Here is a 144,179-nt window from a genome sequence, read left to right on the forward strand (position 1 = left end):
AGAGGTCCGACACAGCGTAAAGAACAGCTTCTACGTAGACAACTGTCTACAAAGCCTTTCAACCCAGGAAGAAGCCGAGGCTCTCCTGATTAAACTCCGTGCCTCATTGATCAAAGGCGGCTTTGATCTCAGGCAGTGGGCCAGCAGCGATCCGCAAGTACTGCGCAGCCTCTCCTCCGAGGACAAGGCAGCCAGCAGCGAGACCTGGATGGCTACAATCCCGGGAGAAGCCCAGGAGATGACCCTGGGATTGGTGTGGCGATTCAAAACAGATTCGCTTCACTACAGACACAAGCCCCTGACTACGGAGCAGGGAAGGCCGGCGGCGGCGCCGACCACCAGACGGAGTGTGTACACAACACTCGCCCGACAATATGACCCGCTAGGATGTATTCTACCGTACACCACCAGGGCAAAAATGATTGTACGAGCATTGTGGGACAAGGACCAGGGCTGGGACGACCCCATTCCCGCACACCTTGCATCCACCTGGAGAGAGTGGGAGATGGAGCTCCACTCACTCCCAGGCGTTAATATGCGCCGAAGCTACTTCCCACCCACGGTGAGGCCAGAGACATGTAAAATGGACTTACACGTCTTCAGTGACGCCTCAGAGGTCGCATACGGATCAGTAGCCTACTTGCGGGCCCAAGAAAAGGGGGGAGAGATCTACACAGCATTTGTCCTCGCCCGCTCGAGAATAGCCCCACGCAAGCAACAATCTATCCCACGTCTAGAGCTCTGCGCAGCCCTAGCCGGAGCGCACCTAGCCACGCTCATCCAACGTGAGCTCACCATACCGGTGTCTAGAACAATCCTGTGGTCAGATTCCACGACAGTACTCGCCTGGATCAAATCGGACTCATGCAAGTACAAAGTCTTCGTGGGAGTCAGAGTCACCGAGATTCAAGACTTAACCGAAGAGTTAACCGGAGAAACAGAGTGGCGCTACGTTGATACAAAACAGAACCCAGCTGACGGCATCACCCGGGGGATGCCCCTGGATGACCTCACCCGTCACAATGCTTACAGTGACGGCCCCGCATTCCTAAGACTCCCGGAAGGACAGTGGCCCATGCCTATCCCGAGGGAAGCAAGTCCAGAGGAGGTGGAAAATAAGAAGTCTGTGTTCTGTGGATTGAGCACTGTTATCTACCCAGTTACCCCCAACACACTCCTGATGGGGCGGCTAGATCCTGCATTACCCCAGACAATGTACCGGCCTGAAGAAGCGAACGGCCGACGAATGTGGAGGTACAGCCAAGTATTAGCCGACAAGTTTTGGAGCAGTTTCCTACTGCACTACCTACCGTCTCTACAGACCCGCCAGAAGTGGGTAAAGGAGAGAGACAATTTGACAGAAGGAACAGTCGTCATGATTATTGATCAATCACTGCCCAGAGCTATGTGGCCGGCCGGCCGCGTAAGCAAAGTGATCACCGGTGCCGACGGCAAGGTCCGAGCAGCTGAAGTGCTTGTCCAGGGTCGCACTTACACCTGTCCCGTGGCGAGGCTCATAGAACTGCCCCGACTCCCAGACACAATCGATGATGACCATGACCCTATAACCCTATGACTTTGTGAAGTTGACTGACCCCTACAGCAAACCCTTATGTGTAAATAGACAACGCGATTAATCTGTCTCTGCTTAACTGATTAGGTCTGGGACCAATCAGGGGGTGGCTGTTGTGAAGGGCCAGATTAAACCGAATATATATATTTATTATATATATATATTTAATTGTATTTGTATATTCTCTAATATTCCCTGATATCCCTTGTATATTCCTTGTACAATATGCATTGAATATCCATTCTAGCCTACTGAACATCCCATAATAGTCTCCATTCTACTATTGGTCGAGACCTTGGTGCCAGGCTGCCATACCCCCCAGACCCAGTTCAAACGTACCGCTCAACATGTACGAACAAGTCCTAGTTCCGCGTAGGAATCTGGCTACCGCACCACTAATGGGACTATTTGTTCATAGTGCGTATATATACTGCGCTACTAAAGTAGGACTTCCTTTTTCAGTCCAGTTTCTTACCCTCCAATAGAGTGACAGACGTAAAGCCTCCCCGCGACGCCACGTGTGGGAGTAAGGCCAAGTTCGGCCTACCATCGGTATTGAGACATCGTGTATATTAATATTTGAATAGTCATATTTGGCACTATATCGTCGAGTTGGACGTAGTCTATTAAGCTAATAATAGTCTGTTAATATATAGTGCTTCGTGCGGTGAGAATACTACCGTAGTCAGCACCCCATCGTTTCGGGCAGAAAACTGGCTGCTTATCCCGGATGATCGACCCCATGTGAGATTGCACCCGAGGAGCCCCAGAGCCGACGAGCGAGTGGACCTGTATACCGGATTATTCTACCGACGACAGCCCGCCTTCCCAGGCACGGATTATGCTTTGTATACGTTGATTATTCCATGGATAAAGACCCCCGACACTGCCGTGTGTTGGAACCCCCCCCCCTGGAGAGGACGCAAGGTGAGGAGACGCTCTGCAAGACGAGGTCGCTTCACGTCTCTCCTCCGTGGACCGGAGGACGCCGGCCCACAAAGAGTCTATCTGCTTTCATCTGCGGTCCAAGGATCGCCGGCGCATTGAACGGCACTACAGTGGGTTCACCTGGGATACCCTTGGCCGGATGAGGCAGCCGGACTCTACCCCCCCCCTTCCTACTCCTGTCGGCTTACAAGCGACCGGATTAACCCCCCCTAGTGTATCCAGTCTATAGTCATTGAAGTATGATTGCTGTTATTCCTTAACTATTCCAGGTCGTATATGTACCACCTGCGCCTTCAGAGATTGGACATTCTCTATTGATATACCGACGAATACTCTTGCCATAAAAGTGCATACTAATTCCCATTCATAAATGTGATTGATTTGATTAAGTGCTTGCTCTACACACCATCGCTGTGTAGAAATAAAGACCTATTTCTAATTCGTACATTTGTGTTGGATCCGTTTCATCTACGTGACAGTGTTCATCATAATATATTTATGCCGAGTACTGGGTGGCCGAATATTAAGTACAAAGGTAGTGGTAGTAAGTATCATATCTAGTAATACAGTCAGGGAATTGTACCCCTCAGTTACAGTTAACCTTCTGTAGTGTGGCAGTGAAAGGGTTAACCTGGTGTTGTGTGCCAGTGAGGCCTTCTGTGTATAGTCGCAGTGAAAGGGTTAACCGTTTGGTAGTGCGGCAGTGAAAGGGTTAAAGCGTATACCCAATGAACAGTGTTATCACTGTATTGCATGCAACGGGTAGGCTACCTGTCGACGAGGACTGGACATGATCGCTGTCAAGGTAATCACAATAGATTGATTTATAATAATGTGCAAACACAGAGCATGCTTTTCTGTCCTGACTCCCCTCACGTAGGAGGAGGCCCCACTGTCCTGACTCCCCTCACGTAGGAGGCCTCACTGTCCTGACTCCCCTCATGTAGGAGGAGGCCCCACTGTCCTGACTCCCCTCACGTAGGAGGAGGCCCCACTGTCCTGACTCCCCTCACGTAGGAGGCCCCACTGTCCTGACTCCCCTCATGTAGGAGGAGGCCCCACTGTCCTGACTCGCCTCACGTAGGAGGCCTCACTGTCCTGACAGCCCTCATGTAGGAGGAGGCCCCACTGTCCTGACTCCTCTCACGTAGGAGGCCCCACTGTCCTGACTCCCCTCACGTAGGAGGCCCCACTGTCCTGACTCCCCTCACGTAGGAGGCCCCACTGTCCTGACACCCCTCATGTAGGAGGAGGCCCCACTGTCCTGACTCCTCTCACGTAGGAGGAGGCCCCACTGTCCTGACTCCTCTCACGTAGGAGGAGGCCCCACTGTCCTGACTCCCCTCACGTAGGAGGAGGCCCCACTGTCCTGACTCCCCTCATGTAGGAGGAGGCCCCACTGTCCTGACTCCCCTCACGTAGGAGGCCCCACTGTCCTGACTCCCCTCACGTAGGAGGCCCCACTGTCCTGACTCCCCTCACGTAGGAGGCCCCACTGTCCTGACTCCCCTCACGTAGGAGGCCCCACTGTCCTGACTCGCCTCACGTAGGAGGAGGCCCCACTGTCCTGACTCCCCTCACGTAGGAGGCCCCACTGTCCTGACACCCCTCATGTAGGAGGAGGCCCCACTGTCCTGACTCCTCTCACGTAGGAGGAGGCCCCACTGTCCTGACTCCTCTCACGTAGGAGGAGGCCCCACTGTCCTGACTCCCCTCACGTAGGAGGCCCCACTGTCCTGACTCCCCTCACGTAGGAGGCCCCACTGTCCTGACTCGCCTCACGTAGGAGGCCTCACTGTCCTGACTCCCCTCACGTAGGAGGCCCCACTGTCCTGACTCCCCTCACGTAGGAGGCCCCACTGTCCTGACTCCCCTCATGTAGGAGGAGGCCCCACTGTCCTGACTCCCCTCACGTAGGAGGCCTCACTGTCCTGACTCCCCTCACGTAGGAGGCCCCACTGTCCTGACTCCCCTCACGTAGGAGGCCCCACTGTCCTGACTCCCCTCACGTAGGAGGCCCCACTGTCCTGACTCCCCTCATGTAGGAGGCCTCACTGTCCTGACTCCCCTCATGTAGGAGGCCCCACTGTCCTGACTCCCCTCACGTAGGAGGAGGCCCCACTGTCCTGACTCCCCTCACGTAGGAGGCCTCACTGTCCTGACTCCCCTCACGTAGGAGGAGGCCCCACTGTCCTGACTCCCCTCACGTAGGAGGAGGCCCCACTGTCCTGACTCCCCTCATGTAGGAGGAGGCCCCACTGTCCTGACTCCCCTCACGTAGGAGGCCTCACTGTCCTGACTCCCCTCACGTAGGAGGAGGCCCCACTGTCCTGACTCCCCTCACGTAGGAGGAGGCCCCACTGTCCTGACTCCCCTCATGTAGGAGGAGGCCCCACTGTCCTGACTCACCTCACGTAGGAGGCCCCACTGTCCTGACTCCCCTCACGTAGGAGGCCCCACTGTCCTGACTCCCCTCACGTAGGAGGCCCCACTGTCCTGACTCCCCTCACGTAGGAGGAGGCCCCACTGTCCTGACTCCCCTCACGTAGGAGGCCCCACTGTCCTGACTCCCCTCACGTAGGAGGCCCCACTGTCCTGACTCCCCTCACGTAGGAGGCCCCACTGTCCTGACTCCCCTCACGTAGGAGGCCCCACTGTCCTGACTCCCCTCACGTAGGAGGCCCCACTGTCCTGACTCCCCTCACGTAGGAGGAGGCCCCACTGTCCTGACTCCCCTCACGTAGGAGGAGGCCCCACTGTCCTGACTCCCCTCACGTAGGAGGCCCCACTGTCCTGACTCCCCTCACGTAGGAGGCCCCACTGTCCTGACTCCTCTCACGTAGGAGGAGGCCCCACTGTCCTGACTCCCCTCACGTAGGAGGAGGCCTCACTGTCCTGACTCCCCTCACGTAGGAGGAGGCCCCACTGTCCTGACTCCTCTCACGTAGGAGGAGGCCCCACTGTCCTGACTCGCCTCACGTAGGAGGCCCCACTGTCCTGACTCCCCTCACGTAGGAGGCCCCACTGTCCTGACTCCCCTCACGTAGGAGGCCCCACTGTCCTGACTCCCCTCACGTAGGAGGCCCCACTGTCCTGACTCCCCTCACGTAGGAGGAGGCCCCACTGTCCTGACTCCCCTCATGTAGGAGGAGGCCCCACTGTCCTGACTCGCCTCACGTAGGAGGAGGCCCCACTGTCCTGACTCCCCTCACGTAGGAGGAGGCCCCACTGTCCTGACTCCCCTCACGTAGGAGGAGGCCCCACTGTCCTGACTCCCCTCATGTAGGAGGAGGCCCCACTGTCCTGACTCGCCTCACGTAGGAGGAGGCCCCACTGTCCTGACTCGCCTCACGTAGGAGGAGGCCCCACTGTCCTGACTCCCCTCACGTAGGAGGCCCCACTGTCCTGACTCCCCTCATGTAGGAGGAGGCCCCACTGTCCTGACTCCTCTCACGTAGGAGGAGGCCCCACTGTCCTGACTCGCCTCACGTAGGAGGAGGCCCCACTGTCCTGACTCCCCTCACGTAGGAGGCCCCACTGTCCTGACTCCCCTCATGTAGGAGGAGGCCCCACTGTCCTGACTCCCCTCATGTAGGAGGAGGCCCCACTGTCCTGACTCCCCTCACGTAGGAGGAGGCCCCACTGTCCTGACTCCCCTCACGTAGGAGGCCTCTTCCACTCACTGGAGCGCTGCCACCGAGTCTTCAAGCTGTGGCGCGTCCTGGTTGTGGAGGCAGTCTCTGTAAATAGTCAATAGTGTAGGATCTCTGTAAATGTCCGAACACCCTCCCACCCACCCACCCCCTCCTAATGTACAGTTCCCTCCCCCTCGTATGTATATATCTACTGTTAGGATCTATTTAACAGTACTGTATATTTGCATATCTTGTGTCACAAATGTAACAGTACTGTATATCTGTATGTCATGTATGTCTTAAATGTCATGATTAGATTAGATTAGATTCTTATATCTGTATATCTGTATGTTGTGTATGTCATACTGTAAATGTCATGATGAATTGAAAATGGGGGACCCTGATGTAAACAAGATGAAAGTCTTTCTCTGGTCTGCATCCCCTTAACAATCGCAGGCTCCACTTGTCCATGTGTCTGCAAGCTTAGGCGTTTGGTAGTGTGGTAGTGAAAGGTTAACCTTCTGTAGTGTGGCAGTGAAAGGGTTAACCTGCTGTAGAGTGGCAGTGAAATGGTTAACCTGCCGTTGTGTGGCAGTGAAAGGGTTAACCTTCTGTGTATTGTCGCAGGGAAAGGGTTAACCGTTTGGTTGTGCAGCAGTGAAAGGGTTAAGCGGAGGGCACTCGACAGTATCCCTCCCTTCCCTCTTAGAGGGGAGGCCGAGTCAGTCTAAAGTGAACTTGATTGATCCATGTTGGCAGACTACACAATTCTTTGTGTGTAATATCTAGTTATTATGTTGAGTCAAAATACGTTTGTTGGCCAGCCGTCTGTTGGTCATCGGTGTTCGTAATCTTACATTTAGATTCAATGTTTGCTCATGCATATCTTGGGACACCTCTAGCTGATAAACCAATCAGGATACAGAAACGGGAAGTACGGACCCCAAAATTGTCAACAAGAACGGAGAATCTGACTGGAACGCTAGCTCGCAACATGACAGTAAATACTATTGTAATAAAACGTTCAAAACTATGTTCAATTTGTGTATTGTTTTGTTACTATATAAGATTGTATTTCGCACTGTATTAACCATAACGACGTCACAGATGAGCTTTAGATGGTAGATGGTTAACGTGATACGTTAGATCCGACGGTCCGACCTAAATACTATTGTAATAAAACGTTCAAAACTATGTTCAACTTGTGTTTTGTTTCTTACTATAAGATTGTATTTCGCACTGTATTAAGCCATATCGACGTCAGGTGAGCTTTCTAGCCATTAGATTGTTAACGTGATATTAACGTTAGATCTACGACCACAATTTGATTCCAAGTTTTTACATACCTCACTTTGTTGGTCTCTCACGAAAGTCTTTCTCTGGACTGCAAATATACTGTCTCATAAATATACTCTTCCAATATATAAATATATTGTTTTAGATGCTGTTGTCACTATGAATTACAAATGAGGGACCCTGATGTAAACAAGACAAACGTCTTTCTCTGGTCTGCATCCCATCTGCAATTGTTCTGGACTCTTTGTATCATAAACAGTACTGTATTTGCAAATCTGGTATGTCATAATTAAATGTATAGATGTAGCAGTAGGCCTACTGTATCTGTATGTCATGTATGTCATATATGTTATGATGAATTGAAAATGGGGGACCCTGATGTAAACAAGATGAAAGTCTTTCTCTGGTCTGCATCCCCTTAACAATTGTGTGTATTGAGCTGTACTGTATTGTACCCATTCTGCAATCTGTCAATACAGTTTTCAATTAATGTCAGACGTCCTCTCCATAAAAAAAAACATTGAATTGCTCAGAATTTTAAATTATGTCCCCAATAGGACATAATAATATTAATATTATTCCCCAGTATGACACAATAAACACAGAATGAATGCTACCAAAGAGAATGCTATATGCAATTTGTGTATAAAGTGTGTATTAATCCTGTAACATGAGTCAAGGTCAGATCTAGCCTGGCATAGAGAACAGAATGTTGATTTTTTGATGTTCAAGTTTCTTTATTAGTTGTCATACAGAAGTACAGAATACTTTTATATAAAATGCTTCTTTCTGTTTTGCTCCAGCGATTGTGCTAGATAAAAATAGAAGTCAAGTACGTAGACAAGTGTTCAATATATACATACAATGTACAATGCAGAGTAGAAAAGTAACTGAGTTACAATACAATATACTATACAGTACAATGCAGAAATGGGATGAGGTACAATTTACAGTAAGGTGTAATGAGGTATGGGTTGTAGTGAATGAATGAATGAATGAATGAAAACTTTATTTAACAGATTGCAGAATGGGTACAATACAGTACGGCTCAATACATACAATTGTTAAGGGGATGCAGACCTGAGAAAGACGTTTGTCTTGTTTCCATCAGGGTCCCCCATTTTCAATTCATATAGATATGAATTGCATATTCTTTGCCAATAAATATAAAGTGTGTTTAGGTGTTCTAAAGTGGGTGCTGCAGTGAGTTGTTTGTTTAAAGTGAGTGTGTGCGTGTGGATGTGTGTGCTGCGAGTGCATTTGATGGTTGTTACATAGTGTTATTGTCATTTGTATGTGTGTAATGTGTAACTAGTACAGTGAGAAGGCATTTGGCGATTTCTTTAAACAACATCTCCCAACAGATGAGGTGGACTTCCATGCTCCTGTAAAAAAGATGAAACTCAAAACCTTCAAGGACACAACAACATCAAGTGTTACCAAGGTGAGAGGCAAGGAGATGGCCCTGAAAGCAGACCGAGACCTCTTCGCCAGGCTTATAGTGGTGGGAACAGTCAGGAAGATTGACATCGGGGAAATGTTAGTCTACAGTCTGGGACCCTTCCCTGCAGCCATAGCGAACATGGATGGCTCTATGGTGAAAACTGATAAAGCCAAGTTAATGCACTTTCTCGAGGGATCAGTAAATCCACCCGCCACAGTTGAAGTCCCTGATGGCACAGGGGTGGAGGTGTTACCACTACAAACACTGTTCTCAATACAGGAGGAAGCAGACACCCGACTATTGCTTCACTGTGCTCATGCCTCTCAATACAGTTCCCATGTGGTGATCAGCAGTCCAGAGATTTCTTCGAGCCCCAGTCGCAATCCTGGAACTTGTATACTGCTCCTGCAAAAAAAACACAATGCATGAAGGGGCGATGCACATGCAAATCAAACAACCTACCATGTACAGATGTAGCAGAGTGAAGTTGTTATGCTAGAATCATGGACAGAAACTGTTATACTTTATCTTAAATAAGTAGGTCAAAACGGAAACACTCTTACTTTGAAGGAACAAAGTGGACCGAGCCCACTTTAGTGTTATGGAGGGGTGTCTTGGATACTACTGTATATTAATTTCCTCACATTGAGTTACCAATTCTCCAAACGAAATCCCTTTTGGGTCTTGTATAATGGGTTTAGAGAAGATAGGATATCTTTCCATTGAATAATTGTTGTATTGTAAATACGTTCAACTAAAGTACACAATGGTTTGGCCGGTTTGTCGACGAGAGACACGCCGGTGGGAGGTGCTCGCTCTCTTTGGGTTTGTTGAAGACGAGAGCAAGAGGTATGCGCTTCCGTTTATCTAATATTGGATTTAACTGCTTTGTATAACTTGTAAAACTGATTTAGGTTTTGGTTTTGGTACTGAAATACCCTGTTGTGTAATGACATTAATTCGCCCTGTGTAAAACAGCCATAGTACGTTCGTGTACTAACTCGGTATTCTGTTTGGTAATGCCAGGTGGACTGCACTTTGAGGACGGTCGATAACGCCGCCATGTCTTGTGTACGTGCTGTTTTGATTAACAGGTATGAACCGTTGGTTTTGTATTTTGGTTTAATTAATGCTTACACACTGTCTTTTATTTCATATTGTTTCATATGTTTTTGCTGAAGCTAACTTGCACTGAGCTAAATGTATCTAATGGTCGTGACTGTAGACGGCGCGCTGTTTTAAATGTGCGCGCACGCTCTCTTTGGGTTTGTTGAAGACGAGAGCATGAGGTGGACTGCACTTTGAGGACGGTCGATAACGCCGCCATGTCTTGTGTACGTGCTGTTTTGATTAACAGGATTGCCAAATAAACAACCACCAAATGGGTACCATTGTCTGAGTGTCTACGTCCACCTCACACCAGACACAACGCAGAATTCATCACGCTACAACTGGTGCCGAGACAACCGGATCAACTGGTCAGCAGAGGCCGACCACCGGTGTAGCTGGAGAGACGTGGAGGCTTCATGGGCGGCCTAGACGCGTGGAGGCTGCTGGCGCGACCTAGTCACGGGGACGCTGCATTCGCCGCCGATTCCTGAGGTCTGTTCCTGAGGAGGCTGGAGAGCACTGAATCCTTTGAAAAAGATAGTCTCTAATCAAGTTTATTGATTTCGAGTGTGTTACCCAAAACACACTGAAGAGTAAAACGGTAAAAGTACCATTTGATATTGAAAATGACTTTGAATGAAGGAAACACTCCTACAAGGGACTTGAATGTGGGGAGAGGGAGAGGGGTTCTCGATTACACACCGGTTATGCAGTCTACTCCGGGGAGTCAAGGTGGCTCAGGTTCATCTAGTCCTGAAAGGAGGAGTGTAGAGGGTCACTTAGAGGGAAATGCCCAATCGTTACTTTTCACTCCGGTTGTTCCCTCACCTGGTGAAATCAACAACACTAGTGTTGAAACATCCCCCAGTCAAATGGCCAATTTGATAAGATCCATTGGGTCAGAAATAGGGGAAGCTATTAGGATGACGTTAACGCAGAACACAAGCACGGGGATTTCACCTGTATTAGCTTCTCAAAATCCCCAACAGACGTTCCAACCTGACCAATGTGGGAATACTGTGATTGATGCATCCAAAATGAATCTCGTGTTACGTTCAGATGCAAATGCCCCACCCTATTTTAGAGGGGACAGCACGGATAAGTGTTCTGTTTTTGAGTGGGAGGAACTCATGAGGACGTATCTCAGAAAGAAAAATAACTGTACTGGAACTGAACAAGTTGAGGAGGTTATGAACAAGCTAATGGGGAGGGCCCGGGACGTTACCAAAGTATGGCTGCGTAGCAACTCCACTGTCAGTGAAGTGGGTGTTATTTTTAGCATTTTGAGACAACATTTTGGTGATATTATTCACTCAGATCTTCCATTAGCTGACTTTTATGCAGTCAAAGCATATGCAAGCGAGAATCCTCTTGATTATTGGATTAGGCTTAACAAAGCAGCAGAAGCCACAGAGCAGTGTCTTCTTAGTAAGGGGGAATCTCAGACTAGCCTGAGCAAGCATCTAGTTCTCATGTTCATCCGTAACTGCCCCGATAAGGAGTTGTCTTTAGTGTTCAAAAGTAAGCCATCTCGTGAGTGGACAGCAGGTGAGGTGCAGGGACATTTGGATGAATATTTGAGAGAACATAGAGCGAGTCGAGGTCGGTTGACACAACAAGTGGTCGCCATTGAGTCACCACAGGAGAGGGTGGTTGTTAATCACGAACAGAGCGCGTCACCTGTGGCTGTCAGTAGTACAGAGCTAGAGCAGCTGACGCCTGTATCTGAGAATAACACAATGGATATGGTTCTGAGAGTGTTAGAAATGGCGTTAGGCAACAACACTCAGTCTGTACAAAATGGCCCTTACGTACAAAATGGTCCTTATGTACAAAATGGCCCCCAGAGACAGTTTCCCAGACCTTCTCAAGAATGTAAGGTTTGCGGCAGTTCGGAGCACGATACTAGGACACATTGCAGGACACACAGGCTGTGTTTCAAGTGTCTGAGTCCAGGGCATATTGGTATCTATTGTGGGCAGACCACTCCTAGACAGCCCCCTGGTCAGAGACAGGCTGGTCCTCCCCAGGGAAACTAGCCGGCCCTCGTTTAAAGGAGGACAATGTGGGCCCCTATGGTTTTTCCTCCAATTGCAATGATGATATCCAGTCTGTATATACGTCTGTTTGTGAAGCAGCACCCAAAGACAAGACAGTAATTATGCAGAATGTGACCAGAACATCCCAGAGTGACAGTTTATTTTTCACCACCGTATTGACAGGAGACAAGGTTGAGTTACAGGGGATGTTAGATAGTGGATCCATGGCTACTTCTCTGCGCGCTGATGTGGTTCCTCGGCTGAGGGAGGCAGGAGTAGTGACGGGTGATCTAATATCGACCACCAATGTTGTTCTTGTGGGGTGTGGTGGGAAACAAACTAGCCCGGTGGGAACGTGTGAGCTGAAACTTAAGCTTTACGGTTTTGAATACATAGTACCAGTCTTAATAGTGGAGGGTCAGGTAGATGAGCTCATTATAGGCACCAATGTGATGAAGCCCTTAATTAGGCAGTTCAAATCCACGGAGGCCTACTGGCGCATACTGGGAAAAGCTGAGTCACCATGTCAGGACGAAAACAGTCAGTTTATCAGGTTCATGGCCAATCTTGAGAGATGGAGGGGGGAGGAAATTCCTGACAAAGTGGGAACAGTCAAGTTGAAACAGGCCGTAACACTTGAACCAATGAGTGAGCATGTGGTGTGGGGTCGTCTCCCACCCAAGACAAAACTGTCTATGGGAAGTACTGTTATCGTTGAGCCCAGCGCCTCTCGTTGTGTGCACCGTAACATACTAGTTGGCAGGGTAGTTACACCTCTCTGGGGGGATGGGTGGCTTCCTGTAAAGATTATAAATCCGACTAACAAGGCTATCACCTTGAGAAGAAATGCAAAAGTGGCTGACGTATATCCATGCATTGCATTAGAAGATTTTGACAATGATACGGACACTTCAGTCCACCAGAATGCCGGTAGAGTGAGTAGTGGCAGCTCTCACGGCAGTCTGACAGCTAGGAGTTGTGATAGCAACAATGTAGCTAGGGGGAACAATAGACTGGCTAGTCTAGGGCTCCAGAACCTGTCAGTTGATGACTGTCAGGTCTCATCAGTCTGGAAAGAGAGACTGACTGATTTAATTGAGAACTATGAGGATGTGTTTTCTAGACACCGGTTGGATTGTGGTGAGGCTGGTGGCTTCTGTCACCGTATCCGACTGACTGACGATCGGCCCTTCCGGTTACCTTACCGGAGGCTCTCCCCCGCCCATTACCAGAAGTTGAGAGAGACTCTGAACGAGATGGAGGACAGGGAGATAATTAGGAAGTCGAGTAGTGAGTATGCCTCCCCCCTTGTTCTTTGCTGGAAAAAGAATGGGGAATTGAGATTGTGCACAGATTTCAGGTGGTTAAACGCTCGTACCGTGAAAGATGCACATCCATTACCTCATCAAGCAGATGTACTTGCAGCGTTGGGAGGCAATGCCTTTTTCAGTTCCATGGATTTGACATCCGGGTATTACAATGTCCCACTGCATGAGGATGATAAGAAATACACTGCGTTTTCCTCTCCTCTCGGTTTACATGAATATAACCGTATGCCCCAGGGGCTGTGTAACAGTCCAGCTACGTTCATGAGAATGATGCTCACAATCTTTGGTGATCAGAACTCACTGAGTCTTCTTTGTTACTTAGATGACCTTCTGGTCTTTGGCAAGTCGGAAGAAGAGAGCTTGCAGAGGCTGGAGATGGTATTTCAGCGTTTACGAGAACACAACCTGAAGTTGTCTCCATCTAAGTGTCAGTTTCTGAGAAAGTCACTGAAGTTTTTGGGACACATTGTTTCTCGGGAGGGGATAGCCACAGATCCCGATAAGGTGCAGGCGATAGTGGGTGTGACGGAGAGCGATATTATGGAGTCGGATGGGGTCACCCCGTCTGCCAATAAGATCCGGTCATTTTTAGGAATGATGGTGTATTATCAGCATTACATTGAGAACTGCTCTGTAGTTGCAAGACCACTGTTTCAGTTGACCACGGGTGTGAAGAAGCCACGGAGAGGCAAAGTAAAAAGCAAGAGAGCTGCCCCCCTTCGTAGGCTTAGTGCAGCAGACTGGACTGCGGAGTGTAGGGAGGCCTTTGAGGCGTTAAAAGCCGCATTGGTGGGACAAACTCTGTTGGCTCACCCTGACTTTTCTCAGCCATTTTTATTGTCTGTAGATGCATCCACTAGTGGACTGGGAGCTGTGCTTTCACAAGTGCAGGAAGGGTGTAGCACAGCCAGGCCCATAGCTTTTGCTAGTAAATCTCTGAATCATGCTCAGTCTAAATATCCCGCTCATAGGCTTGAGTTTCTCACCATGAAATGGGCTATACACGACAAGTTTAGCCATTGGCTGCGAGGACATAAATTTACAGTGTGGACAGACAATAATCCCCTTAAGTACATCCTCACAAAGCCAAAACTCGATGCATGCGAGCAGAGATGGGTGGCGAAGCTGGCACCTTTTGATTTTGACATTCAGTACATTCCTGGGCCTAAAAATACAGTAGCTGATGCACTGAGCAGGGAGCCGTTTGCTAAACCTAGGGTGATGCACAGGCTGACAAGGACCTCGTATGATGTCTTGTTGAGGGAGGCTAGAGGTTTAGAGGTGGATGACGTGCAGAACATGTTCCGTCTTACCTGTGAGGAACCAGAGGTGAGGAGGAAGGGCCTAGGATTGTCCATTCAGAGTTCCATTAAGGCCGGTGGTGAGGTGGGTAGTGACAGTGGGAGCATATCTCGTGAAGAGGTATCTGCTGTACTCCACACACATCGCTGTTGGGAGGATGGCGCAGCTATGAGAGCAGTCTCTCACGTGCAGCAGCTAGAAAGGTTGGTGTCCATGGGACAGAGCCCATTGCCTGTCCTCACTCATGAGGAATTGTACGACAAACAGTGCCAGGACCCTGTCACTGGTAGAGTCAAATTCTTTGTAGATAGAGGCCGCCGCCCATCTCGAAGAGAGAGAGTTCATGAGTCGAAAGAAACAAACCGCACACTGAGACAGTGGGGAAAACTCACAACAAAATTGGGAGTGTTGTACCGTGTTTCAAAACACGTTGTGAGTGGGAAGAAGGTCTTTCAATACGTTGTACCGAGCGCTCTGAGAGGACAGGCGCTGCAAGGGGTACATGATGAGGCCGGGCATCAGGGCCAGCAGCGCACATTGTGGCTCACTAGACAACGTTTCTATTGGGACTCCATGGAAAAGGATGTCAAAGAATATGTGAGTCATTGTAAGAGGTGTAGTGATGCACCGATGTGAAAATTGTGGCCGATACCGATAACCGATATTAATATTGCTGTTCTGGCCGATACCGATATTTACCGATGTCGATATCTCTGTATAGAAAACACTTTTTTATGATAATCAAATAAAGAGCTATTTTCCAAAACGCATAATTTTTTTAACTTTTGTAACTTATTTTCAGAAATGACTGATATTTTGAAACTATTTAAGGCCAAAACATGTAAAAAGAAGAAAAAAAAGATTAAATTTTTTTTTTTTTTTTTTTTTTTTTTATATAAATATCGGCCCTATCTTGATATCGGACCGATACCGATGTGTAAAAAAACGGCCATATCGGCCGATATTATATCGGCGGCCGATATATCGTGCATCACTAAAGAGGTGTGTACTGAGCAAAGCACCTGAGCCCGAGGCTAGGGCTCCGCTGGTATCTATAGTCACCACTGCACCACTGGAGTTGGTGTGTATTGACTTTTGGTCGGCTGAGGATGCCAATAATAAGTCCATTGATGTGCTTGTTATAACTGACCATTTTACCAAACTAGCGTGTGCTTATCCGTGTCCCAATCAAACTGCAAAGACGGTGGCCAGAGTGCTCTGGAATAACTTTTTTTCTGTTTATGGTTTTGCAGCCTGCATTCATAGCGACAGAGGAGCTAATTTTGAGAGTGCACTCATAGCAGAAATGCTTCAGATGGCAGGGGTTGAAAAATCCCATACCACGCCATACCATCCAATGGAAATGGACAAGTAGAACGTCTAAACCGCACTTTAGGTAGTATGATCCGTGCTTTGCCACCTCGTTCCAAGGTGAAATGGCCTCAGATGTTGAACACTTTGACGTTTGCTTATAATTGCACAGTGCATGAGACCACGGGGGTCCCACCCTTCTTTTTGATGTTTGGCCGCACTCCAAGATTACCTGTCGATGTCATGTTTCAGAGTGTCCTTTTAGATGGAGATACGGTGGATGTGGATAAGTATGTCCAGTCACTGGGAAAGGATCTAAGGGAAGCGATGGCACTTGCTCAAAAGCATGCTGAGAAGCAACAGACCAGGCAAGCTGAGGTGTATAACAGACAGTTAAAGGGACATGCGGTAGAGAAGGGGGATCGGGTCTTATTGGCAAATAAGGGGGAGCGAGGCAAGAAAAAGCTAGCTGACCGCTGGGAGAGTGCCGTCTATACTGTAGTGTGTAAAAACAGTGGGCTGAATGTATACAGTATCCGTCATCCTGTCACAGGGAGGATTAAGACTGTTCATAGGAACTTGATTATGCCCGTCAATTTCCTGCCTCTGCCGTCATGGGATGAGCCAGAGATTGAGGTGTCTATTCCTGGCACTGTTCCGAGTGAGGAAATGACAGATGATTCTGATCAGGGTGAGCTGAGAACTGCCCGGTGGGTTGCTCATCTCCCTGAGTCCAGTGTGGAGGGGGTAGTAGATACCACGACAGGGATGGGTGTATCAGAGCCAGCAGAGGAGCAGGTGGGGAGCATGAGTAGTGATCAACATCATAGAATTACACTTGAGTCACATAATGGTGAGGAGCAGGAGTGTAAACTGAAGAAACCACGCCACTTTTGGATGGAGGGACCAGATGCAGATGTTGAATCAGAGGAGTCATACTCTGTAATTGTTTATCAGGACAGTGATCAGTCGTCAGACACGACGACTGTGGAATCAGGCACTGAGGACATGATGGCTCCGGGGAAGGCCCCCTGTAGTTCATCCTTACTTGTTCCAGTGTGTGAACCTGAGTCGGTTATGTCGGGCACTGAGGACATGATGGCTCCGGGGAAGGCCCCCTGTAGTTCATCCTTACTTGTTCCAGTGTGTGAACCTGAGTCGGTTATGTCGGGCACTGAGGACATGATGGCTCCGGGGAAGGCCCCCTGTAGCTCATCCTTACTTGTCCCAGTGTGTGAACCGGGGTCGGCCATTGTCACTGTCAAACCGAGTGTAGTTGGGGTACCTCAAGGGGTTTACACTAGGCTGGGGAGGTTCATCAGGCCAGTTAACAGGCTCATTCAGACGATGGCTGTACAGAGAGTCAGGACTCTGCTGTCATCTTAAAAGGTGATTCAAATTTTCTTTTGGTGATTCTTTTTATTACTGGAATTTTTTTTTCTTTTCTTTCATTGATTTTGCTGTTTGATTTTCTTTGAGTCATACGGTTACGGTTGTCTATTGCATTAGACATGGTTTGGTCATTTTGGTGTATTCCATGGTATGAATATGTACATGGCATGTTTTTTTGCCTGTGGTTAGATGAGGGGCTCGCTACCCTTTATTTTTCCTGATCCTTTATCGGATAGCTTTTGAGCTGGTCAACCTATTTTCTAGGTTTAGAATTAAGGGAATACACTGAGTTACATGTGACGCGTTGATTCATTGTGATTCTTTTTATAATTTTCTGTTTCTTTGGTTTATACTTACGCTGTTGAGTTGATTGAAGGGAACACTGTCCATGATCTGGCATAAGTCAGTGGGGGAGTATGTAGCAGAGTGAAGTTGTTATGCTAGAATCATGGACAGAAACTGTTATACTTTATCTTAAATAAGTAGGTCAAAACGGAAACACTCTTACTTTGAAGGAACAAAGTGGACCGAGCCCACTTTAGTGTTATGGAGGGGTGTCTTGGATACTACTGTATATTAATTTCCTCACATTGAGTTACCAATTCTCCAAACGAAATCCCTTTTGGGTCTTGTATAATGGGTTTAGAGAAGATAGGATATCTTTCCATTGAATAATTGTTGTATTGTAAATACGTTCAACTAAAGTACACAATGGTTTGGCCGGTTTGTCGACGAGAGACACGCCGGTGGGAGGTGCTCGCTCTCTTTGGGTTTGTTGAAGACGAGAGCAAGAGGTATGCGCTTCCGTTTATCTAATATTGGATTTAACTGCTTTGTATAACTTGTAAAACTGATTTAGGTTTTGGTTTTGGTACTGAAATACCCTGTTGTGTAATGACATTAATTCGCCCTGTGTAAAACAGCCATAGTACGTTCGTGTACTAACTCAGTATTCTGTTTGGTAATGCCAGGTGGACTGCACTTTGAGGACGGTCGATAACGCCGCCATGTCTTGTGTACGTGCTGTTTTGATTAACAGGTATGAACCGTTGGTTTTGTATTTTGGTTTAATTAATGCTTACACACTGTCTTTTATTTCATATTGTTTCATATGTTTTTGCTGAAGCTAACTTGCACTGAGCTAAATGTATCTAATGGTCGTGACTGTAGACGGCGCGCTGTTTTAAATGTGCGCGCGCGCTCTCTTTGGGTTTGTTGAAGACGAGAGCAAGAGGTGGACTGCACTTTGAGGACGGTCGATAACGCCGCCATGTCTTGTGTACGTGCTGTTTTGATTAACAGGATTGCCAAATAAACAACCACCAAATGGGTACCATTGTCTGAGTGTCTACGTCCACCTCACACCAGACACAACGCAGAATTCATCACGCTACACAGACATGTGTCTGTGTTTGGACTGTCAGAACACTGTATCTTCTTTTTTTCATATATTTTATTTCTTTTTTGGAAGGCACAGGTACAGGCATACAATGCACATTGTTGGTTCCAGCTATCTATTGTTTGATAGTTTGCACCATTTAATCTAGCTGTAGAAAGCTCCATTGTTACAACATCAGCTAATAACTGTTTCCAGTGATTGAAGGGCAGAGAATGTGGAGCTTGCCATCAAAGTGCCAATTTTTTTTCTCAGCAGTACTTCCTGCCAAGCTAAAGAATCATCATCATTAAGGAGCAGTAATTTGGGACAACAGGGAATATGTTTTTGTAATACATGTTACTGTTAAAATAAATAACATGTTATTTTCACACTTGTTATTGTGTTATAAATGTTGATTGATTGATTGGTTGAAAACGTTATTAACAGATTGCAGAATGGGTACAGTACAGTACAGCTCAATACACACAATTGTTAAGGGGAGGCAGACCAGAGAAAGACGTTTGTCTTGTTTACATCAGGGCCCCCCATTTGTAATTCATAGTGACTGACAACAGCATCTAAAACAATATATTTATATGTATATTTATATATTGGAAGAGTATATGAGACAGTATATTTTGTACATGTAACGGTTGTGACAACGTCAAATTTTTAACGTCACAGGCAACAACAACAAAGACCGCTATTACCATAGTGTAACACACAGCAAGAATGTGAAACAAGTTACTATTATTAGTATTGGGTTAGAGTTGTTTGATTTACACTATCGTAATGTTAGATTGCTATCTGAGAAAGTTAAAATGCTAACGTTAGTAACGTTAGTCTTTGTGAGCTGGCTACAATATTTTCCAATGTGTAATCAGACGTCAAAACGGACAACATATAAACTGCTGATGACTCATAACTTCCTATCACGTTTGAATAATGCTGTAAAGTTAAGTAAAAATGCATTTCAATAGTAATAGTAATGAATTGAGAGCTTACCGAATGCAGAGCTATCCAGTACTGTTCAAGACGAGTAGCAATATTTACTTCCTGGTTCCAGGGCTTGAAGAATGTCATTGGGAGAAATCAAGTCACCTGACGTTGTAACGCGTTTTGATTGGTTCCGCAGCAACGCCCCTTTTCACAAACGTAGGTAGTTTTTATCTTATCAACACATTAATTTCATAAAGATATGACCCAACAACCGTTGCCAACAAACGGAAATGTGTTATTATAGTATATTATGTAGTTCATATTACAATAACATATAGTCTGTTTAACCAGATCAATCATTTCATTAACGGAAGCCTCTAGAGACCTTCGGCCTCCCATCTATCTGGCCTGGCGCTGTCCAACACGGCAGTGCTGAGCGCAGTACACTGAGCGTGACCCAGAGGCTCTTAACCCTTTCACTGCCACACGACAGAAGGTTAACCCTTTACTATCACACAACCGACGGCGATGCTTCATCATTAGCATCCGCGGAACTAATGATGCTAATGATGGAGCATCACCGTCGGTTGTGTTGTGTGATAGTAAAGGGCTAACCTTCTGTATTGTCACAGTGAAAGGGTTAACCGTCTGTCATGTGGCAGTGAAAGGGTTAAGGACCCCGGCCTCCACATGTGTTGTTTGTCCGAATATGTTCAATAAACGAGTGAGAAAGGCTCAGCAGCATCCCTACAGCTCTGCCCTCATCGAGTTTCAAGTTTCAAGTTTGTTTATTATATGTCACAACAAAATACAGAATACTTTATGATGAAATGCTTATTTCTGAAAGAGCCCCTGAGAGTGTGCTACATACAGTAAAAAAGAAACTAAGTAAAAAAAGTAATTAATTAAGAAGTAAGTAAAAGCAAAGTCAATTTACATATATACAACAGAGTAAAAAGAGTAACAGTGAGGTAGAATGCAGAAATGAGATGGGGTACACACTTAGGGTAGGGTGCAAATGAGGTATGGATGTAGTGCAAATCTTTTTAATAATAGATAAATATAAAGTGTGTTAAAGTGTCTAAACTAAGTGAGTGGTGGGTGATCGTTTGTTTAAAGTGACTGTGTACATGTGGATGTGTGTGCAGTGAGTGTAGATGGTGCCATCTTGTGTAGATATATATATACAAGGAGAATACAAGGATCTATGAACCCCCCCCCCCCCCCCCCCCCCCCCCCCCTCTCATTTCTGTCGCGTATCCCTGGGCAAAGGCCGGGCATGTCCAGACATGTCTTGACGGTGACTTTGAACCTGACTCCGGAGGCCGGTCCCTGGCGCCGGTGGACCGCTGTCCAATAGGAGAATGAAATATTATGGTCTGGGCTAAAGGGATATTCCGTGTATATGTACAAGGAATATACAAGGGATATCAAACGATATACAAATACTATGCAATATATATCAATAAATAAATATATATATTCGGTTTAATCTGATCCTTTGTAACAGCCGCCCCCTAATTAGTCCCACCTAATTAGCTAAGCAGAGACAGATTAACCGCACTGTCCACTACTCAATGTCTGTTGTGAGGGGTCGGTCAGTTCACAAAGTCATGGGGTCATGGTCGTCATCGATAGTATCGGGGAGCCTTGGCAGTTCTATTAGCCTCGCCACGGGTCGGGTGTAGATCCGCCCTTGGACGAGCACTTCGGCTCCCCCCCCCCCCCCCGCCCTCATCTCTTCCCCACGTCTTTTTCCCAAGCTTGTTAACTTTCTCTTTTTCCACCTAAACTGTTCGCCAAAAATGTGTTTCACCCAAACACAACCCTTCCTACCTCACACAATCTTGTAATAATTAAGACATGGGTGGCACGGTGGCACAGTGGTCAGCACTGCTGCCTCACAGCAAGAAGGTCCTGGGTTCGAACCCCAGCAGGGGGCCTTTCTGTGTGGAGTTTGCATGTTCTCTCCCTGTGTGTTCGTGTGGGTTTCCTCTGGGTACTCTGGTTTCCTCCCACACCATAAAGACATGCAGGCAGGGACTACAGGTGGAAACTAGCTAATTACTGTAGCTAATTCTGGCACATTTACATTGATGTGGAAACTGAAGATGTTGATTAATTGCACTGTCCCTGGGTAAAAAAAATATAAATAACATTAGCTGAAAAAGATGATTGTTTTCATGCATAGATCACTAGATGTATCAACTTAAAATACAAGTTTCACGTTAGCAGTTAGCATGTCCTGGACGGCACGTGTGGTCATGATAGGTTCCAGTGGAGGTTTCTCTATGACAACACGTGAAACACAAATTCACTCATAATTCATAATTATTATTAATTTACATATATATAAAAAAAAAAAAAAACGATATATATATATATTTTTTTTTAAATTATTATTGTTATTATTTTTTTATTATAAATGTTTTCCTCTGTAAAAAAAATGCCAGTGAATTTTTTTTTCTTCAAAAATGGCCAAAATTGACAGTTCTGAGCAGGCCTGCACTGCAGTATTGCCTGCAGTAATTATTCGTGAAGAAAACTTCACAGGTGTGACCCTTTGTTAAATAAATAATATATAACAGCGAATCAAAATAGGCTATTAACTTCATCTAAGCACGGTCTGTGCAGTTAAACTCTTGCCATTGAATGGAGGAATGATTGATTGACAGCCCTTGACATCCAATATTACACGGAGGTTGAATGATTGACAACCTTCAAAATCCAATCAGAGACTGTCTGCAAGTGGTGCCAGGCAGTCTGCAGCTGGACTGGCGTCAGTATTCTACTAGTCAACGTTGTGTTGCATCATCTGTTTGCCTGAAGAAGAACATTAATTTGCCTAATATAATCATTCATATTTTAAGATCTTTATTCACACTTGTTCACTTATTGTTGTGCACTGCATTGTTTACTTGGATGATATATATATATATATTTTTTTAAATCTCAGTTGAAGACTAGTGTAGTTCTAACTAACTTCCTTGTTGTTGTAGCTGGCTAATATAGGAAATTATTTTTGCAAAGAATTATGGATGCCCCTCCAAACATCGTAGATCGGATCATACAGGAATCTTTTCACACATTCTCCTATGAAGAAAAGCTAAGAGTAAAAGCAGACGGGAGACCAAAACCTAAGATCAACTTGAGTCAACAACTTGCGTCGGGCAAACAACGCCGTTTTCAACCAGCTAAGTATGATAAAGTGCTGTGGTTAACTGGGAGCATGCAAACAAACCGCACATATTGTTGGCCGTGCATTATGTTTAAGTCTCCTGCTGGAAGTATGGGGTGTTCAAAGTTTGCAAGAGAAGGATTTGCGGATATACTGAATTTCGACAGGTCTGTAAGGATTCATGAGAAATCTAATGATCACGTCAGCGCTGAAGTACAATTAAGTCTGTTGGGAACAGTCAGAATTGATACTCTGCTTGATGAAGGAAAGCGCCTCCAGTTGACAAAGCAAAACGACACGGTCCGTAAAAACCGCGACATTATGAAAAGATTGATTGATTCTGTGTCATTATTGGGTCTGATGGCATTGATGAAGATGATATCAATAACAACAATGCCGCCGCCCTATCTGGAATGAATGAATGGAAAAGATGACGTTGTGGGATGTATGCAGCAGGCGCGGCTCATCTAAGGTAAGGGATGAATGAATGAATGAATGAAAACTTTATTTAACAGATTGCAGAATGGGTACAATACAGTACGGCTCAATACATACAATTGTTAAGGGGATGCAGACCTGAGAAAGACGTTTGTCTTGTTTCCATCAGGGTCCCCCATTTTCAATTCATATAGACATTTATGACATACACAACATACATGACATTTATGGCATAGGGACATATAGGTATTTAGTACTGATACATTTGTGACATAACGGTATTCAAATATACAGTACTGTTACCCCTAGATCCTGACAGAGTATATACATATGATGGGGAGGGGACTGTACATTAGGAGGGGGTGGGTGGGTGGGAGGGAAATATACATACGGCAGGGAGGGAATATATACATGCGGTGGTGAGGAGACTGTCTATTAGGAGGTGGTGGGGGTTTTGGGCATTTACGGTGGCCAGTTTCGAATTGCAGCCTCCCGTAGGTGCTCTTTAAGAGCGGTTTTGAATGTGGGCAGGGATTCACATTCCTTTACAGCTTTGGGTAGGGCGTTCCACATTGTTGTGGCATAATTGCGAAACGTGTTTAGTCCCTTGTTTGAGCCAAATCTGGGTTTAACATGATTTGTTGAGCTTCCTCTGGTGTAGTGGTTGTGGTATTCACTGACCTTTGGGAAGTATTTTGACATGTACATGGGCACCCCGGTCGTATAGTGTATCTTGTAGACCAGGCCCATTGCAAGTTGCTGTACTCTGTCGTCTACTCTAAGCCATCCTAGGTTGGCAAAGTGGGCAGGGGTGAGGTGGGTTCTGGGGTTCAGGTCAAGTAGTAGTCTGACCAGTTTGTTTTGTGATGTTTGTAATTTTGTTTTAAGCGCCTTTGAGGTGCTTTGGTACCATGAGGTGCACGCATAGTCATAGTACCCTTGAATGAGTGCTCCTGCCAGAGTCTTCAGGGTATTCTTGTTTACCAGAGAGGAGATCCGGTACAAGAATCTAGTTCGTTGGTTGACTTTTTTTATTACATTGGATGCCATTTTGGGACAATACATAATGTTGTTGAAACTGCCGCCGTGCAGTTGTAATGTTATGCAAGTCTTGTGAATGTCTAAACAAACGGCATTGTTTGATTGATTGATTGAAAACTTTATTAATGACGCAATGAAGCATATAGCACTAGTTAGAGGGGACATTCGGATTCCTCTCGGATACATTCATTGAGCAGAACTGCAATTCGCTTGATTGAATTGATTGATTGATTGAAAACTTTATTAACAGATTGCAGAATGGGTACAGTACATTACAGCTCAATACATACAATACATACAATACAAAAGCTCAGCTGCAGAAACGTTGAGGAGACAATACCCACAGGACTTGGAGGAGAACTTTGTTTTCACTGTCTGTCTATTGTCTACACATTCTGCCGTGAATTGAATTGAATTGTAAAACGTTATTAACAGATTGCAGAATGGGTACAGTACAGTACAGCTCAATACATACAATTGTTAAGGGGATGCAGACCAGAGAAAGACTTTCGTCTTGTTTACATCAGGGTCCCCCATTTTCAATTCATCATAACATATATGACATACATGACATACAGATAGACAGTACTGCTACATCTATACATTTATGACATGTACCAGACTTGCACATACAGTACAAAAATAGTCCAGAAAAGGGAGTATATACATTTGACGTAGAAACTGTACATTGGAGGAGGTTGGGTAGGGGGGGGGGGCGGGACTGTACATTGGAGGTGGGGGTGGGGGACATACACTGTACAACTGTACTAACAAAACTGTACATTGGAATATTGACAACCACACTTGGTCATTTACTGTACATTGATGGGGTTGTGTTAGGACATTTACAGGGGCCAGTCATAGCATACTGTGTTATTTTTTGATGGGCCCGAGCCATACTGTACATGGTCTGCTTGGTTTGATCGGGCCGCCGAGCCACTGTATACTGTACATGGTCTGCTTGGTTTGATCAGGGGCCGCCAAGCCACTGTATACTGTACATGGTCTGCTTGGTTTGATCGGGCCGCCGAGCCACTGTATACTGTACATGGTCTGCTTGGTTTGATCGGGCCGCCGAGCCACTGTATACTGTACATGGTCTGCTTGGTTTGATCGGGCCGCCGAGCCACTGTATACTGTACATGGTCTGCTTGGTTTGATCAGGGGCCGCCGAGCCACTGTATACTGTACGTCCCCAAAATGAATGGAAGCGAATGAGGAGCCTGACACCTGGGAGGAATGGGGGTGTTGCAGCGTTGTATGTTAAACATGTAGGGTATGTTTAAAAAATATAATTTAATATAATATAATAATTTGTGCTTCACCTAAAAATTTGGTCAGCAGCCTCCACTGATAGGTTCATGTTAGCAGTTAGCATGTCCTGGACGGCACGTGTGGTCATGATAGGTTCATGTTAGCAGTTAGCATGTCCTGGACGGCACGTGTGGTCATGATAGGTTCATGTTAGCAGTTAGCATGTCCTGGACGGCACGTGTGGTCATGATAGGTTCACAGGAGTAGTTGCATCACACATGCGGCTAAGATTTTGAGGAAGTACAGATTGTGTCCGGCAGTGTGGCTACATGAATAGAGCTCTGGACTCATGATCGGAAGATCACCGGTTCGAGCCCCGGTCAAGGCCGTTGTCGGAAAGTGATGTTGTTGTCCAGCAGGGGGCACTCTGTCCTCTGGACTTGTCAGTAACAATGCCCCTGTTACGGTGATAGGGACACCGTACAGCTGCAAGTGCCGTCCTTCGGATGAGACACTAAACCGAGGTCCTGGCTGAATCTCGTCGTTAAAGAACCCAGGACGCCTATCGCAAAGAGTAGGGGGCTCCCCGATGTTCCTGGCCAAATTCCCAATGAGGTCTCTGACATCAAGGCCACTTAATCATCCCTTTGTTATGGTTTGACACCGACCCCAAACGCACGACACAAGAGAGTAGGAATTCAGAGTTGCCAAAAACAAGGGCTTGTTTATTGAGACTAATTAATGAGCACAGAATAGGCAAGTCTAACAAGACAGGTACACAAGCAAGGGGGGAAATGTTCTGCTGCTCTGCAGCTTCTCCCGTGGTGGTAGTAGGGGGTAGCAGATGCTGACGTCTGAACCGCTCTGCAGACTTCTCTCGGCAGAATCTCCGAGGTGTTGCGGAACCGAGAGAGAGAGAGAGGGAGCGAGTCAACAAGGGTGCAGGTAGAACGAGCAGGAGAACAGGAGAGGTGACTTGTACCCAAATACAAAAGTTATCCAAGTGAACTAATCTTCGTGTAAATACACACAGTGAGCAAAGTTCCAAAACACAATCCCAAGTGAATATCTTTGTGTAAATACACACAGTGAGCACTGTTCCAAAACACAATCCCAAGTGAATATCTTCGGTGCAAAAATAGACACTGAGAGTGAAGTCCAAAAAACAATCCAATGTGAATAATATCTTCGGTGTGAAACAACACACAGTGGGAGATGTAAAGTCCCAAAATATTATCCCAGTGAGAACAACAAAAAGGCGATCGCTGGGTGAGTGACTGTCTGATCAAAAAGGTGGTAATCTTCAGTGTTATAGAAACACACGAAAACGGAATTTGATCAAGACAGTCAGTAAAAAACTCACCCAGACGTAGTGCGTAATGGTGCTGGAACAGCAGCGGAGCGAGCGCGTCGCCACGGGGAAAAGGTGTCCAAGAGGAAGGTTTCTTGGAATATCCTGGAGGTAAAGCACAGAGAGCAAACAGCAGCAGCAGCAGGAACGGAGAATGCAAACAGAGAAATATCAAAACGATCCAACAAAACTAGAGTGGGGAACGGGGTATAAATAATACGGGATTGATTGATTGACAAGCAGTGACAGCTGGGGAATGTGATTGAAAAGCGTGTCGACGGGAGAGAACCAATCAACGACGTCTCTGGGAAGAAGCGTGTGAATAGGGGAAGAAATGATTAACAGAAAACTTAAAGGGACAGAGCGAGTGGGAGAGCAGCGGACCAATCATCACAGTACTTCAAGAAGCCCGTGGTGGGGAAAGAGCCAAACCTTACAGTACCCCCCCCTCCACGGGAGCCACCCGGCGACCCACACGGCCCCGGCCTGCTCGGACGGGACCCAAGGAAGCCGGCGATCAGGGGCACTGGAGAGGGGGACCGGAGACGTGGACAGAGGACCGGCGAGGGAGGCCGGAGACGGGGACTGGGACCCGACAGTGGAGGCCGGGCACAGGGACAGAGAACCGGCGAGGAGGGCCGGAGACGGGGACTGGGGCCCGACAGCGGAGGCCGGGCACGGGGACAGAGGACCGGCGAGGGAGGCCGGAGACGGGGACCCGGTGAGGGGGCTGGACGGCACCTGAAGACACCGGGCACGACAGGAGGAGCTCCACCCCTTGATGGCACCGGAGGATCAGGCGATGTGGGGCTCGTGCAGCGCGAGCCAGGGCCTGCCCAGGACCACAGGGACAAGAGGAGAGCTGGTGACGAAAAACTGGAGCCTCTCAACGTGGTCACCAGCAACGGTGAGAAGGACTGGACAGGTGCGTTGAGTGACGTCAGCCAGGCGGCGATGATCCATTGCGAAGACCTCCAAGGGCCTCTCGAGGTCCTCAAGTGGAATGTTGGCCCGGGTGGCAAACCCAACGTCCATGAAACTCCCCTCAGCACCAGAGTCCATGAGTGCACCCACCGTCGCCCGCTGGTCCGCCCAGGCTAGGGTGACGTCCGCCAGACGGTTGGGTGGTGCACGGGTGGGGGAACAGGAAAGACGGCTCACCAGGATCTCCCGGGGTCTTGACGAGCCTGGTCCTCTTGGCCGGGCACGGCAATTGGAGACACGGTGTCCACCCCGGCCACAGTAGAGGCAACGGCCGGAGAAGAGCCTGGACTCCCGTTCGGCCGGGCTAAGGCGGTTGCGTCCCAGCTGCATGGGTTCCTCCTCGGTCACGGCTCGGGAGGGAACAAACCCACCAGTCACGGAGGGGGCAGGGCGGTCAGCACTGTAGAGGCGGCCGCCGGGAAAGGGAGCCCCTGAGCGGCGGTCGATGGCACAGTCGTAAGGCCGGCGAGGCGGAAAAACCTGAGCCCTGGAATCACTGAAAACCTCCTCGAGGTTGTGGTACTCGGGGGGTACGTCTGGGGTACAGAAAACCTCCTCGAGGTCGTGGTCCTCGGGGGGTACGTCTGGGGTACAGAAAACCTCCTCGAGGTTGTGGTCCTCGGGGGGTACGTCTGGGGTACTGAAATCCTCCTTGAGGTCGTGGTCCTCGGGGGGTGCGTCTGGGGGTCCCCGTCGGGATCTCTCACGCCTTCTCTCCTGGAGGCGTCCGTCGATGCGGATGGCGAGGCTGAACAGGTCCTCGAGGGAATCAGGTTCCTCCCGGGTCGCGAGCTGGTCCCTGACTGCATCACTGAGCCCACTCATGAAGGTTAGGCGAAGTGCTGGGTCGTTCCATCCACTCTCCACCGCCGCCAGTCGAAACTCCAGGACGTAGTCAGTTACCCTGCCGCTCCCCTGTCGGAAGGTCCCCAACCGGGCTCCAGGGTCCAGACCTCGGGCTAGATGGTGGAACACTCTGCGGAGCTCCGCCACGAAGTCTGGATAGGAAAAAACAAAATCTGCCTCCATTGCCCAGGAGGAAGTGACCCACTGGGCAGCATGGCCTGAAAGCAAGTTCGTCATATAGGCCACTTGGGACCCTCTAGCAGTAAAACGGCTTGGTTGATGACGGAAAACCAACTCACATTGCATGATGAATGTGGCACACTCCTCGGGATTGCCGTCGAACAGCCGTGGGACGGAGAGACGGGGTTCCCGAGGTGAGGGATCTGCTGGGGCTGCGGGGAATGCTCCTGAAGGATGTGAGGGAAGTAAGGCATTAACGGTGTCGCTCAGCGAGTGAAGCTGAGCGAGAATACCTGACTGTTGTCCCGCCAGAGCAGCCAGGGACCCTTGAATAAGCAGGACCTGCTCTCGGAGTCCCTGTACAGCAGCTGCAGCCGCATCCAGCTGTAGGCTGTGTTCCTTGGCTGACTCAAACTGGACTGCCGCTGCTGTGCTGACTCTCTTGCGGGCGCAGACCGCGCAGGCCAGTACGAACCCCTTGACGTCGTTCCTCATGGTGGGCCACCAGAATCGACGAGCCAGGAAGGAGAACGTGCGATGAACGCCCGGGTGGCAGGCGAACCGGCTGGTATGGCCCCACTGGAGGACCCGGGACCGGACTGAGTTGGGGACAAAGAGATGATGAACCGGTACATTGCCTGGAGCGCGATGGAAGCGTAGGGCACGCCTTACCACCCCCTCGATGCCCAAGGTGACTACTCTCTCTGTGTCGGCTGGGGTCGTCATATTTGTTGGATCGTAATGTTATGGTTTGACACCGACCCCAAACGCACGACACAAGAGAGTAGGAATTCAGAGTTGCCAAAAACAAGGGCTTGTTTATTGAGACTAATTAATGAGCACAGAATAGGCAAGTCTAACAAGACAGGTACACAAGCAAGGGGGGAAATGTTCTGCTGCTCTGCAGCTTCTCCCGTGGTGGTAGTAGGGGGTAGCAGATGCTGACGTCTGAACCGCTCTGCAGACTTCTCTCGGCAGAATCTCCGAGGTGTTGCGGAACCGAGAGAGAGAGAGAGGGAGCGAGTCAACAAGGGTGCAGGTAGAACGAGCAGGAGAACAGGAGAGGTGACTTGTACCCAAATACAAAAGTTATCCAAGTGAACTAATCTTCGTGTAAATACACACAGTGAGCAAAGTTCCAAAACACAATCCCAAGTGAATATCTTCGTGTAAATACACACAGTGAGCACTGTTCCAAAACACAATCCCAAGTGAATATCTTCGGTGCAAAAATAGACACTGAGAGTGAAGTCCAAAAAACAATCCAATGTGAATAATATCTTCGGTGTGAAACAACACACAGTGGGAGATGTAAAGTCCCAAAATATTATCCCAGTGAGAACAACAAAAAGGCGATCGCTGGGTGAGTGACTGTCTGATAAAAAAGGTGGTAATCTTCAGTGTTATAGAAACACACGAAAACGGAATTTGATCAAGACAGTCAGTAAAAAACTCACCCAGACGTAGTGCGTAATGGTGCTGGAACAGCAGCGGAGCGAGCGCGTCGCCACGGGGAAAAGGTGTCCAAGAGGAAGGTTTCTTGGAATATCCTGGAGGTAAAGCACAGAGAGCAAACAGCAACAGCAGCAGCAGCAGGAACGGAGAATGCAAACAGAGAAATATCAAAACGATCCAACAAAACTAGAGTGGGGAACGGGGTATAAATAATACGGGATTGATTGATTGACAAGCAGTGACAGCTGGGGAATGTGATTGAAAAGCGTGTGGACGGGAGAGAACCAATCAACGACGTCTCTGGGAAGAAGCGTGTGAATAGGGGAAGAAATGATTAACAGAAAACTTAAAGGGACAGAGCGAGTGGGAGAGCAGCGGACCAATCATCACAGTACTTCAAGAAGCCCGTGGTGGGGAAAGAGCCAAACCTTACACCCTTCCCCTTATTTGGCTGATATCAAGCCCTGTCTCCTGAGCCGTTCAGCCATTGTGTAGTGTGATGTGTGTCTGGTGCCAGTGTATGGTAGTCATTGAGCCTGCGTAGCCCAAGGTTGGGTGCTACCAGTGGTGGTGAAGGAGGCAATTTCCACCCTACATTGTGGGGAGCGCTTTGAGTGTCTAGAAAAGAGCTATATAAATGTAATGTTCATTCATTCATTCATACAGAGAAGCTCATCCCCTCCAGTGGGAAATCTGGAGACAAGTTATCACAAATAACAACCTGTATAGTCAAAGCCTCCAAGGGGAGTTAACTGTAGAAAAAACACATTCACACACAATGCTGTCACCATCAGCAATGTATTCTAGCCACTGCACTGCCAGAGCAAAACTGTATCCCACATGGTAAAGCTACAGAAGTGGCCTTAACCCTTTCACAGCCGCACTACCAAACGGTTAACCCTTTCACTGCGGCAATACACAGAAGGTTAACCCTTTTCACTGCCACACTACAGAAGGTTAACCCTTTACTATCGGTTACTGTCGGTAGTGTGATAGTAAAGGGTTAACCTTCTGTAGTGTGGCAGTGAAAGGGCTATGTAAACCACGACTTATCAATAAGCTACAAATCACCACAATACTACTCATCACACCAGAGAGAACCAGAGCTATTTATCTAATCAAATGTGGGTGAAAATAACAATAATTATATGTTCTAATCAAGATGTCAGCCCCCAGTAAATAGAAAGTCTTTTGAGAAGTTGGACCACTTGAACAACGTCAGGTTAAAACCCTTTCACTACCACACTACCAAATGGTTAACCCTTTCACTGCGACAATACAGAAGGTTAACCCTCTCACTGCCACACGACAAAGTGTTAACCCTTTCACGACCACACTACCAAATGGTTAACCATTTCACTGCGACAATACAGAAGGTTAACCCTCTCACTGCCATACGACAAAGTGTTAACCCTTTCACTACCACACTACCAAATGGTTAACCATTTCACTGCGACAATACAGAAGGTTAACCCTCTCACTGCCACACGACAAAGTGTTAACCCTTTCACTACCACACTACCAAATGGTTAACCCTTTCACTGTGACAATACAGAAGGTTAACCCTCTCACTGCCACACAACAAAGTGTTAACCATTTCACTACCACACTACCAAATGGTTAACCCTTTCACTGCGACAATACAGAAGGTTAACCCTCTCACTGACACACAACAAAGTGTTAACCATTTCACTACCACACTACCAAATGGTTAACCCTCTCACTGCCACACGACAAAGTGTTAACCCTTTTCACTACCACACTACAGATGGTTAATCCAAAGTGTTGTTAAGTGACCCTGATTCCATTGTTTAGGTAATATAAAATGCTTCCGAGTAAGGCAAATAAAATTACACAATGTACCGTTGCCCCGGGAGATCAAAAGTACATTTCAGTCTGTTTAATTGTCCTGCTTGTGATATGAAGCGAGTGAAGCGTAGCGGTACATAATACAGCCGCAAACCAGCAAGAAGTCGCCAGAAAAACTAAAACTTTTTGTAAGCCTGATTGAATAACCAAATAAAACATTTACATTTAGTTTCATGAGGATTTAATATATTCCAGGTGTATAATAATAATAATAATAATAATAATAATAATAATAATAATAATAATAATAATAATAATAATAATACATTTTATTTGGTGGCGCCTTTCAGGACACCCAAGGTCACCTTACAGATCATAGAGAAAATAAGAATAAAAAACACAAGGCAGTTAACAGTCAAGGTTAATAATAAAACAAGGAACAGGAAGTATAAAAACAGTGAAGTTAAAATAACAAAACAAACAAACAGCACATTCATGGCATTACATTTATGAGAAAACAAATAAAAGCGCAGAAAGGGGAAGCTGACGACAGCGTCCGACACGGCTGGACTGGGACCAAAAATCGGCCCTGGCATTTTTGGCCCAGACCGGCCCACCATAATCGGTCGGACATTGCGGTCTCCTTAAATATGCGTATCTACAGTACTATTCCCCCAAACCACTACAAAGCTGGGTAGTAAGTGCCATGGACAAGTGCAAGTGGACCAGTGTACTCACTCACTCTTGGCTGAATCTTGTTTTGGGTGGTGATGTAAAAACATCTGCATCATAGCAGGCTGAGGATGGGCAAAGTAGTCTATCCCTGTATCTCTCCTCCACAACCTGGCTTGACCAGACATAAGGAGAGAGAGATGATTACAATTAACTGGTACATTCAGGTCCAGAATGTTTGGAATTCCCTGACAAGAATTTGCAAAAAGCTGTACAATTTAAACAATACCATACTGGTAATGAGCAAATAGTTGTTTATTCAATGAATGTGTAGCAGTCTGGAAAATATGGTATATTATTCAGAACTGCTGACTGTGTTTATATCCCTTTTTGTACACAAAGACATTCTAACTAGTGTCATTGATTCACACGAACAATGACACAAACGTCCCCGTCCAAAGAGCATGTGAATACGGATCATAAATGACAGTATTGATTCATATTTTACAGTGCGTCTCCCCGTGTGACTGGCAGGCGGGACCAGCAGGGGGCAGTAGCAGGCAGAGAGTGGCGGAGAGAGCTGAGAGATGATAAAGGGAGGAGTGCAGCGGAAGTCGTTCTCTTCTGCAGTGAACTTGACAACGAGAAGTCACGTCTAACGGGGGGGCTCTGGATAGCCCCGTTGCTGACTTTATGCCGGAGTGCCCCGTGGAACAGTGACGGGTGATAGGAAGTACTGGCTAGTGGATACGATATCCTAGCAGTACCAGTGTTATGATATGAACAATAAGTGCAGAGTCAGGCACTAACAGTCGAGTTATACCTAGTTACAGTGAGCGGTATAGGTAGCGTGCGGCTAAGGATCACAGTAGCATTGCTCGTGTTATACCTAGTTACAGTGACGGTATAGTCTGCGTGCCAGAGACGTGCGGGACCTCCAAGCAGTCTGCCCGGGCGTCAACAGCTGTTTGGAGAGCAGCAGCACACCTGCTCCAGGCTACCTGCAGGACACGGGGAGTTCTTTACCACCAGCAGAGGTCGTCATCGCCGGCACCAGCTCAGCCAGCGCTGTCTCTCTGCTAGCTCCGCCTGCTGACATCCTAGCGAGAGCGTTCGACGCCATCTTGCCTCCCGGACAACAGTGGAGTGGCGAGGCGGCCATTTCGGATGAGTACAAACGAGCATTGATGCTCCCGACTCCATATACAGTATACAGTGTGGTGCTGCCCGCGGGCGAAGTTAACGTTGTTAACCACAGTTCAATAGGGGTACCCCAGACAATATATACCGGTATTAGCATAGGACTTTTGCAAGGTATTTTGTGGGCTCACTCTTTTATTTTATTCCTTTTCTTTGAGCGTGATAAGGCGTGTATTTCCTAAATAATTCCCGTTCTGTGAATCCCTTTATTCTCTTCCCTATGCTTCCCCCTTCCTTCCCCATATTCTCAACCGGGGACAGTAGGAGTGTAATTCCTTAAAGAAGGTGAATACTGTGGTCCGCCCAGACGTGGGCAGCGTATAGTCTGGGTACCTGAGAGCACTTGGTGCCTGTGTGTGATACTGTAATTGACTTATGCTAATAATTCATGCCAGTAATTATTGTATGGATACCCATGGTGCAGTAATCACCAGCCGTAGCTTTGTTGTAACTAGGCTGAGTTACAATACAGTCATCCAGAACGGGAGCACTGTGTGTGTCTTTCATTATTTCTAACCCTAACCCTTTGCTACGGGTAATATATGCAATCGTAACCCCTTGCTATTCTACCTTTTCCATTTCCATTGTAAGGGTTCTGGTGTCACTAAGGGAGGGTACTGCTTGCGGGGGGAACCAAGTTATTTCTCTACCATCCGGTCATTAGGTGTGGGAGGGAAAAAGGGGCAACTGTGGAGGGTGAGGGTGTGTTGGGGAGTACTGCTGACTGCTCCAGAGAGAGGGAGGAAGACCAGAGTACCGGACCAGGTTTGTAAACCCTGGGCCTCATCCACCCCCACTGCCAGCCTCCAGTTGACGCTCCGGACCCCAAAGACGGAGGTGCAGCTGGCCAGAGTGCTACTGTGTCTCGCTACCTATTGACCGCACCCCACAGTTCCCACAAAGCAGGGATAATCCACCCTGCTACATTTGGCGTCACGAACAGGATCAACATCCTACTCCACTCCCTTGTAAGTGACGACCCAGAGACCTGAGATGTCGGACAACGACACCCCGAAGCCCGAGGCCAAAGCCGGGCCGTCCCGGGTGACGCAAGGAGGTGACTCGCCGGCCCCGCTCAAAGAGGAAGGGAGGGAAGCCGAGACGGTGCGGACCTTGACAGCCGAAATGGAGTTCCTAAAGGGTCAACTCCAAGACCAGGCGGAAGCCCTAGACCACCAACACGAACAACTGGAGCAGGCCAGGCACAGAGAGTCGCTTGCCTTGGCCCAGGCCATGATCCAACAGCTTCCCCCAGCGCCCCTCCCGGTGGTGTACGTCCAACGAGAGCGGAAGTGCAGCGAATTTGGAGGTGAACAGGAGAGGGGGGAACTGCCTGTAGAGGACTGGATCCAGGCAATGAGGGCCCATCTCCGTGCCAGTCGAGTGCCCGCGGAGGAACAAGCGGAGGTCGTACAGCAACACCTCAAAGGCGAGGCGAAGCAGACGGTACGCTTCCTGACGGAGGGAACCGTCCCCGACACGGAAGCCTTGTTCAAGATACTCGAAGAAACCTATGGGGACAAGGTCCCGGTCAGCGTCCGCCTGGGGGAGTTCTTCGACCGAAGACAGGCCGCCGGAGAGACCGTACGCCAGTTCGCCTACGACCTGCAGGAGAGGATCCGTCGCCTACGACGTCGGGCGCCCGCGCTGGTCGCCGACGCCACCGCCCTGCTGCAGGAGCGGTTTGTGGTGGGCCTCAGGGACGATGCCCTGAGGAGAGAAATGCGGAAGTACATGAGGGAGGACGGGACGCGGCCATTTCCCCAGGTACTGCAGGCGGCGATCGATTGGACGGAGGACGAGCTGGTCCACCCCGCCGACAAGGGTCCCCCCCGGGGTTTAGTCCACGCCGCGGCTGGAGAGGGACGGGAGACCCCGCCGAGCGTTGACTCACTGCGGGAGACTATTCGGCAGATCCAGGCGGGAATGGAGCAACTAGGCGCGCGCCAGGAACAACTGGCTCAGACCTTCTCACGGGAGCGGGACGCGCCCCGGAGAGGCGCCACCGGACGGCGACGCCGAGACGACGCGACGCGAGAACCCCGCCGAGACGAAGACGGCCGGCTGATCTGCTATGCCTGCAATCAGCCGGGCCACATCAGCAGAGACTGCCCCCGCTCGGCCGGCGAGCCACGCCCCGCCTCTACGCCCAACCCCGAAGCTCCGGGCTCGTCAGGGTACCGACCCGGAGCACGAAGGACAGTCGATGCCGTCGTAACCGGAGTCGCCGGCTCGGCCGCGGAGGGCACCGAGACGCAAGACGCGCAAGGGGAATGCCTCACACTAGACGTCCAGATCGACGGGGTCGAGACCCGCTGCCTCTTCGACACCGGCGCCGAAGTCACCACCATGTACGAGAGCCACTTTCGAAGACACTTCCCGAAGTCGAAGTTGACCCCCGCCAACTGGATCACTCTCATCGCCGCCAACGGGTTGGAGATCCCAGTGGTGGGGTGTCTCTACGCCGAAGTGAAGTGCCTAGATATGACATTCACGGGGAAATGCATATTCATACTAAAAGACGACCCAGGCCGAGGGGACCTAGGAGACGCTGTCCAGGGACTGCTGGGCATGAACGTGCTCGGCGGGGTAGACGGCCTGTTCGCAGGGATCAAGGGGATGCGGCCGGTGAACCGAAGACGTGTCGAAGCTAGAAGCATCGCCATCCGCCGTGTGGTCGCCGTCCTGGCCCAAGAAGGCCGAGAGTGTACCGCCCCGGGAAAGATGGGGTACGTCAAGGTGGCCGGCAGAGAGTCTGTGGTCATTCCCCCGCACAGCGAAATGGTCGTCTCAGGCCGTTGCGTGACGACAGCGGGGATGCGGCGTCCCGTGATGCTGGAGAACACGCCGAGTGCCAACCTGCCTCCCGGACTATTGGTGGCGAACGTGGTGACCTACGCCCGACAGGGGACAGTGCCTGTGCGGGTGTTGAACCCGACCGACGTCGAGATTGTGCTCCGACCCCGGTCCAGACTGGCAGAGATTCACTGCCCCCGTCAGGTACGGCCCCAGGAGAGGGTGACCGTAGAGGAAGTAGACGGAGGCGTCCGAGTGACGGCGATTGAGACTCGAGCCAGCCCGCCAGAGGCAGAGCCGGACGGGAAGACCCACAGGCTCGCCGTGGACGTACAGGCGAACCTGCAGGATCTCACACCGGCCCAAGTGAGCCGGCTGAATCAAGTATTGGAGAAACACAAGGCGGTGTTCTCCGTTGACGACGGGGACTATGGTTACACAACCACGGTCACACACTACGTCCCCACTGGTGACGCACACCCGGTCAAGCAACGGCACCGCCGAATACCGCCCCACGTGTTCCAAGAAGTAAAGAGACACGTGCAAGATCTGGTGAACCTGGGTGTCCTGGTCCGTGGGCGTCACCAGCCGTGATCGTCATAAAGAAAGACGGCTCCGTGCGGTTCTGCTGCGATTACCGCCGCCTAAATAACGTGACACACCGGGATGCCTACCCCCTACCTCGTATCGAGGAGTCCCTAGACGCCTTGGGGCAAGCCAAGATCTTCTCCTCGCTCGATCTCACCGCCGGCTACTTCCAGGTGGCGGTGAAAGAGGAAGACCAAGAGAAGACGGCTGTCACGACGCCCTTCGGCCTCTACCAGTGGACTCGTATGCCCTTCGGACTGTGTAACGCACCAGCGACGTTCCAGCGGTTGATGACCGCCGTGCTGGGGGACCTGGCCTTCGACGTCCTACTCGTCTACCTAGACGACGTCTTGGTGTTCGCCAGCGACTTCGAGAGCCACTGTCAGAAGCTGGACCTGGTGTTTGGACGGCTTCGGGAGCATGGACTCAAGCTCAAGCCCCGGAAGTGCTTCCTTCTGAAGACCGAAGTCAAGTTCCTGGGACACGTTGTCTCCGCGGCCGGCATACAGGTCGACACCGACAAAGTGAAGGCGTTGGAGGACTGGCCGGCGCCACGCTCAGCGAAGGAAGTGAGGCAGGTGATCGGGTTCCTGTCCTATTATCGGCGGTTCGTGCCCCACTTCGCCCAGGTGGCCCAGCCACTGCACGCCCTGATGGGGAAAGAAAAAAAGGGGTTCGCCAAGGGCCGGCCCGAGGCCTTCAAGTGGACGCCGCAGTGTCAGACGGCCTTCGACCATCTGCGGCAGTGCCTCTTGACACCCCCGGTGCTGGCCTACCCCGACCTCCAGCTCCCCTTCATAGTGACCACCGACGGGAGTTACTTGGGACTGGGAGCGGTACTCAGTCAGAAACAGGAGGGCGTAGAGCGAGTCATCGCCTTTGCGAGCCGAGGCCTGCGTGGGTCCGAAAGGAATGACCAAAATTATAGTGCGTTCAAGCTGGAACTCCTCGCCCTGAAGTGGGCGGTCACCGAGAAGTTCAGAGACCTCTTGATGTACGCCCAGTTCACCGTGATCACCGACCACAACCCGTTGAGACACCTCGGCACGGCCAACCTGGGAGCAGTGGAGCAGCGGTGGAACGCTCAGCTCGCGGAGTATGACTTCGTGGTGCACTACAAACCTGGTCGACTCAACCAGAACGCAGACGCTCTGTCTCGCATGCCGATGCGATCAGAACCTGAAGTGGAAGACACTGAGAAAGACTTCCTAATGATAGCCGCGGCTGGCACCCACACCCGTCAGGGTCTCCAGGAACGGGCCGCTCCATTGTCCGTCCCCGCCCCAGTCGCCCGCGAGGGCTACGTCATGGTCCCAGCGGAGGAAGTGCGGGCCCTGCTATGCCCTGGGAGACCGACAGAGACGCGGGAGGTCTCGAGTGTCGGCGCACGACGGATAGCGGCACAGAAGGGGAACAGCGGATATGACTGGGCGGAAATGCGGCAGCTCCAGGCGGACGATCCCGAGTTGGGTCCGGTGTGGCGGGCGGTGACACAGGGGGTCCCCCCCACTAAGGTACAGCTGAAGGAAGGAGACCCGAAACTCCGCAAGTTATACGGGCAGTGGGAACGACTCCGTCTGCATCAGCAAGTGCTGTTTCGGCGCGTAAGCGATCCCCGGGATGGAGAGGAGGTTCTCCAGCTGGTGGTGCCCACAGCCCTGCGAAGGAGGATCTACGAGACCCAGCACGAAGACGCGGGACACTACGGGGGACAAGGGACGGTGGTCCTGATGAGGCGAGGTTACTACTGGATCGGAATGGCAGAAGAGGTGAAGCAATGGGTGAAGCGATGCAAGCGATGTGCATTAGCCCGCGACGTGTTCCCTAAAGCCCAGGCCCAGATGACCTGCACTAACGTGACGGCACCCATGGAGGTCCTGGCCATGGACTTCACCGTGTTGGAGAGGTCGGTGGGTGGCTACGAGAACGTACTGGTGCTGACCGATATGTTTACCAGATTCACTATTGCCGTACCGACCAAAGACCAGACTGCGAAGACCACCGCCGCTGCCATCATCAAGTACTGGTTCGTGTACTACGGTTGCCCTGCCCGACTCCATGCCGATCAAGGGCGAAATTTCGAGTCGAGCGTCATCAAGGAGCTCTGCCGACTGTATGGGATTTCAAAGAGCCGCACCACGCCCTACCATCCCCAGGGGAATGGGCAGTGCGAGAGATTCAATCGGACAATGCACGACATGCTGCGTAGTCTGCCCGCAGAGAAGAAGCGGGACTGGAAGGAGCACCTACCCGAGTTGGTACTTACATACAATTGCCACGAGCACTCCTCCACTGGATACTCTCCCTTCTACCTGCTCTTCGGGAGGGACGCTAGGATGCCCCGAGATGTCCTAGGGGGCAGAGACGTCATTGAGGAGGGGGCGGCGGACCTAGATGAGTGGGTGCAGAGTCACCACGAGCGACTAAAGGCCGCCGCGGAGGCCGCTGAGGCCACGGCGAAGCAGGCATCCCATCGACGCAAGAGAATTTACGACAGGAAGAGCAGAGGTGCACTCCTGCGGGCCGGAGACCGGGTCCTGATACGCGACCACCGAATCCGGGGCCGTAATAAGATACAAGACAAGTGGGAGCCTACGTCATATGTGGTGGTTAAGCAGAGCCACGAAGGGACGCCCGTGTTCACGGTCAGGCCCAAAGCAGGGGGTCCAGAAAGGACCGTGCATCGAGACCAGCTCAAGACCTGTCCCTTCCCGGCTTCTGACCCGGAAGTGCGGGGGAGGGCCCCTCGACAGATCCCGGTGGCACCGCGGAGCTCGTCCGAATCAGACATCGGAGGTGCTTTCGGGCACCGGCGGGAACCGCATCCTAGGGCGTGTAACCACCCCGGTCCCCTGCGGGACGCCCCTGAGGAGGCCGTAAGCGCAGAGTCAGAGGTGGAGTCGACCCCTTCAGGAGAGGAGGGGGAAGGCGGCGGAGACGGAGTCGAAGAGGAGGCCGCGGGCGGTCCACCGATGGCCCCGGAGGGTGAGGCCGTGGTCCGTGACCCGCCGACGGACACTGAGGAATCCGACACGGAGTCGGAGGCGGGGGAGGTGGAACCCCCCAGAGTGGAGGCCGCTCGGCCCCAGAGGAGCACCAGAGGTCGGCTACCCGCTCGGTATCGCCAGGACTACGTGCTCAAGAGCGTGTTCGCGGAACAGTGTGTCCAACTCCTGAGGGAGTGTGTAAAACTGTTGGCATAATGTGTAATTGTCAACCGATGTGTGAAACTGTTGGTCTCAGGACCGTTGTCATACATGCGTGGTTTTGTTGTTAACTTGCAGAGGACTTAGCAAGTTCAAAGTGGGGGGAAATGTAGCAGTCTGGAAAATATGGTATATTATTCAGAACTGCTGACTGTGTTTATATCCCTTTTTGTACACAAAGACATTCTAACTAGTGTCATTGATTCACACGAACAATGACACAAACGTCCCCGTCCAAAGAGCATGTGAATACGGATCATAAATGACAGTATTGATTCATATTTTACAGTGCGTCTCCCCGTGTGACTGGCAGGCGGGACCAGCAGGGGGCAGTAGCAGGCAGAGAGTGGCGGAGAGAGCTGAGAGATGATAAAGGGAGGAGTGCAGCGGAAGTCGTTCTCTTCTGCAGTGAACTTGACAACGAGAAGTCACGTCTAACGGGGGGGCTCTGGATAGCCCCGTTGCTGACTTTATGCCGGAGTGCCCCGTGGAACAGTGACGGGTGATAGGAAGTACTGGCTAGTGGATACGATATCCTAGCAGTACCAGTGTTATGATATGAACAATAAGTGCAGAGTCAGGCACTAACAGTCGAGTTATACCTAGTTACAGTGAGCGGTATAGGTAGCGTGCGGCTAAGGATCACAGTAGCATTGCTCGTGTTATACCTAGTTACAGTGACGGTATAGTCTGCGTGCCAGAGACGTGCGGGACCTCCAAGCAGTCTGCCCGGGCGTCAACAGCTGTTTGGAGAGCAGCAGCACACCTGCTCCAGGCTGCCTGCAGGACACGGGGAGTTCTTTACCACCAGCAGAGGTCGTCATCGCCGGCACCAGCTCAGCCAGCGCTGTCTCTCTGCTAGCTCCGCCTGCTGACATCCTAGCGAGAGCGTTCGACGCCATCTTGCCTCCCGGACAACAGTGGAGTGGCGAGGCGGCCATTTCGGATGAGTACAAACGAGCATTGATGCTCCCGACTCCATATACAGTATACAGTGTGGTGCTGCCCGCGGGCGAAGTTAACGCTGTTAACCACAGTTCAATAGGGGTACCCCAGACAATATATACCGGTATTAGCATAGGACTTTTGCAAGGTATTTTGTGGGCTCACTCTTTTATTTTATTCCTTTTCTTTGAGCGTGATAAGGCGTGTATTTCCTAAATAATTCCCGTTCTGTGAATCCCTTTATTCTCTTCCCTATGCTTCCCCCTTCCTTCCCCATATTCTCAACCGGGGACAGTAGGAGTGTAATTCCTTAAAGAAGGTGAATACTGTGGTCCGCCCAGACGTGGGCAGCGTATAGTCTGGGTACCTGAGAGCACTTGGTGCCTGTGTGTGATACTGTAATTGACTTATGCTAATAATTCATGCCAGTAATTATTGTATGGATACCCATGGTGCAGTAATCACCAGCCGTAGCTTTGTTGTAACTAGGCTACAATACAGTCATCCAGAACGGGAGCACTGTGTGTGTCTTTCATTATTTCTAACCCTAACCCTTTGCTACGGGTAATATATGTAATCGTAACCCCTTGCTATTTTACCTTTTCCATTTCCATTGTAAGGGTTCTGGTGTCACTAAGGGAGGGTACTGCTTGCGGGGGGAACCAAGTTATTTCTCTACCATCCGGTCATTAGGTGTGGGAGGGAAAAAGGGGCAACTGTGGAGGGTGAGGGTGTGTTGGGGAGTACTGCTGACTGCTCCAGAGAGAGGGAGGAAGACCAGAGTACCGGACCAGGTTTGTAAACCCTGGGCCTCATCCACCCCCACTGCCAGCCTCCAGTTGACGCTCCGGACCCCAAAGACGGAGGTGCAGCTGGCCAGAGTGCTACTGTGTCTCGCTACCTATTGACCGCACCCCACAGTTCCCACGAAGCAGGGATAATCCACCCTGCTACAAATGCATGGAGCTGTTCCATCTTATTTCATTTTATACTAACTACTCAGTTCATACAGATTTCAAGTATTCATGACATACACAACATACAGATATATATCATATTTATGACATACAGTACTGTTACTTTTATGACATACAAGATATACAAATATACAGTACTGTTTAACAGAGATCCTAACAGAAACTATATACATTCAAGGGGGAGGAAACTGTACATTTATGGGGGCCAGTTTCGAATTGCAGCCTCCCGTAGGTGCACTTTGAGGGCAGTTTTGAAGGTGGGTAGGGATTCACATTATTTTACGGCTGTGGGTAGGGTGTTCCACATTGTTGTGGCTAGGGCTGACCTTCGAAGTTTTTTTTGGCCGTCGAAGCTTCGGGTCCAAGATTCGATTTTAATTCGAAGCTTCGAGATAAAAAAATAAAAAAAAAAATATTATGTTGTGGGGGACTTGTACAGCACTTTGGTCAACTTTGTTGTTTTCAAATGTGCTCTATAAATAAAGTGGCTGCTCTCCATTACCCAGCCAACACCATTACATTACATAATTATGTTGCAAACTTCGTCTATAAAGCAAACAATTATATAAATATTGATATGTAGTTAATAGAGACAAAGGCAGAATTCGACATAATTTTTTATTAAGACATGTTTTTATATATGGGTCAGGACACTATAAAAAATACTATAGAGAATTGTCAGTGCTGTAAAGTATAAACCTTTTTAAATCGTAGACAAACGAAACACTTTGCTTTCATGAAATATTGTAAGCCGTCATTTGAGGCTTTATAAAAGCAACACAATGAACACAAATCTGTCAGTGCCGAGTCCGACCTCGTCTTAAATAATAATTTAACACTTCCGGGTTATAATATCTACAGAAGGGATGGAATGGATACGAAAGGGGGCAGTGTTCTGATCTACACTAGAGACACCATCATTTATCCACCACCTTCCTCCAACATGAGCTTTGTGATACATTTAAGAATGTACTAAGTCAATGTGATTTTAAGAGGTCATTATAATGGGTGACTTACATTTGAACTGGGAAGACAAGGCAACAAGGAAGAAGCTCAAGCTAATTACTGACAGTTTTAACTTAACTCAAATGGTTAATAAAGGCCCAACGTGAATAACAAACAGCACCAGTACTCAGATTGACTTAATATTCACTAATAGACCCGAAAGAATTACAAAAACACACAATATGATAAACTAACAGGCAAGCGGTTCAATACAAATGCTGGGAAAAGTGAATCCTTTGGCGTTTCAAAACACAAGCAAGAGAAGTTTAGATTAGCCATACAAAACTTAAACTGGGACGATCTCCTGCTTGAAAATGACCTAGAAACAACTAGTCAAGTTTTCACGGAAAAATTACAATCTACAATCAATACATTTTCAATTAGGATAAAACGCAAAAATAAGAAACAGACTCTCCCCTGGGCGAAGGATTTGGTGAATAAACTAATGAAGGAAGGGGAAGCGGCTGGCTCCCCCTCCCTCTGACAGGCAGCTGGAAGAAGGTCTGGTTCTGTGGGAGGAGTTTGGAGCGGGCGGAGCTGTTCCTCTCTCTCTGCCTGGTGTGATGATGTCACTGTGGCGGGATGTGTGTGAAATGGAAAGTCATAGGATGAGGGAGAGAGAGAGAGAGAGAGAGAGAGAGAGAGAGAGAGAGAGAGAGACCCCAAATATAAAAATAAACACTCTAGACACCATTGTTATGAAGTTCTCCCAACTGGTATTTTGCACTGTACGCGTTGCCCTCAGTAATGCCATTTTGTATGCGATTTAAAAAAAAGGGGAAGAAAAGAATAAGGCCAGTATAGAAACAGCAGGAGGTATTGGTTTGAACCCTCCTTTTTAATTTCTTTCTCCATTATAAAGCTCTTTACACAAACCAGTCATTTCTGTACAAACACTGCTTTCTAGAAAACACAAAAAGGAGCGGCAGTGAGATCGAGAACATACTGAAAATACTGTACAAAACAACATGGAATGACTCGGTCACAGAGAGGTGTGGCACTTAATGGGTTAGCTTATACATATATATATTGAAAGACCTTAAAAAGAAAAAAGGTACTTATCTCAATTGTAATAATAAAAAAGTGCCATTTTTGACCCCCACCCCTTTTTTTCTCAGAAATGTACATTCTTTCAACCATAATAAGGAAGAGCTCTGTAGCCAACTCGTTATGACAAAATATGAAAAGTTAAAAGTAGCTTTTCTTTTTCTTACGTTACTGTAAGTATTTACGTTACTGTAAGTATTTACGTTACTGTAAGTATTTAAATAAAATAATAAACAAAACAGTCTTTTGTCCAAAAAGGAATAGGAAGAAGCAATATGCTTATACCCCTAACCCTTAGAGTGCCAACGATTTTTTATTAGAGATTTGAATTCATATTTCACCATTCTAGTCTCACGTTAGTGCTGAAACCTCTCTCTGAGCTCCATTGGGAAAATACCGCCCCCTATCGTCTCTCCCTGTTGTACTGCACCCCATTGGATTAGACCAGTGGTCACCAACCTTTTTAAGCCCAAGATCACTTTTTTTTTGGGTGAAGGCAAGATCTACCTATTGAAGCGTTGAGAGAAAAAGACAGCCAAGATTGTACTTTAAACTAAATTACTTTTATTTGCCTGTATTCTAATTACATGCAATGCTTTGGTCCAACATTAAAACGTCAAAGTAGAACTGTAATATGTACTTTCTCAGTCAGTGCTAAGTGCAGTCATCTTATGCAGCATCACTTTTCACATCAAAACAAAAGTAGAACTGTAATGTGGACTTTCTCATATTATTAACATTGACAAACATATTTACAATTAGCATTTTATAAAGTAGAACTCTAATATGTACTTTCTCAGTCAGTGCTAAGTGCAGTCCTCTTATGCAGCATCACTTTTCACATCAAAACAAAAGTAGAACTGTAATGTGGACTCTCATATTATTAACATTAGAAAATGCTAATTGTAATATGTTTGTCAAAGTAGAACTGTAATATGTACTTTCTCAGTCAGTGCTAAGTGCAGTAATCTTATGCAGCATCACTTTTCACATCAAAACAAAAGTAGAACTGTAATGTGGACTCTCAGGGAAAGATTAAAAAAAGAAAAAAAAATTATTACATATTTTTTTTCAGGGAAAGATCTACAGGGAAGGTCTCAAAGATCGACCAGTCGATCAAGATCGACGGGTTGGTGACCACTGGATTAGACTGATGTGTGGGGGGGGGGGGGGGGGGAAATCCAGTTTCCTCATTTTACTTATCCGGCAAGCCATCCGAAGAGATCCAAGTCTTCGCCGACCCTCAGAACAGCGTGGAATCGGTATTTCCAGTACCCAGCGCTGAATCAATAAACGCGATTGATATTTGGAATGGCAACCCCACTAGTAAGCTTAGCTTAACAGTATAGATGTATAGAATCAGTCTAGGCATGATCAATGATTTTTCAAAAATGTCTCACCCCAAATGTTCCTATTTAGTAGTATAATCTTTTTTAAGAAAAAAAACGAAAAATCACAAAATAGCTAAAAGTAGATATAAGAATGAATGTTACAAAATGTATCAAGACTAGACTATTCATGTCAACTAGTATAGAAGTAATGTCACAGCCTAATGTGAAAATGTATTGGTAGTTAGCTAGCAATGCAAGCTAGCCAACACTAGCTAGTAGCTAGTTAGTTAGCAAACTGAATGTTGGCTAGCAAGATTGCACTCCATGTGCTTGCATCATTAACAAAATCCAAATTCAAAACAAACTCAAACTCAAGTTGCTAGCTAGTTAGCAAGATTGCACTGCTTACTAACTAACGTTGATAAACCCAGGTTTACCACAGAGTTAAAACACAGCTACAGTACTTACATTTGAGGATAAACTTGTATAAGAAGTTTCACTGTAGATGTCAAGGCTCCTGTGTTGGCTGGGAAATCCATGTATTTGACCCTTCTATTGAGATCACGAGTAACGTTATTATTCCTGAAGTCCACCAATCCGAAACTATACTTTTAAAGTCCATATCACCAAGTTGCCTGCATCAAATTCCAACCTCCAATATACCATATAGGATGCCAAGAGCATGCTCTACAACAGTGGTCACCAACCCGTCGATCTTGATCGACTGGTCGATCTTTGAGACCTTCCCTGTAGATCTTTCCCTGAAAAAAGAAATGTAAATTTTTATATTTTTTTTATCTTTCCCTGAGAGTCCACATTACAGTTCTACTTTTGTTTTGATGTGAAAAGTGATGCTGCATAAGATTACTGCACTTAGCACTGACTGAGAAAGTACATATTACAGTTCTACTTATTTGACAAACATATTACAATTAGCATTTTCTAATGTTAATAATATGAGAGTCCACATTACAGTTCTACTTTTGTTTTGATGTGAAAAGTGATGCTGCATAAGATGACTGCACTTAGCACTGACTGAGAAAGTACATATTACAGTTCTACTTTATAAAATGCTAATTGTAAATATGTTTGTCAATGTTAATAATATGAGAAAGTCCACATTATAGTTCTACTTTTGTTTTGATGTGAAAAGTGATGCTGCATAAGATGACTGCACTTAGCACTGACTGAGAAAGTACATATTACAGTTCTACTTTGACGTTTTAATGTTGGACCAAAGCATTGCATGTAATTAGAATACAGGCAAATAAAAGTAATTTAGTTTAAAGTACAATCTTGGCTGTCTTTTTCTCTCAACGCTTCAATAGGTAGATCTTGCCTTCACCAAAAAAAAAGGGATCTTGGGCTTAAAAAGGTTGGTGACCACTGCTCTACAACATGGGATCATCCATTTCTATCTACAGTAAAAGCTGTTCACATGTAAAGTTTTTTCTCTTTTTTTTCTTCTCTTTTCCCCCCTCCCTTTTCCTGTTTTTCTCCCATCCCAATGTTAGTCGTTATGCCAATTCCCAATCCCCTTCCTGGTCGCTGCGCACCTACCCCCTACAGTCGGTCTGGGAGAGTGGAGGCTATCACATGCTTCCTCCGACACATGTGTAGCCAATCAACCGCTTCTTTTCACCTGGCAGCGCCACTGAGAGGGTGTAACGTGTGGAAGGATCACACTACCCCTCTTAGATCCTTTCCTCGCTGAGCAGGGGCCCCGACCGAACTGTAGGAGTCGCTGTTTACAACGACCAGGACCCACCCACCGGCTTTCCCACCCTCTAACACTGCCAATTGTGTTAGTACGGCGGCCGGCCAAGCCGGAAGCAACGCAGAGAGCTGGGCTCGATACCAGTATCTCCTGCGTTGGTGGCGAGCGCCTTGCCCACTGCGCCACCCGGCCGCTCTTCACATGTAAAGGGTTTTTATAAACGAATCTTAATTTTGTGCTCAATAGTTTCATTTTATTACTATTTTACACATCATCCAATAAAATTTTCCAGGACAACTGTTTCTATTTCCATGTAAGTGTTCACTTTTGCTCAGTTTCCATGACTTGAAAAAATGTATTCCATGTTTTCCAGGTACCGTGGGAACCCTGCCTCCCCCGGACAGGGCACATTCCAAATGGCAGAATGAGGAGCTCTTACAAGGACAGTTACGCTCTGTGCCTACACTACGTTCTTTCACTGTGTATAAACGTATAACTAAAATTATCAGTATATGTTGATTGCATGTTAAATAAACTAGAAAGTATAATCAATACTGCATCAGTATTATCTTTCCCTCCCCTGTGTGACCTTGTAGCCTGCTCCGGTCGGCGCCCCAGGACGAATAAACTGCTGTGTGCTGATTGGTCGCTATGCCCTTATCTCGGAAGAAGATTTGTTGCCGTCTCACTTTACAAACAGTTGGACCTCCGGTCGCGTCCAATAATCATAAAATGCAGCTCAGTGGTGCAACAGATGCTTAACCCTTTACTATCACACTACCGATGGTCACTGCACGATGATGTACGTGTTTAAAACACAACGGGTGATGATTAAGCTTCACAATGATTAAGTATATGTTTATTGTATATGCCTGTATAGTACCTGTATATATATATCTGTATATATCTATAGCTTACAGGCTATCCCTCCTAAGACCAGTCTCCCTCACTAGCATGCTGATGAGGCGAGGGACCAGTGCGAAAGCACATGACATTGATGAGAAGAATCCTAGGGAAATTCCGAAGTACAGTAATCTGTTTCAGTTAAACTGTTATTTACTTTTTCAAGTTACTAACCATTGGAGTAGCGATAAGCCAATGGCAAGACAGTTGAAAGAAGGAGAGTTTATCTTTGCTTGCAATATGACGCTACGGAACTGTGTATAAAAAGTAATGTTTGCGCATGAAAAGCTCTTCGGCTTGCTTTTGTGACTCTTTTTTATCTCCATTTCAAAGTCGTGCAGTGTATTGGGACTTGAATATGGGTGTTTTAAATGTGAGCTTTTCCCTATGATGGCGAGCACTATCTTGTCTGTTTAGATTTGAAGAGCTGTGTTTGGCTCTTAGCTCACTTTTTGTGATGATTTTAAACCATAGAGGATTATTATTGTTCTTCTGGAGAAAGATGTTGACTTCGACTTTGATGAGTTTTTATATCCCCGTTTTATTATTTTCCTGGATTGGATCTTTCCAAGACAGTATTATTGTAACAACTTTTTCTAATTAAACCAAACTTTGTTAAATACTTTTATTCAACTCGTGGACCGCGTTCTTTTATGAGCTCCATCATGATCTTTCAAAACGCTGGCCACGCCTTGCTTTCATCTGAGGTAAGCGGGATGGAATTGATTGGAATCAATATGTCCTGGTAGTCTGATTACAGATTCAATCAATTGCTAGTACTGCTTCTAGCTAAAGTTATACCGATGACTAGTCAGTATTTCTTACGTCTGTACCCAGGTTGGAGTCAAAAGTAGGGCTCTGATGTGGATACCCTTGTATTGAGCGTGTTTTTGACCTGGTCTTATGGAAATTATTATGTTATTAATAGTACTACATATTAAATAGTATTGCTGTGAATATGACTATTCAATGAAAGGAGTTTTCCCAAGCAGACACTGTTTATTACAAATGAAGAGGTTAACAACTCTTCTAAGTTTATATTTCATATGAAATGGATAAAACTAACCAGTGACTATGAAATAAGAATTAAATAAAATACAAACTTGGCCACATCCATGAAGAATTAAGCAAATCTCCTGGAAGGGATTCCAAGCAAGCACCAGAGACTGTCAGCCGGGACATGAGATTTATCCAGCGGCCTTGAGATTCTTCACAATAGGACGCTGTGGTGAGGGGTACCAAGGCTAGTGGTCCATGGACTTGTTAAACTAATCAGAGGTAGGGCTCGTCTCCTGTATGAATGCGCTGGTGTTTCTTTAAGTCTCCAGATTGACTGAAGCTCTTCTCACACTGGTCACAGTGGTAGGGCTTGTCTCCTGTATGAATGCGCTGGTGTCTCTTTAAGGCTCCAGATTGACTGAAGCGCGATCCACACTGGTCACAGTGGTAGGGCTTCTCTCCTGTATGAATGCGCTGGTGTTCCTTTAAGTTGCCAGAGGTACTGAAACTCTTCTTACATTGGTCACAGTGGTAAGGCTTCTCTCCTGTATGAATGTGCTGGTGTGTCTTTAAGTGTCCAGAGGTCTTGAAGCTCTTCTCACACTGGTCACAGTGGTAGGGCTTCTCTCCTGTATGAATGCGCTGGTGTTTCTTTAAGCTGCCAGACTCACTGAAGCTCGCTCCACATTGGTCACAGTGGTAGGGCTTCTCTCCTGTATGAATGCGCTGGTGTGTCTTTAAGGCTCCATAGGTCCTGAAGCGCGATCCACACTGGATACAGTGGTAGGGCTTCTCTCCTGTATGAATGCGCTGGTGTTCCTTTAAGTTGCCAGAGGTACTGAAACTCTTCTTACATTGGTCACAGTGGTAAGGCTTCTCTCCTGTATGAATGTGCTGGTGTGTCTTTAAGTGTCCAGAGGTCTTGAAGCTCTTCTCACATTGGTCACAGTGGTAGGGCTCGTCTCCTGTATGAATGCGCTGGTGTTTCTTTAAGTCTCCAGATTGACTGAAGCTCTTCTCACACTGGTCACAGTGGTAGGGCTTGTCTCCTGTATGAATGCGCTGGTGTCTCTTTAAGGCTCCAGATTGACTGAAGCGCGATCCACACTGGTCACAGTGGTAGGGCTTCTCTCCTGTATGAATGTGCTGGTGTGTCTTTAAGTGTCCAGAGGTCTTGAAGCTCTTCTCACATTGGTCACAGTGGTAGGGCTTGTCTCCTGTATGAATGCGCTGGTGTATCTTTAAGGCTCCAGATTGACTGAAGCGCGATCCACACTGGTCACAGTGGTAGGGCTTCTCTCCTGTATGAATGCGCTGGTGTTCCTTTAAGTTGCCAGAGGTACTGAAGCTCTTCTTACATTGGTCACAGTGGTAGGGCTTCTCTCCTGTATGAATGCCCTGGTGTTTTAGAAAAGCAGCCTTTTTGATGAAGCGCTTTCCACACTGGTCACAGCAGTGAGGCCTTGACTCATTCATATCTCTGCTTGTTGTTGGGGAGCAATGCAGCAATTGTACCTGGAGAAGAGAGAAGTACACCAATGAAGGTCAGATTTTGCATTTGTTCAGTTTGTATTTCTCAAGTTCTCAAAATGTTTTCATATCTGTCTGTCATAGTAGTCTTTAGTGGTCTGTCAAGTTCTCAAAATGTCATAGTAGTCTTTAGTGGTCTGTCAAGTTCTCAAAATGTTTTCATCTGTCTGTCATAGTAGTCTTTAGTGGTCTGTCTTTGACCAATTCATTGACAATGAATGTCTTTACAGCTAAGATAGACCTATCAGAGGTTGTAATATTGTGAAGAGAATGAATGTAATATTTAATTGTGAAGAGAATTACGTTGCTGCAGATGCTAGCATATAGTAAAATCACATGTTCACCTTCTTCATACTTTGTACCCTTCAACCTCCGTCGGACCGACTAGAAATAATTTAAAAGTAAAGAAAGATTAGGCATTTTATCGCACTTTAATCTTTTTGCACTCGAGACCCTGCAGAATGTGTTTCTCAGTGGACCAGTTCCAGGCATACCGTTTATCCAGTTGCACAGCGTGCATGGAGTGACGTCAGAGTTATAGCCAACATGGAAAAATCTGTTGAGACTGCGTTACTTGTCCCGTTGAATGTGATGTTTCGTTTTGAAAAAACAACCAGATGGAAGTGTCGATACGAGAATGGTAGCATGCACTTTGTGCAGCAAAGACTTTGCTAAGCTTAGATTTACTCAAACTGATCAACCAAGACAACAGTGTCAAACAGACTCTCTAATCAGGGTTCTTACACCTTTTCCAAAGCAAAATTCAAGCACTTTAAGCATTTTCAAGGTGCCTTTTCAAGCTTTTCCAGCATCTTATGCGGCTGTGGTAAATTAAATATTTACTCAAAATGATCATTTCACTTCTTCCATCACATTAAATCAGATGTTATTGTGGTATAAACAATGATGTAGACTTGGCATCATATATAACCTGGCTGAGCCAATATGAAATAATCACTCAAATAATCACCAGATAAAACTTCAATTTCAATAAAATATTTACTGAAAATGTGCAAAATAAGATAACAGTATTTGAGGTAGGAAGTCAATCAGCTCCTTGAGCCTTAAAATGTATACAAAATCAAATCAACCTAGGATCTTTATACAACCCTCAGTGGTGTGTTGAGTTGGTACGTCCCAGCAGGTACCAGGATGTAAGCTATATGATGCCCACGGTATTGGTTGCAATACAGACACAGTTGACACAAGCTCTAGTCCCCTCTTTTGTTATTTCACACAAACAGCTACCCTGAGTAGCTGGCTTTTTATGTTGCGGACATATCCTACAGAACATTCCTTAAACTAGAAAGATTTGCTTGTTAGCCATGTTGATCACAGCTAAACCACAGCTCCGATGCATAATGGAGTTAGCTAAACAAAACTAGTTGTGCACACTGGACGCTCTGACCGAAGAGTCAGTTTATCAGAGCGGAGCAGATTTTCAGAGTTAATTTATTAACTCACCTTAATATACAGTGTCGCTTGTCGTTGTCAACATGAACGATAAACATAGCCATCTGTGGCAACGCTAGCTCACTAGCTTGCTAACATTTAAACAAATAAATAAAAAGCTCGCTAACGTTACTGGGATTAAAGCAAGCTACTCGAGGATGTGCTCGTTTCAACCATGCATTATATTTTGTATATTCAAGTCAGAGGTAATTAAAACGGCAGCCTCCCGGCATGTTGGCTGCCCCACACGCTGTTCCATCAGATGGCACACATAAAAAAAACACTACGGGTCAATCCAAGCCAAATCACGCGAGTGGCGAGGCTCGAGAGAGGACTTTTGCGTGAAAGGCGAAAGCAATTAGGCTCTCTCTGAATTTTATTTCTTTATCTAAAAACCAAACTATTCAGTCAGATAGCGATTTATTATTAAAGTATACAGTGCAATTACAATTTCAATAACTTTCCAGCACTTTATACACAATTCAAGCACTATTCAAACCTTGAAAACACCACATTGAAATACAAGCATTTTCAAGGATTTCCAGCACCCTGTACGAACCCTGTCTAATGTTCTCCACCTGGTCAACAAAGACCAGTGTCAAACAGACTCTCTAATGCTCTCCACCTGATCAACCAAGACCACAGTGTCAAACAGACTCTCTAATGCTCTCCACCTGGTCAACAAAGACAACAAAGTTTCTCTCAAAACTCCAGTCCTGCAAACCCACCTGGTCCCACCAGGTCTGACATCAAGGCCACCCCATCATCACTTCCCCTTATAGTGCTGTGACAAACTGTCAAAAAGGGCTTTCGTTTTTGAGATACCCCTACCGGAGGTAGAACAAAACACAAGCATGTTTTTCCTCATCTCTAAGGTCTCCCATATATGAAATGGATTCTTGTATAAAAATATTTTACTGCAAAACTTGTTAAATTGATAGATATTGTTATACACCCCCAAAGGAAAACATAACCTAAATATAGCCTGGCCGTATGGGAGTTGAGACATATAAACACATGTAGATTAATAATACAAGCTCCAAGAGCTTTCAAATTTGACATGCTAGCAGTCAGACAGTTGCTTAACATAATAGAAAAACCTGGATGTGAATATCTTTATGCATGTAGGAAATATATACCTATGTACACATACTTAAAATAAGCAGAAATGTAAAAAATGAATATCTATGCAGAATGTTCTCATTTACTTTGTAGTAGCTCTGCCATGGATGGTCATAGAAACACATATGAGGGCTTCTTCGGAAAGGTGTGGTTGTGCTGAATCCAGCAATACCACATGTGTAAATATAACATGCATGGTCAGGGAGTTACATCAGTAAATGTATGAGGTGTCCTAAATGAAAGAAAATTAAACATTGCCATAATGAAGTCTTCAGTCTAAAGCCCATTATCAGTGGTGAGAAGCATGTTGACAAATTCAATCTTACTGCAAAGTAAAGTCACTTGAGGTAATGTTCTGGTCTATAATGTTAATATATTTATGATACATTTAACACTTTGGTCGCCAGCCAGAAATCCAGAAATGACAGCCCCTGGCCAGGATTTCTGGGCGATTTTGGTGATATCTCATGATCTTAGCGGAGCTATTTCTATATTTTATATTATAACTATGGGGAAATGGTTTGGCTCATTTGACGACGACGAGTTGATGTACACTATGAAAAAAACCGTTTGTTTCTGCATGTCTTCGTTCGTTCACAATTACAAGTTAAAAAAGGTAAATAGAGGGGGAAATCCAGGCGGATTTCCTAGAAAAAAAGTTGTCTGCAAAGTGGAGGAAGCGCCAGATCAACTCATAACGGTTGCGTGACATGGTGGCTGAGTAGAACGGTGTGAACATCAGCTCATCAGTGGTCCAAAACATGTCCACGCGAGGCTTCCAAAGGACACTGCTCAGGAAGATCAGTCCAAGGAACTGCTTCAGCTCCTTCAATGTGAGGGCCTTCCAAACCAGTGCCCTGCTACTGGTTAGCGTGGGATCCAGCCAGGCAATGAACTGATCCGCGTAGAGCAGGGGTAGGCAACCCTAGGCACGTGTGCCTGCATTGGCATTTGCATAGGCATTTGCATAGGCACAGGGGGCAGCATAAAAAAAATGAAAAATGAAAATTATAATTTTTTTTTTGGCTTTGAAATATTATAGTGAAATATTTTGCACTGTTGTTGCATTTATCTTGTTGAAATCCTCCCACAGGTTCTTTTTACTACCACATATTTAATTGAGACCCTTTATTTGTTTATTATTTCAATTTAGCTGGAAATACATTGCTACATCATTCAGTAACATTTGCAGAGCCTTATAGCAAAAACATTATTACGGTCACCATTGTGACCAGTGGGATTAATCAACAAATTGTATTATTTATTTTTCTATTTCATTGAACATTGCACATGTTAAGCCATTTTTTTACTCAAAATGTGAGTATTACCAAGTCAACTTGTGTTTTTAAAACAATGACAATAAACATATTTTATTAGGTTGAAATAATGTGGTTGTGTACTTATTTTTCTGTTAACTTATTATGGATTGAAAACTGAAAACCTTAATGCACAGTAACTGAACTCAATATTTTTAAGTTCTGGTAACTTATTATATATTTTTTTACAGTGTAGTCTTGCGATCAATCAAAACTTATCTACACGATATACCTCACATTCACCCTCCATTCACATCCTGGTGTTCTCCATTAGGCCTGTAGGTGGAGCTATGACAGCACACGTACAGTACACACACCAATGGTGTGTGATGTGTCCAAAAATGAATGGGCAAATGTGAGTGAAATGGTCGCACTGTATGCAGCTGTTTGTCTGCATTGCATCCCCCCCCCCCCCCAACTCACATTTAGGGTTGATACAACCATCATAATAATATTGTTAATAATAACAATAACAATAATGATGTAATAATGTAAAATGTATCATTAAAAATACCTGATTATGAGAAAAAAATATTACGATGCATGGAATATTGTTGAGGCACACTAGTTACAACTATATTTCAAACAGGCACTCCATGTCAAAAAGGTTGCTGACCCCTGGCGTAGAGGTTGGTCTGGGCAACAATGGCGTTGAGAAAGTCATCTGTCAGGAACAGATCTAGCCATTTTGCAGGCCGGTGCAAATTCAGTGCCACGGCGTACTGGAGCAGCCCCGGTTGGGATGTGAAAGGGATCCTACGAGGCACCCAGCCCTCACGAGACCAGGCATTCTCCTGGTCCTGACGGCTCGCCGACCTGCTCTTCGCTCCGCGTCGCACGCCACGACCTGTCAATTATACAAATATCAAAACACCCCTACTGTAGACAAACATTCATATACCACGTAGTTACAAACTGTGTGTGAGTGAATGAGTGAGTGTGTGTGGGGTTCAGATGTCAGAGCTGGACGTGGTGTGGGGGTCAGAGGTCAGAGCTGGAAGTGGTGTGCAGAGTGAGGCCAACTTACCGCTCTTAGATGTGCGCTTCCGCCCTGCAACGGGTTCCGGAATGTCCTGACTATCATCCAGTTCTAGAATCACATGATGTAATACATTACAATAGGGCAATGTATTGTCCTTTTATTTACATGATATATATATATATAGCATTATGTGTTATATTTTATGTACAATCACCTGCAGGAGTAGACTGTGATGCTATGTCGTGTGGGACATTGTCAGTCTCTGTGTCACTCTCTGCTCCAGAATCTGAATTGGATTGAATTCATTCAGTAAGTAAGTCTCATAAAACACAATAGTAATACATTTACATACATGAATGCAGTTAGTACATACCCAAGTAGGTGGGTGTACCACCACCTGACGCTGATTCGGTATCGGATCCTGTAATGCACAGAAAATAAATCAGCTATCTTGGAAACTAGGAGTTTACATATGTAGCCTAGCTGTGAGATGGTCTGCTGCAGCTGTTGGTATGGCTTATCCTACTAAGCTGTAATCAAAAGTGCAGCCAACCTCAAGAATGGACACCTTCCTAAGGTGTTCATTTACCACAAATACATCAGGGGTGTTAGCTGTAATACTAGAGACACTAGGGCTGGGCGATAAAACGATAACGATAACTATCGCGATAAATTATTTCCTCGAAATAAACATGAAACGTGGTCGCAAAGTTTCGATATATCGATTTTCCAAGCTTGGCTCCGTTCAGCCTCGGCTCAGCACACTCACTAACAACAACCAACCTTACGTGATGACGTGCTACGCACAACAGCTAACAACCAATCAGTGAAGGAGATGGCCGAGATCGACGGAGACCCGGAAGGAGACCCAGAGCGGTAGGACTCACTCAACAACAAGGCTTGCTAGGCTAATTAGCTTGCACGGCGTTGTTTTATATATTTACGTGCCGAGTATGTGTGTGTGGTGAATTCTGAGGCCACGTTTATAGTAGTGGGGGTATACAGTGGTAGTCGTTTCAATATATTGTGGCGGAAGAGAGTATTTTAGTGTGATATTTAGCACATTGTCATGGAATACACCGCGTAGAAGCAACAGGCTGGCTAGGTTAACTAGCTTGCACGGCACTGTTTTATATATTTACGTGCCGAGTATGTGTGTGTTTTGAATTCTGAGGCCACGTTTATAGTAGTGTGGGAGTGGACGTCGTTTCAATATATTGTGGCGGAAGAGAGTATTTTAGTGTCATATTTATTGTCATGAGATACTCCGCTTGTCGGCTAACTGCTAACGTGCGAGGACTGATGACGACATCAACTCGACTTGAGACATTCGCAGCAGCATATTAGAAGTTAATTAAACTTGACAGACATTATATCGACGATAATTATCGATATCGAATTATATGAAAATAATTTTATAATTTTATCGCGATAACGTTTTTGGTCATATCGCCCAGCCCTAAGAGACACACACACACACACACGCCCTTGTAAAAACATCTTTGGTGTACTTCAAAGTGATGCAGTCATGACCTCCCCACACATACAGATTGATGAAGAGCACATGCACTTCAAAGTGATGCAGTCATGACCTCCCCACACATAGATTGCTGAATAGCACATGTTGATTTAGAACGAATTACATTATATTCAGTGTCATTCCAAGTTCTTTTGTATTTTTTATTATAATCTCCAATAATTTAGCTGTTTGAGTTGAACAATTTTCCACGAATTCATCGGTTTGAACCTGTATTCTCTTTGATGTACTTCAAAGTGATGCATTCTATTGATGTACAACAAGGCCATGACCTCCCCCCATATAGATGCAGAGCACATGTAGTAGTGAGCACATGTAGTAGTGACCACATGCAAATCAAGGCCTATAGGACGATCTAATCTCCAATAATTTAGCTATTTGAGTTGAATAACAGATTTACACGATAGTATACTTCATCGATTTGAACCTGTATGTATATACACAATATTCACATTGCATTCGTCAAAATGAGCTCTCCACTTACCCTGCTCTCGTCGACCACCACAAAGGCCCTCATCGTGAGATGAATCAGAATCTATAATAAATAAATTATAACGTTGGTCAGCGAATAATACACTATGAAATAAATATGAACATGCATCAAAATGTGCTGTACACTTACCATGGTTATATCTCCTACCAAGATCAAGGTCGTCGTCGGAGGACTCCTGATCTATAATCAATACATACCGGCGTTGGTTGGCGAACTAGCGTTACATATTCACATGGACAGTACAGTATACAATGAATCCATTAGCGTTAGGTAAAGCATTATCAAATATACACGTTTCACACACACAATCACATCAACACGACCTTACCTGGTGGTTTCCAATCGGCGCTGCAGTCCGATTCATGAACAGTTGAATCGCTGTCCGATGAGTCTGAAGAAGACACTGTCTGCACAGCCACCTTCCTCTTCCTCGAACTGTGACGGGGAGATACGCTCCCGGGGCGAGACATGCCGCTGGGCCCAGCGACGGTCTCACGGCACTGCCCGGTCGGAGCTACCAACGGCCCGGTCGTTGTTGCTACAACGGGTCCAAACGCCAACTTGGTTTGAACAAACCGATCCTCCGCCGGCCTGTCCCCACGTTTCTTACCTACACTACGTTTCCTCATACTGAAATAATAATCTAAATGGAACAACTAACTGACCAAACTACTATTACTACTACTACTACAATATACTAACTAGACTACCACTAATCCCTCACAATAGTACTACTAGTTAGCACGACTAGGTACTTCTAAAGCACAGCTGAAACCTTACAATTATTCTGATACTACTACTAATACTGTATAAAACTATAACTATACGCTGATCTCAATGTAAAAATCTCTCTCAATCTCTCTATCTATCTCTCTCTATCTCTCTCCCCAACAAAACCTTGTTGATTCTGGGACGGCGTAAGCTCTTATACCTGCGGTCAGGTATGCTGGCCAATCAAAGATCAGCTTCATTGTAGGCTGCAATATCATTCTATTGGGATACAGTGTTAGAAAATAGGGGGACACTGCCACCTAGTGTAATTTGAGAGGAAATGCAATTTCCGGTTCAAACCCAAGTCCAAAAGCTCCGTGGTGAAGTTCAGACTGGGAACATTTGCTAGCCATCAACACTGAGGAAGGAACATTATAGTTCCGAAACATGTTTGTTTCAGGCTGCCATTAAATATACCAAAATCTGAGAGTGCTGGTCCAAGCGTATTGCTTTCTTTTTCTATTATACTCGACGGGATTTCAGCACCCAGTGTTATAATTTGTGAGCGCAGTCTATCTTGACTTTTTGAAGTTCAGACTGGGAAAATGGAAAAAAGATGTAAACAGATCAAAGACGTGGTACGGCGTCTTTGGCAGAATGAGCATGGCGGGGAATGACGTGGTACGGCGTTTTTGGCGACCAAAGTGTTAATAAATTATACATTTCATATGATACATTTTATGATACTTCATATGGAAACAAAGATCCAATTGAATCAGGTTGAAATAGAAATAGAACACATGTATTTCAATCTACTGCGTTCTGAGCCCCCTGCTGTATTCACTGTACACACATGACTGTGTGGCCAGGTTCAGCTCTAACTCCATAGTGAAGTTTGCGGACGACACGGTGGTGGTGGGGCTGATCTCTAACAATGACGAGAAGGCCTATCGGGAGGAGGTTGATGAACTGGCACGCTGGTGCCGGGATAACAGCCTACTCCTGAACATTGGTAAAACCAAAGAGCTGATCGTGGATTTTAGGAGAATACAGCAGGGGACACACGTCACTGCGGATAAATGGGGCTATTGTGGACAGGGTGAGCAGTTTCAAGTACCTGGGAGTCCACATCACAGAGGACCTGACATGGTCAACACACATAGATTCTGTGGTGAAAAAGGCGAAACAGCGCCTCTATCACCTGAGACAGTTAAGGAAGTTCAGAGTATCGGGGAGGATACTCCACTCCTTCTATTCCGTGGCTGTAGAGAGCATTCTGACTGGAAACATCACTGCCTGGTTTGGAAACAGCACAGTACAGGAAGGCCCTCCAGAGAGTGGTGCACTCAGCAGAGTGTACTACGGGTATTGCACTACCACCCCTGCAGGACTTATATAACAGGAGGTACAAATCCAGAGCCTGCAGAATAATGAAAGACCCCCACCACCCCAACAACAGCCTGTTCAAGCTGCTGCGGTCAGGCAAGTGCCTACGTACACATGCTATGAGCACAGAGAGACTCCGGCTCAGCTTCTTCCCGCAGGCCATCAGAACACTGAACGTACACACACGTACACACACACACGATGTGGTTCTTGTATAGTATAGTTTAGATATAGTAAGTAATACATAATGACGGAGTTAAAATTGTATATTGTATAGTAGTGTACATAGGAACCAGTGCCTTCTCAGGAATTTAGCATGTCTATTTTTATCATGCACATCTTATGTCTTACCTGTTTTTTTCTATGTCTATTTTATTATTATATTATTGCACAATCGATGCGGGCATGACCACCCACATTTCACTGTATGCCCTGGTATGTATGTGACAAATAAACCTCTTGATTCTTGATTCTAGCAACACATCACAGTTACTCATCCACATTATCATCAGACCAACACATTATCACAGTGGGCTTGACTTGCACTGCGTTTTGCTTTTGCTCTTTCCCTGACTGCCCAAATAATAAAGGTGTTCTATTTCTATTCCAACCTGATTCAATTGGATCTTTGTTTCCATATGAAGTATCATAAAATGTATCAAACGAAATGTATAATTTATAAAATGTATCATACATATATTAACATTATAGACCAGAACATTACCTCAAGTGACTTTACTTTGCAGTAACATTGAATTTGTCAACATGCTTCTCACCACTGATAATGGGCTTTGGACTGAAGACTTCATTATGTCAATGTTTAATTTTCTTTCATTTATGACACCTCATACATTTACTGATGTAACTCCCTGACCATGCATGCTATATTTACACAATCACACCTTTCCGAAGAAGCCATCATCTGTGTTTCTATGACAAGTCATGGCAGAGCTACTACAAAGTAAATGGGAACATTCTGCATAGATATTCATTGTTTACACTTCCGCTTATTTTAAGTATGTGTACATAGGTATATATTTCTGAATTCCAACTCAACTCCTAACAGTGGAGCAGGAGGTAGAACGGTCGTCTGGTAATCGGAAGGTTCCTGGTTCGATTCCCACTCCTCCCGGGCAGCATGTCGAAGTGTCCTTGAGCAAGAAAACTTAACCCCTAATTGCTCCCAATGAGCAGGTTGGCACCTTGCACAGTCGGTGTGTGAATGAATGGGTGAATGTGAGAAACAAAATCGTAAAGTACTTTGGATAAAAGCGCTATATAAATGCACCATTTAACACACATAACACAACACATTTAACACACACTCTTATCCAACCCAACACTCTACACAATGAAAGGTCACTTTAAAAACAAGAACAGGAGTGGTTCTTGTATAGTAAACAGATGGATAGCAAGCTAGCATAAGGACACATAGTATAACTGTAGATTGTATAGTATAGCATTGTATAGTAGTGTACATAAGACCCAGTGCCCCATCCGTAGCTAACAGTGTATTGCACTATCGCAGGACCCTAGCATGTCTTACCATGCTTTTTGTAAACTTTATGTACATATACCGGTTATGTCTTATTCAATCAATTTCAATTTCTTTAATGACCACCCAGCCAGGCTGGTGGAATTTGGTTTCAGTGCATTGCAGTTCCAACCATCTGCGTATTTAGACCACTATCAGTAGGGCACGTGCCTTGGTGTTGTCCTCGACGACCAGTTGAACTTCTCTGCTCACATCGCAGCGACAACCAGAACCTGCAGATTCCTCCTGAGCAACGTCAGAAGGATACGCCCCTTCTTGACAAAAGAAGCCACCCAACTCCTCGTCCAATCAACAGTCATCTCCCGCCTCGACTACTGCAACGCACTGCTAGCTGGCCTCCCGGCCACTGCCACCAAGCCTCTTCAACTCATTCAAAATGCAGCGGCCCGCCTGATCTCAAACCTACCGAAGTCAGCCCATGTCACCCCACTTCTTAGGGACCTGCACTGGCTCCCCATTGCTGCACGTATCCGCTTCAAGGCCCTCGACCTAGCATACCGTGCGGCAAAGGGAACTGCTCCCGCCTACCTCCGGTCAATGGTCTCTAACTACACACCCTCAAGACCCCTACGCTCTGCGTCTTCTGGCCGCCTCAGATCTACTCCTATCCAAGCTCCCGGAGGGTCATCAAAGAGAAGCCGCCTATTCTCAGTCCTTGCCCCACAATGGTGGAATGAACTACCCATCCCAGTTAGGACAGCCGAATCCCGTCCAATCTTTCGCCGTCGACTAAAGACTCACTTCTTCAACCATTATCTGAAATGATAATAAAATAAAAATAAAAAAAAATCTAACCCCGACTAACCTTAATGTCATGCACTTGTCCTAATAAACTAACCTACACTGTAACACGCAACACTTTGATGAACATTGTTACTCAGCTGATAGAGTTATACCCTTCTTGCTGTCTTGTCGCACAGAACTTGTAAGTCGCTTTGGATAAAAGCGTCAGCTAAATGACTAAATGTAAATGTAAATGTATATGTGCCCTACTGATGATCATCTGTGCCCCACTGATACATTTTTTTTTTTTTTTACAAATGTTTTTTATTTCCCCTTTTTTAACATGATCAAATGATCATTTAACATGATCAAATAATTATTATAATATTTTTTACTTCACTTTGAAATATTATAGTGAAATATTTTGCAATGTTGTCGCATTTATCTTGTTGAAATCCTCCAACAGGCTATTTTTTGTAAGTTGACTGGTTTGCACACCAATAATACAGTGCAATAATAGAATAGTAGAATAGATAGTAAAATTATGCAATAGAATGGCCAGAGTAAAATAGTGCTACAGTACAATCAACAGCGGGGTGTATTAGAAGGCTATGGTGAAGAGGTACGTTTTTAGCTTATTTCTGAAAATATTAAGAGATCTAGCTTCCCTAATGTCCATAGGTAGTGTGTTCCATAACTTTGGTGCATAGTTAGCAAAGGCTGCATCCCCGATTTTCTTTAGACTGTGGCTTGGAACCTTTAATAGTAGATGATCGCAATGTTTATACTTTGTATATAAGGAGGAGGACCTTGAAATCAATTCTAAATGTTACCGGAAGCCAGTGTAGGTTATTTACTTGTAACTTTGGGTTTGATCCAAGGAGTAAGTTGCCCCATATTGCTTTGTAACATTTCTCTTTTTGTTATAGGACCGACTAGTAGGATTTCAGTTTTGCCCTCATTTAATTTTAGGAAGTTGTTCGTCATCCATTTGTTTATTGCTAAGAGACAGGCGGAAATGGAGTTTATAGCTGTGTGATAATTTGGTTCAGCGGAGATGTACAATTGTGTGTAATCTGCGTAACTATGGAAACATACATTGTGCTTTCTAATGATGTCTCCTCAATGTTCAATGTTCAATGCAATGTTCAATGCAAGTAAAGCACTTTAAACTTTAAGTATGACTAAATGCTTTCTTCACTATATATATAGTAACTGTTCCAAAATGCATAGATTTCTATGTATTTTAGGGGTTTGGGGGGCTAGCTCTTTTTAATATAAATGTCAGATTGTTTTATTTATTTCATAGATTTCTATGCATTTCAGGAGTTTGGGGGGCTGGCTCCCCCAAATAATTAAATAACATAACCCTAACCTAACCCTAAAACCGAAATAAAGTTTAAAAAAATAGTTACAAAATCCACCCATTTTCGCCCACAAACCGGCCAAACATAAAACATAGAACATATAACATCACATACAACGTACATACTACATGCAGTTAAAAGAAAACACAATTACATAGATTACAGTTCAGAGTTGTCCATGTCAGCAGAGGTAAGGGGGGTTGCGGGGGGTACCACAGGGAGGGGGGGGGGGTACTACGGGGAGTTAAGTGTCCGTATGGCAGTGGGGAAGAAGCTGTTTTTGAACCGGGATGTTTTGGTGGTCAGGGATCTGTAGCGCCTCCCGGAGGGCAGCAGCTGGAAGATGTGGTGTGCTGGGTGAGTGGGGTCAGAGATGATTTTTCTGGCTCTCCTGATTGTGATTTGGCGGTGGAGTGATTCGAGAGAAGGGAGGGGGGTGCGGATTATTTTTGAGGATTTATTGATGATTCTTTGTAGTTTGTTTTTCGAGTGAGTGTCCAGATTGCTGTACCAAACAGTTATGGAGAAGGTGAGGATGCTTTGTATGATGGCCTGGTAGAAACGGAGCAGGAGATGTTTTTTGAGCTGGCGGAGGAAGAAGAGTCTTAGATTTGCTTTTTTGTGTATGTGGTCTGTGTTGGTTTGCCGAGAAATTTGAAGGAATCTGTGGTGATTATGGGTTTGCCGGAGATGGATATGGGGGTTTTGGGGTTTGGCTGGCGTCTGAAGTCGATGATGAGTTCTTGGGTTTTTGATGAGTTGAGGAGGAGGTTATTGTCTGTGCACCAGGTGATTGTGTGGTTGATTTGTGTACGGTATTCTGTTTCGTTATTGTCTGTGATGAGGCCTATAAGGGTTGTGTCGTCTGCATATTTATATATTTTTACGGAGTTGTGGAGGGATATGAGCAGGTTGGTGTATAGGGAGAAAAGCCAGGGTGAAAGGACGCAGCCTTGGGGGGCTCCTGTGCTGAGATATAAAGGGTGGTATTACTTGTATTATTGCACAAATGTCTTATTCTCATCCTATTCTTATTATTGTATTATTGCACAATCGTTGCGGGTAAGACCCCCCGCATTTCACTGTATGCTTGTATGCCGTGACAAATAAAACTCTTGACTTGACCCCATATTTGACCGTTGGGCTTTAAAGATAAAACCGCTCTGATGTTCTAATTCTCTGATTTTCTAATTCTCTGACACAAAAGTCAAAACACCACTTCAGAACCCTGACTTGTATTGTTAAAAGTAGAAGTGTTTACACTCACTAGAACAGATATTATGGCTAGATGATGCCTCAATCTAAATTTCTTATTGATTTGCTTGATTTATTTGGATGTATCTTGAATGAATGAATGAATGAAAACTTTATTTAACAGATTGCAGAATGGGTACAATACAGTACGGCTAAATACATACAATTGTTAAGGGGATGCAGACCTGAGAAAGACGTTTGTCTTGTTTCCATCAGGGTCCCCCATTTTCAATTCATATAGACATTTATGACATACACAACATACATGACATTTATGGCATAGGGACATATAGGTATTTAGTACTGATACATTTGTGACATAAACGGTATTCAAATATACAGTACTGTTACCCCTAGATCCTGCCAGAGTATATATGATGGGGAGGGGACTGTACATTAGGAGGGGGTGGGTGGGTGGGAGAGAAATATACATATGGCGGGGAGGGAATATATACATGCGGTGGGGAGGAGACTGTCTATTAGGAGGTGGTGGGGGTTTTGGGCATTTACGGTGGCCAGTTTCGAATTGCAGCCTCCCGTAGGTGCTCTTTAAGAGCGGTTTTGAATGTGGGTAGTGATTCACATTCCTTTACAGCTTTGGGTAGGGCGTTCCACATTGTTGTGGCATAATTGCAAAACGTGTTTAGTCCCTTGTTTGAGCCGAATCTGGGTTTTACATGATTTGTTGAGCTTCCTCTGGTGTAGTGGTTGTGGTATTCACTGACCTTTGGGAAGTATTTTGACATGTACATGGGTACCCCGGTCGTATAGTGCATCTTGTAGACCAGGCCCATTGCAAGTTGCTGTACTCTGTCGTCTACTCTAAGCCATCCTAGGTTGTCAAAGTGGGCAGGGGTGAGGTGGGTTCTGGGGTTCAGGTCAAGTAGTAGTCTGACCAGTTTGTTTTGTGATGTTTGTAATTTTGTTTTAAGCGCCTTTGAGGTGCTTTGGTACCATGAGGTGCACGCATAGTCGTAGTACCCTTGAATGAGTGCTCCTGCCAGAGTCTTCAGGGTATTCTTGTTTACCAGAGAGGAGATCCGGTACAAGAATCTAGTTCGTTGGTTGACTTTTTTTATTACATTGGATGCCATTTTGTCACAGGAAAGATTTGCCTCTAGGATGGAACCCAGGTAGGTAATTTCGTCTTTCCTTGTGACAATATTGTCACCCACTGTAACTGAGAAGCCGTCGGTCTTGCTGAGTTTGTTATTTGAACCGAAGAGAATGGACTCTGTTTTGCCCATGTGTAATGATAGTTTGTTATCAGCAAGCCATATGCAGATTTTGCCTAGTTCCGTGCTGAGGGTTTTTTCAACCTGCAACTTGTTCTTGTCAGAGACCAGCAGGGCTGAGTCGTCCGCAAACAGGAACAAGTTGCAGTCACAGGCTGACGACATGTCATTTGCATAAATTAGGAAGAGTAGCGGTCCTAGTATGCTTCTGTAACCGGTGGTTTAGCTTGCGTTGTGTTCTGGTGTACTGTCAATAATCAAGCAGGACTGGATCTCAGGTTGTTTATTCACCCTGTTAACCCAAATAACACAGGAATTAATGTCTTGTCTTATCCTTTTTGGCCACAAGATGGCGCCTTGGTTCTTAGATTCTCTTAACAACCAGAGAGAAACTGGCGCGAGAGGGACGCACGCTCAGAAATGAGAGACGTGAGGGGAAATACGTCACTTCGGCAGGAAGTGACGATGTTTCAAAACAAAAGACTTTTGATAATAAAATAATAATAATAAACAAAACAATGAAAAAAGGGTGTTTTGGCGAAATTCACAAGAGGGACATATTAACCTGTTACACTTCCTTGTGGAACACCACAGCTCACTGTGAGGGGGGGGGATAGAGTACCGTTTACCTCTACCATCTGTTCTCTCCCCTCCAGGTAGGATTGCATCCAGCTCACTGATAAGCTATCAAAACCAATTGCTTTTAGCTTGTCCATCAGAATGGAGTGATTGACAGTGTCGAAGGCCTTTTGTAGGTCCAGCATGACCATGCCGCAGTATTTGCCCGCGTCCACCTCTTGTTTGATGTGGTCGTTCAAATAGAGGAGGCATGTGTCAGTGGAGTGGGACGTTCTGAAGCCAGATTGGAATTCGTAGATTAGATTTTTTTCCGCCAGGTACTTTTCGACCTGTTCGTAGACTATTTTCTCCATGACTTTCGAGATGGAGGTAAGAATAGAAACAGGGCGGTAGTTGCCTGGGTCTAATTTGCTGCCCTTTTTGTGCAGAGGGGTCACTCTCGCAATTTTGAAGTCCTTGGGGACGTGTCCCTGTTTTATAGAGAGGTTTATTATGTGTGTGATGACTGGGGTGATGGCGGCTGCTGCGTCTCTGAGGAATTTGGAGGGGATGTTGTCGTGGCCAGTGGCCTTGTTAGGTTGGAGGGCGCTCAATTTTTTGAGTACCTCATCAGTTGTTACCATTTCAAGTTTGAAGTCATCTTTGTGGACCCCTAGGTTTTTGTAGTATTCTACTATGTGTTCTACCCCATAATGCCCTGAGTGGGAGGGTAGTTTGTTTACCAGTGTTGTGGCTATGTTTGTGAAGAAGATGTTTAAGTAATTGGCTACATCCAGCTTGTCTGTGATGAGCGTGTTGTCCGTCTTTATGTTTATGTTTGAGAATCTGGTTTTAAGTTTTTTACTGCAGCCTAGTTGATTATTGAGTAATTTCCAAAGTTTGCGGGGTTTGTTTTTGTTTTCCTCAGTTTTGTCGTTGATGAAATTTCTTTTTGCGGTTCTGATCATGGTGTTTACGTAATTTCTTAGTCTGTTTCTTTGAATTTTTAGTTCAACCACGTGGGCTTGGAGTTCACTGTTTGAGCTTTTGGAAAGCTTTGTCTGACTTTTATGAAGTTCAGAGCATTTTTTGTCTCTGGTTTTCATAGCGGCCAGTATTTCAGTGTGCATCCATGGCTCAGCGCGATTTTTAACCCTGGTGGTTCTTATGGGTGCCATGTTGTTGAGTATTGCTGTGAATTTGGTTTTGAATCCAAGCCATGTTTCTTCAACCTGTGTACCACTGAGTTCATCTTAGCTAACTGACTAATCGTCCAAGAATCAGGAATAATCCAACACCAATCTCTTTGAGCATGATTTTTACTCACACTAGTCTGAGCAGGGTGTTGGTCTGAGATTTGTTAAAAAGGGTACACAACAGGGGTACATTGTACATCCCACTATCAAAGTCTGCTGCGCAAACTAAACTGAGTGTGTTTGGTTAGAGTGTCTCTCTCTCCACACCTCTATCTCACCAAGAGACAGTAGGCTACAGACAGACGCCCAGCCAAGCCCAACTCAGCCAGGAACAAGACATGGCAAGCCTAGTTAAGCAAGACCCAGCAGAGAACAAGACATGGCAAGCCTAGTTAAGCATGGATTATGCAAAACAACTCCCAATGTAATTTTCTTCCCCATCTTACGCCACCCGACCGCCCTTGCTTCAGGTGTGTATTTTTAGGCGGATTTTCAGAGGTTAAGAGGTAAAGAGGTTAAAATCGGATCGGATCTGATTGAGATTAAAGATTTTGAACTACTGGGCACTGAACATGGAGAGACCAATCGCAAATCGATCTGCACTTTCTCGGCCGAGCTATAGTAATTTTTTCCGCACCTACTTCCCAAAATTCTGCATGCGCAGATTGATAAACCTAGACATCTGGACAATCCCGAAACTCTGTGGGCAATCTGCGCATGCGCATGGGGAGTAGGTGCTGAAAAAGTGACTATAGCTCGGCTGAGAAAGTTCCGATCAACTTGGGATTGGTCTCTCCATGTTCAGGAGACTCAGATTGTACAACTTCAAGGCTCCTTTCGAGCGCCGCTGCTGCAAGGAAGGAGCAATAAGACTGAGGAAAACAAAGTAAACATAATTGTACTTACAGATGTTGTGGTGTCCAGTCTGGTGTCTGTTTCCACAAGAAGAAAGTCTTGGTCCAGTAGAGTTCTGCCACAGAGAGACTTCACACTGTAAACACACAAAGCGTTTGTTGAATAATCCAGGAATTTATGTGGAGTGTATCGAGGCTCGTGTTGATGACGTGTGTGGTGACGGTGAACCTCATGTGCCGTCGTACCATGTAGGGCTGCAACGATTAGTCGACATAATCGACGACGTCGATTATAAAAAATCGTCGATGAGAAATTGTTGCGTCGATTAGTCATTAAAAAAAAAAAATGTGTGCACTACCTATCTTTGTGAGAGTGGCTTCTCAGGGTTCCAGACAACATCATAACATGATGATCCCATAGCAAATTTTGGACATTGAAAACATTGTTCCCCTGCAGGAGATGATGATCAGACTAGACACACAATACATTACACACGCACTCCTCTCACTCACACACAGCGATCAGAGTAAGACACACACATACACACTCCTCTAACTCACACACAGCGATCAGAGTAAGACACACACACATACACACTCCTCTCACTCACACACAGCGATCAGAGTAAGACACACACATTCACACTCCTCTCTCTCACACACAGCGATCAGAGTAAGAGACACACACATACACAAATTACACAGTACACACCTCTCACTCACACAGCGATCAGAGTAAGACACACACACAAATTACACAGTACACACACTCCTCTCACTCACACAGCGATCAGAGTAAGACACACACACACACACACACATACGGACTCCTCTCACACACAGCAAACAAAAGACCTAGAAGTCTGTCTGATCTGACTCATCCCCCTCTCCCCTTACAGCTGTTCCACGTCACCCTCCTGGTCCTGGACCAAGTTACAGCCCCATCAGCCGCGGTGCTGGGGGCAGATGCTGCTAGTTATTTATTTTTTATTATAATTTTTTTAGTTATTTAAAGTACACTTCCACTTTAATTTGTATTATTTAATTTATTTATCTTGTTATGAGTGATTGCTGTATTGTTCTTCAAATACATTTTCATTTAAAGTGGCTTAAGATCCAAATTCAAATGTTTCATGAGTCATTATTTTAATTTGCTATGGGATCATCATGTTATGATGTTGTTGTTTGGTCCTGACAAGAGTCTCAAATCCTTTTTTTTTTGTTTACATAATTGGTTTTCGATTAGTCGACTAAACGGAAAAATATGACAGATTAGTCGACTACCAAATTAGTCATTAGTTGCAGCCCTACCATGTGACTGATTCAGGACATTTGGCGCGCGATTCGAGATATAAGGTGCTACAAAGCGCAATAGCTTTAAAGTCCGACGTCATCGGACTTTAAAAAAAAAGTATTTGGCACCGGTGGTTCTCACTTGAATCGGTACTCGGTAGTACAGACGTGATTCGGTCGGTACTAGGGATGGGCATTTTTAAGAAGAATCCAGATCGATTAATCGCATGCTATACCTCGAGGGATCGCGAATTACTCGAAATCAATAAAAAAATTATAATACCATTTTAATTTTTTTTTAACTTATTTTTGTTCATTCACGTATATATGTCTAAGGAAACCAACAAACAGTTATAATCTTACACATCCCTAGTCGGTACCCATCCCTACCTACCTATGACCTCACATTGTGTCGACTTAGGTATTTAATGCGTGTTTGTTTGCCATCTGTTCAACTAACTGAGCTGATCTCTCTCTAAGTATTCACATAGTAATATTAATAAATGTGACAACACAGCGTATCCCTTGATCTAATTTATATTACTTTAAAAGGTGATGCGTCTGTTGTGTTCAAAGGAACTTGGATACGACAATAACACCTCACCGATGCTGAGGCATTATAGAGCAGTGGTTCTCACCTGGTGGGTCACGTGGCCATTTTAAGTGGGTCGCGGATGTGTGCGTGGAGAAGAAATTGAGGGGGAAAAGGTTTTATTTCGCAGTCTACAGAATTTCTGATATGATACATTTATTTATATTGCGCCCCCTCAACCAATAGTTATATCGGCCCGGGGGCGCATCCCGGGAGAGAAAGAGAAACAAGAAAGACAGGAACAATACAAAAACAGAAAAAATACATGCAGGCCAACCAAGCCGATGGGAAACGGACAGACATAATACACCAGTCATACTACATTATACAATGGCATGCAAATTTCTTGATTCCGATTAGCTGAAACAGTCAAGTTAGACGTGGTTATTTCTCATAACACACGCTCGTGATCCCAGAACCCGCCCACAACCGAATTACAATCACTCCGCCAGTTTGAGTTTTTAGGAAAAACCAAGATGGCGGACAATAATCTTTACGAATGGATGTGTTGATAGCGTCATAATGACTCATTCAAAAACGATTCTGTCACGTGGAATGTGTTAATTTCTTACACAATGTTGGATTATGTAATTGTTGGGTCCAATGTTCCCCCTAAGGTGCGCCCGTGCGCGCGCGCACGCACGCACGCACGCACATGGCAAAACGCTCCCGCGCACATCTGAAATCTGTTGCGCACAGAAACGTTTGTGTAAAATATGCATGTAGTTAAATTGACTGGCGCGTTGCACCGAATACTACGGTAACCTGTTGCGTGTGACGTTAACAAGAGAGAAGCCTCGCTTTCAGTGCTTTGTGGGCGTCGCTACTGCGCTCTCACACAAAAAACACAACAGAGCAGGAAGCACAGATCCGACCAGCATCGCTGGCTCCTCACAATGCAAACGCGAAAATGTACATTACAGATTAACTGCAGAGAAAATTCCCAATTTATCGTCCCGGTCGAGACTAATTGGAAGCGGAGTGCAACGCATGCAAAGCTTGACCATATGTTTCTGTGTCTAATAAAAGTGGTGGCGATCTCAAAGCTCACATGGACACAGAAAAAAACATTAGAAACAAAGCAGTGCGAGGCGAGAGTTTGATGGCAAAGTTGACCGAATTGATTGAAGTATGCAGCTATACAGAGAGAAAGAAAATAATTGAAAACTATTTTGATGCCTCAAAATGATGTTTTGGTTTGATAAGATGCTTGTTATGATACAATCATTCTAGAGGATTATGTGTGTAATAAATTAGTTTAGTACACTAATTGCAACACATCTGAAACTGCATAGTGCACTTTTAAATTAGTATCTTTGTGAGGTTAGTTACTGTTTTATAATTTACATTACATTGAAAAGATAAAGATATATTTTTCTTGTTATTTATTTTGTCCAGTAAGACTTGAAAATAGATATTATTTTGTCATAGGTCGATTTAGTTATTTTCTTGAGATTTGTCAGATAGATTACTTTAGGCATAATACAGCATGTTGAGTAACTTTGGTTATAGAGATATTATTTTGTTATATAAAATAATATAAACAATAATTTTATATCCATACAGAGGAGGCATACTTTAAATATATTATAATGATCAGGCATCTTTGAGTAAACTTTGAGTATCATTAAGTATCTTGAGGCTGAAGGCAGTGTCCTCTTTTAAAAAAAAATCACAATATGGTCACCCTTGAAGTCGCATGATAATTCATAAAATAATGACGAGTCAGCCTCCTAAAAAGACAAAAGTTAGTGACACGACTCACACCGCCGCCGCCAACCCAGCCAAAGTAAGGACTATGCTCTGTATCATCAATCAATGGTCAAATAAATATTTGATTAAGGAATATAATATGCCTTTTTGTATTATTTCTGTGTATCAGCAAAATGTATAGATTTTTATGTTAGACATTGAGGGAAATTAAGATTCTCAGATTTTTTACAAACCGCCGCTTATCAACTAACTGGTTAATCGGAAGGTGACGTATGTTGCTCAGTAGTTGCTGATGTCTGCTCAGTTTGTTTGAGTGTTTGCTCAGACCGAAAAAAAATTTGAGGGAACATTGGGTGGGTCATGAGTCATTGTGGAACAAAATATTAATCGTGGGAAGTCTGTTAGATGCCATTCGTCAAAAGGACACTCATTTCACTGTTAATACAATTTTCAAGCAATCAATCAATCAATCCAATAACACACGCTCACTTCAGTGTTAGACGGCATGCTTTGAAGCAGCTCGGAGGTGCATGTCATCTAAGAATGAAGTGAGCGTGTGTTATTGGAATGATTGATTGAACATTTTATTAATGTCCGCCTTGTTTTGAACTGGTTATGCTTAGGCCCTCTTTCGAAGTCGGTTATGCTTAGAGTTTATCTTTAGAGCAGGGCGATAGACCACCAGCCCTCATTCCAAACTCTAACCATAAACGTTTCAATTCAATTCAATCAAACCGACTAACATAACATTCAAATAAGGCTTCAGTAAGATTAGAACAACATGTAACTATTGTCTTATAATAACAATCACACTAGCCAGACTACATTTTTATAGCTGAACTGATGTGGATCAGCTATTAAGCCTACAGCCTTTCATTACACAGGCATTGCTGGCCTTCCGACCACTGGCCTTCCGACCACTGGCACAAAGCCTCTTCAACTCATTCAGAACGTAGCGGCCCGCCTGATCTCAAACCTACCGCAGTCAGCCCACGTCACCCCACTTCTCAGGGACCTGCACTGGCTTCCTATTGTCGCACGAATCCGCTTCAAGGCCCTCGACCTGGCATATCATGCAGCGAAGGGAACCGCTCCCGCCTACCTCCGGTCAATGGTCTCTAACTACACACCCTCAAGACCCCTACGCTCTGCATCTTCTGGCCGCCTCAGACCCACTCCTATCTGAGCTCCGGGAGGGTCATCAAAGAGAAGTCGCCTGTTAGAGCCAAATGTATGAATAATTAATTTGTATTATTGGTGTGAATGAATGAATGAATTAATGAATGAATACTTTATTTAACAGATTGCAGAATGGGTACAATACAGTACGGCTCAATACATACAATTGTTAAGGGGATGCAGACCAGAGAAAGACGTTTGTCTTGTTTACATCAGGGTCCCCCATTTTCAATTCATAGTGACATTTATGACATACACAACATACATGACATCATGACATTTATGCAGGGGCGGACCTAGCACATTTGGCGCCCTAGGCGAGATTCACCACAGATTCACCACAACTCTGCACAGTTTTGGCGCACCCCTCTATAGCTGCAACCATTATTTTTACATAAAAAAAAATCTAACATAAGGGAAAATTAGCCAAAAATCTAAAACGGTCGGTCGGTCTGAGCCCTCCCCCCCATCGCCGCGCTACCAACCGGGTAACCCTTTTCACTGCGACAATACACCGAAGGTTAACCCTTTCACGACCGTCGGTTGTTTGATAGTAAAGGGTTAACCCTCCGTCGTGTGGCAGTGAAAGGGTTAACAGTTATACAGTAAAGTACTGCACCTATAATTTTTACAAGCAAGAACAAGAGCTAAGAATAAATGTAAAATGCACACTAAAGAATTAAAACAAATAAACAACTTAGCTAACACACAATAATAATAATAATAATAATAATAATAATAATAATAATAATAATAATAATAATAATAATAATAATAATAATAATAATAATAATAATAATAATAATAATAACAAACAAACAATAAAATAACGTGCAAATTTTCTTTAAAAGAAAATTATGTATTGTAAAATATGTTACACATATAATCAAAATATAATATGCTAAATAAACAAACAAATAAATAAAAATTACAAATTCACTTTGTCTAAAGAACTATTTACATTCCACTCCCTATCATCACACTTCAAGATTAGCCTGTAGCTCCTACTGGTTTCCATTTACAGTGCAATCCTTCTGGCCTTCCTCGCTGCAAAGTCATCAATCACATCAAATTGTCCAACTCCTGAGCCAGCTCCTTCCCATCCAAATCAGATTGCCCTCCATGGTTTAAGGTGTGTACAAGTGCCTCTGCTTGCTTCATCAGCTCTTGGTGTGGCAGGTCTTGGAAGTTGTACAAAATTGCATACCTTTCACCTTGGCACGTTTCTCGTCTTCTTCTTTTCTTCTCTTTTTAAACTGGATGGCCGGATGGCTTTTGCCTCTTCATAGTTCTCTAACGTTAGTCTTTCTTTCCTCAACGCTCAATTCTATAAACACTTGACCGATACCCATCAATGCACAGCGCTCTAGCATATTCTGACTGTGAACACCTAAAGCCGAGGCTCAGGCCGACCGACCGTTTTAGATTTTTGGCTCATTTTCCCTTATGTTAGAATTTTTTTTATGTAAAAATAATGGTTGCAGATATAGAGGGGGGATATCTGGGTGGCGCTCTAGGCGACCGCCTATATCTCCTGTAGGAAGGTCCGCCCCTGCATTTATGGCATAGGGACATACATGATGATATAGTACTGTTACATTTGTGACATACATGATATGCAAAGCAAATATACAGTACTGTTACCCATAGATCCTGACAGAGTATACATATGATGGGGAGGAGACTGGTTTTGTGATCATGTATTGTTGTGATTATTATATTTTGATAAGCTAATTATGGAGATGCCAATTGGGATGCATGTGGCTAATTTGGGGAAACAGGCATCAGGTGTTTAAAATGGGCTGGCTGTCACACAGCCAGTGTTCTAAAAATGTTTGGTATGTGGCGACACGGTTTTTTGACCGCTGCAGAGCAGCCTATGTTTTGATTGATTGATTCTACAATATGATTTCGCCGTCAAATTTTAAGATAAACATTTCCTGAATTTCATTGTGGGGATTATTGGAATCCGAAGATCTGCAAGGAAAATCTGAAAGGAAAATAAATGTCATTATAAAATACGATCTCCCGAGTGCTGCTATCTGAGCGTGTCAACCAAGTGCATACCAGTAGAACCAGAAGGCGCATTTACGTTGAACAAGGATTGCATCTTTAGTCAAAAAACCTGCTGCTTGTTGATGAAATGGATGTTGTACATCTTCGCACTGCAAATGGAAGGCGAGCAGTATCTGAAATTTACTACGGATCCAAGACTTCCGCGTTGCCGTGTTGTTTATGAATGAATGTGCTCCGCTCTCCACTGAGCGGCTGTATCCAACGCGTCACCGCGGTGTGTGTAAAAGCATATGTGGGAGGTTTCAATGCACCCAGAAGGACTGCATGAATGAAGTGAATTTAAATCGCGCAATGCGGCTGAAGTAAAATAAAACTGAAACGTTAAATATGGGTTTTCTTACATTGAGGACAAAAGAGAGCGACCAAAACCTCAGTATGTTGTGTGCAGTGAAGTGTTAGCACATGAAAGCATGAAGCCATCAAAAATGAAACGCCATTTAGAAACAAAACACTCCACTTATAATTCTTCATAATACAATGCTGTTCAGTATCCCCTAGGGCTGACCCCTCTTAGTCGAATAATCGATCGAAAGGAGCCGTAGTCGACTGCCTAATAATTTTAATTTTTTTTTGTAATCGTTTTTTTTTTGTTTTCATTAGAGCTGGGCCGTTAACGGCGTTAACGTGCTGCGTTAACGCTATACTAGTATCGCGCGATAATATAATTAACGCATTAATCTAAAAAAATTAAAAAAAAAAAAAAAATGTTTACATTTTTTTTTTTACCTTTATTTACCCAGGGTAGGTTCGCTGAGCACAGGTGCTCTTTTTCAGGAACGCCCTGCTTCACATTCACACAGTTCCATTCACACCTGGGAGCTGCCCAGTACAACCACAGTTGACACCATTGGCCACTGAGCAACTCCACTGGAGCAGTTGATTCAAGCCATGTCACATAGTTCAAGTTTGAAATGATTCTTTCTGTTTTGCTCCTGAGAGTGCTAGATACTGTACTGTACTGGTAATATTATTTATTTGTGTTAACTTCTGAATAAAACAACTTATTAAACACAAGTACATCTTATTGAACATTATTTTGATATTTCATTACCAATTATCATAGCAAAACAGCTTTTTCAAACAGTCTGTAATGCATTTTGGAAACGGGAGATGGGCTCATGGTGTAATGGGCCACCTGACCTGAGAAACATAAGGAGGAAAGAAAAAGTAAGGACTTACTTCTGGTCATTATTTGGGTAGAACACACATATTTTGAATGCCTTTTGGCAGTTTATTTTTTATTTTTTTGGCCATTTTAATCTAGATTAATCTAGATTAAATCCAGGATTGCAGATAGATTAATCTAGATTAAAATAATTAATCTATGCCCACCTCTAGTTTTCATTCATTTTCATTTTTTTTGTTTATGCAGTCAGGCCACTGAACTTAGAAGCAGGCCAGGCCAATAGTTAGATAACCTAGGTGGGGAACAACCAGGAGATCACTGCAACCCACACAAGTTGGAGAACTGTCACACACACACACGTGATTGGTGGAGGCGGGACCCTTACAAAAAACTAAAAAGCCCATGATGGTCAAACTAGTGGGCCGCGACCGATACTTGGTTTGAACCCGGGATTCTCTGGACAAGCGGATGCTTCTCTGTCCTGTGCAGGCCCCATCTTTCACATGAGTGAGAGTACACCCTAAGGAGGAAATGTGGGCATGGATCTTCTTTATCGGTAGTTCCATGCTCAAGTCGGCTGCAGCCCGGATGGGAATTGTGCCGGCTCCGCTGTATGTCTGGTAAATCACAGTTGAAAACTGTGTTTGACATTTCTTTTTCTCTTCTCTCTTAGGATGAGGAGGGTTTCAGACGGCGGCCTGTCTGAAGTGTGGCTTGTTATGTCGTTGTGTACAGTTCAGGTGATAGCTGCTTAGCTTGCGTGCTAGTTTGTGGCCTACCTGTTAGCCAGTCAGTTAGCTGCGGCGCTAGCCCGTTGCGTTCACTTGCGCTTCCCATAGGGCTGGGCGATATGGCCAAAAACGTTATCGCGATAAAATTATAAAATTATTTTCATATAACTCGATATCGATAATTATCGTCGATATAATGTCTGTCAAGTTTAATTAACGTCTTATGCCCGGCGCCGATGGACGGGCTATTAATAGACTTGTTTTGCTGCTGCGAATGTCTCGAGTCGAGTTGATGTCGTCATCAGTCCGCGCAAGTTAGCAGTTAGCTAGAGCAAGCAGAGTATCTCATGACAATGTACTAAATATGACCATAAAATACTCTGTTCCGCCCCAATACATTGCAACGACGTCCACCGTATACCCCACACTACTATAACAGTTACCCTCAGAATTCAAAACACACACCAACTCGGCAGGTAAACTGTAAAATAGCGCCGTGCAAGCTAATTATCCTAGCCATCCTCGTTTCCAAGCGATGTATTCCATGACAATTTACTAAATATGACCATAAAATACTCCGTTCCGCCCCAATACATTGCAACGACGTCCACCGTATACCCCATACTACTATAACAGTTAACCTCAGAATTCAAAACACACACCAACTCGGCAGGTAAACTGTAAAATAGCGCCGTGCGAGCTAATTATCCTAGCCAGCTTCGTTTCCAAGCGATGTATTCCATGACAATTTACTAAATATGACCATAAAATACTCTGTTCCGCCCCAATACATTGCAACGACGTCCACCGTATACCCCACACTACTATAACAGTTACCCTCAGAATTCAAAACACACACCAACTCGGCAGGTAAACTGTAAAATAGCGCCGTGCAAGCTAATTATCCTAGCCAGCCTTGTTTACTACTTGAGTCCTACCTCTCTACCCAGAGGTGCACCGCGGGTCTCCTTCCGCTGTCGGCCATCTCCTTCACTGGTTGTTAGTGCGTGTGCTCATATCCAAGCTTGGAAAATCGATATATCGAAACTTTGCGACCACGTTTCATGTTTATTTTGAGGAAATAATTTATCGCGATAGTTATCGTTATCGTTTTATCGCCCAGCCCTAGTTTCCCATGACGCAGTGCGCGTGCAGTAGCAGTTTGCTGCCAGCGTTGTCATGACAGTAACACTAACGTCGTCACATCAGTTACGGCTCATTGATTCGAGCATTTGTAAACATGGCGAAACTCAAATACGACACTGACTACATTAAATATGGGTTTTCTTACATTGAGGACAAAAGAGAGCGACCAAAACCTCAGTATGTTGTGTGCAGTGAAGTGTTAGCACATGAAAGCATGAAGCCATCAAAAATGAAATGCCATTTAGAAACAAAACACTCCACTTATAATTCTTCATAATACAATGCTGTTCAGTATCCCCTAGGGCTGACCCCTCTTAGTCGAATAATCGATCGAAAGGAGCCGTAGTCGACTGCCTAATAATTTTTTTTCTTTTTTTTGTAATAGTTTTTTTTTTTTTCATTCATTTAAATTTTTTTTGTTTATGCAGTCAGGCCACTGAACTTAGAAGCAGGCCAGGCCAATAGTTAGATAACCTAGGTGGGGAACAACCAGGAGATCACTGCAACCCACACAAGTTGGAGAACTGTCACACACACACACGTGATTGGTGGAGGCGGGACCCTTACAAAAAACAAAAAATCCATCAAAATCAGTGTTGTTGCTAATCATACATATGCTAGCCTGTTTTTTAACAATAATTTGTGATGCCATCACAAACACTGGCATTTAAAGGGTACAAATAAAACAATTCCTACACCAGAATGCAGGAAATGAAGTCTTTGTAACAAAATGTCCTGGTGGGGACCCCCAGACCCCCGCTTAAAAAGTGGCCTGACGGGCTATATTTCGCACTATATTTCCTGGCCTGAATGATTTCCACAGTCCGGCCCTGGTTAAAAGCCTCCAATGCTTATTAGTGTGTGTGCGTTTGAACGTTTGCATGTTTCAACCATACATTTCCATTTATATAAAAAAATATATAATAATTATAATATTTATAATATTAATATTATATAATATAATATTATATTATATATTTTTTACCTCCTATAATAGTGGGGGTCGTGGCTCTCTGACACTGTTATTTCGGGGGTCGCAGCCTGAAAAGTTTGGGAACCCCTGGTCTAATGAACACACTAGACTAGACAAATATCAAGATGTATCCATCAGCGGACCAATTGCATGCTTTTGCAGAGGACAAGAAGCCTTCCGTTGACTCCTTCAGACATTAAGCACCCCCACAGCCCAAAACAGTTTAATAATAATACATTTTTTTTTCAAAAAAAAATTCTGTCGACTAATAGTCGACTATCGGCTAATTTCGGCCCATCATAGTCGACTATCCAAATCCTTAGTCGGGGACAGCCCTAGTATCCCCTGGTCGGGTAATCTCTGCTACAGTTCAATTTAGATTCTTGAAACTTGACCATCACCAGTTTAAACTTGTTTAAAAGGCATATATGCCTGTAATTCAAGATAATGCTGCCTTTTTATTTCATACAGTTCCATTTAGATTATTGAATCATGATGAGCATCACCAGTTTAAACATATGCCTGTAATTAAAGATACATCTGCTTTCTGTAGTTCTCTGTAGCTCACTTGGTAAAGCATGGCACTAACAAGGCTGAGGTTGTGGGTTAGATCCCATGGGACTACTACTGAAAATCTATGCACTTGTGTACTGTACGTTGCTATGGATAAAAGTGTCTGCTAAGAAGCTTTTCTTTTTTCATTGGGTTTGTAGCCCTAGTTGGACCTTTTTTTTTTTTTAACGGTGCATGAAGGATTGTGTATTACGGCACATTTATTTTTTCTTAATCAGAGTGGTTAAGAAATGTGGGTCGCAACTTAATGACTAAGGAAACATGTGGGTCCTGAGGCTCGATCAGTTGAGAACCAGTGTATATAGAGCCTTGCATGAGAACAAGGAGACAAACCAGGGTGGACCAAGCTCAGGTAAGCCCTTTTAGGATGCAAATGTAACCTGTGTGTTACATCTGCGTTGTGTTCTGGTGTGTGTGGCCTGTGGCGACATTAATCACCAGGCAGGAGGCAGTACTGGGTATCAGACTCATTTACTGGAGGTCTCTGTGTGACACACATCAGATCAGATGCACAATCACTTATATGTATATGTTGTGTCTGTCCACTATGTTTGTTAATTTGTTATCCCCCCCCCCCTTATGTAAAGCGACCTTGGGTCCTCTGAAAGGCGCTATATAAAACGAAGTATTATTATTATTATTATTATTATTATTATTATTCATAGGCATCTGAAAATACTGTTACAAATTACACTATTATATATATATTCTGTTTGGCAAAAGCTAAATTAAATTCCATAAACAATCTTAACAAAAATATTAAATATGACCCATATTCACTTCTATAACAAATGTGAAAATAAAACACATTATGATCAGACAGTATCATTATTAACATTCAAATAAGGCTTCAGTAAGATTAGAACAACATGTAACTCTTGTCTTATAATAACAATCACACCAGCCACTACTTTGTGTTCCCCTATCCGTGTGTTGTCCTACTGTCCTATTCTCTGAATGTACGGTCTTGTCCTGCTGTGCCTTTTTGTATTTTGTATGTGTATTTTATATTAGGACATCGCTTTTAAGCTTTGATTGTACAGCACTTTAGTTTGGTTGGCTCTTGTGCTTTTAAACAAGCTATATAAATAAATTACTTGACTTGACTAGCCAGACTCAACTTATATCGCTGAACTGATGTGGGTCAGCTATAAGGCCTACAGCCTTTCATTACACAGTAAATCATATTCAAGAGTTTATTCATCACATACATAACAGGGCATACAGTGAAATGCGGTTGGCCATGCCCGCTACAATTGTGCAATAAAATAGTAATAATAATAAAAAGATAACTAGAATAGTTAAAATGTTTCAAAGAAACAGACACAAACATCTCCATACCTGTGTTACACACATCAGATGCACAATCATTGGGTTTGGCGTGCAGTTGCTTAATGGTTTCACGTGATAAGGCCTAACAAAAAAAATTGTTTGGTTCCGGTTGCCGACCGACCCTGCCGATTTAGGTGCGACCCAAATTATTTTATGAGTTTAAAAAAAAAATTTTACAATATATATATATTTTAACAATAAAGTTTAGTTAAATCTTAGTCAAAAAGTGCAGTCCATGTCAACAATGAGAATATATAAAAAGCAAGTATTTCACAATATTTGCACAGCTCTCTGACGTCAGGATATTTAGTGAGTAGTATTTAGGGGTGGCATTTTTAATACTACTACCTTTGTACATTGTACTTTTGTAGTACAGTGTCTTTGTATTTTAACCTTTAGTATTATGGATATTAAACATGCTGGCAGAGTACATGCATCCATGTTGTCGTGAACATTTTAATTAAATAAAGAAATTCCCTATCCATAGTCGCCGTGGGAAAATGTTTTATAAAAAATATAATAAAATAAATTCCCTACCTACCCATGGCCTTAACTTGACAACCAACAGGAACCAAACAATGTATTTTGTTAGGCCTAAACAGAACAGAACTTTACACTCACGCAACCAACTAGCTACTGTAGTCAGTGTGGAACACTTGAGCTGATAGGGCGAGAGCGAGACATTAGATTGATTGAAAACTTTATTAACAGATTGCAGAATGGGTACAGTACAGCTCAATACAAACAAGTGCTAAGAGGATGAAGACCAGAGAAAGACTTTCGTCTTGTTCGTCTCGTTACTAGAGGCCCCAACATTTTTTTAATTTTTTTTTAACTTTAATTATTTATTTTTTGAGGCCCCTCGTCACTAGAGACCTTTTGGAGGCCCCTCGTCACAAGAGGCCCCAAATTATTATTATTATTCTTTTAACTTTAATTTTAAATTTTTTTGGAGGCCCCTCGTCACTCAAGGGCCTTTGGAGGCCCCTCGTCACTAGAGGCCCCAAATAATTTTATATATTTTCTTTACTTTTATGTTGTGCATGTCATACATGTCACTATGAATTGAAAATGGGGGACTCTGATGTAAACAAGACAAACGTCTTTCTATGGTCTGCATCCCCTTAACACTTTGGCTGCTGGAAAACGCCTAAACACGTCACTCCCGGCCATGCTCAAGTTGCCGAAGACGCCTTACAGCGTCTTTAATATCAATATTTCAAAAATCTTCCGGGCACTGGCTATAGGTCCCGGGACTCGATCTCGACACACTACATAGCGATCGATTGCCAATAACTCGATAAACAACATGATTTGGACGTATATACCATTATACAAGCTGGAGATGGACCGGGTAAATCGACATCCCATAATGGTAAAATTTCTACTCTACGATGATCGCCCAACGGCGCGCGGAGACTGGGGTGAGTTTTAGCGTGTAAAATTACCGTCTTCGATACTAACTGCTATTATCAACATTTGACCCACATTAGATGATTGGTATAACGCTGCCCACGGAATTATAAACGCCCCCTAGCCCATCCGGTCAACATCAGATGACGTGTAGTAACTTCTAGAAGTACGTCTAGTTGGATTTTTTTATATCGCGCTGATTGCCATAAAACTGTATTGCATCATCAATATAATGTATTTGGGGCTATAGATCACGTTCTGGAGAAAGCTGCAGAAAGAGATGAAAACATACTTATACATTAGACCATACTTTACTATGAATATGTGAATGAAAAAGTTTAACGTTGCTACACAATGAACAATACATATAGGACTTTGAATGGGCCCTAATAATGGCAATGTAGCAATAGAATTTAAAAAGTTATAGCCCTGCAAAGAAGGGGACTTTCTCTATAGACAAATAAAGCCGGCAACCTACGGTTGATAATGAATTTAACCCATGGCAGCCAAAGTGTTAACAATTGTGTGTATTGAGCCATATTGTATTATTTGTACCCATTCTGCAATCTGTTAAATAACATTTTCATTAATTCATTAATTCACAGACAGTAACACAGGACAAAAACACATTTCAACCCCCTCCCTTCCCTAATTATAATTTAAATTGACATTCACGTAAAAGTAAGCTTACTATTCTAACATTATATTCTTGTCTCCAAAGTGTGTGCATGTTTTTTTGCTTCCTGAGGATGGCGCCATCCCCCCATCTAAACATAATGTGTTTCTTTTCTCTTCTTGATTGATTGATTGAAAACTTTATTAACAGATTGCAGAATGGGTACGGTACAGTACAGCTCAATAATTGTTAAGGGGATGCAGACCAGAGAAAGACTAGTCTCCCATTTTCAATTCATCATAACATATATGACATACATGACATACAGATAGACAGTACTGCTACATCTATACATTTATGACATACCAGATTTGCAAATACAGTACTGTTTGTGATACGAAAAGAGTCCAGAAAAGAGAGTATATACATTTGACGTAGAAACTGTACATTGGAGGAGGTTGGGTAGGTGGGGTGGGGTTGGGGGGGTGGGGGGGACTGTACATTGGAGGTGGTTGGGTGGGTGGGTGGGTGGGGGGGGATTGGGTAGGAGGGGTGGGTGGGGGACACTGTACAACTGTACAAGCAAAACTGTACATTGGAATATTGACAAAACCATACTTGGTCATTTACTGTACATTGGAGGGGGTTGTGTTAGGACATTTACAGGGGCCAGTTTCGAATTGCAGTCTCCCATAGGTGTTCTTTGAGAGTGCTTTTGAAAGTGGGTAGTGCGTTCCACATTGATGTGGCATAATTGCGAAACGTGTTTAGTCCCTTGTTTGAGCCGAATCTGGGTTTAACATGATTTGTGGAGCTCCCTCTGGTATTGTGATCGTGGTATTCACTGACCTTTGGGAAGTATTTTGACATGTACATGGGTACCTTGGTCGTGTAGTGTATCTTGTAGACCAGGCCCATTGCAAGTTGCTGTACTCTGTCGTCTACTCTAAGCCATCCTAGGTTGTCAAAGTGGGCAGGGGTGATCAAAGTCCTTTTAGCTTGGCCCTCAGAGCCCACCACTTCTAAATATTCTATATATTTTTTAAAGTGACATATAAAAACGCCACTGTGCGTGCGTGCACGTGTATGTGTGTGTGGGGGGGTCTCCACAAGAATCTGGCCCAGGGGCCTCTGAAGTCTTAATCTGGCCTTGATTAGAGGGGGTTGGGTGGGGTAGGGGAGTGTTTTTTTTTTTTTTTTTTTGACATTTACCAGGGCCAGTTTCTAATTGCAGCCACCCGTAGGTGCTCTTTGAGAGCAGTTTTGAAGGAGGGTAGGGATTCGCATTATTTTACGGCTGTGGGTAGGGCGTTCCACATTATTGTGGCTAGGGATGGGCGTGAGTAATCGATTACTCGTAGCTATGAGAATAAAGCAGGAAGCCGGACCAGCACTCTCAGATTTCATGGTCAACACTGAAGAAGGAACACATTGGTTCTGAATGAATGAATGAATGAATGAATGAATGAATGAATGAATGAATGAATGAATGAATGAAAACTTTATTTAACAGATTGCAGAATGGGTACAATACAGTACGGCTCAATACATACAATTGTTAAGGGGATGCAGACCTGAGAAAGACGTTTGTCTTGTTTCCATCAGGGTCCCCCATTTTCAATTCATATAGGAACATGTATGTATCCGGCTGCAATTAAAATTAGGGATGCACGATATTGATTTTTTGACACCGATACCGATAACTTTATGCTCCTCAAGCCGATACCGATAACCGATATTTATTGTATTATAATATTTTTTTTAACTGTATATATATATATATATATTTTTTTTTATCAACTTTTTTTTTTTTGGGTATTTATAAGCTCCGACGTCATCGGTACTGCTATCGGTACTCGAGAAATTATGGATTTTTTTTTTTAGGAATTTAAACGTCGCAAACTAATCTTAGTCTATTATCTCTCCTGCCTGTGTCTCTGCCTGCTGTGCTCTCCTCTCTTCCCCTCCCTCCCACACACACACACTAACTCACTCACACACACACACACACACACACACAGACACGGGTGCTGCGCTGCCACAGACAGCTCTGCTCTCATAATGGACAGAACGAAATGTTCAAAAGTCTGGGTCTATTTTACTAAAGTCGATGCTGACAACGCTCGTTGCAACAAGACATTTGCCAGTAATGTATAAGCGCTGGTACTTGTCAATGTGGCTGGCGGGGAGATAACGTTAGCTCCGAGTAGAGTAATGGCTGACAATCCGGAGGTAAATAAACGAACGAGAGCTTCTGATTGGTGGTAAGAAGAAGAGGTGGGTGCAAGCCGTGGGACGTAATTGGCAGATCGACTGTCTGTCTCCGAATGTAACGTGACTAAGTCACAGCCAAGAAGGGGAGCGCTGGATTTGTGAAAAACTCCCTGTTCCTAAACCACACGCTATCAGTTTTACCACAGTACTGGCAAAACGGGAGGAGGCTATAATAAAAACAAGCGCCCTTCATCCAAATCCACCCACACCGGATTTCTTTTAACGAAAAAATGTATTATATGTTATCGGAGCTATCAATAACGTTATCGAGTTTATCGGGATGACGTCATAATTGCTGATAATTATCGTGCATCCCTAATTAAAATGAAATTAAATCTGAGAGTGCTGGTCCGGCTTCCTGCTTTATTCTACATTTAACTTCGGGATTACAGCACCCAGTGTCAACCATTGTGAGCGCGGTCTTACTTGACTTTCGTAGCTATGAGAAGAAAAAAAAATTCGTATTTTTTTTTTACATGTATGTGTAAGATTATAACTGTTTGTTGGTTTCCTTAAACATATAAGTGAATGAACTAAAAGTAAAAAATAATTATAATTATAAATAAAAAATTCAAAAATGTTTTGTTTGTTTTTTTCCCTTTTTCGAGTAATACACAATCACTCTAGTATAGCATGCGATCAGTCGATCTGGATTTTTCTTTAAAAAGCTTAGGCGACTCTTTTGAAGTTGGTTAAGGTTAGAGTTTGGAATCAGGGCTGGTGTTCTATGGCCCTGCTCCAAGACAAACTCTAACCTTAACCAACTTCGAAAGAGTGCCTAAGCTTAACTGGTGTAGAAACAGGCGTCACACGATTGGGCACACATGTCACATGAAGTGGCCAATCAGAGAGCGTCTCCGCAAAATGCGGCTACGGAAAAAAATAACGCCACCGAGCACCCTCTTGTATTTTGAAGAGGTACCCCCAAGCTCCAAGAAACTGCAAAAAAATTAATTGCAACCGACAAAACAAGGTTCACCTATTAATCAGGCTATAGCTCCCGGATCATACTACAAAAAAACGTGAGTAACAAGTTTTTCTACAACTCAAGTTCAGACCTATTTCATTAGCACTAAAAGTTAATTGTCTTTATTGTATCAGAAACTTCAGAATGTCATCTTTAAAAAGAGACCAGGCTCATGCATGTGCTATAAGTATAAAGTATAGTATTTTGGTTTTCAAAAATAGTATGCAGTCCTCACGTTCAAGTAAAAAAAATGCCACTTTTGGGGGCGCCAGTTAACACTTTGACTGCCGGGAGCCGTCTTTAGACGTCTTTGCTGGCCATGCTAAAGTTGCCGGGGGACGCTGTACGTCGTCTTTATATCAATATTTCAAAAATCTGCGATCGGATTCATAATGTCCCTCCGCTGGCCTGAGATACACCAGCAGGACCCACTGAGCTCTCTGGCGGTTCAGGAGCGCCATCTGGTGGCCGATCGCGCAACCGCTTAACAGGAAGCGCAGTAGAGGTTGTGCTAGATGTCCGTATTGCTTCCGGCCACTCGGGATAGGTTCCGGCACTCTAGCTCGTCACACTACATAGCGATCGATTGCCAATAACTCGATAAACAACATGATTTGGACGTATATACCATTATACAAGCTGGAGATGGACCGGGTAATAATATATCCCATAATGATAAAATTTCTACTCGACGATGATCGCCCAACGGCGCGCGGAGACTGGGGTGAGTTTCAGCGTGTAACGTTACCGTCTTCGATAATAACTGATATTATCAACATTTGACCCACATTAGATGATTGGTATAACGCTGCCCACGGAATTATAAACGCCCCCTCGCCCATCTGGTCAACATCAGATGACGTGTAGTAACTTCTAGAAGTACGTCTAGTTGGAATTTTTTATATCGCGCTGATTGCCATCAAACTGTATTTCATCATCAATATAATGCATTTGGGGCTATATATCACGTTCTGGAGAAAGCTGCAGAAAGAGATGAAAACATACTTATACATTAGACCATACTTTACTATGAATATGTGAATGAAAAAGTTTAACGTTGCTACACAATGAACAATACATATAGGACTTTGAATGGGCCCTAATAATGGCAATGTAGCAATAGAATTTAAAAAGTTATAGCCCTGCAAAGAAGGGGACTTTCTCCATAGACAAATAGCGCTGGCAATCTATGGTATATCATTAATTTAACCTTAGGCAACCAAAGTGTTAAGGGGTTAACAAACTTTGCCATCTTATTTATATTGAAACATGTTTTTTTATAGATTGTATAGTACATTTTGCTCTGGTAATCTACTGAAAATCCACCCCTCTGGTGGGATCAAGATACATTTTTTTGGGATCAAACTGATCCTACTCCTGTGTTGTCGGTTTGAACTACCGGTTTTGAAGATTTGATCCAAATTAAAGCTTGGATTTGATTTTCTGATCTGATCGTATATCAAAGTGATCCTCATCCTGTTTTTTGGTTTTCACACTACCCAAAATACAAATCTGATCCAATCAGATAGTGATTAAAAGTTTTGAACTCCTGGGCCCAGGAGACTCAAGCATATAAAAGTCTATTGGATCATGTCTCCAGCACCCCCACAGCCATAGCTACAACCACTTACGTCAAGGCTCTCATCCACATTCATTAATTTTCTCCCCCCACGCTCTCTCCCATGACTTCAGAATACCGGAAGTGTTGCGGTGGTCTATGGACAATGAACGTCTTTACAGCTACATAAAGCTATCAGAGGTAGAGTCGGGTATCTGGAGAAATGTAATCTGTTATTGTGAAGAAAATTACGTCGCTGCAGTTGACCATGGAGATGGTAAAGTACTATAAATGCAAAACATTTGGCATTTTTTACAATTAAGGTGGGATTGTACAACTTCAAGGCTCCTTTCGAGTGCCGCTGCTGCAAGGAAGGAGCAGTAAGAGGAAAACAAAGTAAACATAATTGTACTTACAGATGTTGTGGTGTCCAGTCTGATGTCTGTTTCCACAAGAAGAACGCTTTGATCCAGATGTTTTAGTAGAAAGCCTTGGTCCAGTAGAGTTCTGCCACAGAGACTTCACACTGTGAACACAAAGCATTTGTTGAATAATCCAGGAATTTATGTGGAGTGTATCGAGGCTTGTGTTGATGACGTTGAACCTCACGCGCCGGTCGTACCACGTGACTCAGGACATTTAGTGCATGATTCGAGATAATGGGGCAACAAAACGCAATAGTCTCCTATGACCACACATTGTGTCGACTTAGGCATTTATTGCGTGTTTGTTTGCTATCTGTTCCAGCTTCTTTTTTTGTGATGGAACCAGCTAGAGGAGATTTTCCCTGCCTGGGAACATTTTGATCTGATTTCTCATAATAAAGTATGCACATAGTAATAACTAACTGAGTTGATCTCTCTCCTAAGTATGCACAATAGTAATAACTAACTGAGTTGATCTCTCTCCTAGTAAGTATTCATATAGTAATAACTAACTGAGTTGATCTCTCTCCTAAGTATTCACATAGTAATAACTAACTGAGTTGATCTCTCTCCTAAGTATTCACATAGTAATAACTAACTGAGTTGATCTCTCTCCTAAGTATTCACATAGTAATATTAATAAATAATGATACAATTGTATGGTATGACAGAGGATTTGGTTGTATTCCTTATATGCAGCTTATATTATTATTAAAAATAAAATAATCTACTGTAAGACAATTTATATAAAAACTCTTGGGTGCCTAAGAAGACTTTTGTATAGTACTGTGTTTTCTATCCACTTTAGCTAAAAACACACAATGTATATACACACTACTGTGAGACAATAATAATCACACACAAAGGGATAATGGCTTATAGCAGACTTAAAGTGGAGATGAAGCAGTGAGCAATGTGATCCTAGTTTGTTTGTTGTGTACCTTGTGTAAGACAGGGTTCTATAATCAAATGTGAAATCTATCTTATTTGTCTGAAAAATCAAATATAATATCCCTGTTTTCAACATGGGCGCCGCCATTTTGTTGCTGACGTCATGGCTGACGTCATGCCACTGGTTGGGTTTATACACTGCTGGTTAGCTGCCTATAGTGAATGGGTCAGTCAGTAAATAAAATGTTGCCTACAAAACAACGGGACCGCGGTGGTTCTGTTTGTATTGCTCCTGGCTGTTCAAACTAATTTTACCATGTGAGAGAGAGGAAAGTTGGTTAATTTCCACAAACTACCAGTGAAAAAAACAGTGTTGTTGGCATGTTGGCTCAGTTTGGCTGCACTCAGGCGGCGCGACCAGCCTGTTGGACAGGGAATGAGGATCTGCAGAGAACACTTCATTGCCTCGGATTATGTTGTTGGGGGTGGAAGGTTTGTCCAGAAGACCACTAATCAGCTGAAGCCTGATGCGGTTCCCTCGGTCTTCGACAGACAGACCGGCGTTAGCTCTCGGGACTCGGGAGCGATCGCTAGCTAGTTAGCACCAGCCGGGGCCGGCGTTAGCAACCGGGAGCGTCGCGGAGCATTCAGCCTGCTGGCTACCTAGATCCACTTCAACCAGCCGAGCGTCGGGAGCTCCAGCAGCTTGTCGATGTGCTAATAGCCTGGAGCCAGCTACCGTTAGCTTGCAGAGGCTCCAGCACACCGACAAGCTGTGTAGCCAGCTACTGTTAGCTTGCAGAGGCTCCAGCACACCGACAAGCTGTGTAGCCAGCTACCGTTAGCTTGCAGAGGCTCCAGCACACCGACAAGCTGTGTAGCCAGCTACCGTTAGCTTGCCGAGGCTCCAGCACACCGACAAGCTGTGTAGCCAGCTACCGTTAGCTTGCCGAGGCTCCAGCACACAGACAAGCTGTGTAGCCAGCTACCGTTAGCTTGCCGAGGCTCCAGAACACCGACAAGCTGTGTAGCCAGCTACCGTTAGCTTGCAGAGGCTATTAGCACACCGACAAGCTGTGTAGCCAGCAGGCTGAATGCTCCGCGACGCTGGTTGAAGTGGATCTAGGTAGCCAGCAGGCTGAATGCTCCGCGACGCTCCCGGTTGCTAACGCCGGCCCCGGCTGGTGCTAACTAGCTAGCGATCGCTCCCGAGTCCCGAGAGCTAACGCCGGTCTGTCTGTCGAAGACCGAGGGAACCGCATCAGGCTTTAGCTGATTAGTGGTCTTCTGGACAAACCTTCCACCCCCAACAACATAATCCGAGGCAATGAAGTGTTCTCTGCAGATCCTCATTCCCTGTCCAACAGGCTGGTCGCGCCGCCTGAGTGCAGCCAAACTGAGCCAACATGCCAACAACACTGTTTTTTTCACTGGTAGTTTGTGGAAATTAACCAATTTTCCTCTCTCTCACATGGTAAAATTAGTTTGAACAGCCAGGAGCAATACAAACAGAACCACCGCGGTCCCGTTGTTTTGTAGGCAACATTTTATTTACTGACTGACCCATTCACTATAGGCAGCTAACCAGCAGTGTATAAACCCAACCAGTGGCATGACGTCAGCAACAAAATGGCCGCGCCCATAATGCTAAATGCTTCAGAAATGCACACAACAAATCGTTTTTTCTTAGAAACTGCTTATTTTTATAACGTGATTTCTTCTGTGGCTTATCTAAATACTAATGTGATGCTATGAATATGTATTTATCGCACTGCTTCATCTCCACTTTAATGATTTTATAATATTTCAGATAATGAAATTAAATTGTTTATCATCAACTATCCAATTAGTATTTATATTGTAACGTTTGGCCACTTTAAATCATGAGAGACAGAGAGAGAGACAGAGACAGAGACAGAGACAGAGACAGAGACAGAGAGAGAGAGAGTTTGAGCGTTCTGATGCTCCGTAGCTGACCACACCAGGATTGCATTTGTCAACACAATTGGCGATATAAAGAGAAACGAAATTGCCAATAAATGTTGATAACTGTGACGCGGCTCTCGCCTTCTGTACTAGTAGCGAAGCAAAGATAGTATCTGCTGTGTGCAGTCACAGTGCACTGCTGACAGAAGTGGATGAGAGGAAATTATATGAATGAATCGGTTTTGACCGATGCAAAGACGCTACAACAAGATGCATCGCGAGTTCAGCCTGAATTGTAGCCGAAGCGGACTTATTCCACCGGTGCACTCGCATCGTGAACGTTTATGCCGGTGCACCGATGCGAATCGATGAATCGTCACATCACTATGTCGTGTATGTCATATATGAATTGAAAATGGGGGACCCTGATGTAAACAAGACGAAAGTCTTTCTCTAGTCTGCATCCCCTTAACAAGTGTGTATTGAGCTGTACTGTACTGTACCCATTCTGCAATCTGTTAATAAAGTTTTCAATCAATCAGATCAGCCTCCACCCAACATCCACCACACGCCCATTCACATTCCACAGACACCCCGACACCCATCCACCCCATTCCAGCTGAACACCACTCCAAAGCAATCAACTGCAAGCAAAAGCCACACCCGGCAAGCCACCAAATGTCCCCTACCCCATGTCCACATCCACTTCAGAGCCCGAGAAAACCCGAGTCCCGATCTTGATCCACCTCTCCAATCACGCTCTCAACATGGCGTATTACTGCCTTCCGCAGTTCTTATGCTTCGCCCACACTGTAAACACAAGTTTACACTCTTCTTCTTCTTCTCATCTTCAAAACACATTACTATCGTCTCTGTCTCCTTCTTCTCTGCTCCTCTTGTCTGTCTCCTTCTTCTCTGCTCCTCTTGTCATACAATCACAATACAAACATCATCTCCTCTCTTGGAGGGCCCCCCAAGAGGGGGAACCCTCCATCTCATCGCCCTGTTGAATGCTAGCTAGTAATAGCCAACAGCTAGTAGCAAGCTATACAGGAGCTAGCAAACAGGCGGTCTCGTTAGCATTATCCTACTTTCTCCAAGACTAAACTAATACAAAGGTGGGTTAGTGATCTTGGATCCGAACAGAATGTACACAGGATGAGTGGAATATTTTACGGAACATGTAGCACCAAGTAGATAACGTTTAAAACACGAATTACAACTTTTATAAGCGTGTATCAGGCGGAGAGCAACACAACGCAGCTTACCTGGCTCGTAGGCATCCGGAAGTGCAGTAGCCGCGCGCAACCGCACAAAATTACGTCACGGCGGGAGTAGGGGGTATCTGCAGAGCCGCAGAGCCAGGCTGGACGGGTATAAGTGGTCTGGACAAGTATAAGTGGTCTGGACAAGTAGTTGCGAATGGGGGGGGGGGGGGGGGTTCGTCTCGTTTACATAGGTACATTATACATAGACAGTAATGTTACATATAGACATGTAATAATAGAGTAAACTTGTACCCATACAGTGTTACATCTAGACATACCAGATCTAGTAATAATAGAGTAAACTTAACTTTCGTCTCAGTAACAATGTTCATAAAGTGTTGAGTGCTACAGTGTAGGTTAGTTTTTTAGGACAATTCCACCATTGTGGGGCAAGGACTAAGAATAGGCGACTTCTCTTTGATGACCCGACTTCTCTTTGATGACCCTCCCGGAGCTTGGATAGGAGTAGGAATAAACTGTACATATACAGCACTGTTTGAACCTGGCACACAACATACTTCACATGTCATTTTTCTTTTTGTTATTCCACCATTGTGGGGCAAGGACTAAGAATAGGCGACTTCTCTTTGATGACCCGACTTCTCTTTGATGACCCTCCCGGAGCTTGGATAGGAGTAGGAATAAACTGTACATATACAGCACTGTTTGAACCTGGCACACAACATACTTCACATGTCATTTTTCTTTTTGTGGAGACGAAGATGATGAGTACCAGTCTTCTCCTCAGACATAAAATCAGTTTTTCAATACAAGTACGACTCAAGACACAGAACATTAGTATGCAAAATAAAAAATGAACACAGATTTTGAGTGTGAATGAAAACTTTATTGCAACAAGATTGCAGAATGGGTACAATACAGTACGGCTCAATACACACAATTGTTAAGGGGATGCAGACCAGAGAAAGAAGTTTTGTCTTGTCTTCTCGTACTGAAAACGTGACTGTTAGCACAGAGACGGCAGCAGTTACACACAGGGCCATTTTCGTTTCGTTTTCAGGGTCAGTTTCGCTTTTCAGAACGCAACGTAATGGCAGGCAAGTTGCCCAGTCCACACGAGCGCTGGATTTAATATAACCATGATTGTATGTGCGCAGTTGCACTGTTCGGCCACACACAACCGGGGATTTGCTCTTTGAAAACCGGAGTCCAGGGTGAAGTTTTGCGGTTTTGTGTGGGCATAGCAACCAAGGTTCCCAGTGTACAGCAGAGCTGTCGCAATTATTTCCCATGTTCACGGCAGACTGTAAAAAACAGTGGCCGAACAGTGCAACTGCGCACATACAATCATGGTTATATTAAATCCAGCGCTCGTGTGGACTGGGCAACTTGCCTGCCATTACGTTGCGTTCTGAAAAGCGGGAGTGTTCAGACCAATAGGGGCTATCTGCAGAGCCGCAAGTCCAACGTCTGGGCGGGGCTTCGGGGCTTGTACTCGGTTTTACTGTGCGGGGCGTCGGGGCTTGTACCTTGTTTTGCACTACTGCGCATGCGGATGGGGGGGGGGGGGCTCTCTCTCTCTCTCTCTCTCTCTCTCTCCCTCTCTCTCTCTCTCCCTACGTGTGTTATTAGTGCAACAGACACATGTTAGCCGATTGATTGATTGGAAATTGTATTAACAGATTGCAGAATGGGTACAAATTACACTATATGAATTGAAAATGGGGGACCCTGATGGAAACAAGACAAACGTCTTTCTCAGGTCTGCATCCCCTTAACAATTGTATGTATTGAGCCGTACTGTATTGTACCCATTCTGCAATCTGTTAAATAAAGTTTTCATTCATTCATTCACAATACAGTACAGCTCAATACACACAATTGTTAAAGGGATGCAGACCAGAGAAAGACTTTCGAAAGACTTTCGTCTTGTTTACATCAGGGTCCCCCATTTGCAATGCATCATAACATATATGACATACATGACATACAGATAGACAGTACTGTTACATCTAGACATTTATGACATACCAGATCTACAAATATACAGCACTGTTTGTTTGTGATACCAAAATTGTCTAAAAAGAGAGTATATACATTTGAGGGGGAAGAAACTGTACATTGGAAGCGGTTGGGTAGGTGGGGAAAACTGTACATTGGAGGTGGTTGGGTGGGGGGGACTGTGCATTGGAGGGGGTTGGGTTTGGAGATTTAAGTTTGTGACATACAAGATATGCAAATATGGTTAGAGTTACATAGATGGAGAGACTGTTAACTGGTTAATCAAGTCAAGAGTTTTATTTGTCACGGAATACAGGTATACAATGAAATGCGGGGGGTCTTGCCCGCAACGGTTGTGCATAATACAATAGTAATATATAATAATATAATAAGAATCCAATAGAACGACATTGTGCAATAATACAAGTAATCAAGTAGGGCATATCGGTATATGTACATGAGTTATTTACAGAGCATGGTAGGACATGCAAAGGTCCTGTGGTAGTGCAATACACTGTTAGCTACGGATGAGGCACTGGGTCTTTATGTACACTGCTATACAATGCTATATTATACAATCTCAAGTTATATTATACTATTCTTAAAGTGACCTTTCTTTTTGTAAAGTGACCATAAGTGTGAGCGTGTGCAGCATGAGTGTGTGTGTGCTCATGTTAAAGTGGCTGCTAGTGTGTGAGCGTGTACAGTGTGTGTGTTGTGTGTGTGCTTGTGTGTGGAGAGTTCAGTGTTCAAGGCTCTGATGGCCTGGGGGAAGAAGCTGAGCCGAAGTCTCTCTGTCCTAGTTGCTGGTGTTCGCAGGCGTTTGCCTGACCGCAGCAGCTTGAACAGGCTGTTGTTGGGGTGGTGAGGGTCTTTCATTATTCTTCAGGCTCTGGATTTGCACCTCTTGTTCTATAGAACCTGCAGGGGTGGTAGTGCAATACCCGTGGTACGCTCGGCTGAGCGCACCACTTTCTGTAGGGCCTTCTTGTCCTGTGCCGTGCTGTTTCCATACCAGGCAGTGATGTTTCCAGTCAAGATGCTCTCTACAGCTCCGGAGTAGAAGGACTGGAGTAACTTCCCAGACTCTAAACTTCCTTAACTGTCTCAGGTGGTAGAGGCGCTGCTTCGCCTTTTTTACGACTGAGTCTATGTGTGTTGTCCATGCCAATGTACAGTTTTGCTTGTAAAGTTGTAGTGTCCCCCACCCACCCACCCCTCCTACCCAACAACCCCCCCCCCACCCCATCCACCCAACCACCTCCAATGTACAGTCCCCCCCCACCCACTCAACCCCACCCCACCTACCCAACCTCCTCCAATGTACAGTTTCTACGTCAAATTCATATACTCTCTTTTCTGGACTCTTTTTGTATCACAAACATTACTGTATTTGCAAATCTGGTATGTCATAAATGTATAGATGTAGCAGTACTGTCTATCTGTATGTCGTGTATGTCATATATGTTATGATGAATTGAAAATGGGGGACCCTGATGTAAACAAGACGAAAGTCTTTCTCTGATCTGCATCCCCTTAAAAATTGTATGTATTGAGCTGTACTGTACTGTACCCATTCTGCAATCTGTTGATAAAGTTTTCAATCAATCAATCAATCAGATCCTCTGAGATGTGGACCCCCAGGTACTTGAAGCTGCTCACCCTGTCCACGGTAGCCCCGTTTATCTTCAGTGGTGTGTGTGTCCCCTGCTGTCTCCTCCTAAAATCCACAATCAGCTCCTTGGTTTTACCAATGTTCAGGAGCAGGCTGTTGTCCTGGCACCAGCGTTCCAGTACCTCAACCTCCTCCCGGTAGGCCTTCTCGTCATTGTCCGAGATCAGCCCCACCACCACTGTGTTGTCCGCAAACTTTACTATAGAGTTGGAGCTGAACCTGGCCACACAGTCGTGTGTGTAGAGTGAGTACAGCAGGGGGCTCAGAACACAGCCCTGGGGGGACCCGATGCTCAGGGTGATGGTGTTGGAGGTCTGACCCCCCACCCTGACCGCCTGGGGCCTTTCGCTCAGAAAGTCCAGTATCCAGGCGCTCAGAGCGGAGCTCAGACCCAGCTCGATCAGCTTGTCCACCAGTCTGGTGGGGACTATGGTGTTGAACGCTGAGCTGTAGTCAATGAACAACAGTCTCACATAGCCCCCCTTCTGGCGGTCTAGGTGAGAGAGGGTGCTGTGCAGTACTTGGGAGACCGCATCATCAGTGGACCTGTTTGGCCTGTATGCAAATTGCATAGGGTCCATATCACTGGGGAGGGAGGCACAAATTAGTCATTGAGACCTAGAGTTACATCAGAATAAGTGGTGGTCCACCCGTCACCTCTCACTTTACCATGACTGCACATGACTGCCTCAGGGCAGCTCTGGCTGCAATTGTAGCTTACCACCACCGGGATGACTGTGTATGAACGAATAATGGACTCTGTGAAGCGCTCTGAGTCAGAGAAGAGCGCTATATAAATCCAATCCATTATTATTATTATTATTATAAACCTGGCACACAACATACTTGTTCACATATATCATTTTTCTTTCACTCTAAGGAAATATGTCTCACATACAGTAGACCCCCCCAGTACTTTGTGGAGACGAAGATGCGAGGCCCGTCTGTGGACCTGCTGATGAGTACCAGTCTTCTCCTGACATATAAAATCAGTTTTTCACATTAGGATCTAACATCCCAACAGGCCACCTTGTTTATGATTTGATTCAGTTTTAGTAGAATGTGAAAGACATGAATGATGTGACATACTATAAAATCAGTTTATTTACAGTGCAATGAAATAGTTCTGGATTACTGTACAGTTCAAAGTAATGTTTACCTTCTGTTGGTATCCACAGTTTAAAACCTGAGTCTTCCCTCTTGTCTGACACCCACTCTTAATGGTTTATATGGTATATATCAGTAAACACAATGGGTTTGATAAGCGATTGTTTTTATAATCAACCATGTGAGAAATTACTGTATATCAAGTGCAATGCTGCATATTTCCATCTCTAGATTCCACATACTATAAATACTGCCAACAATGTAGAATGCATTACAGTTACCAGGAATGGAAAGATTGTCTACATAACTTCAACGACATTGATCTACCCTTGTGCCTTTACTTTAGGAATGTTACAGGTTAGAAACTGGCTGACAACTTATTAAATGTACATGGAAATTTGAGGCTCTTACAGATTGAAACTTTATGAACAGATGCAGAATACAATACAGTACGACTCAAGACACAGAACATGCAAAATAAAAAATGAACATAGATTTGAGGGCGAATAGAGTTACGTTACGAGGTTTAGACAGATGATCTGTTTAATGCTTTCTCTTTTACAAGTCGATTATTCATTTCGATATAGAATATTCGTTGACAGCCCTACAAGTACAATTAGTTATTGCACACTACATCACCCCTGAGTGGAACATGGAAAGCCAAACTTTCCCCCACTGTACCGAAAACCCGTACCGAACTTCAAAACCGAGGTACGTACCGAACCGTGGTTTTTGTGTACCGTTACACCCCTATTTCCCATTGTTTACTTTGCAAAACCGCACACACATGGAGGATTATCTACAGAGTTGATTTATAAAAAATTTAAAATCCTGCTTTCGTGGAAACATGTGCCAAACCTTGTCATACCATTGCCATTGTCCTTTTCCTTCCTTTAAAGTGTCCTTTTCTTGTGTGTTTAAAGTGACCTGTGGTGCGTTTGTGTGTGTTTTTCCTCTTTTTAACTTCTCTGTACGTCAAGTAATTTCCTTTTTAGAGTTTTAATTAGTTTCCATTTTTTACCTCTGTGCCATCTGACCGCTTTATTTTATTGTGTATTTTATCCAGCAGTGCAGTGATGTTTCAAGTGTCAAATCTTGGGAATACAAAAACCTCTGTTGTACGCCTGTTCTTTTATTAGAAACCCTGTGTGGTCTGGGAACTCAGAACATAAATGTGTAACAATGAATGAGGGTCTCTCCCTTTAACACTTACCGTGCCACACACGAGATATCTCGGGGTTATTTATAGGTGGTTGAAAGCCACTCACGAGATTTCTCGGAATTATTATTTTTTTTTTTTTTAGCGATCTGAAATCATATTGCATCACCCGAGCCTAACCGAGTATAGCCGAGCGGCGCCGGCGATCATTGTGGAAAAAAGCGCCCCCTGTCGTCTCCCAGATGACATAAGTGATTTTGGAATGGACTCAATGAAAATGAATGGGGAAAAAAATCCGGTACTCCACATTTTCCAGTCCACTGATCCATCCTACAGTTCATTCTGGAACCTCAGAGCCCCGCTGATCATGGAGTTCTACTGTATCGCGTTGGATCCATACACTTGTCTATTCTGCATCGAACATTGTACATATGTCTATACTGAACACTGTGACCTCATTTTCTACTTCTAATTTACATGCTATACTATGTTATTTGATACTATCTTGTCTAGCACAGTCTCTGGAGCGTAACAGTAAGAAGCATTTTGTATGAAAGTATTCTGTACTTCTGTATGACAACTATTAAAGAAACTTGAAACTTGAAACTTGAAACACTTATCGATTTTTTCGAATGGTGATCAGGAATTGGAATATACCAGTTGGATACCATCTGATGTCAGGTAAGGACTCTATGTTATCAGTGTTAGGATAATCAGAGTAAGTTTGATGAAGTTATAAGCTGTTTTGTGAAATGTCTTCTTTCGGTTTCACTGTAAAAGTCCGAGAGGAAATCAACGGGGCGATTATCCGTGCGCGGCTCGAATGTGCTTGCGTGCACGTATAATATTGATCATCTAGCGTTTATTTGAAAACGATTCATAAAAAGGCAGACGAATATCAACGTTGTGGAATATTCCAGTAAAAGACGATTTTCATAGAATGCTCCAGAATGGGCTGTTTTTTATCTGAAAACGGGTGCTTTTCTAAATGCTCTGAAACGGAAACGACGCGATAAAAAAACAATCTGCCTTGACAGCACTGACTGGAAAATAGTCTTTGATAATGCGATGGGCAGATTAGACACATAGCCATAATTTAAAACATAGATTAGGCGATATTAACGTTAACATTGGCGCCGATGGTGGCATTCAGCGGGTAAAAAGGAAAACCCGGCGTGGCGCTCAAAGTGTTAACAGAGAGTGGCACAGTTTCTATAGTCAACCATTAAGGTTACATTTGGCATGCGCACTATGAAGCCCCGCCTAACAAAACAAGGTAAGCCCCGACGCCCCGCCCACGTACAGTAAAACCGAGTACACCTACGGGAGGCTGCAATTCGAAACTGGCCACCGTAAATGCCCAAAACCCCCACCACCTCCTAATAGACAGTATCCTCCCCACCGCATGTATATATTCCCTCCCCACCGTATGTATATTTCTCTCCCACCCACCCACCCCCTCCTAATGTACAGTCCCCTCCCCATCATATGTATATACTCTGTCAGGATCTAGGGGTAACAGTACTGTATATTTGAATACCGTTTATGTCACAAATGTATCAGTACTAAATACCTATATGTCCCTATGCCATAAATGTCATGTATGTTGTGTATGTCATAAATGTCTATATGAATTGAAAATGGGGGACCCTGATGGAAACAAGACAAACGTCTTTCTCAGGTCTGCATCCCCTTAACAATTGTATGTATTGAGCCGTACTGTATTGTACCCATTCTGCAATCTGTTAAATAAAGTTTTCATTCATTCATCATTCATTCATTCATTCATTCATTACAAGCCCCGAACACCCGCCTCAAACCAAGTACAAGCCCCGAAGCCCCGCCCAGACGTTGGGCTTGCGGCTCTGCAGATATACCCTACTCGTTCAGACACCAAACCCCAGGAGGAGGGTGCAGAGCCTTCTAAAAGATTATATTATTATAATAATCATTATAAGGCTCTGGTAGGGTGTATCTGCAGAGCCGGAGAACCCCACCCACCGCTGGTTCCAACCGGTTCCAAGCACCCACCGTTTTGGGCTAGTGCGCATGCGGATGGACAAATAAATAATAATAACAATAGATTGAATTTGTAATGCACTTTTTGTTCTCTGGGATCCCAAAGTGCTACACTATATAGGGTTAAAACATAGTTAAAAAAATAAAGAAAATAGTTATTAGTAAAACAAATAAAATAAAATACAGAATAAAAATAAGATAAAAATAGAACATAGTTAATTAAAAACATAGTATAAACAGACAATTAAAAAACAACAGCACAAGAAAATTAAAATAAAAAGCTAACAGTCAAAGGCCTTTTTGAACAGGTAGGTTTTCAGGCCTGCTTTAAAAGAGTCCAGGCTCTGTGGTGCCCTCAGCTGGATGGGGAGGCTGTTCCACAGGCGTGGTGCAGCCGTGCAGAAGGCTCGGTCACCCATGGTGCAGAGCCGGGTATTGGGGACCTGAAGGAGCAGGCTACCTGCGGATCTGAGGGTGCGGGTGGAGGATTGTGGAATGATGAGTTCCTGAAGGTAGAGGGGTGCGTGTCCGTTTATGCAGTTATGGGTGATCATCAGGATTTTGTAATTGATCCGGGATGAGACGGGGAGCCAGTGTAGTGAGTGGAGGATGGGGGTTATGTGATCGTGTTTACGGACTCTCATCAGGATCCTGGCAGTGCTGTTCTGGATGTATTGCAGCTTTTGGATGCTCTTGCCAGGAATCCCGATGAAGAGTCCGTTACAGTAGTCCAGTCTTGAGGAGATAAAGGCATGGACAAGCTTCTCTGCATCTGACAGGGTTAGAGTGGGACGGAGTTTTGATATATTTTTTAGGAGATAGAATGAGGTCTTGCAGAGGTGTTTTATGTGGATGTTGAAGGTCAGGTGGGGGTCAAACCGAACCCCCAGATGTGTGACTGAGGGGGAGAGGGGACATGCGGTTTACGGCTACAGATTGCAGAATGGGTACAAATACAGTACGGCTCAATACACACAATTGTTAAGAGGATGCAGACCAGAGAAAGACTTTCGTCTTGTTTACATCAGGGTCCTGTGGGTTAAGATCCATTTATTCATGTCCCTAGATACATTTATCCATGTCTTTTTATTATCATGTCTTCATGTAAATCTCCCCCCCACCCCGCCTACCCAACCCCCCACCCCACCCACCTCCAATGTACAGTTTCTTCCCCCTCAAATGTATATACTCTCTTTTTAGACTCTTTTTGTGCTCTGGTATGTCATAAATGTCTAAATGTAACAGTACTGTCTACCTGTATGTCATGTATGTTATATGTTATGATGAATTGAAAATGGGGGACCCTGATGTAAACAAGACGAAAGTCTTTCTCTGGTCTGTATCCCCTTAACAATTGTGTGTATTGAGCTGTACTGTATTGTACCCATTCTGCAATCTGTTAACACTAGAACAGCCATGGAGAAAATGTCACTGATTCCCGCCGGAAGGGGTCAGATGACCCCACAGCTTATGAGAAATATGAGAAAAATAAACAGTGTAAACAATATAATTACCTCTTAATATAAAAAATGAGGTTTACCACAGGTTTGAGTGACAAAAAAAAAAAAAAAAAAAAAAAAAAAAATAATAATAATAATAATAATAATAATAATAATAATAATAATAATAATAATAATAATAATAATAATAATAATAATAATAATAATAATAATAATAATAATAATAATAATAATAATAATAATAATAATAATAAATAAAATTATTATTATTATTATTTTTTTTTTTTTTATGGAAGAGCCACACATTGACGGGCAAAGAGCCACATGCGGCTCGCGAGCCATGGGTTGGCCACCCCTGCGTTAGACGCTCGCAAAGTGCTGTGACTTTCCACATATATATTCCATATAACGTTCTAATTACATTTTCCTGAAGTAATTTAGAAATGTCAGAAACCGTGCCAGATAAAACGGGTACTTTTAGGAAAAGTCATTGAGTGACAGAGCTGGAGCTCGACCGAGTGACGAGGGGGGTGACGAGGAGGGGGCAGCGGTGGCCTAATGGTTAGAGAAGTGGGTTTGTGACCGGAAGGTCGCCGGTTCAATGCCCGGGACCGGCAGGAAAAATCTGCCGCTGAAGTGCCCTTGAGCAAGGCACTTAACCCCCAACTGCTCCAGTGGAGTTGCTCAGTGGCCAATGGTGTCAGACTGTGGTTGTACTGGGCAGCTCCCAGGTGTCAGACTGTGGTTGTACTGGGCAGCTCCCAGGTATGAATGGAACTGTGTGAATGTGAAGCAGGGCGTAGCTGAAAAAGAGCATCTGTGCTCAGTGAACCTACCCTGGGTAAATAAAGGTTAAACAAACATTTATTGACCCCTTGTCGGCTGCGCTAGTGTTAATAAAAATGTCAATCAATCAAAAGCGTGTGTACATCTCAGCCGGTCTGTGGCTACTGTAGTGGTCAAGATCTATTTGTGACCGGAAGGCCAGTGCATCTGTTACTAAGAGTCACAGGCACAGACCAAGGACTGATGAGACGACGGTTTTGGCTGACCAGAGGAGCTAATGACAGGATCCGTCCTTCAGACGCCTGCTTGTCCGTCTGAACCACCAGGAGACGGACTGTAATTATAGATCTTGGCTGTTTTAACTGTCACGATGTATAGTCGGTGAGAGCCGCCTCATTCACTCCAACACCAACCAGAAGTTATAAAAGCCATCGTGATGGAAGGAGCTGGACGCACTCCTGCTGAGTCCAGAGCCAAGTAGAACCTGTGTCCACTCTCAGCTGTTGGTGTAAATACTCTGTAATATTGAATATTCACTCTGTAATAAATCTTCTGATTGCTAAACCCTCTCCTCATCCTTCAAGGTCAATCTAAAGAACGTGACAGTCCCCAATTTTCAATTATCCAAGACATTTATGAGATACAAGACATACAAATATACAGTACTGTTTAACATACTACATAGTACATACTATGTCCTTCTGTATGTATTAGTTCGCATATATACATGTATTCATCAACTAACATTCAAAGATATAAATTCATAAATGATTAATACATTCTTTTATTTATTTATTTATTTAACATTTATTTATCCAGTGGAAATTCATTGAGAATACCCTGAAGACTCTGGCAGGAGCACTTATTCAAGGGTACTACCACTATGCTTGCACCTCATGGTACCAAAGCACCTCAAAGGCGCTAAAAACAAGATTACAAACATCACAAAACAAACTGGTCAGACTTCTTCTTGACCTTACCCCTAGAACCCACCTCACCCCTGCCCACTTTGACAACCTAGGATGGCTTAGAGTAGACGACAGAGTACAGCAACTTGCAATGGGCCTGGTCTACAAGATACACTACACGACCAAGGTACCCATGTACATGTCAAAATACTTCCCAAAGGTCAGTGAATACCACGACCACAACACCAGAGGAAGCTCAACAAATCATGTTAAACCCAGATTCGGCTCAAACAAGGGACTAAACACGTTTCGCAATTATGCCACATCAATGTGGAATGCCCTACCCAAAGCTGTAAAGGAATGTGAATCCCTACCCACATTCAAAACCGCTCTTAAAGAGCACCTACGGGAGGCTGCAATTCGAAACTGGCCACCGTAAATGTCCAAACCACCCACCCCTTCCTAATAGACAGTCTCCTCCCCACCGCATGTATATATTCTCTCCCTTTTTCTGGTCTTCATCCTCTTAGCAGTTGTTAGTATTGAGCTGTACTGTATTCTGCAATCTGTTAATAAAGTTTTCAATCAATCAATCAATCAATCAATCAATCAATCAATCAATCAATCAGACTGACAGGTGACCTATAGAGCTGCTGGTCACAGCTCAAAGCAGATGTAGGCCTCTGCTACCATCTAGTGGTCACATGAGTGAATCTCAGCTTGTCCTTGTACCCGTTACTCATCAAGTCATAATATATGCTTGATAAAAAAGGTAATAATTCACAATATGTTTGAAAAATTACTTTACTTTCAAAGACCTTCATTATTTGAGTACAGCAGACAATTTGAACAATGTAACGTTACACAGTTTGTTTCTTGAATAAGATTATACATGCTTTTCTTTCCACGTGAACGGCATGGACGGTAGCAATAAATATAGGCCAGGACTGTACAACAGTTAATCTTATAAGGCCAAAGAAAAGAGCAAGACAACTGCTACACAGTTGACGTTTGTAAATTAGACGTTTCGAGGCGACACACATTACGCTTTCAAAGACGTGAAAGACCAGTGTCCGAGAACCAGTGGTTGATTTTCTTTACATTTGTGGCATTGCATGGCAAGGTTAAAGGTGCTGTACGTGGTATTTTATTGTTAAAATAAAGTGGTCTTCAGTACATTAAAATAATAGCTCTCCATTCCAACAGCCATCACTGATGTAGAGTCAGGTCAGTAACATGAGTCCAACAGCCATCACTGATGTAGAGTCAGGTCAGTAACATGAGTCCAACAGCCATCACTGATGTAGAGTCAGGTCAGTAACATGAGTCCAACAGCCATCACTGATGTAGAGTCAGGTCACTAACATGAGTCACCCAGTCCCTCCGCTCTGCAGTAAACACAAAATACATTTTCTGGTATCCAATCAGGAGAGAGAACTCCACACTGCAAATGGTCTGACAAAAATAAGAAATAATGTGCTTGAAACAAGTAAAATAATCTGCCAGTGCAGTAAGCAAATTTGTCTTGAAAAGATTTCTTGAAATAAGTAACAATATCGAGGGTTCTCTCTCCTGATTGGATAAAGAGGGAAGGGATACCAGAACATTTATTTTGTGTTTACTGCTGAGTGGAGGGACTGGGAGACTCATGTTACTGACCAGACACTCTATATCAGTGATGTTTGTTTACTACAGAGTGGAGGGACTGAGAGACCCATGTTACTGACCAGACACTCTATATCAGTGATGGCTGTTTACTGCAGAGTGGAGGGACTGAGAGACCCATGTTACTGACCAGACACTCTATATCAGTGATGTTTGTTTACTGCAGAGTGGAGGGACTGGGAGACCCATGTTACTGACCAGACACTCTATATCAGTGATGGCTGTCAGAATGTAGAGCTACTTAACACTTATTTTAACAAAAGAAAAACACTTACAGCATCTAAAAAAACGAAAAGAAAAACGTCAAGTACAGTACTTTTCAGGAAACTGTCTCAAGTAGCCTACAGTATGACTGTATGTGATATATGTAGGCAAACCAGGGCTCAGTCCTATATTGCACATTCAGTAGGAAATAGGTATTCCAAGCTATTCAAGCTTTAGGGATAAATATACAAGGATGAGGGGAAAAAAATGTAAAAAGAAGAAAAGAACAATCAAAGCGCGTAAGACACAGAGGAGACGGATGGAAGTCAACACTGGTCACCTTTTACCAGACGAGGACACTGTTACCATGGCAACACCAGCTGTTCCAGCCTCATACGTGTCAAAAAGCATAAAGAGTCTGTTACTTAGCAGCAGGGCACAAAGTGGGAGTTAGGACCTCGGGTCAGGTATGAATCAAAAGCCTTTTTCCAATGACTTTAAAAAACGCTTTACGCGTCGGTACAGTGTGTGACCGCGAGTCGGTTTGCACTCGGCTCGCTGCGTCACGCACCGGGCGAGAGAGCTCCATCGGGGAACAGTAACATCAATTTAGAGCCTCGCTTGAAAATCCACATCCCCAGCTACATAGGCGCCTACATAATGGAGCAGTCAAAGCAGGTGCCCCACCACTATTGAGCTTGGGGGGGCAAACTTGTGCTTTTGCTCCTCCACTTTTTGATCATATGAATATATAAATCTAACCATAACTACGTAATTTCAATCAAATTAATAATACGCAATGACACTTAATAGCAAGTTTTTAAGTTTCCAAAGATTGTGTGACCCCCCACATTTAATGGTTTGATCAAGTGCCCCACGGTCCCTCGGCATGACGTATACGGCATGTTGGAAAAGGGGAGGCGCCGAGGCGGCTTTTTCGAATGCCTCGTTTGGCGTTTCAATGAAGAAAAGTTTCAGGCTGGATATTGGATAACATTGTGACTTTGTGAGGATTATTCTTCGGCGTTTTACATCAAAATGGATCATTACGTTAGTCGAACACTGTGACTGTATACTAAATGCGCAAACAGATTGAAACTGAATATTTCTCGTATGGTGATCAGGCCGCGGGACCCTGATGTAAACAAGACAAACGTCTTTCTCTGGTCTGCATCCCCTTAACAATTGTGTGTATTGAGCCGCGCTGACTGGGGCTATTGATAGCGTCAATGAATTGTTGTTGTTGTTGTTGTTGTTGTTGTTGTTGTTGTTGTTGTTGCTAGTCCGTTCACAAGTTGCTACTGCTGCTGGGGATGTGAACGGAGGTGCTTCGGGAGGATCGGGAAAGTTATTATTAGTAATTGAGTTTTATAGTGAAAAGAGCAGCTTTATTTTGGTCAAGATTGAAGGCTCTATATTGCAGGAAATTGCACATACAGGTGTTCATTAAATGTAAAAAAATCTGCCGTGGAGGGGGTCGTGCGTTTAAAAAAATTTAAAAGGGTAAAAAAAAGAATAAAAAAAAAGAACAAAAAAATGTCACCCCTACTTTCAACTATAACTAGGCGGCCATGCCCAGCTACATTAATTAAATAAAAGCGTGGTAAAGGTAGAAGTCTAAACACTCGCCTACCACCGCAGATACTCTGGGTTCTAATCCAGCTGTCAGCGGTACCTCCGGCTTCGTCAGTCGTCCCTACTAACACAATCGTCAGTGTTCACGGATGGGAAACCGGTGGGGTGTGAGTCCTGGTTGTGGCAAACAGCGACACCTACTGGTCGGTCGGGGCGCCTGTTCAGCAGGGAAGGGAGCGGGGGGAAATATCGTGAACCTCCGCACGTGTTACATTCCCCCAGTGATAGTCCTCACTGTCAGGTGAACAGAAGCAGCTGGCTGACTCCACATGTATCGGAGGAGGCATGTGGTAGTTCTACACCCTCCCTAGGCCGACAGTGGGGCAATGCGCGCAACAACCAGGAAGGGAATTGGCATAACGACTAAATTGGGATGGGAGCAAAAATACAGAAAAAGTGAGAAATCTTTTTTTTAATAAAAAATCCCATTAGCCAGATTAAATTAACCTGATTAACCTCGGTTCCTCGAAGGCTGATTCGGTCGCAAACACGCTTGTTAATTCTAACCAGACTTGAGTACTCAGGATAATTGCGCATGGCCGCCTCAGCTGAAAAGGGGCAGATGTCGATCGCAGAAATCCTGATTTTCTAACGGAATAATGGCAACTCTGAAAGCAGGAGCGTCTTTTTTCAACGCTGCCGAGCAGGAGATGATTATGCACGCTTATGAGGAATATAAGACCATAATCATGGACAAATCAAACACTGCCACCGCTGCGAGAGCAAGACAAGAAGCATGGCAAAATATTGCCAACAAGTTAAATGCGTAAGTGTTGTGTTGGGCAAATGTATATTATTTATTATTTCAACTCTTTCAGAATAAGTAGATAAAAAAGCCCAAAGCCTATCTAATTGATACAAATTAATAGATACGTATGAGGATATATGTACTGTATGCGCTTAGGTATCATGTACTATATATGTGTATATACATGTATGTGTAGATTACCATATAGAGGTAGGAGTTTGAATATGTATGTGCAAATCTGTGTATCGGTGGATCAGTATGGATGTATTATTCATAATCAGAAATTCAATACATTGAAGTAGTGAAACGAAATTGTGTGATTCTCTCTATTCTTTTCATGAGTCCACCTTAATCATTTTCTACAATAAACTTTTTTTTAATTTTATTTAACCTTTATTTGACCAGGTAGTCACTTGAGATCAATGATCTCTTTTTCAAGCAAAACCTGGCCAAAATAGCAGCAAAACAAAATATACATACATTTGAGCTGCAGCAAACTAGATTGAATGGGATTGGGGGAGATTGGAGCGTAGGGTAAAAAGGTATAAAGAGGATGGAAGGTGAGGCTTTGCAGGAGGTTGCTGGGGAGAGATGGTCAAGTTAAAATATAAAATATAACTTCACATTATGCAGTGAAGCATCGACATTCTCCCATCTCATTCTTTAAAATGTCCTTAATTTGAACTTTAAAATTCGATATGGTAGTGAGGACGTGCAGTTTCAACGTTTTTTTAAGTCCATTCCAGGCAGAGGGAGCAGAGAACATGAAGGCCCTTTTCCCAAACTCTGTGCAGGTTCTGGGTACTGAGGCATATAAATAGTCCTGGGATCGTAAGCTGTAAAATGGGTTTGATGTGATGGTGAGGTATGAACCGAGGTAAAAAGGGAGCTGACCAATAATTGCTTTATAAATTAAGGTGTACCAATGAAGCTGGAAATCACATATAAAAAACGTAAAAAGAAAAATATCCCAAACCATTACAATATTATCTACTGAATTTTGGTAAATAATGTAATCTCTCTCTCTCAGCAAGCAATTGTACTTCATTCTCTCTCTCTCACTCACACACACAGCATTTCAACGGGGCACCGGTTGAGAGAGTGAACAGTTTTAAGTACCTCGGAGCCCACATATCCGAGGACTTGACATGGACCACACACATTGACAGTGTTGTGAAGAAGGCACGACAACGCCTCTACTTCCTCAGGCGCCTAAGGAAGTTCCAAGTCAGTCAGAAGATCCTTAAGAACTTCTACTCATGTACAATAGAGAGCATCCTGACTGGCAATATCACCTCCTGGTTTGGGAATAGCACCGCACAAGACCGAAGCAGACTACAGAGAGTGGCACGTTCAGCCGAACGCACAATTGGGGGGGGGCTTCCCACTCCCCAGAACATTTATAACAAGCGGTGCAGGGGTAAGGCTAAGAGAATTATTAAGGACTCGAGCCACCCAAACAACTGCCGCCTTGAACTGCTGCGGTCAGGCAAGCGATACCGGAGTCTCATGGCAAGCACAGAAAGACTCAGAAGAAGCTTCTATCCCCAGGCCATCAGGTTGCTCAACGAACAATAACACTATGCAACAACCATCAAATGCACTCACAACACACACATCCACACGCACACACTCACTTTAAACAAACAACACACTGCAGCACCCACTCTCCACACTTTAGAGCACCTTGCACTACAACCCATACCTCAGTACACCCTACTGTAATTGTACCTAAATTGTACCTCATCCCATTCTGCTTTGCACTATATAGTATTGTATATTAGTATATTGCATAGTATATTGTATATTGTATGGTAACTCAGTCACTCTATTCTGCATCGAACATTGTACATATGTATATATACTGAACACTGTGTCTACGTACGTGACTTCTTTTTACTTCTATTTTTACATGCTATACGATTTTATTTTATTTTATTACATACTTATCTTTTGTCTAGCACAGTCTCTGGAGCGTAACAGAAAGAAGCATTTTGTATAAAAGTATTCTGTACTTCTGTATGACAACTATTAAAGAAACTTGAACTTGAAACTTGAACTTGTTGTTGTCCATTGACAACTCACATAAGCAGGGCCGGACAAGGGAAATAATTCAGGCTGGGAAATATAGTGTGAAATATAGCCCCAGTCAGGCCACTTTTTAAGCGGGGGGTCTGGGGGTCCCCCACCAATAATTATGTAGTTACAAAGTTTTTCTGGGGGGGTTATTACAGGCTAGGCATGTGTCAATGATGATTTTGTCATAATCACAGCGACAGCCTTCTTCACTCCTCCTCATCCTCCCTCCACATTCACCACACACCTTCTTCACTCCTCCTTCACTCCTCCTCATCCTCCCTCCACATTCACCACACACCTTCTTCACTCCTCCTTCACTCCTCCTCATCCTCCCTCCACATTCACCACACACCTTCTTCACTCCTCCTCCTCCTCCCTCCACATTCACCACACACCTTCTTCACTCCTCCTCATCCTCCCTCCACATTCACCACACACCTTCTTCACTCCTCCTCCTCCTCCCTCCACATTCACCACACACCTTCTTCACTCCTCCTTCACTCCTCCTCATCCTCCCTCCATATTCACCACACTCCTCCTTCACTCCTCCTCATCCTCTCCCACATTCACAACGGAAGCCTCACATCCATATATGGGCAGCACCCCTTCACCCCCTGTCAAGCTCCTCACTCAACACGGCTGCACCTCATCTCCTGATTCACACGCTGCCAGGCACCTCACTCAACACAGCTGTATCGCATCCCCTGATCAGCAAGACACTACATCTACCAGCAGATTCTGACCAGACCTCGTCGTGGTGTTATTCTAGTTACCTAGGACCCCCCGCTCCAGTGAACCTTCCTGCCTGGACACCTCGTGCTGCACAAAGTGTGCCCCTGCTCTCTCTCTCTTGACACAGACCCAGTGGCGGCCGGTGGGTATTCGCCACTAGGGGCGCTATACCAAACATTTTGCAAAATGCAAACAGTACAGTACTGTACCACGCAACACTCATGGCAAGACGTGAGCGATTCGACTCACGCTCACGGCAATGAATCGGCTCTTATGAACGAGTCGCTCAGCTGTTACTACAACAACACACAACCAGTCAAATAAAGTATAGTCTAGACTCTAATTCACAACTTGAAACACAATATATAAATAGAAAAGTTAGAAACAAAACTCGCCCGTCTACAAACACAGGCAGATCTCTCCCTCTCTCCTTCTCTCTCTCACACACAGCGCGACGTGGAATCGATTCGTTACACAATCAGACCTATTATATACCAAGAATAACTTCAGTATGAGTACAGGGCTGTACACATATTTTGCATATTGTTAAACGTACCAAGGCTAGCTATTAAACTATCGATATGAATCGAAAATCTGGGACCCTGATGTAAACAAGACAAACGTCTTTCTCTGGTCTGCATCCCCTTAACAATTGTGTGTATTGAGCCGTACTGTATTGTACCCATTCTGCAATCTGTTAATGTTGTTGGTAGTCATAGTCTTGTGTTATAAAATAAATAAACAATCAGCAATGTCTCGCTTCATGAATGGCCAGCACAGCAGTAGCCTAACAGTACTGGTCTGCTCCTAAAAAAAACTATTTACAAACGTTAACGTTAAGCAGAGAGAGAGAGAGAGAGAGAGAGAGAGAGAGAGAGAGAGAGAGAGAGAGAGAGAGACTCACTGTTTAGTTGAAACGTCCAGGGCCAAGTTAGCAGTTAGCCAAGTGTTAGCTCAGCTGAGCTCGTTGCCACAACACTCAACAAGTACATTCCTTTGTCCATTTCCGCTCGAACAGACTGCATACTACCTGGCGTTCTATCGCCATGCTCTAAGACAAACTCTAACCTTAACCAACTTTGAAAGAGTGCCTAAGCTTAACAGTCTAAAGAACTTGCAGTCACGGCACGGCACGCTCTAAGACAAACAGCTGCATGCATCTCACAACAACACAACTATCTCAACCAAGCTAGAAGCTAGAATTGGAACATTAGAACATTAGAAATTGGATTCGGCCAATCAGAGATCGTCTCTGTGAAATTCTGCCATGGAAAAAAATACTGGCGTCGGCCAATCAGAGAGCGTCTCCGCGAAATGCGGCTATGGAAAATTCTTCACGGAAGTTCACGCTGCTGGCTAGACCGCTTCAAATCGCGCTCGGATTCCAACATAATAGTCATATTTCAACGCACAACGCCGTATGCACTGATTGGCTGTGACGGAGACAGCGATCAAACTGTGACGCGCACGCAGAGCGCTATCGCGTATTGCCCCCGAGAAATACGAAAAAATAAAAAAAACGTGATGTCACTTCCTGCTCTGGAAAACGATGTTTTTTTTATTTAGATAATAACGTTATATTGTGCATTGGAAATACAAACATACTTAAAATGAGTAAATATTATTAATTTTAAACATGTTTATATTATTTATATGGCTATAAAACACAAAAACGAAAAAGTTTTATTCTCTTCTTCTCTGATTTAACAGCAGCTGGCCAGCAGGTGGGTCGGCGCCCTAGCGCCCCTAGTGGTAGAGCCGCCACTGCCGTGTCTTCTGCCCACAGCTGCACTGGAGTGCACCTGTCCTCATTCCCCCAAGAACATTCTAACCCTGTCTGTTGCACATTCCTGATGTCAAACTTGTCTGCTTGGGGAACAATATTAAAATACCCTAAAACGCTCCATTCTCTCTTCTCCTGTGTTCAGCGATTGGGCTCCACCTAAACCCATTCTCACAGATTTTGATGGATTTTTAGTTTTTTGTAATGTCAGATTTATCAATAAATCTTTTCAGAAAAGTGGGAGTATTTAATTTTGTATCTGACATTACAAAAAAACAAATCTAAAAATAAAAATGGTTATGATCAGGGCTGAAGTTGAATAAAAGATGTATGACTGTTTAGACTGCATTACTCTCTGTCACAGTGATCTCCTGGTTGTTCCCCACTTAGGTTATCTAACTATCGCCCCACCACAACTAGAAACACTGGCCTGGCCTGCTTCTAAGTTCAGTGGCCTGACTGGATTTTATTTTTTTTATTATAATATTTTATTTATTTTTTTCAAGTACCACCAGCAGGGGGCCCAAGTACCACCGGTGGTACGCGTACCACAGGTTGAGAACCACTGGCCAAAAGTATTTGTGAGCTTTGGCATGAATTGTAACTGAACTGAAATAATTTTTTGTGTGCACCAATAGAGTGAAAATAAAGGCTTTATTCTACAACATGGATCTCTTCTTATTATTCTTGTACATGTTCCTCTATGAATAAGTAACTTAAAAGCAAAGAGGGTGGCAAAGCATATATACCCATTAAGCATAGAAATTAAACATGCAAACATAAAAAGAGAAAAACATAAAATGAGTCCAACATTAACCTAAATTAACTCAACACCTAACCAAAATGATGGTGGGCAGTTCTGTCCCTTGCAGCCCGTCCGGTCTGCTCGTCCAAGTGGACTGGCTGTAGGTCATCCTCAGGATGGTCCAGGATGACTGGGACCCTCTCCTTCCTCAGTGTTGCCACATAGTGGAGCACTGCACAGCCACAGTGATGTCACATGCCCTGTCTGGTGCCACCCGCCCGCAGCCCCCGCACACACGTGAATCTGGCCTTCAGTTGGTGCTGGTGTAGCCGGTGTGATCTTGTCTGCGTTGTGTTTAAAGTCGATTCGACCCCTGTTAAGGGATCGCCCTGAGTGGGAGTTGAACCCCGGACGCCGGCGTCGCGGGCGGCATCACAGACCACTAAGCAAGAAGTGAATTCACTGCTTGCTTCCGGGTCTGGATGCCTCTGGGGAGTGAGTTTACTTGCAGTACCGCTTACCATCCACAGCCACGTCACTACTTGTACCCGTGACTGTGGATATACTGCGGTACCTCCATTACACTCACCCCACTAAACTCACACCACCCAGGGCATCCGGGTCTAACGGCACCACATGTAGCCGGTGTGATCTTGTCTGCGTTGTGTTTAAAGTCGATTCGACCCCGGTTAAGGGATCGCCCTGAGTGGGAGTTGAACCCCGGACGCCGGCGTCGCGGGCGGCATCACAGACCACTAAGCAAGAAGTGAATTCACTGCTTGCTTCCGGGTCTGGATGCCTCTGGGGAGTGAGTTTACTTGCAGTACCGCTTACCATCCACAGCCACGTCACTACTTGTACCCGTGACTGTGGATATACTGCGGTACCTCCGTTACACTGGCTCTGGTCATGAGGTAGGGCTTGCAGGCATAACCCCCGTCTCCAATTAGGAGTCCATCGTAATGACCTAATACAGGGGAGCCGCATGCAGCTCTTTGCCCGTCAATGTGCGGCTCTTCCATCCAAAAAAAAATTTATAATAATAATTATAATATATATATTTTTTTTACTTTTTTTTTTATGTCACTCATTCCATAAGGACGTAGAATAAATATTAAAAACAAATTAAATGGTCCATTTGCATGTTCTTGGTATCTGAATCTAGGGACATATATGGATCAGTGTCAGAAATAGTGTGTCTGTTACTGGCTTGAGTAAATTGTAATGAACCAAAGGAGAATATCAATTCTATTTAAAAGAAAATAATTATCTTTGACTGTGAATAACACCATGCTAAAATTGACCAGACCTGAAAAATCTAAGCAAATTAATAAAGGGAAGATGATTAAACAGAAGGTTTTGTAGATACAGTACTGAATTCTGCCATCTTTTTAATAATGTAAATTTCTCCACCATTTTTCATCGTATTGCAACACCGTTTTTTTTGCAAGACGTTCACAGAAAGGTAGAGAAACTAACTGCGTTCTGTTTTATGGCAATAACGTTCAGGTTTGTGGGAGATAATCCCAAAAAATAAGAGAAATAAAAAAGTAAATCCAGAAGTCAGATGATTGACAGGGGCTGGTGTGAGCTGGGTAGGGTAGTTTTTCGAAATTCGAAAGCCCTGAGTCTCTTCCTTCAAAAGACTACAAGTGGCTGTGCCACTTCCTTCTGTCAATATGCGCCGGTTTCCGACTCAATGCCCTTAGATTTCTATAATCTTATATTTCACTAATAACAGTTAAAATAATTGGTAAACAAACGTACTGCTGAAAATATACACTTTTACTGTATATCTCGGGCTTAAGAGGTTAACCCTGTGAGGCCCAAATTAAAAAGACATTAGCAACTTCAGAGGCCAGAGGGTGGGACATATAAACACATTTACTATCAAATAGCATTGTGAGGCTAAAAAACAGGACCAATTGACTATACATGTGCTTAAATTTTTTTAAATAAACATTATTTTTTTTAAAAATGGCTAAAAGTGATTTTGTAATTTTGCAACCGTGGGTCTCACAGGGTACTTTTAACCCTGTGAGGCCCAAATAAAAAAGACATTAGCAACTTCAGAGGCCAGAGGGTGAGACCTATAAACACATGAAGGGTGCCGTGACTGAAAAAAAAGAGTTGAGAAAGGCTGGTATATGGTGTGGCTCTTTGTGGTACCACAGTAATTTTTGTGGCTCTTAGTCTCTGACTGGTTGGCCACCCCTGACCTAGTATATAATATACAATGTTAGATCACCTCTACAGTGCAGACTCTGTGAATACTCTGAGTCGTGGACGGAGCCCGGCCACTTGGCCTCAACATTGGTGATGAGGCAGGTGGAGTCACAGATCATCTAAGATGAATTGCGGTCAAGTCATGTGTAGACCTATCTCAAACCCTGCCCTCTTTTCTTGATCCTCCAATCACAACTGTCGCTGAGGGGAAGAAGCTGAGTCTATAGGCGTGTTCGAGATGGATTTCGGTTTGCCTCGAAAGTAGACGAGAGTAGCCGAGTGAAGCCGGGGGAGGAGTTAAAAAGGCGGACACTTCAGATTTCACGAGAGCCTCTCGCCTAGTCTCGCATGGCAGATACGCTTTCACGTCACCACACACACATTACACACCTGTCCAGCTTATTAAAATGCAATGGCCGTGTGCAGAATTAGATCAGATTCAAATGTACAGCACACCATATACTGCTATAGTGGAATATACTATTCATATACCATAATGTATACCATCTTGTTGCGCGCTCCTGGCCGCACGCACACACAACACACTGCTGAATAATTCTGTTTTGCATCAATATATATATATGTATACTGTGTATATTGAGGCAAAACAGAATTATATATACAGTATTGAGGCAAAACAGACGACGCATGTGTGTGTGTGTCTGACAGCTTGAAGTTTATCATGATGATATGATGATAACGCATAACATAATAAAGTTTTCAATCAATCAATCAATCAATCAATCAAACGTCTCATAACTCCCTGGCTGTCACGTGGCTGGTGACTGACAACTTTTCTGAGCCAATAGGCGATTTGCGCGACCGTAGCAAGTCGCTTCCCAGCCGGGAGCAGCCGAGTGAGAGGTACTGTGGCGCCTCGCTCTGAAGGCTGTGCGTGGCTCGCTCCCACGAGAGTTCCGTGCCTCGTCTCGTCAGATTTTCAGAGCAAGTCGGACAACATTCTAACCGTCATGCAACGCGCTTGGCGAGGCCGTAGTAAAACCTGCGCAGATCTGCGTCCGCCTATCCCATCTCGAACACGCCTTATGACTTGGCTATGGCTGGTAAGCGACAGTTGTGATTGGAGGATCAAGAAAAGAGGTCCTATTTTCAATTCAATATTATTGTTTTTATAGCAATGTAATTTGAGGAAAATTATGTCATAAGTACACTGTAAATAATGTGACTACTAGTGTTTACTTTAAAACAAATTAAGGTAACTAAGGGAAACGTCAAATAATTGAATAGATTTTAATCACATGAGTTTGATTAAAATTTATTGAATAAGTGAACTAAATTTAAAGCAAAAACGTAAGTGTATGTTAATAATAATAACAGTTAAAATGTGTTGGATTTAGTAATAGCATGCCAAATCATGAGTAAATATAGCCAAAACATTTTAAGTGAGATTCTTCCCTTGTGAAATTTAGTTGTATATTTTGGGCTATATCATGATTTGTGATTAAAATCTATTGAATTATATGAAGTTTCCCTTAGTTACCTTAATTTCTTTAAGTAAACACTAGTCACATTATTTAGTTTAGTTGCCTAATTCAACACATGGCAATTCTTATTTACCTGTATCTAAATAAATTATGCAAATGTGAGTTTTAATTGGCATTATAGGACTTTACATCTATTCAATAACACTGAATGTCACTGTTCCCATCATTTCTTCATTTCTAATGTACCCAATATCATGTCTTCTTGGTGCATATAGGCCTACCTGCACATTAATGCTGTGAAAGCCTTTTCGATTGACAAAATCACCCTGGTTTCGACCAGAGAGTGATTTGAGTTGGATCTGCGTGCAGTCCACTGCGCCAATGACATTGGGAAACTCTGCATAATAATAATAAGCTCTGTAATGAATAGTGATAGGAATGCATTATCATTAAATGGTGAAATATTGAATAACTTAATTACCTGCAATTACATAGAAGCCTGTAACACTTCCCCCGGTTCGGGACCGGACGTCAACCCTTCTCCCGGTTCGACTGGTCCAGGTGTCAGACCGTCTCAACTCCCCTTCCATACACCCCTTCATAATACAACATTGCCAACCGGTGGGCTGATCCAGATCTGGCATCAGCTCACTCACCCGATTAATATTATTTACTGCCATTTATTTTTATTGTCTGTGTTGTCGTTGTTGTCGTTGTTGTCTCCACTTTGTTAGACTTGTGTTCCCCTGTCTGTGTTTTGTAAATATGTTTTTAGTCTAGTTGGTCTCAGTTTGTTCAATTGTTGTTTTTCCCAGTGTGCTCTGTGTTCTGTTGTTTCTGTCTATCACACCTGTGTCCTGTTTGTAATTACCCTCTGTCTCTAATTAGTGTTTGTATATTAGGTGTTGTGGGCCAGCAGACACTTGCTGGTTCATTGTTTAATTGTTACCGTTGTTGTCAGTCGTGTTTGTTGTTTTCTGTTTCAAGTAAAAGCCTTATTATTCACCACTATGCCATCTCCTGTATTCTGTATATCTCTCCGTTCTACACTGCAAACTGAGTTCCACCACATCATGCCAGCAAAGCGGCACCATCGTAACAGAAGCCCTCTTTGACTACATTTACTTGGACACGGCCAGGGAATGTAATGAAGACATCCATGAGCTTCTTCAAGGCCAAATATACTTTGTGAACAGCACGGCATGCAGCGGCTCTGCTGATGTTCTCCGCATCGCCTACAGCAGGGGTGTCAAACTCATTTTCACAGAGGGCCACATCAGCATTATGGTTGCCCTCAAAGGGCCAAAGACCGTATAAATGTTAATGTAATGTAAAATAAATGTAGCTACTCATTTACATGTTGTTTCTGTATTTATTACTTATTCAAGTTATACATTGCATATGCATTTGCATAGATGTAAAAATATATGTTAGCTTATGTTATTTTAACAAATAATTTTAGTTTATCAGAACCCCATATTACTCCATTAATCAATGATCAAACCATTCAAGTAAATAACAAAGAAGAAGATCATCAAATACAAGCTATGACATTAAGTTTGTTCAAAACCTTTTTGTCACAGTCAAGAGGGGCAGAACGAACAACTGAGCTGCAAAGAACACGTGGGACAGATGTAGCAGATGTTACAAAAACAAATGGCTGCACACAACCTTGCAGAGGCCATACATCCAACTAATGGAAGATCGTTTAATTAACTTTAATTAACAGATTGCAGAATGGGTACAGTACAGTACAGCTCAATACACATAATTGTTAAGGGGATGCAGACCAGAGAAAGACTTTCGACTTGTTTACATCAGGGTCCACCATTTTCAATTCGTAATGAAATTGCTATTATGTGTCTGCATGAACACACAACTGTAACTGTACTAAAAAATAACAAAATAAGGGTTGTCTCAGTTCACAACTATATTGGTCAAGTTTTTGGTGGGACTTGTTTGCGTCCCTACAGCTTCTTATTCAATTGAGCGAGATGCTCGGTTATGTCACACAGCCAGTTTGCATCTGACAGTTCAGACAATATTTCTTAAACCCTTTACCTATTCCGCCTGGATCTTTTTTGTATTTTGGGCTGTAAAATTGTCAAAGAATGTCTGAGGAGTAAGTGCTTTTGGCTTTTTTCCTTTGTTACTTCATCAATACCTCAGATGTTCAACATACATGTATGTGTAAGAATGTGTAATAACTAAGGCTGTCAAAGTTAAAGCTTTATTAACGCATTAACCCACAATTATTTTAACGCCGCTATTTTTTAACCCAAGATTAATGTTTAAAAAAAAATAAAAATAAAAAAGTATTATTTTTTTTTTACCAGAGCTCTTGGGGGGCCACATCAAATGACGTGGCGGGCCACATTTGGCCCGCGGGCCATGAGTTTGACATCTATGGCCTACAGTGTACAGAAAAGTACCACTGGCAAAGAAGCGCAAGGCGATGCAGACAGTCTGGGAGACACTCAATGCTCTGCTGCGGCGTGTGCTATTAACAATGTATGGCCCGAGAAGGTCTTGGAGGTAAATTATTCCTCGTCGGCCGAATCTATAGCGCTCGTACAGGAACTCATTAGTATGAGCTAACGGATCTTGGCGATCTCTAAGCACTCTCTCCCAATGAAACACTAATCCGACTATGATTGCTCCTTCATCAATGGGATCGCTGAGGAATGGAGCTGCCATTTTTTTGCGAGGGAGTGGCCAGTTTATCCAGCTAATTTATATAAGCCTGCGCTGGAGCAGGTTCAAACTTTTCGATCTGTTGCCATAGTGATTTAGCCAAACTTGCTTTGTGGAACCGAAAAGCCTGACTTATGTCAAGTTATCCTGAAGATTATCAGGCTAACTAAGTTAGCAACGTACGGGGAACGGGGCCCAGGAGCATAGGATGACTTTTTCACAACGTTTGGTTTGTGCAAGTCAGGGTAAACGCTTTAATCCTCACATTTGATCAACAATGTAGTTGACGAGGACAATGCACGCACCTCTTCATCCTCCTTCAAAGCCCCTTAGTGTCTTTACTCTTTAGCTTTGCTGTCCATGAATGGATACAATGGGGGGTAATGATAGCTTTTCTCTGTCAAAAGGCAGCTGAGGATCTGAAGCAGTCAGTACGGCTGAAGCCATCAGCAGGGTCCCATGAGATAAAGCGGATGAACTACTGGATATTGATAAGAACGTTTTATTTTACTTTTATTTACTTCAAAAAGTTTCTACATACAACCTGGTCCCACATTAGTACATTTTCTTCAGTTTTAGTCTTTTTTAGATTCATATCTGTTTCACTTCTTTCTTTGCTCACTCTTTGGTGGTCAAAGGTCAAGGTCACTGACACACAGCTCATTGTTGAATCCAGAGAGGCTGAGTCAGGATCGCAGCACAACGATGGGCCTCTGCACCTTTCGTTGGCATTGTACTTGAAGGTGTGGAAGTTCTGCAAAACCTACAAAGTGTCACCCTTGGATGTGTGATGCTTTTTGGACTGATCTATGTGCTTAATTTAAGCTACCCAAAAGAATGTTTCAAAAATTCCTGATGGAACTGGACACAAGCAGTCTTTCAAAGGTACAAGCCCTGAAAGTGAAGCTGCTCAAGTGAGTAATTGGCCTGGTATGTTTTCCAGAGGGAAATATCAGGGTATATCAGAGTGGTTGGCTGTCCAAAATAAAAACAAGCAAGCAGAAAAGCTGGTGACAGTCTGTTTGTGTGTTTTATCAGTTCTTGCTGCTGCTAAATATTCCTTTATATTCCTACATGCAGGACGTGTGGTGGTGCACATTGTGGTGGAGATCTTGGTGGAGATCACCCCATCTTACAGGCCATCTACAGGCCATCTTACAGGCCACCTACAGGCCATCTTACAGGCCACCTACAGGCCATCTCCTCCTACCGTGATGCACTTCAAGCTGCCAAATCTGCCCACTATTCCACCATCATCAACAGCAGCAACCGCAACCCCCGGACCCTCTTCTCCACTGTCAAGAAACTCCTACAACCTCCGGACAATAACTCACTCTCCTCCCCTGACCTCTGCAACTCGTTTCTCCTCTTCTTCAATAATAAAATATCTCAAATCAACAGCTCACTAACTTCCCGCATCGCCAATTCCCCCCCCCTCGCCCCCCCCCCCCCCCCACTATCATTTTCCCCCCACCTGACTCCATCCCTCCCACCCCTTTTACTGCCTTCGCCCCAGTCGACTCCTCCTTCATCATGGACCTCATGACCACCTCCAAGACCACTACCTGCTCCCTTGACCCCCTCCCCACTACTCTCACCAAAGCCTGCCTCCCTGCTCTCATCCCCCACCTCACCGCCCTTTTCAACCAGTCATTATCTCTAGGCCACGTCCCCTCCCCCTATAAACTCGCCGCTGTCACCCCTGTCCTCAAAAAACCCACTCTCGACCCATCCAACCTCTCCAACTACCGCCCCATATCCAATCTTCCTTTTTTCTCCAAAACACTGGAACGCATTGCTGCCTCCCAACTCCACTCCCATCTCCAGTCCAACACCCTCTATGAACCCCTTCAGTCTGGCTTCCGTCCCGCTCACAGCACAGAAACTGCACTGGTTAAAGTCATCAACGACCTCCTCATCTCCGCTGATTCCGGTGCCCTCAACATCCTGATCCTACTCGATCTCAGTGCAGCCTTTGACACAGTGTGTCACTCCATCCTCCTCCAAAGGCTGCACCAACTGGGTGTTGAGGGCACAAGACTTGGCTGGTTCTCCTCCTACCTCACAGACAGACACCAATTCATCTCCCTCTCCGGCCACACCTCTTCCCCCTCCCCAGTCACTCAGGGGGTCCCCCAAGGCTCAGTCCTTGGCCCCCTGCTCTTCATCTGCTACATTCTCCCCATTGGTCACATCATCCGTAAATACCACCTCAACTTCCACTGCTACGCTGATGACACCCAAATCTACATCAGTACACAATCCCACCACAGACCACCCCTCAGTCACATCGAATCCTGCATTACCGAACTCCAAACTTGGATGACTCACAACTTCCTCAAATTGAACAGTGACAAGACGGAACTTCTCATTATTGGCACCAAAACCACCCTCACCAGATCCGGACCCATCACACTCACCATCAATGACTCCACCATCACCCCCTCCCCTAGTCCGAAACCTTGGTGTCCTCCTTGACCCCACCCTCACATTTGACCCCCACGTCCGCTCCATCGTAAAAATATCTTACTTTCACCTCCGCAACATTGCAAAAATCCGTCACTGCCTCTCCCCCCCTGCTGCTGAATCCCTCATTCACGCCTTCATGTCCTCCCGCCTGGACTATTGCAACTCCCTCCTCACTGGTATAGTAATAGGGGTCAATGGTTCTGCCTCTAAAAACCAGATGTATATAGTACCCTGTGTTGTGTTTTGTCCGTTGGTTAAACCCCCATTACTTATAAAGACCAACACGGTCTTCTAGAACGGCAGCGAAGCAGGAGAATGAAGAGGATTCTATTTCTCAGATCTGTTTTTAATTCAAAGTCAAGAAGTGAACAACAATGAATCTGGTTCAAATGAATATACTGTGCAATAATATTGATGTACCAAACACTATGCCGTTTGTCATCAACACTAGACTAAGAAAGTAGATTAAAGAATAGTAATCTTCAATGGAGCCTTAGTGGCAGAGCGTCGTTGAGTTGTTGATTTTCTTTGTTGTCTGGCGACAACAAAAGGATTCTTTTCTTGTTTCAAAAAGCTTCTTCGTTTCCCGCTTGCCGTCCTCTTCCAGGGAGGTGGTGTGTGTCTCTTCTCGGTGTGTCTTTCTTGTGATTCCCACACCCCCCTTTTGTCAATGAGCCGAAACCTCTCAGCGTGAGGTCATCAGTGACATCACACATTTGGTCTCCTCCAATCACCAGCATTCACAGTTCAAATCTCAAAGGAGGTTGGACTGACCCCAACTGATTCATTTTCATTGTTTCAAATCAAATGGATATTTACTAGTTAAAAATAGACCCAATAACTTTGGTATTAAATCTCAGAACATTCATGGTTAAATGCTGCTTACTTCCCTAAACACATGCATACTATTTTTGTCTAAAAAGTATTTGATTCTAGATGAAAATCACTGTTTGTCTCATCAGTCTAGTTTTATAGCATTTCAATCATTCCTTTTAGCTTAAGTTAATATCCCTTATAAGCAGCTAATTTTCAGTATTATGGGTATTCTCCAGATTGGTTCAGAAAGAGTTTAATAGCAAACTTTGGTGATTTCTTTGGTCATAAACACAGCATATTTCATATCATTACGTCCAAGATTCTTAGCACAACATAACAGTAATATTTGCAGTTTAATTTGGAGCTTCATTAAGGATATAAACATACTTTAATTACTGGAGTAGTAAACCTTAACTCCTCCTTAGACATTTTGTCTCTACGTCGTGCTCACAGGAGGTGCCTGCAGCATCTAACAGGCGCATGTGACCTGGAGGTCCATTGTTCCAGCTGCTTGTAACACTTGTATGTAAATTTACTCAGGGAGATAAACACTATGCACTCTTGTGGAACTAGATGTCTTCAACTGTTACACTTTGACTGTTTCTAAAAGACTAGCCACATGATTCATTCATTTTGCACATAGTAAAGCTTACTTTAATTAAGTGACTATCTATTTGTAGAAATACCTATTCTCTGCATCAAAGATCTGTTCTTCTGTAACTTATAGCTGCCTCCAACTTGGCCCTTTGGTTGACTAATGGGACAGCTGTTTTCTGACCAAATCCTATGTACTTAAAACCTTTTCTCCTAGGAACATTTTCCAGTACATTTTAGGATCTATAGTTATCAAATTATACCACAATCCACACTCGGATAGAGATTAACTATCCCCAATTAGCTAGTATAATATGCTTAATATAGATCCTATTTTCTGCTTACTGCTTTCCACTACCTGGATAAAAATAAAACATTTTAAATCACACTTGGATAAAAATACATACTGCAAACCACACTCTGATCCTAAAAAATCGAAAAAACATACTTTTTCTATGTATAATTATACCCCTCAAACATCTTTATTTTCAGTCCATTTTCATTCACCGTGTGCAGTTTTTGACACCCGTTTTATCCCCCTCTGATATTTATCAGACCTCGCTTACCAGGATCAATTTCCACTGGTTTCCATTAGGGGTGTCAAATTCTGACTTGGAGCAGGGAGAGGGGGGTCAATGTCTGCCGGATTGACCTATCCACCCCCTCCTCATTTCTCAGAGATGGTGCAGATCAAAACTGTTGATCTCACTCTAAATGCCACCAACAACTCTTGGCTTCAAACAGGGAGGTAGAATCAGAAAGCCACCCTTTTGACTTCCGATCCCTCCCCTTCTTCTGTCGAGGCCTTGTCGCCTCGTGCTATCACTCAATAGGGGCATGACCCCCTGCTGTATGACCTGTTCAGTTGAAACAGGAGCTCTTCCCTCGGATGTCAGTTGCGTCGATCTCAGGTGGGGTGATTAGACCTCCCCTCTGGCGCTGTCACGGCTGTTGAGGAGGTTGTGTTGTCTCCTACAGTCGTCGTTGGCTCAACCCCTGTCGACCCTCGGAATAGTGGAAGAGGTTTGTGATTCTCTCCACCCTCTGCCTGGTCGTTGATAGGGGCGATAGGGGCTCAACCCCCTTGTTCGATGACACCCGGTCAGTTGATAAGGCCTTGCAACCCTTCTGTTGACAGCCGGAGCAGTTGATGAGGCCTTGCAGCCCTTCTCCTCGTAGATTGCCTGTCGTTTGGCCTCTCTTGTTCCCTTCCGAATCCTCAGGACTCGGTCACTGCGTTGGCCGGAACTCTCAACGCTTGAGAGTTAGGCTTCTCCTGGATCTCTTGGTACCCGCAGTGTTATGGTCCCCCATGGACTCGCTGGGTAGACACTAGCCAGTGTCTTGGATCAACAGTACAGATGGAGTCCTTGGTTTTCCTCGTACCACACTCTGATGAATGCTGACAAGTGACAAACCAATCTCCCATCCGTATCCTGCAGTGAGTATATATCGCTTCGGTGGACAACGCAGGTTACTTTTATCACAACAATTGATTGAGAATCCACATTTTTCCTCCCTCAGACACTCGTTACTGTTCTGAGTTTGACAACTTTCTTTTATTTTCCAAATCATTTATCTATATTTGTCATGGCTTCTAGATCGTTAATATAAAAAAAAATCCACATGGCTCTCATTACTTTGTGCTGTACTCTATTACTAGACCAATGTCTTAAGTTCAACACAGTATACCCCACCACCCTTTGAGTGTGGAATATCATTTTCACAATCATACCTCTGTTTCCAGACAGTTTCCTTGGTACGGACAGCCAGCACTGACGAGACCCCGTCGCCAACAAATCCTATAGCCTGGCAACAAACCACAGTCGCCTTAAACATACATTTTTCACACGCTCTGCCAGCCTCTAACAAGCCGTCAGAGTCCCCCACAAGCCAATTATCAATTGCACATGTCCACACCTTACACAAAAACTATTTGGCCAATGGCAACCAAAACCTACAGAGCTTATGTACGTACAGAGAATCATGTTTTTCCAACACTCACCACAAAACTGCGACACAACCTCCCAGATTCTAAATCTGGATTCTTAATGAGCGGAGAACAAAACCATGAACCAGCCCTAGTCCATCCACTTTGTTCTCAGTCCACTATATAGACATATACTACCAGTCCCGCTGTGTCGCCACCATCCTCCTACCCTGACCGGTGAGAGATCACTCGCAGCCTGTCAGGTCCTAAGAAAAAATAGAGAAAAGAAACAAAAACAAAGAAAAACATGCCAAAACAACAAATGAAAACAATAAACAAAAATTGTGCGTGTCGTTTTTCAACCACACCCTAAAAAACGAAATCAAAACTTCGAGCCTGAGGCAGAAATTGCTTGTAAAAAACTAGGAAAAAAAATTTAAAGAAATAAACTATATCCATTATTCATGATTGTTAATGTCCGTCTACCAATATCATCTTCTTAATTTCTTAATCGTGCAGTCCACCCTTTGACCAATCTGATTATTGATCAAGCATGGATAATTACTACTGATCACTATCTGAAGTAGTGTCACATCATTTCTCTGTCTAATATTAAATGTCTAATATTAACTGTCTAACCACCATTTTTTTTAGTACGATTAGCTCATGCAACTGTCAGTTACTCCATCTTTCCACGTTAGTCACACATTCTTTTAGTAACTTACACACATAATCTAATCATCTAACCTATCTATATATCTTCTTTTCTATTTTTTATTCTAGTCAGTAGCATTTTTTATTAAATTTATTTTTATTTTTAATACCTATCTATCTTTGTCTATTCTGCCGGTGGCCTCTGCAGACATGACCTTTGATAATGACCTTTCAGTCCACAGGTCCAGCAAGCCTGTCCCTGTTCCCTCGGTTGTGGGGCTCTGTGGGGCCCTTGCCTGTAATCGGATGGCCCTGGGTTTGTTGGCCCCAGAGTCTGTCCTTGCTCTCTACCATTACCTCCATGGCTTTTTCCTCTGACAGTCCAAGTTTCTCTGTGTTTAAAATTATTTTTACAAACTTGAGTTAAAAATCACTCACACTGTCAACTTTTTACTGGTGCAGACAGGAATCGATAAGTCGCTTTATCATACTATACCCAGGCTTCAAATAGCCAATTTTTCCCCAGTTGGAGTTGGAATCGTCAGCACTGTCTCAGTCCGCCCCGAGCAACTGTGGAGAAAGAAAGAAAAAAAACATATACTTAATTAGCAGTGGTATTTCCCTTCACAATCCATCATTATCTTTAAGCATGGAAATGTCGGGCCTCTCTATACTAATATCACTTTAGAGAGAGTTAGTGCAATTTATTTGAATCATAACGACACGGCCTTAGCCTTTTTCCGTTGTCCAATTGGAAAACTGGATTTTTCCCAATCCCTTGTCGTGTCCTCGACTCTCTGAGTAACACAATTCTGCATCAATCTCCACTTATGTTCCGGTATGGTTGGTCCTCCTTTAGGACAATCAGAATTAGTTTTACAACCTATCATTTCTAAACATTTGTGATGGATATGGTAATCTAGTTGATTAAAATGTCTTCTTTGTTTAATGTATTGGTCATCTTAATCTCATATAACAGCCACTGACAGCTTCATGACTATGTGTGGATCTAATTTTAACATTTCCTTCTATGTGTAGCGCTTTTTATTTCTATCTGAGAAAGCCTAAAATGTATTCCTATCATACATCGCATTTTACATCACATTATTCACATAATTACTCATAACTTATATACATTCCCCCTTTTTAACACCAAACCTTAGGTGTTAAACGTCAACCGCCATTATCTCACGAGGAAAAAAATAAATCTTCAGTGACTCATATCACTGAAACCCTGTGCTTCGCACAGTGTCCAGCTGTCCATGTTATAAACCATAGAACCCAGCACTATACTTATCGCAATACTCCCACAGATCCCTGACTTCCAAGGACCTGCCACCACTCAGCCCAAAGCATTCCCGCTACGGTTTCGAACCCGAACAAAAACCCTCGGCCCCCACATAAGGAATATCACCAATATCGTCCCATCATACACATACTCAAACGGGCAGTGCCTACCTGGCTCCCAGCTTCCACATCCGCCATAACAACACTACCCCGCACAACCTATGCTAAAAAACAGAAGTGAGTATGGAGCTAGCACCTCGTCCAAATGAAAAAATATACACCATGCTCACTTAAACCTGAACTAGAACTATAGAACCAACCTACCATGGAAAAATTGCATATACCTACACACAACAAACACCAATGCATAACACCCCCAGGCACGTCCCCCATATCACACCCCTTGCACACCCTGGCCTTACCATCCTCCAACCCAGAATGTCCACCACCCAGATTACAGAATGGCCGCCAGGGCGTACTCCTGATACGCTGGCACCAACGGGACGCCCACACCTGCTCGGCCCCCCGTCACATCCTCCTGCATCCCTATCAACATCGCAACCGCAGGTGCAGCCGAGCAGAGCGACCTCCCAAACGCAGGTCCATCTGCGCAGAGAGTCTTAACCATCCACCCAAAGCACACCTTGATTACAGCCACACCACCGTGTGAAATGCAACACCAAAGACACTGACATGGAGCCTCCGTCATACCAGCCGGCGTTCATCCAAATGCAAGGGAAGAACGAGCGCCATGCCGACCAAAGCGTAGTGCCGCTGGTTCAACATGACCGGCCACCACCCAGGGACCACATCATATGGTCCATATGCAGCTTTGTCAAACTGAACCTGTGTTGTCCCGGGTCAGCAGCGCTTCACTTCTCCGTTAAGTCAAGGGACCGGAAGGTGGCTGGAGACCTGGAGAGAGCCAGAGAGTACGGCTCCACCGCCCGTTGCGTACAACATCATCGCCCTGACGCTGGCCATTATCACTGCCATCGTACACGTCCCACTCGCCATTACCATTTTGCGGGCGTCAACTAAACCAGCACTAGAATCAACCCCGTCCACTCAAACCTGAACCAAAATCAACCATACACAATACGGCTAAAAGCCCAACGCTTCCGCAAACGCATCCCTCAACCGCTACTACATCTTCCCCTACAAAAATAAAACACAAACCCAAGCTAAAAATTGAGAAGAATGGCAACCCGAATAGGAAAACACAATCCCCTATGAGAGGGAGGGCTCAGCAACCTGCTCTAAACACAAAAAATACACACCATGTCACTACGTACCCTTAACCCAGAACTATAATTAATCTACAGACTACGTAGCACTACTCAATCCAGTATATTAACAGGAGACACCAATAAACAAATAAATAAGTCCACACTTTACTCCCAAGCCCCTGTCGTAAAGGCATCAACCAAACAGGAGAAAAGGAGAGAGACTTAGAGCTCACCGAGCTCCTATCACTGTAAATTGCCCACACCTAACCTAGTCTGAACCCAACTGTACATCTAACCTGCAGGAGCCACTAGGCACACCGAACCAAACTAATAACGAGGGAGAGTGAGAAGGAGAAGGGGGGGGGATTAGAGTGAGCGCACCACTGTACCCCATTGCACTCCCATATGCACACCTGTGCTCCTCCAAACCTACCTATCACATTGCAGCACGCTTTAAACGCAATACCATCAACCTAACAAAGCTTGCTCCATTCTCAAACCAACATCTGGGTCGACCACCGGTCTTGTGCAGGTGTGAGGTGCAGAAGAAATCGGAGTCCACACGAGCAAGTTAGAGTGGTATTTCGGCCGCCTTATCCAAGAGATCCCCTGAAGGTGAGTGTCTCAAAAGCTCTAGTAAATATACACTCATATAGTGCCAAGCCTAAAACCTCATTCATCAACACCAAATAAAAACATAAGTCTATAACTGAATTACTAATAGTAAGCCACCTTAGATCCCAACACCATCCACTAGACAATTGAGAGAAAGGGAGAGAGGAAGAGAAGGAGGGATAAGAAAACGAGTGAGTTGTACTACATTGTACCCCCAAATGCACACCTGTGCCACCCCATTCGTACTTAAACTAAACCCTCACTTCCCCTATTACATCGCCCTCATATTAACAACATAACACTGCAATCGAATACCAAATAGCAAGTCAACTCAGACATCAACGTCATCCCCGTGACAAGGGAGAAAAAGAGAGAGAGAAAGAGGGAGAGAGAAAGGGAGAGCGGGAGGGGGAGGAGGGAGAGGAGGGGGAGAGAGAGAGTGAGAGAGAGGAGGGGGGGGGCTGGGATCCCACCTCCCCCTATATCTCACTACTAGACTAAACTATACTACCAAAACCACCACTGCTTAACAATCTAACCTTACTATCAAATTAACCCCTAAAAGAAAAAAACATCCTGTGTGTAGGACAAAATGAAAACCAAAGCAGCTCTGAATGGAAACCTTAACCTGGCCACTGCTGCCCCCTACTGCAAACCTAACCAAACACCACCTAGAAAAAAATAAATCCCTCAAAATGGTCGCCCAGCGCCCCTACCTTAGATAGTAAACACGGCGCCCCTACCCAAGATGGCCGCACTCCTTGTTTACATGCCAAGTTGTATTAGTAGCACATCGCGAGATATCCCGAGAGTCCCATCATGCTACGTCGTTAGCATAGGTAGCTTAGCATATTAGCTTCGTTAGCTATTTGTGTGATAGCCAGCGCGGCTAGTTAGCATTAGCTTAGCTACAACCATGACACCGCAATAACATCCCCAAACGGCATATTGTCCCGTTGTGTCGAGCGGGCCGACACAACGCAATGTTAGCACAACACAGCTTCACACACATTCCACACACAACATAGTACGCATGCGCGGGCCCTCTGTACGGGCCATCAAATATCCTTAACCATAATTACATTGCCAAACAACATTGAAAGTACACGCTTACACTGCAATTCACACAACGCATTAATTTCATTGATATACCAGTCACACAACAACATCACCCATTCACAATATTAGCATTGAACAGTCCCAGCAGCATGTAGCATGTAGCTAGGTAGCCTTAGCGACCGTTAGCCACGCCATAGCATTCACCATCCAGTAACAATAGCCCCAGTAGCCTATATTAGCTCCTATCACCGCTCGTTAGCTTGCAGCTTAGCTTAGCATCATAGCTTAGCCTAGCCTAACAATGGCTACGAGCGTAAACGGCAGTCTTATTCCGTTCACCAAGCATCTATAGCAGACCGCGACGGCAGCGTTACAATGACGTCACCCATTAACTGGACTTTAATCCAACGTAAGCGCTTTTTTACAGATTAAAAATATAAAAACATTTCATACGCGAACAACTTCCGGGTCAGCACTCGCTAGTTTGAACTCCTGCCTTTGCTTAGAACGACTTCCGGTTCAAAGTCTTTGTTGTCTTCCGTTTCCAAAAGACTAGCTTGACCTTTAGCTAGTCGATAGCTTGAGCGTTAGCTCCAGTATTCTCCTAGCTTTAGCATTGCCACACATTGTTACTTTTTTCAATAGTTTCTCCGCACTAATTTTTACCGCAATAAGAGCGTCCGTATTACAATACACGCAATGAACACTTACATAGTAAACAGTATAATTAAACAATTCGTTGCTAAGAGCTTATTGTACCCGTTTGCCGCGGCGTAACGTATTGAAATAAACGCCCAAGCGAAACACGTTCTATCGGGACCTTCGCCGATCCTCGCCTTCTGAAATTAACCTTCTCATGGTTAACAGGCAAATCTCGTATCCCCCTAATCAACCCTTAAAGGGGAACTATCTTATAAATGGCCTTTTTGAGTGTTTAGCATTGTTTTCTAGCTATGTGAACTTATATTAATATGATCTATGTCTCTAATTCTCATATTGGCGCATTCTTCCAATTCTCCTCTCACAATATTCACCCTCACTGAACTGAGTCATTTGAAAATGTGATGATTTGTGATGTCAGAAAGAGACCGCTGCATGATAATGTTGAGATACAAGATGAGCTGCACACAGTGGTTGGAGCCCAGGCTCAAAACGGCTCGAGATCTTGAGGTAGAAAAATGCAGTTTTTGAGGACTTGATTAGAAATACAAAACAATGAATAAAAAAAAAAGAAATTACAGAGGTGTTCCATAGACTCACAGGAATTGTGTAAAAGTGCCCAAATAGTGAAAGAAATAGTAAAATAGTTCCCCGTTAACAACGGATCGATTATGGCTAGAACAGCTGATATCCCCAGAGAAGATCCCCTCCCCATAAATATGCCGGGGTCCGGCTAAACTGGGTGATATTTTCAAAAGCCTACGTGTTCAGTTTCGGAAGACCCCCTTGTACGCTCATTTCACCACTACGTTAATTATCCCGCGACCCGTAACGAACACCATCATATCGGTGCCTTCTTTACATATCCATCTGATTCCGTGACCTGTACAGTTGTGGACCAGAGCCTGAAAGTCCCATTCGCGTCGTTGCCGACGTTCTACACCGCCGTTCCCTGCTGCTTGAGATACGCCAGTAAGCGGAGGCCTGGCGTTACCCAGCAATCGCACACTCTCATAATTCACCCACTGTACAGTACTCGAAAAAAATTACTCATCATACCATACACCCCTGAAAAGACATGGGTCCGTCTGTAATCCAGGGTGTATTCTACCGTGCTTCCCGAACGCAAAAGACGAATTTGGCCACGATCAAGAGCCATTCGTCAAGCGCAGCCCGGTTCCATCAATTTCCGAGTGGCGTCCTGGACGTCCCCGCTTTAAATTGAACCATGCCTAATATGACCTGTCGAACGTCACGCATATCTGCTACCCCCTCATCCTCTCCTCCCAGACGGATTCCTCCGTCTAGGCGAGATTCTTATGAGGTCATCGCAGGGCTTCCCCACAACCCCTAGTTCGAACTGAACGCTCCGCATTTTCATCCATCACGGCCCGTATCCACTCACCTTTACGCAGATTTCAGGACTCTGTTGTGATGATCCCGATCTCCCAGACGCCGATTTGTCTGGCGACAACAAAAGGATTCTTTTCTTGTTTCAAAAAGCTTCTTCTTCGTTTCCCGCTTGCCGTCCTCTTCCAGGGGGGTGGTGTGTGTCTCTTCTCGGTGTGTCTTTCTTGTGATTCCCACACCCCCTTTTATCAATGAGCCGAAACCTCTCAGCGTGAAGTCATCAGTGACATCACACATTTGGTCTCCTCCAATCACCAGCATTCACAGTTCAAATCTCAAAGGAGGTTGGACTGACCCCAACTGATTCATTTTCATTGTTTCAAATCAAATGGATATTTACTAGTTAAAAATAGACCCAATAACTTTGGTATTAAATCTCAGAACATTCATGGTTAAATGCTGCTTACTTCCCTAAACACATACATACTATTTTTGTCTAAAAAGTATTTGATTCTAGATGAAAATCACTGTTTGTCTCATCAGTCTAGTTTTATAGCATTTCAATCATTCCTTTTAGCTTAAGTTAATATCCCTTATAAGCAGCTAATTTTCAGTATTATGGGTATTCTCCAGATTGGTTCAGAAAGAGTTTAATAGCAAACTTTGGTGATTTCTTTGGTCATAAACACAGCATATTTCATATCATTACGTCTGTTACAAAGGGTCAGATTAAACCGAATATATATATTTATTACTTGAGATACCTTGTATAATATTTGTATATCGTCTGATATCCCTTGTATATTCTTTGTATATATACACGGAATATCCCTTTACCTAGGTACAAGCCAGACCATAATATTCGTTCTCCTATTGGACAGCGACCCCTAGGCGCCAACGGCCATACCCCCAATGGCAAGTTCAAAGCCACCGCCAAGGCATGTCTCAACATGTCCAGGTTTGCGCAGTAATACGAGACAGAACTGAGGTTGGCACTAGATTATTCACCTTACGTATAAATACGTCGCAGGTGGATACAGCAGTAGTCTTATCCTAAAAGTTGAAGCCTTCACCACGATACAACGTGCCGTGAAGTGGGCCTCTTTCCCCCTGAATAGAGCCTTGAGAACCGCGTGCGAATAGATAGCTAAAGTGTCAGAGTTTAACGCTGTATCGTCGAGTTCGACTTATTCTATTGTGAAGTAATAGTCTATTATTTATAGTGTATCGTGCGGCTACCGTTCTCCGTGACCATCATTACCACCGGTTCGTCGTACTTCTAGCTAGTGCACTTATCCAGGCTGGGCGGCCTAAACTCGCGCCACCACCCGAGGAGTCCTAGACGAGAACCGTTGGATATGTACACCGGAGAACCTACACCGGCGAATGCAGAGCCTTTTCCGGCTGGATTATATTGCTTTGGTACTGTGGCTGCTGGAGCAGAGAACCGTCTACCCCACTGCTGTGTGGGATCTACCCTGTGAGGAGCACCATCGAGCCCGCCTCTAGGACCACAGAGGCTGGCTAGCTTTCATCCATGCTGTCGTGCATACTGGAGTATAGCTGTTGCTTTGTCTACGGACCAAGGGAGTATTGCACTGGCTCCTGTATCTGGAGCCTCGTTATTCCGCGTTGATCCAGACTTTGCTCCCGAACATTCCTCTACCCTGCTGGCTTACAACCGGAGGGAACCCCCTAGTGTCTCCAGCTGACTACGAGTGTGCCTTATGTAATTCTTATGCTACAGGTGGCGTCAGTTATACCCATCTTACTATTCTCATGGACTTACGCTCTTGACCTACTTAAGTGTTCTTCGCCTTACAAGCGCAATCATAATTCTCAATCTGTAACCTACCGTTGCTGCTCTAATAATAAATACCTCTAACTAGAACTTTCTTTGTCATTGCCGTATTATTGTGTGGGTGTTCACCAGATATACCATGTACTGTATGGCCAGTAATTAAAGTACATAACTAAGTAGTGGTTTAATGATACCATACTCTCAATACAGTCAGGGAATTGTACCCCTCAGTTACAACGTCCAAGATTCTTAGCACAACATAACAGTAATATTTGCAGTTTAATTTGGAGCTTCATTAAGGATATAAACATACTTTAATTACTGGAGTAGTAAACCTTAACTCCTCCTTAGACATTTTGTCTCTACGTCGTGCTCACAGGAGGTGCCTGCAGCATCTAACAGGCGCATGTGACCTGGAGGTCCATTGTTCCAGCTGCTTGTAACACTTGTATGTAAATTTACTCGGGGAGATAAACACTATGCACTCTTGTGGAACTAGATGTCTTCAACTGTTACACTTTTCTAAAAGACTAGCCACATGATTCATTCATTTTGCACATAGTAAAGCTTACTTTAATTAACTGACTATCTATTTGTAGAAATACCTATTCTCTGCATCAAAGATCTGTTCTTCTGTAACTTATAGCTGCCTCCAACTTGGCCCTTTGGTTGACTAATGGGACAGCTGTTTTCTGACCAAATCCTATGTACTTAAAACCTTTTCTCCTAGGAACATTTTCCAGTACATTTTAGGATCTATAGTTATCAAATTATACCACACTGGCATCACCTCCCGCTCCCTCCATAAACTGCAAATGGTCCAAAATTCAGCCGCCCGCCTCCTCACTAACACCCGGTCCCGTGAACACATCACTCCCATCCTCCACTCTCTCCACTGGCTCCCGATCAAACACTGCATAAACTTTAAAACACTACTCCTCACCTTCAAAGCCCTCCACAGCCTGGCCCCCCCTACCTGACTGATCTCCTTCTTCCCTACCGCCCCACCCGTTCCCTCCGGTCCTCCTCCACTGCCTCCCTCACTGTCCCGACATCCAAACTCAAAAACTTTGGAGATCGGGCCTTCTCTCGCACTGCACCCCGACTCTGGAACTCCCTCCCCCAGTCCATCAGAGACTCCCCTACACTCTCCACCTTCAAAGCTCGCCTCAAAACCCACCTGTTCTCCCTTGCCTTCAACCCCCCCCCCTCCAACCTGATTGATGTCTGTCTCCAGTCTTTTTGTGCTATCATGCTGTCTTCCCTGTTCCCCCCATGGTCTCATGTTCCTTTTGTTTTTGTTTCTTTGTTGTTTCTTTGTTTTTGTTTCTTTGCTTTTGTTTCTTTGTTTTTACTTTGCTCCCGACTATTGTCAGCGACTTCGGGTTATTGAGAAGCGCTATATAAATTAAATTAATTATTATTATTATCTTACAGGCCATCTTACAGGCCATCTACATGCCATCTACAGGCCATCTACAGGCCATCTACAGGCCACCTACAGGCCATCTTACAGGCCATCTTACAGGCCATCTACAGGGCACCTTACAGGCCATCTACAGGGCATCTTACAGGCCATCTTACAGGCCATCTTACAGGCCATCTTACAGGCCATCTTACAGGCCAGCTACAGGCCATCTTACAGGCCATCTACATGCCATCTTACAGGCCACCTACAGGCCATCTTACAGGCCAGCTACAGGCCATCTTACAGGCCACCTACAGGCCACCTACAGGCCATCTTACAGGCCACCTACAGGCCATCTACAGGCCATCTTACAGGCCACCTACAGGCCATCTTACAGGCCACCTACAGGCCATCTTACAGGCCATCTACAGGCCCAGAGACATTTGCTTTTATATGGCACAGCTTTTAAATGGCGCCATGTTACATGTTTGAAGAATGCAACAACATCGTCTGTTCTTTATGTAGGTATTGTACAGTAGTTACATATTGAAGGTGTGGGGTGAATGGATTACATTTTGTTCGTGGCATAAACCTGGTTATTATGCATTTCAAACAAATAGGCGTTATTAATACTGAATACTTTAACCTAGTTAACCGGATTATGCATTTCAAACAAATAGGCTTTATTTACACTGACAGTTATACATCACATTGTGTGTATTACTTTGTCTAAGTTAAATCTATAATGCAAATTAATGGACATTTGATGTTCGGATCTTTCAAGAATGTTCTATTTGAATCCCTCCGAAAGGGCTGACAGGCACCACACAATGGATGACTCAATGGTTAGTCATTAGAGTTTGTTTATTTAAACAAACTAGTTGAGATGTTTTCTCCACAATACAACCTTTATAATTCCCACAGTTGACCACAGGCTTACCATAGGTCAAAAACCTGTGAAACAGAACAAATGCAGTGCATACACATTAATCATAATATTAATATACAATATACATTAATATCAATACCAATCAATCAATCAATTAATATTAATATCAATATACATATTAATATATCAATACCACTATCAAATATACATACACTATTCATTTTATATATTATATTATATTTATATTATTTATAAATATACATTACACTATACACTTTATCAAACCAGCATGTCATGTCCCCTTTAATTGTGGGTGAAAGGAGGGAGAACTAGAATGACTACATTTCCCAGAATGCATAGCAATGTTTACTTCCTCCTCCATATCGTGAGCCACTGAGCTCCTCACACAGCGCAACCCACACACACAACGGACAAGATAGCAGTTCTCATTCATCAAAGCACACACACACACGCCAAAGTTCCCCACATGAATCTCACGTGACAAACCGGGAAAGCCACCAAGACACTAGCTCAGCTTTGCACCTTCGGCGAGGTGCGTTAGCCTAGCCACAAGCTAGCGGCAAACATTCAGACACAACGTTCATTCATTCAGCCAGCATCACTAACACCGTGCACTATGCAAATATTATCCGCATGCTGCATTAGCAGCCAACGTGATACATTACATTGTACATATGTGACATAGCCAAGTTAGTAACATTGCAATCCCTTAATAAAGTCCACTTACCAATGGGCGGTGTGATCCTGTCAGTGCTATAGTGAGAATGATAGCCAGCCACCATTTGAAAGGCAGCTGCGCGAACTGCGCATGCTCAATCACAATCACCTGTTAACTCATTTAGACCCCTTTACATATCTGATCCTTATATTAAATAAACGAAAAGTCTTGACATTTGATATTCAATTCAATTACATACATGCTAAAGATTAGGCTTTAAAATGTCTGTGTTAGTATCAGCATATTTAAACAAGGTTTCTGAACAAAGTTAGTGGTGGTGATTAGTGGTCTCCACTCCCAGAGCAGACGATAAAGGTTGTAAATGTTCTGCATCGTTTTAAATCAAGATGTTTCTTCCATTCAATCACATAATACAATCTTTTCTATGGCAGTTGTGTCCTGAGTGTCTTTCCATCTAAGTGGAACTACAAGATCAGTACCTATATATTCAAGGACTGCTCAATGACGAGAATACAATTAATACAAATGTATATTTATTGTTTAATGTCTATTCACTATAAACAGAACATGAAAAATACATTGTACAATATAATAGATTTAATGTAAAGATTAAAAGAGATATATCTTGAATGCATAAACATGTTACTTCATAGTTACTTTGAGAGGATTATGTGCTCCAATATATTCCACTCGGCACTATTAATCTATATATGCAGATCATTGTAAATACATCACATATAAACATAACACTGCCTTCATGGCACAATCTTGATTTAACTAAAAATATTATTTTCATGAATGGATTACTAGATTTCAACCACAATACAATACGTTCTCTTGGGCATTTCCTGGTTGTTAAACAAGGTGAAAATAGTGGAGCTAAAGCCTGGTCTGGTTCAACAAAGGAAATCAATGATGAAAAAACAACAGACTGGCCGCTGGTGGTGCAGGGTTGATTGAGTAGGACACCATGACTCAACGAGGCCTTCCGATAGCAGGTGGTCATAAGAAGATTTGAAAATGTGTTAGAGGCCTTGCACTGAATGTTTGTGTAGTTCTTTGTCTTCCAACATGGCTGCCTGTAACATAGCGGCCATTGTTTTGAACCTGGCAATGGAAGGGACAACGGTTGCTATGTGTAAACAATGGTTGCTATGTGTAGATATTTGGGAAATATATCAACAGGAAAGCCAGTGGAACAGTAATAAGCGTTTCCAATGTTTGACCAACTCTAGAATAGAATAGAAATACGTTTATTATCCCGTGGGAAATTTGACATTTCACAATTACAGTAAAGTAATTAGGCATTTTCTTATTTCACATCTCAACCTTGGTGCTCAACCAAAAATAAAGAGCACATCAAAGGCTTGCTCCCTCCGATTTGTAAAATCTTGTTTTTTTGCACCGTTGGTCGCTCATTTCACTCTGTATGGAATACCATTGATCCCAATTAATTTAATTTCAAACCTTTATCTTAACTAGAAAAAAGTTAAGATTGCCCTCATTTGCAGAGATGTCAGGTATAACAAGACATATTTTAAATAAATATTGAAATGATGATCTTCATACACAGGCGTAGATATTAGGGATGGGTACCTTTCACATTTGAACCGATACCGGTACCTGTGAATTGATACCGGTACCCAACAGTACCTTTTTTCGGTACTTTAGTCTCAAGAAATTTTATTTACCTACCTCAGTCGTAAAAAGAAAAAATCCAAACTTCAAATAACTACAATTTCGACAGTTTTCGGCTTGTCATTGCTCCGACTGCTTTGTTGTTGAATCAAGTCAAATCCTAGGTAAGCATATATTGTGTTATTGTGCGTGTGAACGTTGACATGAAAAGAAAAAAGTTAAAAAAAGTTTTAAAAAAAGTTAAAAAAAGTTTAATTTTTTTTTTCGGTTTCTCACTTGATTCGATACTCGGTAGTACCGACGTGTTTCGGTTCGGTGCCTCAAAAGTACAGAATTCGGTACCCATCCCTAGTAGATAAGAGGCTTGTTCGAGATGGATTTCGGTTCGCCTCGACTAGTAGACGAGAGTAGCCGAGTGAAGCCGAGGGAGGAGTTAAAAAGGCGGACACTTTAGATTTCACGAGAGCCTCTCGCCTAGTCTCGCATGGCAGATACGCTTTCACGTCACCACACACATTACACACCTGTCCAGCTCATTATAATGCGATGGCAAAATTAGATCAGATTCAAATGTACAGCACACCATATACTGCTATAGTGGAATATACTATTCATATACCATAATGTATACCATCTTGTTGCGCGCTCAGTTTTGCATCAGAATATATATGTATACTGTGTATATTGAGGCAAAACAGAATTATATATACAGTATTTAGGCAAAACAGACGACGCATGTGTGTATGTGTGTGTCTGACAGCTTGAAGTTTATCATGATGATATGATGATAACGCATAACATAATAAAGTTTTCAATCAATCAATCAAACGTCTCATAACTCCCTGGCTGTCACATGGCTGGTGACTGACAACTTTTCTGAGCCAATAGGCGCTTTGCGTGACCGTAGCAAGTCGCTTCCCAGCCGGGAGCAGCCGAGTGAGAGGTACTGTGGCGCCTCGCTCTGAAGGCTGTGCGTGGCTCGCTCCCACGAGAGTTCCGCGCCTCGCCTCGTCAGATTTTCCGAGCAAGTCGGACAACATTCTAAACGTCATGCAACGCGCTTGGCGAGGCCGTAGTAAAACCTGCGCAGATCTAGAAAATAAACAAAAAATGAAATACAATTACCACCAGCCATAAATGAGCTTTTTTTTTTTTTTTACTCTGAGGGAAAAGGGGCAGGTGCACATAACACATTGACCGCCAGAGCTTTTATAGAACAGTCTGCAGCCTCTGCCAGGGTTTTTCAGCATTCTGACTCATCTTTCAAGTCCCACTGAATATACTGTGATATGACTATGAACACATGGAATATCTCAAGACAGATAAAGATCTCTAGTTTCCTCAGTGATCATCAGCCAGTATGAATGCGCTGGTGACTCTTTAAGTTGTCACATCTACTGAAGCTCTTCTCACATTGGTCACAGTGGTAGGGCTTCTCTCCTGTATGAATGCGCTGGTGTATCTTTAACTCTCCAGAGGTCCTGAAGCGCGATCCACATTGGTCACAGTAGTACGGCTTCTCTCCTGTATGAAAGCGCTGGTGTACATTTAAGTGTCCAGATTGACTGAAGCTCTTCTCACATTGGTCACAGTGGTAGGGCTTCTCTCCTGTATGAATGCGCTGGTGACTCTTTAAGTTGTCACATCTACTGAAGCTCTTCTCACATTGGTCAGTGGTAGGGCTTCTCTCCTGTATGAATGCGCTGGTGTACATTTAAGTGTCCAGCGGTCTTGAAGCTCTTCTCACACTGGTCACAGTGGTAGGGATTCTCTCCTGTATGAATGCGCTGGTGTATCTTTAAGTTTCCAGAGGTCTTGAAGCTCTTCTCACACTGGTCACAGTGGTAGGGCTCATCTCCTGTATGAATGCGCTGGTGTTTCTTTAAGTCTCCAGATTGACTGAAGCTCTTCTCACACTGGTCACAGTGGTAGGGCTTGTTTCCTGTATGAATGCGCTGGTGTATCTTTAACTCTCCAGAGGTCCTGAAGCGCGATCCACATTGGTCACAGTAGTACGGCTTCTCTCCTGTATGAAAGCGCTGGTGTACATTTAAGTGTCCAGATTGACTGAAGCTCTTCTCACATTGGTCACAGTGGTAGGGCTTCTCTCCTGTATGAATGCGCTGGTGACTCTTTAAATTGTCACATCTACTGAAGCTCTTCTCACATTGGTCACAGTGGTAGGGCTTCTCTCCTGTATGAATGCGCTGGTGTACATTTAACTCTCCAGAAGTACTGAAGCTCTTCGCACACAGGTCACAGTGGTAGGGCTTCTCACCTGTATGAATGCGCTGGTGTATCTTTAACTTTCCAGAGGTCCTGAAGCTCTTCTCACACTGGTCACAGTGGTAAGGCTTCTCTCCTGTATGAATGCGCTGGTGTATCTTTAAGTGTTCAGACCGACTGAAGCGCGCTCCACACTGGTCACAGTGGTAGGGCTTCTCTCCTGTATGAATGTGCTGGTGTTTCTTTAAGTCTCCAGAGGTCTTGAAGCACTTCTCACACTGGTCACAGTGGTAGGGCTTCTCTCCTGTATGAATGCGCTGGTGGTGTACATTTAACTCTCCAGAAGTACTGAAGCTCTTCGCACACAGGTCACAGTGGTAGGGCTTCTCACCTGTATGAATGCGCTGGTGTATCTTTAAGTCTCCAGAGGTCCTGAAGCGCGATCCACATTGGTCACAGTGGTAGGGCTTCTCTCCTGTGTGAATGCGCTGGTGTACATTTAAGTGTCCAGAGGTCTTGAAGCTCTTCTCACACTGGTCACAGTGGTAAGGCTTCTGTCCTGTATGAATACGCTGGTGTATCTTTAAGTGTCCAGATTGACTGAAGCTCTTCTCACATTGGTCACAGTGGTAAGGCTTCTGTCCTGTATGAATGCGCTGGTGTATCTTTAAGTGTCCAGATTGACTGAAGCTCTTCTCACATTGGTCACAGTGGTAGGGCTTCTCTCCTGTATGAATGTGCTGGTGTTTCTTTAAGTCTCCAGAGGTCTTGAAGCACTTCTCACACTGGTCACAGTGGTAGGGCTTCTCTCCTGTATGAATGCGCTGGTGGTGTACATTTAACTCTCCAGAAGTACTGAAGCTCTTCGCACACAGGTCACAGTGGTAGGGCTTCTCACCTGTATGAATGCGCTGGTGTATCTTTAACTCTCCAGAGGTCCTGAAGCGCGATCCACATTGGTCACAGTAGTACGGCTTCTCTCCTGTATGAATGTGCTGGTGTTTCTTTAAGTCTCCAGAGGTCTTGAAGCTCTTCTCACACTGGTCACAGTGGTAGGGCTTCTCTCCTGTATGAATGCGCTGGTGTTTTAGAAAATCAGCCTTTTTGATGAAGCACTTTCCACACTGGTCACAGCAGTGAGGCCTTGACTCATTCATATCTCTGCTTGTTGTTGGGGAGCAATGCAGCAATTGTACCTGGAGAAGAGAGAAGTACACCAATGAAGAGTTCAGATTTTGCATTTGTTCAGTTTGTATTTCCAAATTTAGTTGTTGATGTGATTTAAAAGTTAATCATGTGATTTAAAAGTGAATCTGCTCCAAGGGCGGTTATTGAAAATACTGAGATAAATCCCAACAGGCAGTTGCCTGCAATATGACATTGTGGTTGTATCTGTCAGCAATTAAGAGTACACAGACCACTAGTACAGATAATTTAGTCTGAAATTATATATTCAATGGAATGGATATTATATTAGCAATATCAATTACATGTAAATTAATCCATGTAATGATTAGCCAAAGAGTAGCCTATTGATCATTCGTTTGTAATATCAGATCAAGATCATGAATTAAGATCACTTTTTGAAGATCACTTTTTGTCTGTTTCTTTCAAGTCTTACAGTATCCAGCAATCCAGCATATTGCCACCCTATAACCTTTCAGTCTGCCCAGCACCAAGACAACTGTTGGCATTGCAGCCTTGATGCTGCTTGTTAATCCTGTTGTAGCCTATGGCTGAAAGGAAAGGTAAAGGAGGAAAGACCTTTTTCTGTTGATTTGGCCATATCTGTCTGTCATAGTAGTCTTTAGTGGTCCGTCTTTGACCAATTCATTGACAATGTATGTCTTTACAGCTAAGATAGACCTATCAGAGTTTGTAATATTGTGAAGAGAATGAATGTAATATTTAATTGTGAAGAGAATTATGTCGCTGCAGATGCTAGCAGTTAGCTGACCATTATTATAGTAAAATCACATGTTCCCCTTCTTCATACTTTGTACCCTTTACCCTCCGTCGGACCGCTCGGGCTAAAGAGGTTAATTAACTAGAAATGATTTAAAAGTAAAGAAAAATTAGGCATTTTATCGCACTTTAATCTTTGTGCACTCCAGACCCCACAGAATGTTTCTCAGTGGACCAGTTCCAGGCATACCGTTTATCCAGTTACAGCATGTTGGAGCTACCGTGCAAACTAAATCTAACGCCGGTCAGGCTAACATTACCCAGAGTACAAGCAAGCAGGGTTGCCTAACCACACTAGACCAGATGACGGGATTCAGAGCAAACATTAGTCAGACCAATTGTACTACCAGGAAAGTACTACCAAACTTCTACCAGCACCATGTGACTTGTAACACCAGAAACATCTTGGACCATTGCTACTCGCAATTAAAGAGTGGTTACAAGGCTAATTCTGCCAGTGGATTTGGCAAATCCGATCATAACGCCATCTTGCTTTCCCAAGAGTATAAACAAAGGATCAAGAGCGCGCCGGTAGTCTCGCAAGAGGTGCAGAAATGGTCTGTGGAGTCAGAGGAGACGCTACAGGCTGCACTTGAGTGTGCAGACTGGAGTGTATTTCGTGATAACACAGATAACATTAATGACTACACGGAGACAGTGCTGGACTTTGTTCGTACTTTGGTGGAAGAAACAATCCCCACTACCACAATCAGAGTTTACCCAAATCAAAAGCCCTGGGTAGACAAATCCGTCCGTGAAGCTCTGAAAGCGTGCACCACAGCATACAACGCCGGGCTCGTGGCAGGCAACATGAGTGACCACAAGGTGGCGACATGCAACGTGAGAAGGGCAGTGAAAGAAGCAAAACGGCACTACAGGAATAAAATTTTACTTCAG

Source organism: Notolepis coatsorum (assembly GCF_963971535.1).
Source record: "Notolepis coatsorum genome assembly, chromosome: 8".
In the NCBI taxonomy this organism is placed as follows: Eukaryota; Metazoa; Chordata; class Actinopteri; order Aulopiformes; family Paralepididae; genus Notolepis; species Notolepis coatsorum.